Genomic DNA, 143,755 nt, shown 5'->3' on the forward strand with positions numbered 1-143,755 from the left:
TTTTACGTCGTCAGCGAGCCGTTCGTCTTGAAGTGAGCATTGGCAACGTCTCAACTGAAAGAGACGGGGGACCAACAAGACACCGCCAGACAGCTCTCACCGCACATTATTCAACTTTCTTTCCGTCATCTCGGGGGAAAGAATGTTTCCTAGAAGTAGTGACGTGTGGAAATCTCAGGTTATGGGCACGCTCGCTCTGCTGGAGCTCATTCCTGCTGCACCACCCGGATGTCTTCAGTGGAAAACATTCAGCGTCTTTGTCAATCCAAACCTGTAAAACCTGCCAACATGCTTTGCTAAATGAAGCAGTTGTTGGAGTTTGTTAATGTGCGTTGAAAGGAGAACATGCAGCTTCTCACAGTTTATAACCGGTAAAGAAGAAGATGAATGTAACGTCTGATGAAGTTGCAGCGATGCAGAGCAGCTACCGCTCCACTAAGATGAAGTGACGTTTCTTCCTCCGTCCTCTCTCGTTTCAGAGCGATATCATTGGGACTCCAAACTGCGCTTTCCCACGGCCGACTACCAGGAGGTCCTCCGCGACGACGAGGCCGCGCTGGACTGGCTCTTGGCCCTGCGCCGCGTTGGCGTCGTCCACCTGAAGGGGGCGCCGGCGGAGCGAGGCGTAGTGGCCAGACTCGGCGAGAGGCTCGGCTATCTCCGGATGACCTTCTACGGGTGAGACCCCGTGACTGACCGTTCCACCGACCGTATTTCAGCTGGAGCGGAGCCCGGAGAGCGTTATCCGCAGAAACAAATAAATACAAAAGACCTTTTATTTACAAGCCTTCTCCAGGGAAGCAGGAAACGAGTTTGATATTTTGATGAAAGATGTTCTCAGATTCTCACTTAACACGTGAACGTGAAGGTCCGTTCTCTGCAGCGTTGATTGATCTGGTTTGTACCAGACGTCGTGTACCAGAGACCGGGGAAAACAACCCAAGAGCATTCCAGCTTCTTTTTCCTTTTCCTTCTAAGCCGGAGGAATTACCTGGTGCACTCAGTCAGAACAGAGGTTTGGAGCGTAAAGCCGACCCTCTGCCAGCGCATGAGCTCACACCGCTGGAAGTGAAGTCACTGCAGACTGAAGCTGACGGCCTGCCGTCACAGAAACCAGACCATTTTACGAGTCGGGCGTCCAAACGAGGCACGCGGACGATAACTTTACCTCATTAGAGCTTCGACTGCTGCCGCGTCTCAATGAAGTGTCTTCAGGGACGACAGTCCTGTGACGCTGCCGCTCAGTTCATGTCCTCTCATCCTAATTGTTGCTGCTTATCTTCGAAAGCCAAAGTTGAATCATGACCTCGGAGTTTATTAATGAATGTCATCTTTGTCTTCAGGCACACATGGCAGGTCCAGGACAAACACATGGCCAACAATGTAGCCTACACTTCAGGGAAGCTCAGTCCCCACACAGACTACCCTGCACTGCACTGCACACCCGGAGTGAGTCAAACCTGACTTGTACGCTCTTTAAAGAGGATCTTTTATGAGGATCTTTTATGCCCTCAGAGTTGTAAATAAAGGAGCATTTGTGTGTGTTGTGATGTAGGTGCAGTTGATGCATTGCATCAGCGATGCTGAGGAAGGAGGGGAGAGCGAGATGGTGGACGGCTTCCACATGGCCGAGCTGCTGCAGAGAGAAGACCCGGAGGCCTTCGGAACGCTCACCTCGGCCCACGTGGACTTCACCGACATGGGGATCGACTACTGCGAGTTCATGCTGCAGGCCAAGAATTGCATCATCGAGTAAGACGGGCTGTCGGATCACCTTTCATGCTCACACACACACACGCACGCTCGCACGCACACACACACCAAGGCCTTGCAAGGGTCTAAAAGAAGTGCATTCAAAAACAGAAATGGCTGCAGTGGAGTGATTTGAAATGGGACACTGCCATCTGCTGTTCAGAATCATTATGTCCAAATATTCTCAACATGGCAAAACCAGAACTGTAACAATATTCACAGTGTATTGTTTGAACAACCATCTGTCCACATACGTCACCTTAAGAGTTAAAGGAGCCGACGAGATCAGTTATTTAATTCATGTGTCCAGTGAATAAAACTCCTTTCTGGGTCACAGACATGGAACACAATGATTGTTTTCATAATTGATGAATCTGTTGATTACTTTCTTTATTAATGTGCGCCGTGTTGGTTTGACATCGTCGTCCTCTCTGAGCAGAGTTGATGCCGACGGCCGAGTCGTGAGGATAAACTGCAACAACGCCACCAGAGACTCGGTGCTGGACCTCCCCGTGCATCAGGTTCAGCCCTTCTACAGAGCGCTGAGGGCCTACGCGGATATCGTAAACCGAGGAGAGAACATGCTCACCTACAAAATGATTCCAGGTCAGTGTGCAACTCTCTAAACCCTCCCCATGCAACATAACAACAAGCAGCCCTCCTAGTCGTAGACGCTCGTAGTAACCGGATCCTGGACGTGCAACAACACCTTTGTCAGTGTCCCCTCTGTCACTGTGGACCAAATCGAATGACCGCAAGAGTGACGAGTGGTGTAGCCCTCTCTGAATAATCACTGCCCATGTGTTTGACTCGTGTAGTGAATAGGTTACAGAAGCGTTTCTCCATTCCACACTGATGCGTTGGTGTTGTCGTGTTGCAGGCGACGTGCTGACCTTCGATAACTGGCGCGTGCTGCACGGCCGGAGGTCCTACAGGAGCCGGCCGGACGGGTCGCGGCACCTCGAGGGCGCCTACGTGGACTGGGATGAAGTCATGTCTCGCCTCCGGATCCTCCGCAGGTCGGTCCACGGAAACATTTGAGCTCCGGGAACACGGACAGACCTTCCTTTTCTTTAAGCAGAGAGGTGAGCCGAATGTTGCTCTCAAAACAGTAAAAAGGGTAAAGAATCTGATTCTGAGGTAGCAAAGCATAAAGTCTTCTTCTTCTTCTTCTTACAAAAAAAATGGGGCGACCGTGGCGCACTGGGTTAAGAGGGTCGTCTGGGAACCGGAAGGTCAACGGTTCGAATGTATATGGGAATAGAAATGGTTTCTTCTTTCTTCTTCTTCTTAGTCATGAATGAAATCATTTCATGAACTCAAATGATTTCAGAGCTGGGGACGCTTTCCAACATACGTAAAGTTTCAAACATGTAACATCAATGCAGAGATGATAGAAAGTTTGAAAGGTGCTTTTGGATTCGGTCACAGTGACTAATCAGTTTTATACGCTTAAATTTAACCTCGTGGTTTTATACATTTTCCTGAGAACGTCACATTATTATAAAGACATTGTGCAGTTTATATATTCTTTTTTTAAGAAATTGATCATTCCCACTTCTCTGGTTGAGTATTTGTCTGAATAACTCATTTATCCTACAAATTACAATAGTCTGACCTTACTGCATGTAGAAGGTGACTGAGGAGGGCGTGCCCTCACTGTAGATGTGTTGTTGCTACGTCTCCTGTTCAGTCGCGTGCCTAAAACAAAGGACGGTGTCCTCGACTTTCCCGTCACTCTGTGGAGATGCAGCCTTGAGCTACAGTGGCAGTGTGACGCATCTGCAGTTTCAAATGACAGACGTGCGCTTTCTGATTAACCTGATAAAACAGTCAACTTTCTTTTATCCGCTGCGGTTTTGAGATTCATCTAGCCTCTGGGGCTGTTTCAGGCTTTGCTTCCATCGATTTTTCATTTTGTACATTGAATAAAACATTTAAAAAAAAAACTCCTCTGGTCTCATGTGTCTAAAACTTGTAAAAACAAGTTGAGAAGAGAGTTGATCCTGTGATGTTTGTGGAGTTGGTCAGGCAGAGGGAGATGAGCTCTCGGCTGGACTGGCGCTGGGGGAGGAAACAATGTGACCACACGCAGGTCATGAACCCCGAGGATTTAACCGACTTAAACTGGAACACAGCTGTAGCGTCACAACGTTGGCAAACTGAGCAAGCAGGCGCAGACTGAAGTGTTGAGCCGGGGTTTGTATTCTGCAGGGTAGCGGGTGAGTGGATGGGAAACAGGTGGACCGTGACAACAGTATGTCAAGAGCCAGTCGCCCCAGAGTAGATTATAAAAGTCATAGTATGACAGGAAAAGCAGTAAAAAAAGTCATAGTATACTACATAGTATGTCAGATAAGTCTGAAGTCTTTTAGTTTGTATTACTTTTAATGACGTACTATACTCAGTATAGTACGTCATAATGTCATAGTATGTCGGAAAAACGTCTTTAAAAAGTCATCGTAGGCTGTCATAAAATGTCAAGTTTTAGTACAGTAAAACATTAAAAAAAAATCATTGTATAGTACGTCATCAAAATTCTTAGGCCGGTATGGAGAAAAGAAAAAAAACGAGTATATTTTCAATAAAAGTATATAGTATGTCAAATACACGTTAAAATGTCGTAAGTCACGGTAAAATAAGTCCTGAAAAAGGTCAATGCATCACATAGTACGACATAAAGGTTATACTCTGGGATGCATAAAAAAAAAAACAGTCACAAAACAGTGTCAACATCTTATTGGTCGCCCAGATGTTCAATACGACTCCGACATCGGTTCACCTCGTTTTTCTTTCTTGATACAAAGACGAACTCGGCCAAGCTTTATTTGCGATAACTTTATTATATTGCCAAAGCTGTACATATTCTATAAATACTTTTTTTTTGTTTCTTCCTTTTTCTCAAATACTGGAATACGTACACCTGGCACCTCTACTCATGTATTCCCTCTGGTTACAGCAGCCGGCTAGTACAATGACAGAGATGAGTTGTAATACTCCAGTTTAAAAAAACATGTTTAACTCAAGCAGGAAGAGCTGCGTCCCATTAGATGCATCCAGTTTGGTCTCATATATTATTTATCGATAATATATATGTATATATATTCATCAGTGGAACATCATCTTCTGAATATTTGACTGATTATTTTCCTTTGCACAGTTAAATCACTAAAAATGCAAGCATGTCAGAGTCAAAAAAAACATCTTCCAGTGATATAGCTGTGCCCATATATTGCTGATCGAGAGAAACTGTTCACCACATGGACACACACACTCACGCACTGTGAAAGTTAACGGACCCGATTCAACGGTTCTCTACGATCACGGAACAGAACCCACATTAAGACTCGATGTGTTCGGAGTCACCGCGTCTGACGGATCACAGCTGCTGTGAGTTTGGAGGATTTTAGACTTCTGGCTCGATTCAGTCTGTGAAGTTAAAACAGGTGTTTTTATATTTGGCCGCTTTATCGAGTTCACGCCAAAGTCTGACCATGACAGTGTTACGCCATGTTGTTTTGGGGAATTTTTTCTCAGCTTTTTAAATGTTCATTTACTTACTTTAGTTTTTGTTGGTCAGACAAAACTAAATTCCAATAAATCATCTTAGAGTGAGGGTATTTTTTATTATTTCTTTTCATTTTATGACCAACCTATTAATCCATAATATCGTTTGTGGCATGATGTCACTTCCTACAAGTGGCTGCTTTGAATATATTTAAATTTCCAGGTACAGAGGGTCACATGTTTTGACTGCCTGTCTTTTTGATTTTACTTCTGCTTCTCTTAAACATGAACGGATTATTTTTTATGTAATTCAGTCTTTATAACACGTTTATAACTTCCAGGTACAGGTCAACAGAGGCACGGCAAAAGACAAGTCAATATTCATAACAAAGGCCATCACAACATGTGACCCTGTACCTGGAAATCGGGGTAAAGAAACCCTGCCAACCTGTTTTAAAGACAGAATGACGCTCGCCTATAATTTCTCTTTCATCTCAATTTCGGCAAACGGACGACTTTGATCTTTAAACGTCGTGTACCAACAAACTACTCGGACGATCAAAGACGCATTTAAATGGCTTGCAGGCTGAGTTCTAATGTAAGAGGTACTGCACCCTCTGACGTTTACTACAGCGTCTCCGCCACCTGCTGTTGCTCAAAAAACACCTGGTGACATCACTGATTGGGGGTGTGGCCCAGAGTGTAAAATATAAAACGCTCCAGAGTTTGCACCACAGACAGCAGCTGTTCTCTCCGCCATGTGATTTGTTGATGTTCCTTTAAAAGACTAACTTAAAAAACAGTCAAACTCTTATTCACTTGGACCAACACGTACGATAGAAAACAAAACTCTTTCTTACATTCTTCACCCTGTGGAAGCCAGTGAACTCAAGAAAACATGGCTCTGGCAATGGCTAACTACTTATTAAGTATTGCACATCTAGCAAATCAACAATTTGTAACTTTTTTTTTTCCAGAGAAATGTACAGTCAATATATGTATATATTAAATAAATACTATATATAGAAATATATATAATATTTATTTTGTCATCCTCATAGTAACATGCAATTGATAACAGCAGACCACAGACGAGGAACCTTACAGTAGAACTAGAACAGTAATTCAGCCCGGCGGGCCGATCTAGAGCAAGAGAACACATCGGAGAACACTCACATTTTGGGGTTCAAGCACTTTTTAGAAGCGTTCACATGCGGTGCTCCAGCACAGCGTGGGACGACCTGCGGTACAAGAGGGTCTCTGGACGTGCACGCCAGTTTAAACTTGGGACAGACTGGAACTTTACAGTAACCACATATCACACAACAACTCACACAGTCAAATGGAGACGGGGGACGGGGGGACTGGGGGACTGGGGGGGGCTTCTCTGTAGTGAATGTCAAGGCTGTGCACGGGACCTGCATGCACTCTGTGCCTCGGGGGCGATGCCTCACATCTCCCATCAGTTGGGTGTTGGCAGCAGGAACAACAGAAGACTTTCACACTGAGGCGATGAGCTTGGAGCCGTGTTGAGGAGCAGGCAAACATTTAGCAAGTTGGTTCGACAGCGATGAGGGGTCGGGAGTATTTACACAACATCACAGACTAAACACGCCTACACGACCGGGTCTGAAAAGGGCTCTGAGGCTTGTATATACACAAGAGGAGGGAGCAGGAATCATGTGCTTAGATTAGAATTAGGGATTGTCAGAAGTCTCTGGTTTATAGAGCTGAGATGCCGTTACTAGCTAGGAAGGGGTCTCTGTGACAGAATCTTGGGTTTTCCTTCCACCTCCTTCCCCTTCACTGCAGCCACGTAGGAGAAGAGGCAGAGGACGGAGTAACAGATCTGATGTGCCTGCAGAAGGGACAAAATAAACGATGAGGAGGATAACGAGCCAGATGGGATGTAACATCTGTGTACAGTATTGTTGGGAAAGAGCCCGCCTTTTTCCAACGACGGCTTCTCGGATGGTTCGATGAAACAAACCATCAGGATGAATAATGTCGTCTAAACTTAAAGCAGTTGCGTCGTCTAAACTTAAAGCGGTTGTGTCGTCTAAACAAAGCAGTTGCGTCGTCTAAACAAAGCAGTTGTGTCGTCTAAACAAAGCAGTTGTGTCGTCTAAACTTAAAGCGGTTGCGTCGTCTAAACAAAGCGGTTGTGTCGTCTAAACTTAAAGCGGTTGTGTCGTCTAAACAAAGCAGTTGTGTCGTCTAAACTTAAAGCGGTTGTGTCGTCTAAACAAAGCAGTTGTGTCGTCTAAACAAAGCAGTTGTGTCGTCTAAACTTAAAGCGGTTGTGTCGTCTAAACAAAGCAGTTGTGTCGTCTAAACAAAGCAGTTGTGTCGTCTAAACTTAAAGCGGTTGTGTCGTCTAAACAAAGCAGTTGTGTCGTCTAAACAAAGCAGTTGTGTCGTCTAAACTTAAAGCGGTTGTGTCGTCTAAACTTAAAGCGGTTGTGTCGTCTAAACAAAGCGGTTGTGTCGTCTAAACAAAGCAGTTGTGTCGTCTAAACAAAGCAGTTGCGTCGTCTAAACAAAGCAGTTGTGTCGTCTAAACAAAGCAGTTGTGTCGTCTAAACTTAAAGCGGTTGCGTCGTCTAAACAAAGCAGTTGTGTCGTCTAAACTTAAAGCGGTTGTGTCGTCTAAACAAAGCAGTTGTGTCGTCTAAACAAAGCAGTTGTGTCGTCTAAACTTAAAGCGGTTGTGTCGTCTAAACTTAAAGCGGTTGTGTCGTCTAAACAAAGCGGTTGTGTCGTCTAAACAAAGCAGTTGTGTCGTCTAAACTTAAAGCGGTTGTGTCGTCTAAACAAAGCAGTTGTGTCGTCTAAACAAAGCAGTTGTGTCGTCTAAACTTAAAGCGGTTGTGTCGTCTAAACAAAGCAGTTGTGTCGTCTAAACAAAGCAGTTGTGTCGTCTAAACTTAAAGCGGTTGCGTCGTCTAAACTTAAAGCGGTTGCGTCGTCTAAACTTAAAGCGGTTGCGTCGTCTAAACATAAAGCGGTTGTGTCGTCTAAACTTAAAGCGGTTGCGTCGTCTAAACTTAAAGCGGTTGCGTCGTCTAAACTTAAAGCGGTTGCGTCGTCTAAACTTAAAGCGGTTGCGTCGTCTAAACTTAAAGCGGTTGCGTCGTCTAAACTTAAAGCGGTTGCGTCGTCTAAACTTAAAGCAGTTGCGTCGTCTAAACTTAAAGCAGTCGCGTCGTCTAAACTTAAAGCAGTCGCGTCGTCTAAACTTAAAGCAGTTGCGTCGTCTAAACATAAAGCAGTTGCGTCGTCTAAACTTAAAGCAGTTGTGTCGTCTAAACATAAAGCAGTCGCGTCGTCTAAACTTAAAGCAGTCGTGTCGTCTAAACATAAAGCAGTCGTGTCGTCTAAACTTAAAGCGGTTGTGTCGTCTAAACAAAGCAGTTGTGTCGTCTAAACAAAGCAGTTGTGTCGTCTAAACTTAAAGCGGTTGTGTCGTCTAAACAAAGCAGTTGTGTCGTCTAAACAAAGCAGTTGTGTCGTCTAAACTTAAAGCGGTTGTGTCGTCTAAACAAAGCAGTTGTGTCGTCTAAACAAAGCAGTTGTGTCGTCTAAACTTAAAGCGGTTGTGTCGTCTAAACTTAAAGCGGTTGTGTCGTCTAAACAAAGCGGTTGTGTCGTCTAAACAAAGCAGTTGTGTCGTCTAAACAAAGCAGTTGCGTCGTCTAAACAAAGCAGTTGTGTCGTCTAAACAAAGCAGTTGTGTCGTCTAAACTTAAAGCGGTTGCGTCGTCTAAACAAAGCAGTTGTGTCGTCTAAACTTAAAGCGGTTGTGTCGTCTAAACAAAGCAGTTGTGTCGTCTAAACAAAGCAGTTGTGTCGTCTAAACTTAAAGCGGTTGTGTCGTCTAAACTTAAAGCGGTTGTGTCGTCTAAACAAAGCGGTTGTGTCGTCTAAACAAAGCAGTTGTGTCGTCTAAACTTAAAGCGGTTGTGTCGTCTAAACAAAGCAGTTGTGTCGTCTAAACAAAGCAGTTGTGTCGTCTAAACTTAAAGCGGTTGTGTCGTCTAAACAAAGCAGTTGTGTCGTCTAAACAAAGCAGTTGTGTCGTCTAAACTTAAAGCGGTTGCGTCGTCTAAACTTAAAGCGGTTGCGTCGTCTAAACTTAAAGCGGTTGCGTCGTCTAAACATAAAGCGGTTGTGTCGTCTAAACTTAAAGCGGTTGCGTCGTCTAAACTTAAAGCGGTTGCGTCGTCTAAACTTAAAGCGGTTGCGTCGTCTAAACTTAAAGCGGTTGCGTCGTCTAAACTTAAAGCGGTTGCGTCGTCTAAACTTAAAGCGGTTGCGTCGTCTAAACTTAAAGCGGTTGCGTCGTCTAAACTTAAAGCAGTTGCGTCGTCTAAACTTAAAGCAGTCGCGTCGTCTAAACTTAAAGCAGTCGCGTCGTCTAAACTTAAAGCAGTTGCGTCGTCTAAACATAAAGCAGTTGTGTCGTCTAAACTTAAAGCAGTTGTGTCGTCTAAACATAAAGCAGTCGCGTCGTCTAAACTTAAAGCAGTCGTGTCGTCTAAACATAAAGCAGTTGTGTCGTCTAAACATAAAGCAGTTGTGTCGTCTAAACATAAAGCAGTTGTGTCGTCTAAACTTAAAGCAGTTGTGTCGTCTAAACTTAAAGCAGTTGTGTCGTCTAAACATAAAGCAGTTGTGTCGTCTAAACTTAAAGCAGTTGTGTCGTCTAAACATAAAGCAGTTGTGTCGTCTAAACTTAAAGCAGTTGTGTCGTCTAAACTTAAAGCAGTTGTGTCGTCTAAACTTAAAGCAGTTGTGTCGTCTAAACTTAAAGCAGTTGTGTCGTCTAAACTTAAAGCAGTTGTGTCGTCTAAACTTAAAGCAGTTGTGTCGTCTAAACATAAAGCAGTTGTGTCGTCTAAACTTAAAGCAGTTGTGTCGTCTAAACATAAAGCAGTTGTGTCGTCTAAACATAAAGCAGTTGTGTCGTCTAAACATAAAGCAGTTGTGTCGTCTAAACTTAAAGCAGTTGTGTCGTCTAAACTTAAAGCAGTTGTGTCGTCTAAACTTAAAGCAGTTGTGTCGTCTAAACATAAAGCAGTTGTGTCGTCTAAACTTAAAGCGGTTGTGTCGTCTAAACATAAAGCGGTTGTGTCGTCTAAACATAAAGCAGTTGTGTCGTCTAAACTTAAAGCAGTTGTGTCGTCTAAACTTAAAGCAGTTGTGTCGTCTAAACATAAAGCAGTTGTGTCGTCTAAACTTAAAGCAGTTGTGTCGTCTAAACAAAGCAGTTGTGTCGTCTAAACTTAAAGCAGTTGTGTCGTCTAAACTTAAAGCAGTTGTGTCGTCTAAACTTAAAGCAGTTGTGTCGTCTAAACAAAGCAGTTGTGTCGTCTAAACTTAAAGCAGTTGTGTCGTCTAAACATAAAGCAGTTGTGTCGTCTAAACAAAGCAGTTGTGTCGTCTAAACTTAAAGCAGTTGTGTCGTCTAAACTTAAAGCAGTTGTGTCGTCTAAACTTAAAGCAGTTGTGTCGTCTAAACCAGACCCTGGTCTTCTGGGTTGAAGTCCCTTATCCACCACAACCTAATCCACAAACATACTTTATCTTCATACTTCTTCTTCTACTTTTATTACTCCTAAATCTTTTCAGCTCGCGTACTATTGCCTAATTAGTAGCATATTCAACTTGGCAGGGTCTAAATAGCTGCCGTGTGACTCCCGTTCTCACCAGGGTGCAAATAGACGTCGAGTTCTTCTAATCAGTGGTACTTTCGGTGTGAATGCGCCCCAACATACTGGAAGATAAAGTGGAGTCATAACACTGAGTAAGGTGACTACAGGGCCAAACTCTTAGAAGGTGCTTTAATCCTTTAATCACCAGAGGGAGTTGAATTGCTGCACTCTTGGTGATTAACTTCATACATTATAAAGTCAGGTTTAAGTGGTTCCACTGAGATTATAGCATCACTTTCCAGACTTAAATCCCTGTTAGTGTTCCCAAGAGGAGACTGAATGAGAGTGCACCTCCACAGCAGGCGTGTTTACAGATTAAAATGTCAAAAGGCACATTTCTGCAGTGCACACCTGGTGACCGGTGCTCTGGTAAATAGTACTGACTGACAGAAGAAGTGAGGACTCACCATGGGGGTCTTGTACTTGTGGATCACCACTTCTTTAGTTTCAGGAACTACGCCGGTGCAAGAGACAAAACACAGAATTCAAAGGCAGCAGGAACCTAAATGAGTTCATGCTTGAGAGATTTAGGGAGGGGGGGGGGGGGTGGTTACAGGGGTGGACTTCCAACAAGGTGTAAAATGGGATGTGGGCCAAGAAGAGTCCACCACAACAGTCAGGAGTCCATCGATTGATAGTCAGGGGAGGTGAGAGCGGCTTGTCTACTGCGGTTGAATCCATGTCATTGATTACGGCCCACGTCTAGCGTAACGATAGAACTTTGCTTGTACGGGCAGTATTACACTTGAACTTGTGACTGTTGGGTGAGACGTTCACAGCCCACAAAATGGTCAAATAAAAACACAAAATGTCTTATAACAAGAGACGGCAAAGACTGTAAAGTTTCAGAAGTGAAGAAGAAGGACAACCCCCCCCCCCCTGGAAGTCGAAAGGCATCACAGAGAAGCAGCCACAAGAGGACACGATCCTTTGACCCAGGACCGCGTCACTGCCCACAGGACAGATCGACTTTTCATTAGTAACTGTGAACCCATAGCAGAGATGAGAAGGCTGAGGTCTGGACAGATGGAGGGGGGGGGGGGGTGTTGAATCACAGACAAACAGTCCCACCAAAGATCTCCACTTGCTGAGATTCAGAGGCAGACTATCACGAGGATGAGTACTGGGAGTCTGGGCTTGATCTCCCAAGATGAAGAGCGAGTGATGAAGGACGCAGAGGGAAAACTCATAACACAGGAACCAAAGAAAGAGAAAGAAATCAACGAACAGGATTGGAGTGAGGAAATATTCAGCACAGAGTTAAGTTTGGGTAAGAAAAGGAGAAAGGTGACAACACTTTACCTGCTGGAGAATGAAGGTTTTCATAGTGGCAAAGATGAGGGCAACATTACAAAAGCAGCACAGAGACACGACAGTAACCCAGCCTGGCTCTCAGCGTCTCGTAACATTTCACCGTCACACTGCAAGTCATCTTATCTGACCCGTTATAAACCTAAAGACTCTTCTAAAGACATAGAAGCAGCCTGAGCTACGGTACGAAACCCTTCTGCTGCTCTCCATAAATAAAGTGGTTTCTCATGTTGACGATGGGCCTTAAATACGGTTTGCTTTAAATCACTGTCATTTTTTAAACATGTCTTTTGCATTGTGAAATGGGCCCTTTGTTGACGTATTAACACCTAAAAACATATCTTTTATAGTGAATTTTAGAACTTTAGATAAATCCTGCGTTTTTGGGGTTCAAGGCAACAACAAGAGTTTAAGTGCTAAAAGAACGACTTATTCTTCTTGGCTTAAAGCTGCAGGTAGTAACTGAAATAAAAATCACTTTGTGTCATATTTGTGTCAACTGTCACTGTATCCTCAAATCACCTGTGAATAAATCAGGTGGCTCCGCCTCCTTTTAACTCTCTTAACGACGTTTACAAGATCCCCCCCACGCCCAGAGAAAAAACATGTACATCTTTAAAAACAAGTGACAAATGTGTTGTTACATATTGTAAAACAGCTGGGCATTGTAGGTTTAAGCAACCATCACTCAAACGGGAGTAAATTGTGCATTTGTTGGGGACTATTTTCAGCCGTGGATGAATACTTATTTACAGCCGGAGGACGGTGCATGTTCGACTCAAAATCAACGACATTGATTGGTTTTTGGCTAACAATGAAGCTCCATGACACACAGAAATGATAATATAAGAAATATCACCTCATCGAACCTTTAAGCTCCATCTTTAGCTTGAAGCCAACACGTTACGTGCCGACAGAAGCATACGACTAAAATGTAAACTTGTGATCAAATCATTTTGGACTATTTCGACATATTATTTAAAAAGGGATTCAGTTTTTTGTATTACTTTTATCATCATTAAACATAGTTATACATCTACCTCTAAGAACTGACATTACTTGTTTTTATGGAACCTCTTCGTTTGGTTTCTACAAGTTGTTGTCAAATAAAAGCGCAGACTTGCACAGACTTGGAGCACCGTCCCTATTTGTGAACTAAACAGAGTGTTGCTCACTCTAAACTCTCAGGCGACTGAAAGAACACCGCACCCTGCGAAGAATCCATCGCTCACATAATCACCTGCAGACATCAGCGTGTCAGTGTTCCTCGAGGTGAGCGAGTATCCAATTCAGCGAAGCCCTGATTAGCCCTCGTCAATACATTTGCCATGAAGCTGAGTTACTGCCGTGCCGAGTACAGGCCTAGAATCAATAGGTGGTGTAATTACCAAATTCCTCCAGGACAAAGACTCCCTTCACTGTATTGCACTTTTTAATGTGACTCAGCTCTATGAAAACCTAAAAATCAAACAAAAACACAAACAAAACAAGACAGAACATTATTAACTCAACAGCACTGGATGAAAAGTTAACACTTCATATTTAACAAATTAAACACGTTCGACTTGTTTTATTCGGTGTGAAAGGTCAACTCAAAACAACTACACATGGAGTGCAAGCTTTTAACGGCTAACCAAAGAAAAGAAAAGAAAAGCACACTGAGAAATTTCCATGATCAAACGCATATGTGGGCGCCGGGTAAATGAGGAGAGATGCACTTAGTCTGCTCAGCACTAGCTCAACACGACTCGTTTCATATCAACTGGCACATTTATAGTTATTAGTTTGGGTGTAAACAGCAGCGGTAGTTTAAAAAAACATGTATTTCTATGCTGAGAGATGCATTAATTGCCCATATGATGCATACATGGAAGTTCCATATAAAAATGTAGACAAGGACACAAAATTAGATCTGCCACAGAGCGACAACGGTAACAAAGAAAAAGAGAAAGAAAAACAAGGAACCCAATAAGATGGAACTGCTAATAAGCAAACACAGCAGAGGTTGTGTACCTTCCGCTCCTTGCAGGGGGAGAGAGCATGGGAGAGAAATGGTTTGGATTATTATCGGACAGAAGAGCACAAACACTCGACGACACTCCGAGAGGGCGCTACGCACGGGAGCCTCGCACGGGTTCCGATCAACGGCCTCGCTAACAAGTTACCGGAGCCAATATGAAAAGGAAAATAATAAATAAAAAACGTCACAAGAGGAATCAGCCCCCAAAAAATAGGGGGGGGGGGGGGGAAGAGAAGAGGACTAGAGGTTTGACTAAGGTGCTGAGAGCTGCGTTCACCTTTGGTTTCCTGGACTTTAAACATCTCAGTCCCCCAGAGCCCTCCATGCCTCCTCCTCCAGCAACAAGGGCTGGCACCAACACCACTCACACAGCAGCACAGATAACTCAGGGCCAATCCCGGGCCCCGACCCAATGCTCACTCACTCACATTATTCAATCAATTGTATTGAGCTTGTATGATAAATTAAAGAATCTTGAGCCTGAGGTAGAAACAGCAGAAGCAGCGAGGGAAACGGTGACTCAGCGTAGATCCGAGCTGAAGGGTCAGTTCACCCGAATTATAGAAACACCGTGGATCACGTGGCCACGCAGAAAGTTTGGGTTTTACAACAGAGATTAATGGAACTGTATTTGTGATGCTCACAGCAATGAAACATTATATTTAAACCTGCAGAATCAAGAATGTGTAAAACACAACACTGCCATCGAGCAGACAGCGCTACTGCCATCTAGCAGACAGCGCTACTGCCATCTAGCAGACAGCGCTACTGCCATCTAGCAGACAGCGCTACTGCCATCTAGCAGACAGCGCTACTGCCATCTAGCAGACAGCGCTACTGCCATCTAGCAGACAGCGCTACTGCCATCTAGCAGACAGCGCTACTGCCATCTAGCAGACAGCGCTACTGCCATCTAGCAGACAGCGCTACTGCCATCTAGCAGACAGCGCTACTGCCATCTAGCAGACAGCGCTACTGCCATCTAGCAGACAGCGCTACTGCCATCTAGCAGACAGCGCTACTGCCATCTAGCAGACAGCGCTACTGCCATCTAGCAGACAGCGCTACTGCCATCTAGCAGACAGCGCTACTGCCATCTAGCAGACAGCGCTACTGCCATCTAGCAGACAGCGCTACTGCCATCTAGCAGACAGCGCTACTGCCATCTAGCAGACAGCGCTTCTGCCATCTAGCAGACAGCGCTTCTGCCATCTAGCACAGTGCTACTGCCATCTAGCAGACAGTGCTACTGCCATCTAGCAGACAGTGCTACTGCCATCTAGCAGACAGTGCTACTGCCATCTAGCAGACAGTGCTACTGCCATCTAGCAGACAGTGCTACTGCCATCTAGCAGACTACTGCCATCAAGCAGACAGTGCTACTGCCATCTAGCAGACAGTGCTACTGACATCTAGCAGACAGTGCTACTGACATCTAGCAGACAGTGCTACTGACATCTAGCAGACTACTGCCATCTAGCAGACAGTGCTACTGACATCTAGCAGACAGTGCTACTGACATCTAGCAGACAGTGCTACTGCCATCTAGCAGACAGTGCTACTGCCATCTAGCAGACAGTGCTACTGCCATCTAGCAGACAGTGCTACTGCCATCTAGCAGACAGCGCTACTGACATCTAGCAGACAGCGCTACTGCCATCTAGCAGACAGCGCTACTGCCATCTAGCAGACAGTGCTACTGACATCTAGCAGACAGTGCTACTGCCATCTAGCAGACAGTGCTACTGCCATCTAGCAGACAGTGCTACTGACATCTAGCAGACAGTGCTACTGACATCTAGCAGACAGTGCTACTGCCATCTAGCAGACAGCGCTACTGCCATCTAGCAGACAGCGCTACTGACATCTAGCAGACAGCGCTACTGACATCTAGCAGACAGCGCTACTGCCATCTAGCAGACAGTGCTACTGCCATCTAGCAGACAGTGCTACTGCCATCTAGCAGACAGTGCTACTGCCATCTAGCAGACAGTGCTACTGACATCTAGCAGACAGTGCTACTGCCATCTAGCAGACAGTGCTACTGCCATCTAGCAGACAGTGCTACTGCCATCTAGCAGACAGTGCTACTGCCATCTAGCAGACAGTGCTACTGCCATCTAGCAGACAGTGCTACTGCCATCTAGCAGACAGTGCTACTGACATCTAGCAGACAGTGCTACTGCCATCTAGCAGACAGTGCTACTGCCATCTAGCAGACAGTGCTACTGCCATCTAGCAGACAGTGCTACTGCCATCTAGCAGACAGTGCTACTGCCATCTAGCAGACAGTGCTACTGCCATCTAGCAGACAGTGCTACTGCCATCTAGCAGACAGTGCTACTGCCATCTAGCAGACAGTGCTACTGCCATCTAGCAGACAGTGCTACTGACATCTAGCAGACAGGGCTACTGCCATCTAGCAGACAGTGCTACTGCCATCTAGCAGACAGTGCTACTGACATCGAGCAGACAGGGCTGAGCAACATTACCGTTCATTTGGAATCTCGTTTCTGTCCACAAGATGAGTTTAAGTCCAATCTTCACATTCCTTTTAGCTCCGTTGTTGTTCTCCACCCACTGAGGGAGATATCAGAGTCTCTAGCTGCTCAACGCTCCACTGTCTTCACTGCGTCTGTCTGTCCGTTTGGTTCTGCTCGGGTGGTGTAAAGTCAGTTTCAGAGCTTCTTCACGGGAAAACAGCTGCGGCCATCAATGTTCTATGAGAGCCGCCGAGAGTGAACCAGAAACGTAAAGCCGGAAAAACTGTCTGCGTGGATGAGATGCCACCGGAGGTGAAGACGACGTCTTTTGTTTCTTTTTTTTTAATTTGGGTGAACTGACCCTAAAAATCCCTTTTATTGTTGCGGAATGGGTTTAAAGCTGCAGGATCACCTCGGCCTTTTGTTTCATTGTTCTTTAGGATGCTCAACATGCATCAAGTGTCCCTGGTCTCTGTTCTTCACACGATGCTACTGCAGGACATTGTTCAAACACAGCTACACACTAACACAGCTGAGGAGAGATACGAACCCCGACTACGACTACCTGCGCAGGCGTGAAGACAACACATGACGACGTTCAAGGGTCCAAACTTAGAGTGTGAAAGTTGCTATTTAAATAGCCAATTATTAATGAAAAGTCTTTGTTTCAGGTCACCCACTGATGCACAACACACACATTAACACTTCTTCTCCTCCCACAATAAATGAACAATGAGGTTTGAGCACCACGGATGTCAAAAAATAAACGTGTGGAGGGATGTGTTACTCTTTTTTTTTGGGGAACGCATGCATACGAATGCACACACACACACACACACACACACACACACACAGAGAAAACAAACTGAAAAAAAAGCAAATCCAAAAAAGCAAAAGCACAAAGGAGTTCTTCCTCTAAAGGGAAAGCGGTCGGAGTAAACGCCAATCAAACATGTTGTCAGCCATCGCTAACTTTTTGACGGGGCTTTATTTTTTAACGTCGATAGAGGAAGACGTCACGAGATGAAAGGAAATGAGGCAAACTGGTGGACAGAAGGACAGGATGAACTCTTTGCCATCATGAGTGATTCTTTGAATATTTCCATGCCCGTGTGAGAGACGAGAAGCAGCTTCTCTGCTGTGGCGTGAGCCTCTTACCTGGCTGTGCATGAATTTAAGGTTGATTCCTTCCAGCGTGACTTGCAGCAGTCCACCTTCACCAGTCTTCATGTCCTGGACGGGAAACTCTCCGCCCAGCTCAGGACCTGAAACACCACCAGGGTTTCACGCGACTGAAGATAATAAATCCCCCGAAATAACGTGAACCTCAGCAGGATGACTGAATAACATGACACGCTGCTGGGGTCTGGAACAGGAATGATTTAGTTTATACTCAATGGGAATTTACTTTTTCACGTCTTAAACGGACTCCAAAATAGTTCAATATATGACGACATCTTTATGACGTAGTATTAGGGTCATTGTAAGTAATATTCAGAAGGAAAAAACTGGAAATGTTTGTCAATTAAAGAGATTCCATGACCAAAAAAACATTTTCCCCCTTCAATTTTAGACTTTAATCAGAGAATATATTGAAGCTTTTTTCCTGTAAATTTGGAGTTTCTTCTTGTAAAAAATAAAAACTATAATCACAGAGAATATCCACGTTTTGTCAATATTATTTTTCTTAAGAAATGACGTCTTTTTACCTGCGATCCCAAAACCAATGTGTGAAACGTCGCACCCCTTCTCATCGATAATAAGTCACACAATGTGCAACTACTATCCCAGAGAAAATACGAGTGGATGTCAGCTTTTTGGGGGAAGACATAAAGAAAGAGACTCACCTGGTTTAATGCTTTGCTGTCTCGCTGCAGCTCTTTCCATACTGTCTTTAACACAGTAGTAGAGTTCGCGACACTAGAATGCAGAAAGGGAAAGTTATTTAACTTCCTAACAGATGTTCTTCTGAAGTAAAGATGAAACAAGTGCAGGCTGCCGGGAGAAGCCCTGTCCTGACCTTTTTGGTATAGAACTTGTTGAGCTGCGTCTCCTGGCCGTTGCGTCTCCAGAGACACAGCACTTTCGTCTTGGGGCAGTAAGTCATGTTGATGAGCTTCTCGTACCACCAGCGCTCGTAGACTGTGCCGATGTTGCTGCGCAGGACGATGCAGTCATCGCACACCTGAAGCAGCGATGAGCAACGTTAGTGACATGAGATGCTCTCCACGCGCAACATGCAGGAAAGCGTTTACTGCGTCCACGAGCTCCCGTTGTCGTATCGGCAATCACAGGCTCGTCGTACCTCCATGAAGAAGATGTCTCCCGTGGTGTCGGTGCCAGCGTGCACAACGAACGTTTGCTTCTTGATGTGACGGCTTCCACTCGGCCTGATGGACAGCTCGCGGCCGTTCTAGAAACAAATGTATTCTTCAGTAGAAATAGGGCGAATAGAAGATGAACTAGCTCAATTCCAAAAAGAAAGGGGGGGGGGGCAGATATTCACCATGTTGGCCAGTTTGTCCAGCGTCTCATTGATCTCTTGGCTGTATGTGAGGCCAATGTGGGACTTGCCCATCAGACGCCTCACTTTCTTCTTGATGTCGTTTTTGTTCAACTAAATAAAACAAAAACATTCAAAACTTGAGATATCTGGAGGCAAAAGAATAAAGTAAAGCTGTGGTTGAACTGACAAACAGGCCTCCGTACTTTCAGCATCAGCATGAATGCAATCATGTTGTGCAGCAGAGTCGCCAGAAGTCGGTCCTCGTCATCCTCCAGACGCTTGCGGTCGTGATCGCCGAGAGACAAGTATCTGTGACGACACACAGAACAAAGATTGGTTTCAAACATCATGACAAAGTTATCTAGTATCTGTGGGGGGGGGGTGAAACATATATATATGTAGACATATTGAATAAGAAGTCCGGCCATGTTGAACCTTTCGATCATCTCCTGGGGTCCCTGGTCCATTCCCATGCCCTCACGCTCCAACATCACGGCATCCAGGTAGGCGTCCTCCCAGAACTGCAGCTGGTCCCACAGCGTGGAGCGCTCCTTACCTGAACACACCAAGACACAACACATGTGGCTACAAACATTTCATAGGATGCAGCCACAAGCATACGTTCTTTGATACAAATACATATCTATTAAAAGAAATACTGAGTTCAAGGCTCTTATACTGTGCGCGCACACACACACACACACACACACACACACACACACACACACCAAAAGAAAATAAACAGTCTTAGTCATGCAAGAAAACAACAATAAGCGTCAATGAGACCAATGGCATAGAATAACTAGAGCTGCTACGTTACTGATACCAGATACAGCCTGACATGCTGGATCAGGTATCAACGTGAATCAATGCACCAATCCGATATGAAGCTGTCATTTCATTTATCAGCTCGTTTACGCTTCATAGGCACAACATGTGGAACCAGGCGGCAAGTCTCTCAACACCTGCAGTCTCTCTACTGTCCAGCAGGGGGCGACTCCTCTGTTTGTATCGAAGTCTCGACTGCTCTCTTGATTTATTACCTCAGGAAACATAATAGTTAATCGAGCTGGTTTTTGGTGAGAAACTTGAATAAATACAGTTGCTTGAAGGAGATGTTTTCACAGCAACATAAAATAGATAGTAGTGAGGGAATCATGTGTCCAGTTTAACTGATTTTTTTTAACGCACTGGAATTAGATCTGTATTCGATATTGGCCAATACGCTGGTTCATCCGTATCGGAACATCGCTGTTGTAGTCGTCGTGTCGGTTCCACACTCTGCTGGAGTAGAACACGGCACACAGGGACGTCTGCAACGAGGCTCTCAACCAACAGGTCTAACGAAACCTCGCCCAACGACGCCTCCAAGCGCTGCTCTTTGTCATCTCCCAGATATCACAAGTTCATACGGACTGAGGAAACGATTTACTTTCCTGAGGGACGTGTTTCTATTCTCCACTTTCATCTCATGCTCAGAGAAACACTGATGTGCCGCTCACCAACAGACGACAGGACAAACCACCGTGATATCACAACGATTAAACACAGAGCCAGCCTGCATGAACAATGGATACACACACACACACACACACACACACACACAGGTAAAAAGGGCAAAGGCAAGAGATTAGCCCTACTTAGAGAAAAGGTTTCCATGGCAGCATCCTCAAGTTGATCCCAAACGGAGCTCTTATCGCGGCCTGGAAGAGTTTCCCAGGAGGAGCAGCAGGGGGGAAGAGAAGCAGCGAGAGCAGGAGGGGGTTAGGCCAAGAGGTGAGTGGGTTTAATGGCAAAAACAAGAGCAGAGAGAGCCCAGAACCACGTCCCAGGAACGGAGACCAGGACGAACAAAGACGCTCATGTACTCCGGCTACCGAGTGCTTTACAGCCTCTAGCTTTGTGCTGATGAGGCTGTATGCTAACGACCTGTTCACCTGTAATATAGAAGTTAAGTTAAAGACTGTCGTTTAACTTGAGTCAAACTAATTCATTTTTGTTTTGTGCAGATCTCTGCCAGCTGTGTCCAGCTGTGCATTTAAACCTCTCAGACAAGTTCGACATTTTCACAACTCTACTCTTTAAATACACACGTGTTACTTTAACAACATACTTGTCTTAATGTACTCTGTCATATTTTACTGTACATTTTCATGTTTTCTATTTTTTAATGATGTATTTTATGTTTATTGTCATGCACCAATCACGAAGTCAAACTCCTTGTTTGTGTAACAACTTGACAATAAACTGATTCAGTGAATAAATACAACTTCTCTCTTCAATCAGTGGCGTTAACTCATCTCTGTGTGAAGTTGCATTATGCAACATCAGCACACAAACATCAGGGTAGAACCTTCCACCTCCATATGTGCTTTGTTCACCCTTTCATAATCATAATTACACCACTTCTAGGTCATCACATGTCTCACTTCCGTTTGTTTTTCTCTTGAAAGTAACAGAGCAGAGCTTGCACAAGTGCTCGTAACGGAAATGAAACAGCTAGAAACGTTACACGAGAGGAAGTACCTTCGATGATGTTGGTGAAGCGGTGCTTTTAAGACCATGGGAAGGAAAGGTTTTCTTGAATCATCAGAATAAATGTCAGCTGCTCGACTCGCGCTTGAACTAGAGGAGCAGCTGTAGCTCAACATACCCAGCAGGCCTTCACAAAGGTAGATCCTCATGCTGATGTCCTCCACAGGCTGAGCGGACGGCGCCTTCGCCATCGCGTGATCTTTTGCACTTGGTTTCAGAGTGTGGGGCTTTCCCTGTGGGAACAGGACACGGTTTTCTAGTGCGCATGGGAACCCTGAAATCCCATCGCCTCCAACAAAGCTCAAATCGAATCCGCTCACAATAAAATAGTCTTGTGTTCAAAGTAAGAACAGTTTAATCTACTTACAGTGACTTTTAAACTTACAAAAACAGCGCTGGTGGCTGGATTGGTTTCGATCTCGCTGTCGGAGAGAGTCCCTCTGGACTGAGTTCGGTGAGCAGTGTTCCTCCCCCCGAGGCCGTCTCCAGCTGTGCTGCTCAGGTCACTGTCAGCACCCAGAGTCTCTCCAGAGCTGTTGCTTATCTAGAACATGTGATATAAGGTGTAAGAACAATACATGAGCGACGTTTCCGGTGCAGAAGGTTTGGTATAAAAGCAGCTTTTAATAAAAAACAATGACATAGCATTATTCTCCACCAGCTGGATGTCCTGCCCTTCATTGATGTTCTATGATTGGGTCTGATCAATGTTTGGTTTCACATTATGAGTTCGTAACGACTGGCACTAAACGACGGCTTACACTTGACAAATTTCATATTTGCTCTTTTTATTACGATTTGATGGAGTTTTATTTACACTTTAATGTCATTACATATTCAAATTCTGCTTGTTTTAGTATTTTTATTGCACTTATATATGTATGTTTTCTCACTTTTATCTGTTTTGAATTCAAGCATTTGTTTATTTATTGCCATTCTATCAATTTTATATGAGATGATTTCTGATATTTGCATCTTTATTCACACACACACACACACTTTTAATTTTTGTGCTTCCGGTTGAAAAGTGCTATATAAATAAAGTTATTATTACTGTCACTATTATTAATATATTTGTTGTTGGTATTACTAGCTGGTCAGCAGAGTTTAAGCATTTCATATGCTGATATAAGCAACAATCCGTAACCTACGATGGATCAACTTATTCACAGTTTTTAAAGTGAAAAGGACAAAATAAGCTTCAAACGGTTTGGACCTAAAACATCATCCTGTAACCTGCAGCTCTATTGTGAGGTTCAGTGCAGCTGGAACAGATAGAAGTGCAGCACGAAGTGCGTAACAGCCGAGTTGGCCGTGCCCTACCACTGTGCTGGCCTCCGAGTCCTGGCTGGTGCTTCTCGTCAGGATCGGCGGCTCCGAGCTCGTTACCGACTCGGTGTCACTCTTCTGCAAACCCAAAGGGACGGGGAAAGAAAGAGAAGGTGAGGACACAGCGGTATACTTTAGTGTAAAGACAGTAAACATGTGCTACACATGTGGTGAATCACATCCAGTTGTATTACAAAGGTCTTACATGCATACATATAATTCAGCAACAAGTCTTCACACTGAAATGCTGCGGGAACAGACCTGAGATCCAGACGTGACACCGAGGCCACTGTCAGCACTGATCTGGGATTTCTTCTCCTCGGCGTCGGTCACCTGTGGGCGCTGCTGCTGCTTCGCTCCGTCGGACCCTGAAGGACAGACCACGACTATCAGCACGACTTCATGAACGGGGACGACATCATCTTCTTGCCTTACCGAGAGTCGCCTCACTCAAAGCCACCACAGCACAGCAACACTGACGCTACGTCCATCTGAAGTGCCAAAGCTTCTGTTTAAACACGGCATTACACAGCGAAGCATAAGCTGCCTTATTCACGTGTGTCAACGGATTTCAAATGCAAAGACTCAGAGCCTGAAGCTGCCACTAGCTAAAATACAGTAACTATAACACATCTAATCTAAAAAGAGGTACGAAAACACATTTTATTCAAACGTTATCACAACGTTCTCTAGACAACTGAGCAGCAACAGATGAAGGGTTTAAAGGTCAGACAGGGAGGTTACAAGCAGAGAGCGCTGGGAACAAAAATTACAAATGAAAACAAAAGCTGCAACAGCGCGACATTAATTCTCAAGTCAATGCTGCAAATGTGGCCCAAGTTACAACAAAAACAACCATCAGACACAAGCAGTTAGGCATGCAGACAACCTGGTGGCCGGAAACGGAGACGTGTTCCGTTTGTACGTTATTCATCACCTCGGGAGACGAGTCGATCGTTACACTTCCTGGTTTTTGTGACACTTAACTTTTGTAAACCATGAATGAATTAAATAAGTGTGCCAACAGCTGTGAAATATCGTCTGTAAATACACAACTTACAGCCACTTGAGACCGGAAAAAAACAAGTTAAAAGTGCGGAAAAAGGGGCAGCAGATGTTCATTTCTGCTCATGAAAAGAACGACAAAAAAACACTGGAAAATAAAAAATATTATATTTCTTGAGCGACTTAAATATTAAAATTCATATTTGAGTCAACAACTTTAGAAAAAAAGAGATCTAATCGCAATTATTTTGACTCATATTAATATAATATATGACTTGCGATATTAGAGGGAAAGTGATTTTTTTGGGGATCTGTACCGAACAGAATATAACGAGTAGATCATCTCTGCAACGCGACAATATTTAAATTAAAATGGTGCACATTTGAAAATTGCAGGACGGCATTTTGCTATAATTTTGACTACTTGTGCACCCCTAGACCCTGAGACAGATATCCATAACAGTATTGAAATGATATAGAATTAAATAACGCATGGAACTAAAAACGGTTGGCAGTGACAAATAAGAGTTAATAAATACCTTGCACCATGTAGTCGGTTAACAAAGCTGAGATCATTACAAACTGTATTGCAGTAAAACTAGCCCATATTTAAGAACCGGAAAGGGAAAACAAACCAAACACACCAAGTCTGGATTAAACACAACATGAGCGAGAACAAGGGTTTCATTTCTCACAGAGCTTAAACCTATGAGAAATGATGTGACCCTCAATTCAAATACGACAGACTTAATACCACTCGAGGATACCAACTACACTGCATTATCAGAAACCCAGAGTCATGAGCAGTAGGTACAGAGCTAGAACATCAGCGTCTCAGCTGAAGTTACCCCGATCCACATCTTATTTATAGAACAGAACGAATCCAAGCCTATATTTGATCTGCTATCCAGTCACACATTGTTATTAGGAGCCTTATTATTTATTCATGGGTAAAGACACTGGTGAGTTTGAAAAGGTGGAGAGAACGGGGTGGGAAAAGGTCAACAGCTTAACACCCCAATCTTTTATTTACTCTTTCATGTGTGAAAAGTCTCTTACTCTGTGGTTTTTCCATAGCTTTTTGCTTATCCTGGTGCTTGCTCCACAATTCTACCCAAGATGCATTGCAAGCAAGGAGAGAAAGACAGAGAGAGAGTCAGAGAGCTGGTTGAAAAGGCATGTATGGGGGATGAGCATTAAAATCAAAACAAAAACAAAGGAAGCACTGAGGATCTGACATTGTTGAATGGAGGCGTTTTGTAATGTTTGCATGTAGCTGTGCTTCAATCTGGACAAAATGGAAAAAGGACTTCGTTGTCGAGTTGGATCCACCGTGTGCGACAGCTACTACGGTAACATTACAACACACCCAGAGCTCCCGGCCCAAAGTCCTGGAGAGCCACACAGTGACGTCAGGACGAGCTGCGGCGCTGATCGCAGGCCACCGACCGCATTTGTCTGGCTCTCCAGAGCAAAAAGGGCGAGAGCGGGAGATGTTTGATTGGGAAAAGAGCGTGGGATGGGGGGCGGGGCGGGGGGGGGGGGGGGGGGCGGGGTGTTTGAGAGGCCGACTAGCCAGCGGGTGAAATGGAGCAGTTGCAGAAGCCGGGATGCAAGTCTCACAGCAAACTGTAGAATTGAAGGTGCAACTTTCTAACAGGAAGAGAAGGGGTGCGGGCAGGAGAGGTGTCAGGGTGGTCGACTCAAAGTGTCCCCTGTATACAGACCCAGAATCATGCTCAGGACATTACGTGGTAAAGAGATGATTACGGACTTTCTAAGTCGGTTGGTTCGAACCAATAGAAAATTGGGGAAAACTGGGACTGTTTACTGGGGAGTGTTGCTTCCACCCTCCATGCTGAGAGCAAAGGGAGCTGCCGTTTCTCTACAGCACGCCTCGCAGAAACCTGCAGTAAAGGCACAGACGAGCACCGACTTTTATCGATGCACATACCTCTGGTTTTTCCCTTCGTCCGCTACTGCAGATTTAGGTATTGGAAGACCAAAACACAAGACATGCATTCAAGGTGCTAAGAGGCCGACAACAGAAGTCCAGAGAGGAGGCAAACAGGGGCACAGATGCTTCAGGGAAGGGGAGACAAACACACGCAGTCCAGGCTGGAAAAAACAGGGAAATATTACACACACTTCCCAAGCCTGCTTCATGTATTTTAACCAGAGCCAAATTCTAAATTTAGATTCTCATTTTCACATGTTTTTTCAGTTTGAAAATCGTTACCAGACACAAGGTAACTCCAGTGATTATCTCCAGTATTTCAGGTCAAAGTGTGTGGAATATCCTGTCACAATCTGTCGGGGACAAGTGAAGGGATCGTTCTTTGAAACGGTTGAGGGGGGGGGGGGGCTAGTATTAAGGTTGATGAGCTTGTAGGGGGACGGGAAGGGGTGGGGGGGGGGGGAATCTCACAGTGCACATGCAACCGGGGCCGGAGTGGTGTACACACCAATCGAGACAATAAAGTTCTCCTCGTTCAGACTCCGCGTATCAAAATGGCGGCCTCCTTTGCCCGTCGCGGGGTGCGGCAGCTGCAGGTGAGGAACATTCAGGAGCCCCTGAGTTCTGCCGACGTCCATGCCACCAGAAGGACTCTCTTTACTCCCCGGGCTGCCGGCACTGTCTGTGGGGCTTCGCTTGCGTTTTTCTGGGTCTACCAATTTACCAAAGTGAACGGGGCCGGAGACAAGAGTTCATCGCCGTTAAAGAGAAAGAAAATATGAGGAGGTTTAAACTGGGAGAGGATTAACAGCTTCAGACAAAGAAGGAAACAAAAGATGAGATCTAAACTTTACAATTACAATGTTTTCGTGAATCTAGCAGCTTACGGCTTAATGTAAAGACAAAGCAAAGACATGGACAAGTGTTAACAGCACAGGCCTGACAGACTTTTAGTTATCTACTCAGCATGAATAACACAATCCAGCACTGCGGCGCTAACCTGTGTGTGGGCCGTACCTTTGGTTTGATAGTGTGTGCGTGCTATTTCCAGTAAGCTGAAGACACTGGCCATTCCTCCGAGGCCGGCGTTGGTGTAAGAGTGCTCCAGACTGGAAACTGTGCACTTCAAGATGTCCAGCATGCCTTTGTACACCTTTCTGCTCACCTCCTGAACACAAAACCGTGATTTCAACAAGACAACAAGAGTTGACATGACACTTCCTTGAGTTAAGTTTCGGAGGGCAACAGCACGCACCACATCCCGGATGATCTCCTGTCTGGCGTCTTCCTCCGACTGGATGGCTCGGTTCAGCTTACTCAGCACGAAGACGCGAAGCTGCTCGTTCTCCAGCAGGCGGCGCACTTTCTTCATGTTGAGCCAGCCGACTCCCTGACCATCCAGAACGCTCTGCACCACTTCCTTCAAGAACTGCTGGTTCTCGCTGAGTCAAAAACAAAAGTTTAAAAAATAGCAGTCGCATTCAACAGATGTGGCTTGAAATACCCGATGTGACAATGTGCTCTGATCTTTGAAGACATTACCTCGTGTTGTTGACTCGGCCCTGAGGAGAGGGCGACTCCCTCTTCACTGTTGGACTGTGCTTGATTACAGAAGACTTCTGGTCCACAAGTGCTCGAGGAGCACGAACGCCTGGAACAAGAACCACAACAATGAGGTTCCTAAACACCACGGCGCAAGATAACCAAAATAACTGCAACAAGGTCACGAGACAGAAGAAGAGACGCGCGCGCGCACGCGCACACACACACACACACACACACACACACACACACACACACACACACACACACACACACACACACACACACACACACACACACACACACAGTAAACCAGGAACAGTAAACCAGGAACAGTAAACCAGGAACAGTAAACCAGGAACAGTAAACCAGGAACAGTAAACCAGGACAGGAATCAACTTTTAAAATAGTCTTTTTGTTATTTAAAGCTACCACATCAAAGTTTACATCACTGTGTGAGGACTCTACTGAATGTTATCTACTGCAGAACAGACACATTACGGGAGCTGCAAGAGTCTATTATCACAACAAAGGAGGTGAAGGACAAATCAAACAGGGACAGGGTGGGTGCGCGCACACACACACGGGAGTCCAAATGGTGCTCTTGGTGCTGGCATCACACATTAGTGGCAGAGAGATGCGAGGTCAGAGGGAGGATAGTGTGTACTATATCAGTGACATGCATGAAAGAAAATAAAGAGATGAGAGGATGTTAAGGAAAATGAGCTGCACTCCAACGTCACGAGGCGACTCGTTTTAAAACACTGCTGCCACTAGCCGGGGTTGGGTCGATCCTTTCAGCGTTATATTGTGATGATTAAAGAGGCTCCAAACATTTAGACAAGTCGATTTATTTTTACTCGCTCACTTGGCTCAAATGAATACATATGAGACTCGACCCAGACTTGAGTCCAAACCACTGCAGCAGTTATTGAAGCTGCTTATTAATGAGCGGCGTATCTTGTTGCAGAAGACTCATTCTTTCTACTTTAGAGACACCGTCGATTTTTCACATTAGTCTCTGAGAGAATGACTCTACTTCTCTCTTGATTTATTCCCTCAGTAAACATTGTAAACATGAGTTTATGTCTCAAGCTCTAGTTTCAAGTCTTCTTCAATACAGCATGATGTTCATTTAGTACATTATGGTCCATTTAGAGTCAAACAGACCATAAAGCAGGGGATGATTTAGGGCGGGGCTACTGTGATTGACAGGTTGTTACCACCGTGTTGTCCGGTCTGTGAGTTGTTGTTTTTGTTGTCTAAGCTTTAACCCCTCCAGTGTGTTTACACTTCATGATGTTAACTGCAACATTTTTAGTCGCCTAAAAATGTCTTGTTGAAGATTTACTTGTTCAACATTTAGTTGTATTTTGCTCCACCTTCTTGTGAAATTTCTGCTTGCAAAAAAACAAGACAGCGACAACCAAAAACCAAGATGGAGACGTTCAAAATGCCGAACTCGAGGCTTCAAAACAGTAGTCCACAAACCGAGGCGACTGCATCCACTTCTTATATAGTGGACGCAGTGGTCTACAGCGTAAACACAGATCCCTGGTTGGTCTTATATATTTTACATTTGTTTAAAAAAGACGGCCACACAATGTTGACAAACAGAGAAAAAGGCAGCATTCATTTTTGCATGTCCACTATAAACGGAGTGTGAGAAGAAGAAAAAAAAGGACGAACATGAAGCCACAGAAAGCTGGACGATGCAGACAAGATGGTGACTGCTCTGCAGAAAAGCTCAGTTTTGAATCAAAGATATATTACACATCGCGTGAAATACTACACGAGCAATATCAAAACAAGCTCACTACAGTTTGTAACGACAAGACAGCCGAGCAGAATCCTCAGAATGTTGACCCTTAAAGTGATTAATAAGCCCCCTTGGACGGAACGTCAAACGACCTGGTAGGAATGCATCCGTACGACCAGGCTGGAAGTCATATAGTCAGGCCTGTGTGGGTTTAGGTTACGTCAAAGGGAACATGTACGACAATACATTAAGTACGTGTGCTATCATCACACCATTATGTTTGCAACCCAAAAATCGTATGCAAAATGTTGCAGGATCAAGAGCATCAAGCTCCAGCATATATCCATAGCCCCACACTGTGATCGGTTCATCTGGTCCTGAGCTCCACAGTTGTAAAAAGACAGATGTGAGGGGAAGTTGAGCTCACGCTTTCTGCTTTCAGTCACCGGCTGATTGTGTTTCTACGGCACGAAAGGATGAGGGAGGAGCACACTCCTCCACGCAGCGGACAGGAAGATTGTCTGATCTGACATCTGTCATTACAGGCCGCTTTATTGTCCCGTCTATGTGACAGCGGGGATCTATTGTTTGTTATTACTGCTGGAGTGACATGGGGACAAGAAATTAGGTTTTATTCCCAGTACCAATACTTTGATTGCACAAGTGGAATTCTTCAGCATGTTTTTGTTTGAAAGCCAATAAAGCTTCGCTGTTGGAGAAGAAATCATAAAGTGATCGCAGTAGAAGCAGCGCACCAGCCCCAAAGGCTCTTTATGAGTAAGCACTACTGCAGGAGGACGCTTATGGATTTTGTCCAACATGAATGTGGCCAGACATAAATCAGGATAAATGAAAAAGCTTGTTGGTAACAAACAGAAGTCTCTGAAGGTTGTCATCAATATTCTTTGCTGGTCGGCCTGCAGCTGTTTAACTTTAGTGAGAAGAGCCCTGTGGTTTATTAATGGAGGACACTTTGAGGCTGTTTTAATTGATGCTCACCCTCGGGGGTCAAATGATCCGTCGACCTGAGTAACAAGGCAGAGATCGTAGCGAAGCTGATCTGAATCCCAAGTCTGGACCAGCCAAAACTTAAATTCATCCGCACTAACGGGTCAGCTTACAGACAGAGTTCATCAGTGTCACTCTAGCATCAACACCGGACGGATTTGACCCGGCCAGGTGGAAAATGATAGCAATAAACCCCTCAGTCAGTCACTCAAGTTACATCCATATTCAAAGAAAAAAAAGACGTAAAATCCTTCAGAAATATCACTTCTCTCTTGTGCCATTCAGAATGTTTTGATCCCATTCTTCATTCAATCTTCTTTACATATTACTGGCTGTGACACCAACTATCCGTGTGGATGGTCCACCAATAGTGAAGGTATCTTCTGGACTAACACCTACACACTTCTGTTATTGAGTAGCATCAGCTCTGTACACTTTCAGTGGCGCAGACACAACAGAGAAGTGTGTGACGGACAGGTAAGCATTTACATTTAAAACACAAACCTAATTGGGAACCTGCACGAACAAGAAAGGAAACGCCTGAGAAAGCCTTCAGGGAGACAGGAAATGATTGTGAGCTGGAGCTGAGTTTGCTAACGAGGATGGCCTACTTCATGAGTCGATTGAAGATTTACTCATGGGATTGTCATAATTAATTTTAAGACGACGGCAGCACCACTGATGGGTGTGCTGCCGTCACAGATGAGGACTGGATCACTAGTTTTGGCGTTGGTCAGATTGGGCTCCATTGGACACTGAAGCCCAAGACTGTGAAACTTTCAGGTCTTATTTCATATGTACTGCATGTATTACTGGTCCCGTGTTTAGGTGCATCGCTTGCTGTTTATTTATATCAGTTGATCGATTGTATTCATATCCTGTTTTTAAATCGAGTGGCTTTAGGACTCATTCCTGCAGCACTCCATGTGACTATTGTTGTTGTTGCACAATGTCTTCAATTGTTGTCTGCTGCGAGCCATCCGACTAGTTATGTGGTTTATTAAGTTATCCACATTTTATGCCCTAACAGAAAAACAAAACATTACAAACCCCAGAGTACAAGTGAAGTTTTGTTCTGAAAATAGAGAAACTTTGGAAATTCAAAATAGTTAATTTCCTAAAATTAAGACTAACAGTGACAGCCTCAGTTCCCTCACAACTCCACCTGGCAACTCAAAGGAAACGCAGAAAATGCTCTGCAACAGTGTGCCTTATAAGACGTCTGTAAAGTTGACACAACCATAACTCATCTACCAGGTTGGAGTTTTCATGACAAACATCCAGACAACCGGCATCACGCCGGGCAAAAGCCTGAACAGAGCGCACCAACAATTAAGATGTTCACCAGTTCGGTTTAAAACTTGCATAATGTGACTGCCGTCACTGCTCGTTGTGTACAACACAATTACAGCACCATTGGGCCCAACACCCCTGCTTGTCCTCTGTGGGAGCATAAAGGACAAGAAAAACAACGAGGAACAATGCATGCTGGTCGATTATCTGAGCTCATTGTGTTCTTATTCTGTTTCTCAATATCCTGTTCGCTGTCTTGCGCTTCCCTGTGGTTTTTTCCTGCACGGTGTATTGTCGAACCTTTTCCTGTGATTACGGTTGTCCTTTGAAACGTTCCCGTGATAAGACGAGTTCAATAAATACACGAACATACGGTGGAGTGAAATAGTTAGTCTGGGGAAGGGGAACAGTCACTATGTGAATGGCGGCGTGAAAACACACGGTGACTGAAATGAGGGTGGACAGAAGGGGATGCTGGGAGATGTAGTTGACTGGCTTGGAGAAGCATGCAGCTCACTCAATTAAAAAGGGCAGAACCCACCTTCTCCGCTCCCCGGGCCAGCCTCTGTAATTATCTCCATTAGAGAATTTAGCCCAAATACTGCACACAGAACCCAGAATTAGTGCCACGACAAAAGGTGGACAGAGAGAGCGACACCGGCCCAGACACACCCAGTCTGAACATCAACCCATAACACAACACACATGCAGACTCAACATGGCGGCAAAACAAAGAAAATAAGAGAAGGACAGACAGGAAAGAGAAAACGACAATATGTGCTGATGATGGTATCAACGCTGAAAGTGTTCGATAAGTTGACCATGTGTTTGGCAACACCATAGAAATACAATAGGAGTCGTACGTACATTCCCATTCAAATAAACGTAGTAGGATGTCAGTGTGGCGGCCATTTTTATGTGCGCCGTTGCCATTACAATTGTTGTAGCGGGCTAACTTCCGTATAAACTAAACCGACTTACGGCAGACTAACCGAGGTGAGGTTTTGCAGCAACGACATAACATAACGCATGGTGCGTTGTGCATGGTGTCAGACAGGAATCTTGTTTTTCGAACAAAAGCACAAAAGATAATCATGATACACAGTAAAATACAAGATTAGGAAACCTGGGATCGTCAACAGCTTTTTGTTAAATTAGTGAGCGACTTCAAAAGGGGAACACTGAAATATGGGAGTCACCACACAAGCAAGCAAGGAGAAACACGCGAGTCAGGGGGCAGTGCACTGAGAGACCATTCTGTGAACGTCATTGGAAAACATAACGGAAACCACACAAACATTAATTAGGTTAATGCAGTTCAAAACGGACTGCGCGTCCTTCTTGCAGTAGTAAGGATGCGCAGATGCCACACCAAAACGTTTGCAGTCAGAAAAGAAATCTGTTGACGATATATACTGTATGTACAGTGTATGTGTGCATCAAAAAGACTCCCACAGTCACACAAAGCAGAATGTCAAAGGAACAGAAGGGGAAGACGCACGGATAAACAAGAAAGACATGAACAGGTGCATTTCTATCTTGGTCCTATGCTGAGGAACAGGGTGTAAGATAGGTATAGGTCACGTCAAGGATCAGGAGATTCCTAGTCAGGAGGCTACAAGAAGACTATCACACCAGACATGACATACCCGGGCTGTCAGGGTCATCTGAACGACAAAGACAAAACGCATCATCATCAAAGGGGCGGAACATTTGCTGTGGCAGCTATTCCTCTTGGAGTGGAGCTATTGAGTTAGAGTACCATGCTTCACCTGGTTTTTCTCTCAATTAAAGTGAAAATCCAGCCTCAACAGAATTCGTATTAGCATCTTCAACCCTTCATCACCCAAAAAATAAATCATAAATACTAACCAGTTTAATTAGTCTGTTCCCAAGTGCAATTTCAGTCCCTGTAACTTCAGCAAAGGATGACAGAATCGTCTACAAAATCCTTCTCTCCTTGATAAAAAGATGCGACTGTGGTTGGATTTATTGTGTTATGTTTAGGTTTCCATTCATTTATCTGATGCATCAACATCTGAGTCCTTATTAAAACCATATATCCTGCAGTTGTTTTGGATTGTTTGCCCTTCCTTACTCTTTCGTTGCTCGCTTGGGAAAACACTGAGACCTGCCTCACCACATTCATCTGCTACTAGTGTGCACATTTGTACCAATGCTTGAACACATTCCACACTCTCAGCTCGTGGTGGAGGAGAAAAAAGGCAAATTAATGAGAAAAACTGCAAATAGTCGATCATCTCGTCAAATTAGGAACAAACTGTGGCGACATCAAGTCTGCTTTTGAGTGGATTTTCCTATTAATCGTGAGAGAAAAACTTAGTTTGATACGTCCTCAATATTCTCCTTTAAAATAGTGCCATATCCGTTTGGCAATCCAGCAGGAAGAAAGTCAAGCTATGAAAACAGATCTACAAACCTGCTCGCTCCATTTCCTCCTCAACATCTAAATTGAAATATTCTCTTACCCAAAAAAAAAGTAATTTAGAAAAATGATTTAAAACAAAGACAGAAAAGGACTAAATTAAAAATAATAATAATTTAATTACTGAATAAAAGAACTATACGGTTTCATATTGACAAGTTTACATAAATGATGGATTCTTTTTAGGAGATAAGCAATGGCCATAAAGGTATTTCTGATCATTACATTCATTATTTAGAAGTGTACAATCTTAAAATCCTAGTATTTAAAGTGTAATCTAAATGTCAATGGTAAAAAAAAAGCATAAAAATGTGTTATCAATTAATAGGTACATGACTGCAAACATAAAGCCATTGATGGAAAAATGATTAAATGAGTGTGTCAGAAAAATGCAAATGTTAACGATAATTCCTAAACATTTGTTATTGACTCTCAATCTTCAACTTTGTCAACTCTCACTGCTGTACCTTTATGTCCTACACGAAACATTTTATTATAATGTTTCTCAATACCTTAGAAAACTGAACAAGAAAACGACAGAAACGAGAATTTCGTGAGGAACTTGACCGGACGCGAGAGCGGTCGGGTTTGTGTCGTCATACCTTTTAAACTGGGGAACGGCGTCTTCTCCCTCGCAGCCTTGTTGGGGAGAGCCAGATTGGACAGACTGAAACTGGTGCCGTGGTTCTTGTAAAGATTGCCTGTCGAGGGAGAAATACAATCAGAGAAGAGGAATACTATTCAAATGCAATCCCAAAAGTATCCGAATTAACATTATTTACCCTTCACATACAATCTGGAGAAGATGTTTACCCTCATTGTCATCATGTCTCAGTGATTAAGCAATCGAAACAAGACACAGCTAACCCTAAAAATACGTAAATGTACAAATCTGTAATACGCTAGAATCACTGCCTCACGGTTCTACACCTCAACCAACCAGTCATGTTGCAGTTTACATGCCTGTCTTTCCTAAATGTCATCGTGTCATCATTTTATCCTATTAGACATTTGTGTAACATTGTCATAATTAGAATATGAATACTTGAATGTGTTTTGTGAGGTCACAGTGAGCTTAAAGTGGATGAATTTGTGCCAAATTAGAATAAAATTCCCTCCATGTGTTCTGGTCACTTGATGAACTTAAAGTGCAACATTTACTCCTTTTTGTGTTGAAAACAGCTGCCTGCAGCGGCCGTAAACAACACGGTACGAGAGTGTTGTCAGAAGCACAGAGAAAATTGCATGACACGGCAACATCATGTTCCCTCTCATGAAGGCAGCTACACCCACTGTACACTGGCTTTAAAGGCCTTTCTGAATTTGTGAGGGGGTGTGTTCAAGACTCGGGATTAAAGCTGGTAAAATGCATTTTTCATCTCACTGTGTCCCTGTTTTTATTGTTTATTTATCTCCTGTTGGATGTTAAATTGATGAAAGAAAAAAGTATTTCTCACATGAAAATCCCAGTTTTCCCCTCCGGGCTTTCAAATCTAAATGGCCCCATCGCTCTAATGAAAACTCACTTCACTGTTTAATTAATTCAAGGGAAACGTTGACGCATGCAGATGAACGTCCGCTGGATGATGCAAAACGACTGTTGGAGTTGATGTGCATTTCCCTCGTGTGAGTGGAGTAGACGGTGGAGTAGACGGTCCTCTGTAGCTCTGCATCGCACAAACTCCGAGCTGTACGCCACTCAATTACTCGATCTCACCGTGAAGTACGACACAATACAGAAGCTGAAGACGTTTTAACTTTGGTTTCACGGGGACTTTTAGGAACTGGGTCTGACGGGTGCCGTTGGTTATGCTGCTTCATTTCATCGTCGCCAACCTTCCATGTTTTACACTTGTCTGAAAATATTCTTACTGGCAAACGACATGAGTCCTCCAAATCCGTCATTGCTGTTGTTGGAAATGGTGGAGTTTGGCGAGCTGTTGTGGGAGTCTCCCTCCCCGTCCGATTCTCCGGGGAGCCTCAGGCTGCAGGGACGTAGAACACGCTGTGCCCTGAAGAAAAATGACCAAAAGACAATGGTCAATGGACAATGGACAATGGTCAAAAGGACACCAGGACATTCACAACCATACATTATGGGAAACGCTCAAGCATTCACGCCACATCACACCGCCACAGATTCAAAGACCACCATGAATGGAGGGAGGGGTTCTGACATGCTGGGTGTTGACAGGGAACCATTGCATGGTCGGTCAGCGAGCCCATTTGAATCATGATACTGTATTCATTCAAGTGATGAACAAGCTTAACACACTTGTTGCCATTGAGGTTCTGGTTGAATCGAGGGGTGTATGACTCCACTTGCTCTTCTGCATCGGGGTCATCCTCTGAGGGGAAGCCATACTGAGGCTCAAAGTACGGGTTGTCGTACTCTTGCTTTTTGTTGGCGTGGTCCGCCAGGCCGGCGTCGACCGCGGGTCTGTGGAACGGCGGACCGCCCAATCCGGAGACTGGGTTCTGTAAAGCGGCACCTGCTGATGCTTCAATTTCAGGTGCTTCCACTTGATCCTGGGAAAAAAATAAATTTCAATGGGAATTATGGACAATTAAGTATATCGCTCAATTCATAAATTGGACAGATCACCCACTTGGTTGGCTCCCTGGATGACCGTGCTGGGACTTGAGCTTGAAGTTGTGCTGGAGCTTGAGCGAAGAGGTTGTCCATCAGAGGGTTCGGCAGGTAAGTCCCCGCTCGGTGGACCCTCGGAGCCCTGGCCGTCCCCGAACTCGGGGAGGTCTTGAAACTCGACCTCGCTAGCGTCTCCCAGTGCAGCGTGGGTAGGCGGGTCCAAGCCTGAGACATCAAAGTCAAACATTAAAAAAGAGACGGTATGAATACGGTCAACGCAGAACTTGTGATGAAACAACAACTTACTTGGAGTGTCTCCCTGGATGTCACCTTGGATCATCTCACTCACAAGGTCTCCAAGTGAGGAGTAGGACGAGCTGGAGTCGTCGTATGCCTCGCTGTCACTGCCACTGCAATAAATGTAGATGAAAAATAAGAAAGCATCTTGCGGTTCCTTAAGGGAAGTTTATACTCGCCGTAGGGAAGCCGGCGCGAGATGCGTGTGCGCCAGAGAATTACGTAATCGCGGCTAACGCGAAGACCCTGCAAGTGGTCGAAGTACTTGGCCGTAAACGCCTCAGTTTTTGTAACCTTTCAGACGTGACAGTCACAAAAGTTCGCTGATGAAATCACTATGAGCATGCGATTTTACAAACGGACAATTCGTTTTTTAATGCTGTAGAAACCGGAGGTCTTAAAAATCTACATTTAAGTAAATATTTTGCAGGCAAATCATATTGTTCACCCGATATTCATCCAGTCTTTCTTCATAATGCATTCAATGCTTGACTTCTTTCTTTACGATGCTTGTATAAAGGCCATAAAGTAGTCCAGTAGTAATAATGTAACAAACAGCGCGCTGAGCATAAACGCATGTGTGCTCGTACAAACAAAGCTTTACCTGTCGGTGGGGTCAGACTCGTTGCCCTCATCCTCCAATGGACCAGCCATGGCTTCCACCAGCTGGGAGCTTCCATCGTACACTCGGTAGAGCACTGGCTGCAACTGGTGCGCATACCATTTGGGCTTGTCTCCGATTAAGGAGGGGTCAAACACATCTGAAAAGAGAAGTGTGTAGAGTATTAAGTTCACAAACACTGACTTTAACAGAACAAAGACACAGAGCACCGTCACCATAAATGGGCCTTACTGTTGTGTATCCTCTGAAAGGCGAGGTTGGTGGGATTCAGAGCCCATTCTCCATAGAACTCCACCGCCTGGGTGTGAGACAGTTTGTCTGCAAAGCAAGAGCGCCGCGGCCGAGACGCCAGAAAAGACGTACACTGAAAGGCCACCACGGGCCGGGGGAAGAGGCGCAGGGTGCGAGTGTGCATCTGGAACCCCTGGAGAACATTTGGGGAGTTGAAGAACCGAACCATGGCGACCCTGTAAAAGAAAGTTAGTTTGGCTTTTTTCTTCTTTTCTTTTTTTTAAATCGTAAACATGCAAAAATATAATTAGGATTGCACGATATATTGGTGGCTGATATATTGACAGGCAAGTAAGAAAATAAAATCATTATTGTTCCCATAATAGAATATCAGCCGATTATTACGTCCCGGCTGCAGAATTTAAACAGTGTTTTGTGTGATGACTTTTGCCTCTATGAGGCTGAGCTCCACACAGAGCAGGCAGCGACTTCAGAGCAGCGGCTACAATGGAGACAATCAAAAGGACTTCAAGGGTACATTTTAAAAGACACACGATAATAATATTGAGGTTACGGTATTTTAATGACGTTTTTTCAGCCTCTACATGCTCGACAACAAGTCTGGAGTCAGACTGTAATTACAAACAAGTTCACAATAAATGTATTTTGTATTGTAGGGATGGTGGGAGGTCTCTAAATATTTGCGTTTTAGAAAAAGAAACTAAAAATTAAAACCTATCGTCTTCGCATTCGTATGATTATTTAATTGGTTATTGAATCATTATCAGCTACAACAAAAAGATAATTATTGGTTGTCGGCCCTGAAATTCCATCCCGGTGCATCTATAAATACAATCCGTGAATCATTTTCTCTCCCTTCTCTTTTTATTCCTCGCACCTTAAAAGGACAGAGAGGAACGTTCATAGCTTGCCTGGTGGCTACGTCCACAGAATCAACGTCATTGCCGTAGATCAGCGGGTTGAACTCGGTGGAGGACGGAGAGGCTTTATCTCGTCCCGGTGGGAGCAGAGGCATCTCGTGACCTTCCTGGAACTTCTCCAGGTTCAGGATGGGTTGGGTGTTCAAACTCATACTGGCCAAGGCCTAGAACAGGTGACACGGACACGCGTTAGAAACACAGCAGTGGATTAAAGACAATAAAAACACACAGCGCCGTGATGGACCACTCCCACGATTGGCATCAACATTTAGTTAAAATATAAATTTCTTTTACTGGGACTTCATATGAATATTTGCCCTCTCTTTTGAGGGAAAAGAATTTGGGCCAAAGTGAGTGAGCATCAGGGCTGGTCCCGAATATCCGCTATTCATTTGTTGGGAAGCCATTTGCTTTGAAATTTTGGGATTCAGATTTATGTTTTTTGTTTTACCCCTCAGGATTAGAAAAATGCATAAAACACACCAAACCTTTTGGAGAAAAAAATAAAAATAAAAATAATGTAATTGTAGGAGTGTGTGCATCGCCCGCACTCGTCGAAAAACGACACGTTAAAAAATAATTTAATGTCTCCGAGTGTGTGAGTCCGTTCCGTCGACTAAATATTCACTGTTGATTACTTCCAAAACTCAAAACGGTATTCGGGACAGCCCTGCTGACTACTGGAATGGAGACTTAAAATGGAAAATGTAGTTTGTGGGATAAAATAGATCTAAATCGTTAACCCCTCCCCCGCTGTTATTATTGTATTACTGCTTTCACGGTTTGTCTCCACTCTCATTACAAACAGCAGCTGAGGGATCGGTTGTGTGCATGTTGATGCCTCTGGTGGGTGTGTCACGTCTGAGAGGAAGGCAGTCAATAAGCATGGGTTTGCTCTGAGGGAAACTGCTGCAGACTCGAGGGTCAAATGTTTAGCTTAGCATTATGGAACATTTAGTGGCCGGGTCTGCATGAATGTTAAAACTCCGTCAAAGTGGGTTAGCTTCATCATATCTTGTTTTGGTTTACGAAGAACACTCACTGATGCCAAGATAGATGCACGCACATTCAGTCATGCTCAAGCCAGAGCTAAGCAGTGTGTTAGAAATAAAAAAACTGGTCCGCAACATTCTGTGATTATGCAGTTTATTCAAGTCTCCCGAGAGCAGGAGACGAGTTGTAGTCGCAAGCAAAATAATGTGAGAGAAGGTTTCCGTGCAGGGGCATTACACATTCCACAGGAGGAGAAATGAGTAACCTTATTTTCAGAGGAGAAGATCTGCTTTTGGGTGATCACGGTCAACCTAACCAGACACTAGGAAGGGGATAAGAGAGATGCGAGGAGAGTCACATGAAGGCCTGGGATGACAACTTGGAACTGACACTGGAACGGCACATGACGGAAGGGTCACAACAATGGCCCTTTCCCTTTTCTTATTCTCCTTTCAACAGCACTTCCCCTTTCGTCTGCTTTTCGCTGACGGCAAATAAGTATATTTTGGCAACACCCAAATAGATCGAACTTGCTGACGATATTTGTGATTTGTTTTGTGCAAAGAGAGATACGTTTTGCCGTTTTTTTTTCATCATTCATTTACTGAAGAAAGGAGATAAGAAAAGATACATTTGTGTTTGTTTTGAGAAAGTGATGGACGGCCAGTAAGAGCGAGAGAGGGAGTGAGAGAGCGAGAGAGAGAGTGAAAGCCAAGAGAGGAAGAGCAATATGAGGAGAGAAGAGATGTGGGTTTTTCAATGCTTTCCATGAAAGACAGTGAGGAACACAGACAAGCACAAATGTGACCAAAAACCAGACTTCACCTACAGAAAAAAGCCACTAAAGGACACATGGAGGCCATCCATGGTGACCAGCTGGGACAAACCAGTGGTCACAATGGAGTAGTGATGACAGATACGAAAACAGCAGATCTTTTCAGAAACAGAGATGAAATACTTGCACAATAAAGCATAAAATAAAAGCCTGAATAACGTCGTACTGCTCAGAAACAAAAAGCCAGAGCTGAAACAACACGACCACCATGTTTGTCAAAGTAAAATAAATCAGTCGCTCGTTAAGACCGATTTATTTTTTTATCCAGTGTGCAAGTATTACAGTGACTCTCACACAAGCAACATTCTGCTTTGGCATCACAGTCTTCAGATAATCGCTTGAAGCATCTTCAGCGACATTTTCTGCGATCACAGATATGAATGTTGTTGATATGCTTCACAACTGCTAAACTGAGGCTTTGCACACTCCTACACACCAGCTTCTCAGTCACACATCCGCACACACATGGGAGGGAGCTGCTAATCACACACACACGGCCTACGAACCGGCTCTGATTCAAGGCATACAAAACTAAATGCGTGTCTGCGAGGATGGTTGAGGAAAGGTCTCTGTTGGTTGTATTCACTGAAGGTGTGAAATAAAAGGGGACAGTTCAGATATTTTGACGTTGTGTGAGGTACGGATCAATAGTTTTAAAGAGTTAGTTTGGTATCACCAAATTCACACAAGAACACAAACAAACTAACCCATTAAAGGTATGTAAAAGTGAGGCATTCCCATGAATCAGATCCAGGTTCTGATGTTGTGTTAGATAACCAGGTTAGAGGGGTAAGTTAGTTACGAGCAGCACTAAAGGTTTAGCTTGGGTAGTGGGGTCCTAGAATCAGATTTTACCTGCAAGAGCTAGAGCATGCAAAGAAAACAGGAAAAAAAAAACATTTGTTCACGTTAGTGCACCACAAATCCCATTTCAAATGCTCCGACACTCATCTACAATACATACACCTGTGTTGGAGAAGGAAGCCCCTACTCTTCACACTGCTGAAACAGAAGTTTTACATTCATACAAGCAATCGGTTAACAGCATTGAAAGGTCGGCTCCAGAGCAGCGCCGGGGTTCATATGGTTTCTTATGTGCCAGTAGAGGCACTGGCTTTGTGCTGAGCCCCGGCTGCCACACTGATCACAACGAAAGAGGAATGACACTAATCGCATGCAGTACCTGTTTCAGATGTTTCTTAAGCTCGCCTGCTTCAGGCTCTGGAAGAGGTGGCAGAATCTCTGCATTGGTTGGCACTATAACCTGTAGACAAACAAATACATAATCAGCTTAATCATTCAAAACAGGATCAGAAGGGTGGAGCAGAATGTTGATGCACCGACCTTGCTGCTGTCAAGGTCCACCAGCCACAAATCGTCTGGCATCTTGAAATCAGCTTTGTAGAGGAAGAAGCTGGCCGGTACACCGATGATGTAGGGAGTCGGGGCAAGAAGAAGCTTCGGGGACAAAACACACCAGTCGGTCACGACTTGATGTCGCCACGAATGAGAGCATTTGCAATTGACCCTTCGTTAAGTCCCGCCTTCGAACGCAGCCCGGCTAATCGTAGCGTAGCATCGGCCAGCTCAGGACAGACTTTGAACTGTCCGGCTCTGCTCCATAGATTCTCATGCAACGGTTTCAAGATGTTCTTCGTGTTCAGGCTGGTGTCGTGCATTAGGAGCTAGTGATGGTTAAAGGCGGTGTAGTGGTGACACTCGTTAAGCAGAGAGGTTGTAAGGAGATATACGTTTCTACGTAAAAACCTGAGGAGCTAACATTAGCGGAGTACGTTAGCACATCATTAACTAGCCTTAGCACCTCTATGCTAGCTAACAAAGGTATACTGAATGTCTACACAGGCTGCTTTTGTTTGTAACAGTGAATAAAGACCAACCCTACTTTACAGGAACACTGTTACTTAATTTCATTGTCTTCCGTCTTGATATTCACTTTTACACAGTCATCAGTGGACTTTAGCTTCTATCTTTATCTTTTTAACCTGTTCTTTCTGCTGAAACTGTTTAAAATCCTGAATATTTCCTTCAAACAGATTGTCGACCCTTTTGTCTGCTTCTCTCTGCAATCGCTTTTTAATTGATCCAAAAATGTGATAATTTATACAGGTAGTGCAGTTAGTGACAGTGTGGGCTCGATGGTAACGTAGTTCTGACAGCTTGACAGAGTAGCAGCAAGGGGCGGGGCTTAGCCAAGGGTCGATTAACACCTGCATACTGTAATATCGCCTTACTAGAAATATAAAATATATAAATATATAAATAAATGAAGTTGTACCTGCTCGGCAGAGGCCATGCATGTTGGGAGTAAGGGGATGACGGGAAACATGTATTCCAGAGGGTAGATCATGGCAACAAAGGCCATGACGCTCATAGACAAAGCATTGTAGTCTCTGGACTGAAGAATGACCTGAGGAAGGAAAGAGAAACACTTATTTAAACAGACACACTGACACCTTGTTGTCTTAGTCTCTGGTGATACATCCATATTTCCTCTTCTGATCTGTAAGCTAAAAAAGGTGTGAACACCTCAATTTTGCCTTGGCTTCATAACGGCAAACATTGAAAACTGAGCTTTTATGAAAAATGTATTTGGCCGCACAAAGTGCTTGAAAGAGAAGTCGCTGTAAAAGCTTCCAGGCAGCACTTTAGTTCAGCCAGACTGAATTTAATGATTCACCTCCAAAAGAAGCCTAAATGGATGAATACAAGATGGCAGCGTTTCATACAGGTAGAGAACGTATTCGCGGTGGTCGACCCCATTCAGGAAGACTTTTCAATCAATCTGAATGTTATGCTCAATTTCCACAAGGACGCCTGGGACCATATAAAAAAAAAATATATATATATTTTGGGTGAGGGAACATCCATTTAGGTCAGGTGGCCCAGATATATTCTGTATTTGAGAATCACGGAGAAAGAAAAGAGCAGAGAAATCCTCCAGGATTTAACCAGCGGTGACTGAAGCTGAGGTTTAGTTTTGGAATAGTTACAAATGAGGCTGCGTATCAATGTCACCGTCAAACCAACAGCAACAACAGAGCACCAGCCAAACAGGGACTTCTGTTACACCCCTGCTAACACTTCTGGTATTAAAGATGGGCGAGACGAGGCACAAGAGTCTTTCCTCTCAGTCGGGCAGTGTCTTTTTACCCATCATGCCTTGTCCGCCCTGCAGTGAAATGTCTGATGACGGTCACTCAGGATATTTCTCGCGTCTTTGAAGAAGTTTAATTGTGGACATGAAGCAGAAGAAGCCCCCGACCAATCACAACACGCTAAATATAGCTTTGCTTGTCCTGTCTCCGTGGAACAATCAGGTCAGTCTTAAATAAAATCCCACTGGTGTTTTGGTAGCAGCAGAAGGCAACCACACACCTCCTCCTGGCAATAATAAATATAGATGAAGACAAAGAGACGGACCCAACTGATGAGAGACCGTCTGCACCCTGGACTCACTGCTGTGCCCAGCACAAGGTGTCGTTAGGATATTATAGATACGAGTCCTCTTATCGATACTGATCATCTGTTCGGTTCCTTATCGACACTCTTATTTTATTGCATTTACGACAAAAAGAGTTCTCTTTTTGTTCTCTCAGCCACGATGTGTGTCTCACGCTGAACTGAGTCGGCGTTTGTCAGAGTGAAGCACAAACTCGGAGGTTTGCGACGAGGAGATCTCTCTTTGTAACCTCTAAAGTACCGATAGCAGAACCGGACCTCATCAATGCGCCTTATTTAGAATCGGTTCCTGCTTAGATCCAGTGTTTCGGGGTGGATCCCTCGCTGTGCCGGTCCTTACCTTGTGCTCTAGCATGATACAGCTGAGGACCTGAAGACAGGAGTCCACGCCCAGCAGCTCCAACGGCAGGTGCAAGGGGAAGTCGACCATGGAGAAGCGAGAGATGTCCGGCAGGGCGAAGGTGAGCGCCCGTTTGAGTTCATGGGGCAGGACTTCCACATCCACGCGCCTCTGACCGGCCACTGGTACCGGTGAGCGAAGCAACCGGTACACCCAGGATTCAATCTCCCGCAGGTCCGCCAGCAGCTGGCTGCCTTTCTCCTCCACCGACAGCGCCCCGGTGAACACCCGCCACATGGTGTCCCTGAGAAGGCCGTAAACAGAGTGCGTGTTCAGAGGGATTCCTTTGCATTCAGCTTATTTATTTCATTGATTTTTTTTATTCATTCATTTAAAAAAAAAAATGCCTCTAACAAGTTTCCTAATCCCAACAAAATTCAAAGACATCATGTCACCACATGACGCCTTCGAGTGTCATAATTTGGCCTTATTATAGTGGCAGTTTGAACAGTTACAAGAAAAATATCAATACATTTGAGTATTGCGATATTATTTTGTGATACTGTCAAAAATTGATGTTACAGGAACTTTTGAAAATGCAAATCTCAACTCATCTGATTGCATAAAAACCATACTTTTTTGTAATATGACAGTTTTCCTAAAATGATCAATCATCGCAATATATTGAATCAAAGCCCCTGTATGATACATATCACATTTCCAAATGATGGCCAATACACAGCCCTAATATACGGTGACTCCCATTTCCATAATCAAAAAAATGTCAACAACATGCAACATTTGTTACACTTAATAAATAACATGTATTCATGTCAGTCAACAGTCATTTTTAGGATTAAAAACAGATTAAAGTATATAATTTGCTCATTTCACAGCAGCAAACAGCTTCGGCGAAGCCTCCGCAAACACCGACCAAATGACTAATATAACGAGCAATGAGATCGAAAACACAAGAGAGGCTCTTCAGCAATCACCGAAATATTGATGTGCAAACCCTCCATTCTACACACACGGTGTCATTAAACCCTCTCTAGGGTGTATGCTCAGTGTGTGTGTGTGTGTGTGTGTGGTAAGGAGGGAGATAAATCATTCGTCCTTTGGAGCCCTCCCACCAACTGCAGCTGCTACCCAAAGGCAGCCAGAGACCTCAATCTGTCAGAGCCGCCATAGCATAGAGCGCGCTCGCAGCCATTATGCAATGGCTCTCCTGCCTCTCTGTCATCACCACGACACTTTTCAACCAACCATGTCGGGGGGGGGGGGGGGGGGAAGGTTCTCAGTTCTGTTCTGCCTATGGCTTTAACAGCCTTTTTTTCGAGTAATCTATATTGATGATATCAGCTGCAGCATGATGCAGACATGAAATTATCTGTGCATTAAGACTCATCACTAGAATCCCTTGCTGCGCTGGTTAAACAGCTATGAATAAATAGAAAACACTTTGGATGACTAAAGCCAGACTGTGCCGCTCCTAAACTGCAATCTGTTGTGTCACCCATGATAACTAACAGCGCACTGCAAGTACAACATCACAACACAATGCCACGACAAAATACAGCGTACAGCTGTGGGTACTTTCTGCAGCATAAAGCAAGTAAGAATCAATCAACACGGCTGGTTAATTAAGAAGAAAGATCACCAAACTAAATGATCCACTCTGGTTCTCTAGTCTAATGAGCTAAACACCGGGCTGAATGCAGTTTCTTCTATTATTCCTTAAAAGTGTCTCCGTACCTCAGCTGAACCTACAGCACTGGATGACATATTATTTGCTGTATGATAAAACCTGTTAAATGCACTGTGTATGTTTTGCGTGGCATTATTTATCGTGGAGGTAGAGTGTGATGATAGCATAGAGCGCACTGAGAAAACATGACACAAGCTGCAGATGGCTCGCAAAACTGCATGGAGCCAAAGACAAAAGCCCTGGTATTAATTGTGCAACACAAACAGACGCATAACAGGTGGACAATGAGAGGAGCAGATGGGGGGGGGGGGGGGGGGGGGCAATAGGAATTGCAGAAAACATCAGCGGGAACACTGTAGACGCAACAGATCGTTAACGTTTTAGGTTTGAAACAGTAAAGTGAAGCCAAGAGGACTTTAAGAGACTGTATCAAGCAAAAAATAATTTGCCATGTCGGCATGAATGTAATGATGCTGTTCAACATTTTACAGATTATGAAGACAGATTATCGAGCATGAGCCGTATTTACCTATTTCTTTGCGGTTTAAAGCATGCCGTTCAACCCTATTTTGTGTGCATGTACAGATTTATGAAGGGCAAAGACTTACCGCCCCCAGCCCTCTAGAGGTTCAGTTAAATTCAGTCAAATTCAAGGACTTCAAAAACTGATGGTGTGAGAGAAAATGCCATGGTTTCATGAAAAGCAAAAGGTTCGATGGTAATATGAATGAACTCGTGGCAATCTGCCTGATAATGAGCCGACATCTGGCCTGAAGCGACGTCAAAAGCAATAAGCATTCATGAACGCGGTCAGTGATTTAACGGCAACCAACCAGATTTAGCTAGTTTGGTTTGATTGAGCATCTAAAATACATACATGTTAAATAAATACAAGTATGTTTTAATGTGCACCAGGGTGGAACGGTACACAGAAAGAAAAATACAACAATGATTCATTAGTAAGCGGCAAAGACGCGTGACGATGCCATCTTAAGCCTCACCTCTGGGTGGTGCGAGGGAGCCCGGCTCGCAGAGTTAGCCTCTGACTGCAGCAGTCCACCAGCCTCTTCAGAATGTACAAGCATTCCCTAAAGGTGGAGAAGAAGGGGTAGTGGCTGAGTATGCACAGGGAGGTCAGCGTGCTGTTGCGGTTCCTGGCGGCCATCTTGGCAGCGCTTCGCCTGTGCTGCGGCGACTTGCCGGCGTTGGGCTCGGCACCCGGTCGTCCGCTCTCTTCCCCGGAGGCGGGCGGCGGTGCAGACTCTGCATCGTCAGGCGGCGACAGCCCGGAGGCGGGGCCTCCTCCGCCGGTGCTGCCGTCGGAGCCATCGCTGGCGGTCTCGGTCGCCTGCGCCGCCGTCTCCGCGTGGCCGCTCTTGTCGCCGCGGGCGCGGTGGTGCCCTCGCTGAAAGGAGCGGTAGAAGTTGACGCAGATTCCGTAGCGGGTGATTCCCGAGTCCTTGTCCGTCAGCGTGAAAACAAACGAGGAGTCGTCGCGGAGGCTGACCCGTCGCTGGCGGATGCTCAGGCAGCCTTCTGGTTGGCAGAAAAACACCACGTCGGGTGGGAGCGGGAAGTCGTGGTGGTCCTCCAGCGGGTAGCGGCGGAGGAGCTGAGGAGTCTGGGCCACACTGTCACTGCTTGGTTGCCTGGAGGGGGGGGGGATGGAGAAACATTTGTTTTGGCTTTAAAGCAGTTGTAGTGTTGCACCCATCACTAGTTATGTGGTTTAAGTGAGCCTTCGCTAAGCCCCGCCCCCCTGCTGCTACTCTGTCAAAGCTACCATGGAGCCCACACGATCACTAACTGAACTCTCTAAAGAGACATTATCAAATTTTTGGGGAAAACCTCACTCTGGCTCCTCAACCAATAGTTTCCCTCTCAACGCTGTGAATTATGGGAATATTTAGACCAGACCCGATTTAGACTGTTGAAAAAGTGGAAAGATTTTGAATAAAGTGTGTTGTACAACACGGTAAAACTACTGTTTTTGTCAATGGAGTCTTGTGTATTTAGCAGTTTTTCTGGTTAAACTAAAAAGGATTTTACTCGTTAACAAAAATCTCTCTCTAAACGGACTCTTTATTTCATATCCTATTAGAATACTGCTCATGTTCTGCGTTTGAGAGCGTGGGACTTAGCAAAGGGTCAATTCTGTTTCCCGTGCATTTTAACTCGTATATCTGCACATCCATTACCCCTCATGTATACCAACCGTATTGAATTTAACTTGAAATGGTCATGAAGTGATGAGGGGAGCATTTAATTAAGAGAGGAACCAAAGAATTTGATCAGTTGATAGCACAACGCAATCCCACAACAACCCTCACATTTCCCATAAGCGTAACACTTAAAACCCCTAAATGATCCAGTACAGGTCCACTGTGTTCCTGTGAACCATCCTTTTCCCCTTTGTGGCTGCTGTGCTACTATCCTTCCTTACGCGTGCTACTGCTGCATCGACTCCAGAGCAAAAACTTCTAGAAGTTACAACAAACTGGCCTTTTCCAAAACAAACAGAAACGGTGCAAGAGGCATGTTGGTGAAGCGTTTATGAGTCACTGCAGGCTACAGGTAGAAGATGATTCAACTACCAGAAAGTCCAGTTTGTCTGCTCATCATACGCTCGGACACCACAGAGCGTCAAAGACTTGACGACAGATATTTCATCACTCAACGCTGTTTCCCAAGGCAACATTTACAGCCTCCCTCATGACCAAGTTGACTCAGATATTCCTTTAAACCAAAACGGCTTGTAGAAGTGGGATTAGGGTTCTTACCTCGCGCCGACCACCACCAAGTAGTCCAGAAGGCGAGGGCACATTTTCTTTTTCTCCATCTTGGGCTGACCACGTCCCGTACGTCACGGCATCCAAGATTTACGTTTTCCTCTCGAGTCACTGGTGCTTTTCCATCACAGCTGGGAGAGCTCAGGTGTACAGTTGAAACGCAGCTCCTCGAGTATCATCGTGACGGTTCAAAAGAAGACAAACCTGTAACACAAGAAGAAGATGTGGGGAACAAATTAACTCCAGTAAAGATGGTCAGATACAATTTCAGCCTTCAGAGGCATTTCTGACACTGGCGTCGGTGTTGAAACAAATCTCCTTTCACGTTTCAATGAACACAATTAAACAAACACCGGAATGTAAACCAATGAGAAACAACGTGGACGTTATGTGGTCCCCAGCACTGCAGAACACAGCTGCACAATTAGGCCAACTGTGGCATCTTAGGTTTATAGTCTGACTTTCTTTTTGAATGTTAATATTCTACTCATGTTTGCAGCAGTTCCCACTTTCCCTGAACCAACATCACTACTTTTACGCCACAAATGACAGTTGATGGTTTGGAGAAAAAGCCCTGGAACATAACGGACGGTTATAATACTGCGAGATGTTTTCTTGCCTTCTGACAGCATCGCACCTCTGCTGTAAATGTCACATCTACATTTCACGTTACACGAAACTAAAGATGTTAACGATGACGTCATGTCGACGTTGTCATTCACACGGCAGACGATGAGACGAGGCTGGCGGAGGCACAGAAGCCTCCAGCGGCACGTCCAGTGAACCAACAACAATAAAAGGTATTAAAGCGGCCCTAAAAACAGAGCCGAGTAAAAGATGCATGGTGCTTTCCTATGAAACTTTGAGTGTGTTGCCAGTGTTTCAGCGTCGGTTTTTCTGTCAGAAGATGAGGACTGTTCAGTCGAGGCTCAGTGATATGTAAGCAGCTGAGGGGCCTCGGTGGAATAATGCTCCTTCATAGAGTCAACTATAGCTCTTAAATCCCTGTCAGGTAACTCAACCAGCCCCCTCTACAGAGGGATACTCGCCACCATGGAGCTCCAGTCCAGCATCATCTCACAGTCACAAAACTGTAATCTTCACATTATTAGAACAGAAGGACGGAGAATGTAGAACATTAAAAATGTAACATTTAAGTCCCAGTGAAGCAGAAGTTACAGCATCTCTAGCTTCTCTGCTACGGAAGGGAAGAAAACCAGATACAGCGTAGTACCACAATAGTGTGCGTGTCAATATTGAATCGATACACGGACGCCAAGTATCGATGTAACTATTGATATACGAATTAAACCTTTTTCAGTCCACTAGATGAGTTGTTTCACGGGTAAAGTGAGCCGGATTTGACTTGGAGACTCCCACTCCAAATCTGTACTTTGAGATATTTACAAGGGAAACAGGAGAAAGAAGAGATTTAAAATCATATCCTTCGCATTTGATTGGACCGATAAAAAGTGGGCGGGCGTCGGGCGCATCCGCGAGGGTTGTGAGTGTCCACGCGGCCAAATTGACGTCACACCATCACACACGGCCCTTAGCGGCGTTCTTTTGCGGGGCAGCTTTCCGCCCGTCTGTGCAGATCCAACATTTATTCACGACATTGGATGAACCTTGAGGAACTTTGAGAATATCGGTTTGCCGTGAGGAGAAACCCGCAGAGTATAAAAGACCACAATGTTTCCTCGTCGCGAGTTCACCTCAGCTCTGTCCTCGTGAACAGTAATGTAGGCCGAGCCAGAGAGGACTGCGGCTCCACACCACTGATGGATGGACCATGATGATATTACTGGTAGAAAGTGGTCAGTGCTTGCTTCCGTATGCACCGTTCATATTTCATTTCACTGGAAGAAAAGATGATTGGATTTGATATAAGGTATACAAAGGAATAGATTTTCTTGTATTTTTTCTGCATATATTGTTAGATATGTGCACAACATGACAGAGAATGAAATTGAAAAAGGAGTTTTTCACTTCATCTCAACTTCCCTGACAACATTACACAATCAAAAACAATATTCCTGCTGCGTCGCTGACAGCACATGATCACAAGTGAGCTGTTCTTTCGTCAAACAGAGTTACAACAAAACCGGTGATGGTCTCATAGAGCGGTGCTCTGGATGAGCTCTACATGCGAGGACAATGCTCTCCATTTAAAACAAGCAGGGATTATATTCGGCTTAAGACTTTCTTCTCTTTACAGACACACTGTTTTCACCTTGCCACAGATTTGTCATGTGATGTTGTTAGCTGCAATAATGTGACATGTTACTGATGTGCATAAGGAACTTGCCACACCCCCAAAACGAGGGCGAACTGCTTCATCGACATCTCCGTCTGTTAGTCAACTACCATCCACGGCGATATAAACAGCATGAAAGAGCACAACAATGTCATTTTCAGTTCAAAGAACCACCGAGTCTTATTGAGACTCCAGTCAGTCTGTCTCTCCCAGCATGATTGTTAAAACGTTATAAAATGGCAGCTCTACAAAGAAAGCCCTTGCTTTGTCATTCTGAGGGACGAGCACCGAAACTGCCAACTCTTCATGCTTTAAACGCATGTACATTATTATATTGTACTTGGTGTTAAAACATATCTGACAGCGGGGATAAGCCCACAGTAGCAACTGTAACAGGCGTGTGATGAGTGACAGGATCTACTTTGTGTCACGCCACGCCCAACAGCCTTTTATCTGACACCAAACAAACAGCACATTGGGAAACTCCACCCTGACACGCAAACACTGTTCCCAGAGCAGCGCCTCACTGTCACATAAAGGTTGTTATCCCTGCACTGATAAGCTAATGGATGCATAATTTAACCAGCGGTTCATACACTGTGCTATTCATGCATTCCAGTTGAAAGAGTGACGCGGGAGGAAAACGACTGGAGGGCGTTTTCTACTACAAAAGAAAAGGTGACGACGTCGGTCAAACTAAAGTCTGCACTTCAAGCATAACTTTATTTACTGATCTGTGAATTCATTCAAATCAAAAAGACCATTACTAGACAGACTTGAGGGTTCATACTTCTGGCATAAAACAATACAAATAAGTGCAATAAATAACTATTAACAATGGAATTTGTGCAGATTTCAGCCGTTATAGAAGCTGTTGCATCAGCACCTCGTTTGGGTGGATTCTGTTCTTTGTGCCTCTTTCCCGCTGGAGAACTATGGAGGCTGCGCTGGCGATTATAAATTAAAGTTGACGTTTTGTGTGCTGAACAAAAGCATGGAGACCCACTCGCACCGGAGCATGAGCTCTTTGTAGTATTACATGAACATAAATAGGCCTTTTGATACCATAGTAGTTATGATATTAAACATAGATATAACTAAGTATGTATATGATATATATATTTTTTTTAATGTTTACACAGAGCCTTGCCATCAAAGGTTATAATGTGAGTCAAGTTAAGTAAAACACAGACTTGACTGAGCCTATTGTGTGCAAATGAGCCACACGAAACACAGACGCGAGTAATAACTTAAAAACAAAAACAGTGTAAAGTTAAAAATCACGTAAAAACAAAAACTAATTTCATCTAATATCTATATGAGCTTTTTGCAAAAATTGTTGTTGGCTATAAAAACGCATGTAAACCAAGACAACCGCCAATGTGACCGACGCATGAAATGCACGACCACATTTGAATTGATGTCACATTTCACGCGACGTTCATGCAACACAAAGACGTACGGACTGCACGCTGCAGTCACACGTCCTGTATCAGGGCGTCATTAACCCCAGCAGCCTGTGTCCATTAGGGGGGGGGGGGACTTCATCACAGAGGGCTCCAGATGCATTATGGGTCTAATTATGTCTAATAGCTCCACTTGAGAGTAGGGGAGCCATTCACAGAGGGACATAATACAGAAGTGAACTACACTCTTAATGGAGCATGGTGGTAAAATGGTCAAAATGTTACTTCATTACAGAATAGACCCCCAAAAACACAGCAGCTTTAGCATGATGAATGAGTAACGCAGCAGTATTTGATGTGTGCGGGGCCATACGAAGACTCATAAGCTGAACTACATCTGGCTGAGTCAGCTTAATGTCAGCTCTCGTCACATTTAGAATAAATATTCAAATACCCGACACCGTGATACTTGCATTTGCATGTAAACGAACATGAAGACCAAAGTAAACCGTGACTGACATGAATAAGTAGATCTGCTCAGAGAGAGAACATACGTGGTGTTGGAACACTTGTTCGTCACACTATTCTCTCTTTATCTTCTCGAGCACGGATACGTTTTCAGTCCGATACAGAAACCTGGGCTTTAGGTGTCGGCCGATATAGAGCACCAATCAGATGTTTAATTCATACGATGTGTGCCTTCCTCTCACTGCGTGGAAGAGACTGGGATACATTTAAATGTAAGGAAACACCAAGCTTCACTGAAACATTTGTTTCCTGTAATACAACAAATAAATATGAATGTACCGCGGTTTGTTCCCCGCGTGAAACTAAAAGTCAACGCTGATGTTTCTGTCACATTACTTGTGTACTTCAGTACACTTACATGGGTATTTTAACCTAAACAACGATCTTTTCCTGAACCGAACAAAGTAGTTGTGTAGCCTAAATACGAGTTCCCTCTGAAAACAAGTTTATTCACAAAAGACTGCTTTCATGGAACGAGCGGAAATTGACGCTTGTTGCTGGATTTCGTAGGAAAACGCACGAAAAATGAGGAGTACCTTTTAGTAAGATATCCTACGGACCGTTGTGCGAAGATACCTTGAATGTATACAGACATAGAACTGAATAGCTCGGCTCCGTTGTCACGATACCCGATCCAGCTATTTGAGTCAGTATCGGCCCGATACTGGAGTAACAGCCTGAACCCTCGTCACAGCAACAGGGGAGAGAACTCCGTCAACACGATGTACTCCAGCAGCGAGGGCAGAATCCACATCTACCGTAACCCTCTTTGTCTCGCACAAACCATCAGGACAATGAATCAACATGCGGGTCTGGCAACGCAAACGCTTCCGGGAGCAAAGCCAAAATGGCTATGTTATGAAGCAGCAGAGCAGGAGGCAGACTCATCCAGAACCACAGCAGTATTTTTAGATGAGGGCGGGTGGACTACACGCCACTTCAGTGATTGTATTCAATAGACAAGCTTGGTATTCTATTTCTCTAATAAAAACAATACATAAGGGATAAAATAATCAGCGCAGCACGGCGTGATCTTCAAAGGAAAGATAACGATGGAGGTGAACACAACAGATGAGTGAGGTCCGCTTATGTAAGCAGAGAGATGGATATGATTCACTGACGGTCACAGCCATCAGCGGTACGCAGCGATGGAGAGGACACACAGACGAGGGAGCGATGAAGTGTGGATTAAGAAAGCACCGATCCTCGCGTTCTCACTTTTAGATTACAACGCTTTCCTTATTGATCCAGTCGTTCCCCAGCTGATTGAGCAGATATAAGAACTATTTGGTCCCCTGTCAATAAAACTGGTTAGCACATAATGAGTCTGGATCTCTCCAGGCCTGCTCTCCTCTCTCATACATATCAATCTCGAATAAAAAATGCTAACTTTTTCTTTGAGTTACATGGAGGTGTGCATTACATAACAGTAATGACATGCCGACCTTGTTTTTATTAGGAATACAGAAATACTTTTGTCTTCCCACGACTTTAAAAATCCCACAGCTAACAAACCATCACATGACAGATGACGTATTCCTCCCATTTGTCATTGTTTTATTGTCTATGACCCTCGCTGTTGTTTGTAATTCCACCTTACTGTTATATTTAAGACACCGACTGTTAACCCTTTTATCTGTTTAAAACCTGTTTACACGTATAGTATTGTGTGCATTTGTTTTTAGCACATTACTTAGCTTTATTTGCACTCTATATTACATTTTCTCTCATCTTATTGAGCCGTTTTTACATGTATTACCATCCAAGTGAAATCTGACTTCAGGATCAATGAAGTTGATATTATTTCGGTCTTAAATCAGAAATATAAAGAGAGTATCCAACATCTACGGCAGCTTAAACTCCGTATTTGGTACTAAAATAGATCTCTCTCGTATTTTTGACCTGAATGCATGTTAAAATTCAGAATGCATGCGACGTCGCTTGATTGTGGTGATATTGTGTAAGCATGCTTCTCCCAGAACCTAAAGGTCACTCACCAATGCACCTTATAGAAAAAGGTGGCATGGTCCTCTTCAACACACATCAAGGAACAGCGATATATGTTGTTACTGCAAAATATGTGAATCAACTGTACTTGTTAATTTATTTTAGAAATATATTTTACACAGGTCCCCATCGCATTTAGACTAACAGTTACCTGTGTTAATAAATAATTACATTAATACATATATATTTAGCACCAGGATGATATATAGGTTCATTCATTCACGTAGTTACTAGTTTCACTGACATCATTAACAACCTCTGGATTTACTCCAACGTCGTGGTCATTCAATGCATTTCCGATTTAAATCAACTGGCCTCATCTCATCAGTCGTGTTTCGTGTCCGACGCTGGTTTCGACATCGTGTATGCAATGACACAACTGCAGAGAGCGATGCTGTAACGCTTGTTATCATGTATTTTATTTGTGTGTGTATCTGACGAGCTGTCAGGCATTCAGCTCGTCCTACATGTTCACCCCTAAAGATGCATCCTCTCGCCTCCACTCTGCTAGCTAGCTAGCTTAACGGGTTTTCTACGTCACGGGTGGATTAGCTAAACTAGCTCAAGCTACTGTTAGCAGCTAACGTCAGCAGTAGCTTGAGCGACTTATCTCGTAAAATAAAAGCCTGTCAAAAGTAAAAATAAACAACAACGGTGGCGACCTCATAAAGCAGTAGCCGCACATGTATTGAATTGTGTTACCGTTAAATAGCAGAGACGTTGAGTGAGGACATCCTTACCTCCTGCTAGCATTAGCCGGTTAGCTGCTAACGTTTCGCTGCAAAATGAAAAGACCAGCAGCGGATGATGACCTGGGTGGGATGGGAACCCCTCCGCGGTCACAGAGGGAGAAGAGGGGGAATCAGCCTTCTTGCTTCAGATCATCGGCGTAACGTTGGAAATGTCGGCTGCAAAAGAGGTGGCGACTTCCTCTAACGGGCTCCCTGCGTAAATAAGTGATGCGAAGTGTGTAACGTTAAGTGTGTGTGTGCGTGTGTCAGTCACAGACCTGCCTCCTTCACAACATCCTCCTCATCGTCGTCGGTCTACAGGGAGTTCCGCATATTGAGACCTAACGAAACCCACTGAACGCTCTCTCGCTCCACGGGGAGTAACCATAGCTGCACTCGATAATCAGTCTGGACAGTTTTACTGTATTTTAAGGTGTTTTTATCGCCTAACAGGGTCGGATAAAACCCCACAAACTTAAATTATTAACTTCAATTCATGACTATTAATATCACTTTAAAACTTTAGATTTGTGTTCATACTGCCATCAAGCATGTTCATATCCCCTCAGTGTATCCTCTGTCCCAGGACCCTCACATCAGAACAGGAACCCCCCAAAGAAATAAAATAAATAACAGTAACAATAAAATACTCATAACATATGTACATTGCACTTCTGGTTAGATGCAAAACTGCATTTTGTAGCCGTCTCAGAATTTGTACTGTGCACCGTCAATACAGTTGAATAATCTAAAAATAAAATAATAAATAAAAATAAGGTCTGGATTAAAGGATATGAATCAGTTTGACTCCGTAAGTGTGTGTCGATGTGTGAATGAATGGCTTCATGCATAGATGCATGTACAGCACTGCAAACTTCAACGTCAATAATAAACACACAGTTGAATCAACACCTCTGTGAAAGCTTTTTACAAAAACTAAACATTGATATCTGAGCTGTTGTAGTGGATTGTATTAGATTATATAGTACACTCAAAAAAACGATTCAAGCCCTTCTTAAAGGTGACACATTTAAATCGTGTTTGATTAATTTAAATATATCAAGTTAAAAAATGAACACATTTATATTTAATGGGTCTAACATAAAATGCATGAATACTTTCATTTATTAGATTTATTTAGGTTGGATGGTGTGTATCAACTCAAAATAAATGTGTTTGGTTGGGGGACTACCCCTTGCGCCTGTACCAGATCACGTGCTCTCAGTGTCTTTCCCCCCTTTCCGACTGCAGCAAGATTCAAACCGACCATCCATTCTTTGGTAAGTAACTTTATATATTTTGTTGTAGTAGTTTAGACTGTACCTCGCTGTCAATGAAGGCTTCCATTCTGTAATAATGACCACAATGTGTGGAACAGACGTGATAACTTAGCCACACGACTGTTCCGTTTTTAATAAGATCGAAGGCAACACAGGCTAGCTAGCAAGCTAGGTAGCCAACGTGGTTTGCATTATAGAGCAGACCAGAGATCAGGGTACTGTCATTGGACGCAGCGCCGAAGGCTTCCTTATGAACTGTATGCACTAAAAAACAGTAGGAGAGCAGTTAAACGAGCAGACTACGGTCTCCCCCTCTCCAGCGCCATAATGTCGGCAGGCAGAGCAGGCCGCAGAAGGCCACTCTCTCTAGGAGTGGGCGTTCAGTTGTAGTGGGTTTAGCCACGTTTTCGTCACTGAAAAATGTTTAATATGAATAAATCATGAGCTCATAAAACCGCTGAATTCCTCTCACTCGCGCGGGCACCTGATGCATGAACACACGGAAGTCAGCGGCGTTTTAGCGCAGCAGCCATAGAAATAGAACGAGCGTAGAACGGACATTCCCATTCAAACCGATGTAACTGGATCAGAGCAGCGGCAGTTTGTACGTGTACCGTCGTCATTGTGAAGAACTGATCGATGTAGCGAGCTAACTTTTCTGTTATACTACGGTCAATGCGCAGTGTTGAGCACTATTTTCTTTTGAACGAGTAAAACGACCAAGACAAACATCGATGTCCGTTCTACTCATTGTATTTCTATGACCTTACACTGTGTGAACGCAGGCAGGAGTGCGAATGAGTTTTCAAGGCAAACAGTTTGATATTTTATTAAAATGACTGTCTTAATCTTATTTAACACGCTTGCATGATTTGATTGCTGTTGTATGTAGCTTTAGTGTTGCTATAAAAGGTGAATTGCTCGTCTATTCTAAATGGTAACATTATATCTGTGAGTGCTCTAAAGCACTTTTGACTTGACTTTGTTTTATGTGAACTTTGGATTATTACAGCCTTTCCCTCCACAAATACATTCATCTCATCTTTTGCAGTTTGATCAGCATTACCAAGCTTCTTGAGGCAACCTCCTAATGATAGCACGTAATAGGTTATATGCTCGATGCAAGCTGATCTCTCTCATTGTTATTTGTTCAGTTTGATATGTACCAATTATCTTTCTTCTCTTGAGGACTCTGCATGTGGCAGTGTAAAGAATGCAGTTTGGAACTAGCTAGCAGGTATTTCTTGTTGCATGGGCATTGTAGGGGCAGTTATCGCTATACGTGTCCATACATTGCCCATGTACATTTAATACATGGAGCAAGCTTCTAAATCACACATGCTGAACTGCACATTCAACCAGAGATTGTGGAGCAGAGGCCCCTTCCCTGTTCCAGCAAAGTTAAGTAAGTAAATGTGTGTTTCTATGTGTTTACCATTTTGATGATTAATGGCTTCACAGTCGCAATTTGAATCTAATAATCCCACATAATGTGATAGTAATTATAATAAACAAGTAACAAACAGCTGTATTTTGTTTGTTATTCAGGTCAATGCAGAGTTCCTGCTGATCACCACCAAGCCATTTCAATCAAAGTTCATGTCACAGCTGGACCTCTTCTCAGACTCCCTGATACAGGGCTTAAAGAGCAAAGGAGGTGTGAAGGAGAAAAGGTCAAGGATGTCCTGACCATCAATGATTTGGTTAGTACATATGTATACAATATTAGTTTCACTGTATTGGGGTGGTTATTGTAATATTTTCTTGTCCATATCTGCTTTTTTTTAAAACATTTGATGAATAGTAAATGGCCTGCTTTTATTCTGCTTTTATCCAGAACCTTTAGTGTGATGACATCAACACCAAAAGGGAGTGCATCTGAGAAGCCTACCTCAATGAAGATCCAGACTCTTTATCAATCTGGTAAGTTTATCGCAATATGTTTCCCATGTAGCGTCAAAGTGTTACCCACATATATATATATATATATATATATATATATATATATATATATATATATATATATATATATATATATATATATATATATATACACACACACATGTTTGTGGATTAATCACAAGTTTAAACACAAGTTTTCTGTGTTTGTGTTGTTGTCAGGCTTCCGCCGCTGAGGATGCAGTGAGGGACATCGCATTCACTGTCATAAGGATTTACATGATCCAAAGAGATTGGGAGCCAGAGGACGTGGGACTTGATCAACTGCATTAAAGTCCTGAACAACGTAGACGGTGTCATCATGGCGTTCATCATGATTTGGGCTAATTTGTGCCCTTAATCTAAGCTTTCCAGACAACTTCAAGTACATCTTTGAGCTTCTCCAGAAGGTCATAATGAATTTGGATGGGCACAAGCTGAATTCTAAGATACAGGAGCTGAAAATCAAGATGTTTGCACAAGAGGTGAACACCAAGTGACAAAGCCAAAGAACCTTGTCAGATCTTTTGGATGTTTTCTACTTTCATCTTCCGCCCAGTCAACGACAATCCATGACCTCATGGATGTTTTCCTGGTTCTGACATTTTGAAAAAATTGACTAAGCTGCACAGAGGCAAGCCAGAGACTGTAAATTACGGAACTTTTACATGTCACTGCAAGCTTGGTTAAGTGTTTACCCGCAGAAAGTTTTGCCCAATTCACCTCCACATCCCAACTCGAGTGTGATTACGCTTGAACGTCAACTTGCACGTCCATTTTCCTCGTTGTCTGATTGAATAACTCTCTACTCGAGTTGAAATGGACCCTAACACGGTTCAATACGCTGTAACTTCCATTGACTATGAGTATCCTTGTTATTTATAATCTATAAGTTTTAGTTTGTGGATGTTTTGTGATTTTACTGTTGTAGCCCAAAAGTGGTCCAAGTTGCCTGTTTCTGCACATGATAATACATCATCGGCTATTCTTCAGTGTAAAGGAGTCCTTTTGTACTACCATCTCTACTGGTAGGAAAGAAAACAGCTGTATTGCTCTTGACAAACCAAAGTAGTGGGAATTTAGCACTTGCAATAGTGGTTGTACATATCGATTGCAGGAAGTTTTGTGCTTTTTGGAAATGATAGTTTCTGGTGAGTGACTACACTGCAGTGCAATGATATTCCCTGTTTGGAGAGCAGTGCATAGCCTCCACCCTCATGGCGTCTTTGTTTGTGGCGCCAAGGGATTTGGGATAGCTTGGTATTTATTTGTCACCAGTTGTGGAGCTGTTACAAGACTACTGTTTTAATATTTAAAAACGATGAAAGATGCACTGTATAGATCATTTTGGAATTTTTTTGCTATCCTTTTCTGATCAGTGTTTTTGTAAAAAAAAAACAAATTATATTTAAAAAATGAAATGCAGGCTCTAGAATCATGGATGATCAGATTTGTACCATATTTAATGTATTTAAGCATTTTCAATAAAAAACACTTGAACTAGGTTTTGTCTCATGTGTCTTAATTGGGGGTCAAATAAAAAAAAGTTTTTTACCTGATTAATTCATTTCCAATGAATTGTACTATATTGAGTTGGACTAACACAAATCAATTTCATTTCATGAATGGTATTTTTTTATTTAGGTTGTATTTGATAAAATTGAGTCGGACTAACTCAATTTAATTATATTGCATGGATGTTTTTAGTTTAAGTTAGGTTTAACTATATTTCCTCGGTGGAAAACCTGCCCACAATTTAATTGAGTTCATCCAATGAATTATTTTTTTGAGTGTACCGAACAAAGTGACCAAGGAGTTTAAACTAACAGTAAAATGACTGAGTTGCTTATTTTACTGGTGGACATCTGTAATACATGTAAAACATAACATGTTTTACATATGTTTTTTACATGATGTTTTACATATTATGTAAAACATAATGTGCACCATTCAGTGAAATGGCTTCTGTCAAAAGCAGAATGACAGTTTACAGTGTGGATTATATGCAAAACAGCAACATTTATCATGTTTTTGCCACTTTGGTGAAACACCACTGTCAGATTGATGTAGGCTACATGTAAAACGCAAAAAGAAAACTAAGTTACAGCAATAAATACTGCATAACTTTATGCGTGTATGACAATCGCATGGTCTAAGTGGACTAGTGTGTATGTGGCAATTGTTTCAATAATCAGTAAAAACAGTTTTGCAAAGTCTTTTTGGGGCCCTGAGCTGTTGAATAGCTATATTTATACTGGTATCGGTTTTGAGACGCTGGTATACAAATTTCGAACACCATCCATAAAAAATAGGTTACAATTCCAAATCATATAAAATAGGGCCCCTATGTCATCAAGTGATATAAAAATCTCAAATTAGCATATCAATTCTTGAGTTACGGACAAATAAAAAATAGCAAATAAAGCGAGACAGGATGGTGTCCCGTTTAAATACTAAATAAATCTGAGTACATGTGGACAATCGCTGAGGTCTGATTTGAGTCCTGGAGCATCAACGCATCAATAAATCTAAAGACATCAGCACTACAGCATAGCTTTAATTTATACTGTACATACAAAACAGAAGGTCTTCATGAGTTACGAGTATTAAAATAGGTTTGCATTTCTATACATCAACAATGTTTACAGTGTCACCCTTTGAAGACAAGAAGTAAATGAGATCAGCGATGACAATTACAGTATATACAGAACAATTAACCTTTGATACCGTCAGATTTAACAGAACATTCAACACTCAAGAAAGAGGCGGGTTTTGTTTTTGCTTGTTTGATCACAGAAATGACTAAATAAATCCACGGTCAGGAGACCTGGGATTCATACGGTGGAAAAATTCACCCCAATAATACAAAAGATCCTTTTTGTTCAACTTAATGGTTGGTGTTGGGCTAGAGATAACCTGCAAGCAGAAAACAACGCATTTAATTGAAAAAGAAACCCAAAAGAAATTACAAAAAACAATCACTTATGGTCTCAAAATGCTGCACTCTGATTATTCTGCTTCTTTTCATATTGATTGACCCGTCACAAAAAACAAACAAATACATTATTTAAGGGTTAGAGGAATGTAAGAAAATCAATAACAAAATCATTTATTGAGCGTCAATACAAAGTAATGAAATAATTTAAAAGTCTCGATATAATACACGGTCAGAAAATGTCTTTTACGGCATCCAGCCTCTGGAAACTCTTCCGCGTGATCTTTAGATGACTAGAATCAAGCTCGACTTTTAATTCAGGCAAATGATTTCCCACACAGCTGAATACAGGAATGAAACCTGAGCTCCTCGTGTTGCCTTTTTATAAATGGAAGCCTTTTGTCAGCCATTTTTATTTTTTTTCTCCATCTGTTTAGGAAGAGGAAGGACGAACGCTCTGGTTACTATTGTCTCTGTGACCGCTGTCAATACAATAATGAATGAGGAAGAAAAACATCCTTTGTGTTCATTCAACCAACCAACAGGTGACGCCCACCGGGTGTTTCGTCAGAGATCAGAGACGCTGATGCACAAGGAAGCAACAAAATAAAAATAATAATCAATAAAAATGAAATCTTTCATAAACACAACCAACGCCATTACTGTTAACTCAACAATTTATGCTGTGTGGCTGTTATGAAAGTTGCATTAGCAGTGCTGCAGTATTCCTAAGACTGGGTTTGAAAGACTAAATGTCTGCTGTGGAGAAATTATTTAAAATTTTAATTGGCAATAAAAAATTTTAAATGAGATCCACAAAAGGTTGTTAAATCAAACAAAAATATGTAGACAGACATATTCTTGGATGGAGAGAAAGAAAAGATAGAAATTAAAATGATCAAAACAATTAATTGGGATGAAATCAAAACTAAGCTGTTATTATAGTGGAGTAGCTCTTGTGCCTATTTACATTTCAATTAATGTTCCACTTCGGCTGTAAAAGGGTTGGCTGTTAAATGCAACTTTATGAATTAAATCCAACTAAATACCGGTCGTATAAAATACAGTATAATGCTTGATTTTCTTTGTGTGCCATTTTAAACGGTGACACCTGGAACTACACGGACCGCTCATGAAGCTACTTCAAGCATTATGTCGTCTGGTTTTCAGCCCTAAAAATAAATAAACTTCACAATTATGCATTTGCGTCGACATTTCTTTATCATCCGTTAAGCATTTCAAGTTCACACTGCAACAGGAGACCGCATCGAGAAACACAGCACGAGTACGAACACCTCTGTGTGTATAAACTTTATTTTAACTCAATATTGTGATGTCTCTACTCATCCACCGTTCTCTGCGCCCCGTTAATAGAGGTTTTGGTACGTTTTTTCCCTAAATCTGAGCAGTTAAAGCTGTTGGTGTTCAGTACGATACTTCAGATCCCGATCGTCCCCCTCAGTGTCATTCACACGGTCTATTATCAAAAATAAAAGGCCGTCTCGTCCTCTACATCCTGCTCAAGCTTTGTGGATGTTGCCGATACATTTCGCACACCTTTAAAATGCTAGTGGTGAAAAAAAACAACTTAAAGAAATATCTAAATATAAACTGCTTTGCAATGAAATGAATAAAAAGTACATCTCACATACACGTGAATGACAAATAAAGTGATAATAGAGGCGATTCTTTCTGTTTTGATTCATTAATACAACCGTCAGGATGGATTTCTTCTATATTTGGAGGGTCACAGAGATGGTAGCGTGACGTCCTGTTTTTAACCAACGTTTAATCTTTAAGACTTGTTCGTATCACCGATCTCACGGTTCCGGTGCTCTGTGTGAAAGAAGGATTTAGTCTCATCGTCAGTGTTCTCTTAATGAGGGCAGTCTAAAGAGTTTTAACAAATATACAATTTACATGAAACTCAATTGGTGTTTATAAATGACCAAAAGGGCCCCCCCTTATGCACCAAAGTATTCTTATGGGAATCAAAGAAGCCTCCAACTCCCAGAGGTGGACTTCACATTACTTTACCTGAGCACTACACCAAGCTTCTGAACAGGAACACAGACTATCTGCTGCCACATCACGATGCACACTACCAACCAGATGGCCTACCCAACATCAACAAAGTGAACAGCACCGTGTGTGTGTGTGTGTGTGTGTGTGCTCAACTCTGCATCCATCTCCACCTATTGCACGACTGCAAAAAAATAAAATATATCTATTCCTATTTCACCTGACACTGCAGCTGTGATCCTGACACCTGCTCAGATTATAACCGTTCGAGGATGTGTATAGAACTTTCAACAGATATTAAATCAAACTGGCTGAAGAGCCTCATTATGCTGGTATTTAACATCGCCATAATCATGTCAGCATCTACACGAATGTAAAGACAACAAAAAGGCTCAAAGACAACTAGGTGTTCATGTTTCTCCTCGTGAATCCAAAAAAACATTTAGCAGTCTGAGAGCAAAGGGGCGACGACGCTCTCCTCTTCCTCCTCTTCCTCCCACGAGAGAAAAACCAAACAATCTCACTGCTATAACCGATCCCCGACCGCGCGGGCAGAGTCAGTGTTCCTGCTGGATGCCGCGTTCGTCTCGGGCCTCAAAGAGAGCGTGACATCGGTGGGGTGGGGGGGTCATGTCACTCGTTGACGTCCCAGATTTCAGAGAGCAGCGGGGGAAGCTTCTTGTCCTGGAGGCGAAGGGCAAAGACCTGCTCCGAGTGCACGCTGCTCAGCGTACGGAGGCTCACCAGCTTCATCAGCATGCGGGGAAACATCAAATGATCCTGAGGGAACCATCAAAACAAGTTTAAAAAGATCACCTCAGCAGGAATGACTTAATGCTGGCCTGTAGCTCTGTTTTCAGTTAAGTCACTTCCACCTAATAGCTGCATTACAGTAGAACCGTTTCTCCAAACGGCTGTTTCATGAAGCAAACAACTGATCTGGTAACGCTTCAAGCCCCTCCCGCCCTGGCCCAATGCGCCTTCCATGACGACGACGACAACCAGGTTACGCTGACACACCGTCGGTCACAAGAGAAGAGGTTACGTGAACTCACGTTTGGTCTCTTGATCATGATGTAAGAGCGCAGCGCGTCCACGTAGGGTTGCTGCAGCCGCTCCACCAGATCGTGATCCTGCACATTTGGCCGATCTGAACAGAGTTTTTAAACCAGACAGACACTTCTGTTACGGACCGTTTTGTTAAATGCGTTTCATACTTTATGATAATGCGACAGCAAAGACCCTTAAAGACTTGACAAGGAGTCTAAATACAGTCTCACTTTGAGGATTCACTGCATGTTTGTGTAGTTTAGGAATTCTGACCTGCAGAAAAGATGTTGATGGCAATGAGCAGCGCATATTCTGCCTCGTCCAGATGCAGGTCGTTCATTCCTTTAGAGAACTCAAAGATGGGGTTGATGAACTCAAACTGAAGCCCTGAGGAGGTGAGAGGAAGAACAAGGACACTAAAACTCACTTTAAAGAAGTAAATGTGTTTCTTTTGCTGTATTAAACATATATTATTGTCAAAGCTACACACAGTATTTATGAGTTTCATATGTTGTATTTAATATCCGATGGTGACTGAATACTTGTTGCAATAATTTAGGGATACTTTGAATGTAAAACATTTTAACTTGGCTAAATTTAAACAGCACGTAAGACGGGTGAAATACAGGCAATCAAGTGCTTCCAGATGTTCATATTTCATAAACCTCTGACGGGCAGAAACAAGTGAATGCACCTGCTTTGGCGAAATCTTCCTTATTGTAGCTGAAATCCTTCAGGAACGTAATGCTATCAATCGCGGGGTTGTACCGCCGAGATGTCTCCAGCAGCATAATCTGAGACAGACAGAGTGGAATATTAACACACAGACAAAATAAGACAAACGGATATTTGATATTGTCAAAATCATGCAGGAAGCAACGAAGCTTTCCAAACAGCATTGCTGAGGAGTAGAATGTCCATCAGTGCTATCGATTCCTAAATGTAGCATGAACGTATTTAGCATATTGCCTGCTGAAACTGCAATTAAAGACCAGACAAACATATTTAAAAATAAGGCCGTTGTTCAAGTTCCTGCATTTCGCACGGTAAGTAAAGACAAACCTCAATGGTTGACGTCTTCAGCAGAGCGATCTGGTCCTCCCTCGTGAGCTCCAAGAAGCCAGGAAGCTGCTTAGCGAAGTCCACGATCTCCTGGACCGACATGATCGCCAGCTCGGTGAAGTGGGCGAACCGCTGCTGACGCACTTCTCGGTTCTGCGGGTCCTGACTCTGTGGCCACGGCTGTCGGATTCACACAAAAGAAAATAAATATAAACATATATATATATATATATATAAAAGTTAGTTAGCACGGAGTAAACACTTCCCACAGACACACACACATATTTCAGGTTTAACCTGGATTGCAGAGATGCTCAAATCAAGTCCGCGTTTACCAGAAATTGACGACAGACGTCCCAGACTCTCTGGGTACCGGCCGATACTTTATCAATACATCTGTTCAACCAGCATCAACATGGAGAAAGTGATACTTTATTCTGCTCTGTGTGCAGTCTATGTTTACAGCATGCTAGCTCGGCTAATAGCCGATTGTTACGAACGGGCTCAAACCAAAGCCGCCCGTCTTTAGTTCATTTACCACGCGTCATAAAATCCTTGTAAAGTTGCTGATGTCTGAGACAAACCCCCCCCCCCCCCCAGACATCAGAGGACAGGAGGAAGGACGGATGTCTGTGTTTATTATTTATAATCTTCACTCTGGAATATGATATATTTGATTGACTTTTTAGTTTTGATTCTAGTGAGATATTACAGACTATCTCGTGACTTTGCTGCTCTAGAAACAACTGTCAAATATGAATAAAGTCTAATCCTAATCTTAGGACTAGAAGAAGTATTTATAAAATCATAACTCCTATCTCATCCCTTTATCTATACAACCTCATATCTATCAAATATCATATCAATACAATCTACAAGTGTATGATGAAAGTGTGTACAAGAGTACAAAGTTCTTCATAGGTCCAGCCTCTTAAAAGGCACTGTTGATAATCTTTTAAAACTACATCAAATTACTACATCAAATAACATCAATTATTGGCTTTGACAAACAAAAACAGCCGTCCAACCATTGTAATTAGCTAACCTGCTGTGCATATTCTGCCTCTGCACTCATTGCCGGAATCTTCCACAATGTCCATTGTTCTCGCTCAATACCACACTTTTACAATTCATATTGATGATTTTGGGAGAGTGGCTTTGGAGGCCTGAAGGGACCGACTGTCAGTTTTGAGTTCGCATTTTCATGCTATATTTGGCAACTTTTGGAGCTAGTGCTGACAGCTACTTGGTTAGAAAAGAGTTGGCAACACTGGGCTGGGTTGTTCTTTTGGATGATTTTTTTAAATCCAGCGTACCCGTGCCAGTTTCTCAAGATTACCAACTGTAACCGTAAAAAACAGCAGAAGTTTCAGGGCACAACCTTCATTCTTAAGGCTTTGGTGTTTGATTTCTTTGGCCTTGTCTCCAAGTAGGCCGACTGAATTCAGCAATTAGTTGGAGCAATAAAACTGATCACGCTCCTCGATGTCTCCTCTGCGACGCTCACTCACGGTCACTTTCGGTCGGTCGAGGAACGACCTCTTGTTGCACTGCTTCTGCATGGCCACCAGCTTCTCGATCATCTCCTGCTGCTGTGGAGCCAGCGAGACCATTTCCTGCGGCGGCGTCGGCGTGACCACCGTGGACGTGCGGGCCGTTTCGTCTTCGTGGTGCTTCTTCATCTTCTTCAGTCGGATTTGTTCCTCGGAGAGCACACCTGTAGGTCAAAAGAGGAGTTAACGGGAAGTTCCCTTTTTACACTCGGGGCTACGATGCAGTGAGAGTCTGAATTCTCTCCACGCTCACACTGCTCCAGCATGCCCGCCTCCCGACACTTGCGCAGGCGGCACTGCTGGCACTTGCGCCGCATGTACATGTCCATCTCGCAGCGGCCGTTGTTCTTGCAGGTGTACTGGGCGCTTTTGATGACGCTGCGTCGAAAGAAGCCCTTGCAGCCCTCGCAGCTCAGCACGTTGTAGTGGAAACCGGAGGCCTTGTCGCCGCACACGCTGCACACCTCGTTGCCCAGCATCTTGGGCGCGGGGCCCTTCTTTCTCTTCACCGGCTGACCATCTGCACACGGTAGAATAAGAGGTGACAGACCATGTTAGGAACCTACAACTAGTTCAGTCACAACTCTCTGAGGAAGCAGCGTTTACACGGAGGGTTATTCGGAGCATCGGCAGCGTCTTCGGCAGCGTCGTCTCTTATTTGAATGAGGAACAGATAAGTTGTTCCAGGCGTCCAATCAAAGCACAGATATGCTACAGACAACCCTCAACGCAAAACATTCAATAGATAATGTACTTAAAGTTCATTAAAAATATATTTTGTTCACCCCCATATTAAGATGCATAAGTTTAATAAAAATAAGAATAAGGGCTCATAGATAGGACCACATTACGTTGTTCAGGTGTATCTGACCAACTAATACTAATTGTGTAAATATTCAAATTCATTTGAAAATCTGCAATTAAGATTATTTTAAAGAGATTCAAAAGAAATGGAACTACAATAACCCAACAGATAATAAGTACAACTGTAGCATAACAAAGGGCCAAAATATGAGCAAGTCAACAGAACGAAATACTGCCGAGTCTCGTCTGTGGAAGCGGTCCCACCGGTTCAATGATCACCATTTAACCAAAACTCAGTAGAAAAATAGACATTAAAGTCTGGAGTCAAATGAAGCCTTCTCTTCTGTTTTCATTCTCAGAATGCTGACACATGCAGTGGTGTCCAGCTGTCCCTAAATGATAATTGATGGTAGCGACTACCTGTTTTTCCACATATGAAACTGGACACTCCCACAAAAAAGGATGTGTGATATTTCGTTGACCCTCTACACCCCAAAGCAGTTTCGGGGCGTTTTTTTCCTGCTCCGGTCACATTTTCTCTCTCTGTGGTCTTAATTTAAAACCTCTATGGAAACAGAACCATCACGGCTAGAAGGAGAGAGAACTCAGAAATGTCTTTTGTGCAGTGCAACACATTTATCAAAGAAGAAAATGGAAGCTCTACATGTGCTTTATGTATTTTGAGCGCTTCACATTTTTACAACCTTTAACCCTTCTTACAGGATCTGGTTACTACGAACGGTTTATTTGGGGTGAGATGTTAAATGAGACATTTTTAAGCTTCATTTTGGCTGCTTTTTCTGAGGAAGCGTTAGTCACACGTGATGTGTTCAAGGACTGTCGGAAAGATGAAAATCTGACAGGAATTAGTTGTTTTTTTTAAAGCCACTGGCTGTGATAAACTGTGTTTTGGTGATTGTCTGAAGAAAACAATGCTTTTCAATCCCGGCGGCCAGATTCAATGTCGGTTGTGGAGAGAAACATGTCAGCGGTGAGCACTTTCCTCTCACCTAAGCTGCCAGGTGTGTCGCCTGCCGATGGTTCCGGCTTAATGTCGCTCGGCTCTGCCGGCAGAGGGCTTCTCGTGTCAGTCAGCGGCAGGCCGTTGTGGGGGGGGGCGGGGAGGTCTTCTGGCGGGGAGAGGTCAGCCAGCGACAGCGGGCCGTCCTGCTTCATTGCGGCGCTTCGGTCGCTCTCCTCAACCATGCAGTCCAGCTGCAGCTCAGAGGCCCCGACAAACACCTTCCTCTCATCTGACGGAGGACACACAAACACATTCAAAAACTGGAACTCAACAGGGACAGGTGTCCAAAACAAAACGTTCATGAGCCAAAAGCTGGGAAACAACACGCACACAATATAATGCAATACTCACGGGGTAAACACTACTTTTGTGGAGCTTATAGTCATGAATTTCTGCTGGAAGCGCTCTTTTGTTTGAAAGGCTTGAGAAATCAAAGCATTCCTCTCACACATCGATGCGTTTAAGACACCCATGCGTAGTCTTTGTTGTGCTATAAATCGTTTTAGGTGGACAACATAATCGATAGAATAAGAATATTTAAAAAAAACTGTCTGGATAGCCTCCCCTACAGCATACACCACAAACTGAAGCCCGTCCGGGTTGGACGGGGGGACGGACGGACGCGGACACACACACACACACACTCTCTTACCATGACCAACATCTGGGATATCAGTCAGAGACAGCGTGGACATCTTCTGCACAGCAGCTTGTCATTACGAAATCAACATGCACCTGTGCAACAAAAGGAACAATCATACCGAGTTATGATGGCAAGTAAAGACATGCGTATTAAAGGGTGATAAACAGGGAAGGAACCTCCTGACACTGTATGCATACATCCAGAACAGATGTAGGTATATTACCTCACGTAACCGGAGGGTAAACAGCACAACGCAGTTCTTAGACAGAGCTCAGAGATCAAGTCTTACAATCAACTGAGATCTAGGCTGCTTGGACATGAAAGCAGACTGGCTGCAGAAGCAGAAATGAAAGTTAGTCATGCGCACCATACGGGTGCATTTCAGGAAACTGAGTCAGCAAAACACACGCACAGCCATGATTCCTGTCTATTCTTAACCAGCCTGCGAGACAGAAACCCCAGTTTAAAAATGAAGACAAATAAAAATGATTATGTGATATAATATAAACGCTTTACTTTTTATGACAACTTCATTGCCAGTTTATCAGGTCAAGCTAATTTAAAATGATGCAGAAATCCTGCAATAAATACAACTTTAAAGAAGGTTTTAATGTTTTAGGGCCGATCTCAAGGCCAGAACGGTACTGCGTTAAACTTGGAAGTGTTTCTGATATTTAGGCTACCATTTATATATACATTTATATATGCTCATCCATTTCAAACACAGAGGTCCAACAGCCAAATATATTGTACAAAACAACGTAAACGGCATAGAAAGAAAAGATATTGAGACTGTGTGTGAGAGGTCCTGCTGCCTCTGCTGGACACCACTTTTGTACTAAATGCTTATTAAATATAAAGTATTAAAAACATTTAGACCATCTGAAACGTTCTACTAAACAGAGTTGTTTCTTCTTACCTTGTTTTCCAAAATGTCTGTAATCCGACAGACTACGAATGAGTTCAGGGATGCAGGAGGTAATTAATCCATGTATTAGAATTTAGCCTTCAAAATACACGATGTAATGTGGTCTAATAATGTCCTTCCATCACTACGACTGTCACCTAATGAGCTTCTTCGTGGACCCACTCGTTTCATGTGAGAAGGAGAGACGCAGAGGGAACCAACAACAAACTTTGTATTACGCAACCGTTTGTGATGTCACTTCTTCGTCACAAATATACGAGATATGATTTACCCAAAATCTCTCTAATTACTAACAATTTAAATATGCCAACTGCTCCGTCAACTGTGGAACTCAATAGTCTGGTAGCGATATCTGAAACGTACTCTCTGGCCCCGCGATATAATAAAAGTATTAAAGTAAAAGTATTAGAAGAAAAGGTTGCCGGTGAGATAACGCGGGACAGTCACAACAAAAATCATGAAATCAAAGTCACCACTAGACAGACAAAATAAAGTAAATGAACTGTGATTAGATATGACACAATATGATGAATGTCTCTATTACCTACAATAAAAACAACACATGAAGAGGCCATGATGGCGGAGACGAAAGTCACTTTCAAAGCCGCCCAAGATAAAACTACAGTAAAGCGGTTGTTGTTGCAGCCATCCAAGATAAAAGATTTCACACAAAGTATGACGACGACTAAAACCATGTTCATGGACCAATATCAGATATCGCTGACAATGGGGAGAATTCATTTTATTCTGTTTATATACTTCATCGGTGTCTATACTGGAATAATAACTCCTGCTTCAGTTGAGACCAATCTGTTGCTGAACTAAAAAGGTTTAAACTTAGAATGTAATTCCTCTTTTTTGCTGGAGTAAGGTTTATTATATCAAGAATAAAGAAAATGAAATACATTTATATTACAAAGTTAGGAAAGCAATGTTGAAGTCAAGCATGATGTTTCCTTCCACAGCGTATTGATTAAACATCTGATCGATACCCAAAGCTCAGGTATCACTATTGGGACTGAAAAAGACAAATCTTTGCATACTTAACTATGTTTGCCTTTAAAATATCAATATCAGCATGACACAGAAATGTCACAAATTCGCTGCAAAGAAAGATCGAAATTCTTCCAGGATTTTTCAATAACAGCCTATACATTTACATATAAAAAACAGCCTATTAGAAGCCCCTTTGCTCCAGATAACACACAATCTACAGGACAACATTGTGATACCACGCCTCATTAGGCTCAAACTAATTTGCGACGGTGACTCTGTGACAAGCAGAGCGTTGGACTGACCTTAACTCTGAAGTTGACGTCTTACTTATCGTCGATCCATCCCGCCCAGCAGAGTCCTCAACCTCAGCCTGTCGATACTCCCGCGCTGATGGAGGACTCGCTTTGCCCGATGAGCCTCGAGGATGCCAAAACCCCGTGGCTTCTTGGCCGGAAATGTAATGACTCGATATCTTGAAGACAATGAGTAGGGAAGAAGATGAGTCCCTTTCTGCATGGCCCAATGGGAGACAGGAGGGAAAACAGAGAAGGGAGGGAGGGTGAGAGCGGGAACACCAGAGGTTACTGTTGGTCATTTGCGATGCTCTTAAATCCCCGCAGAGCTGTGGCGCTCCCCCCCCCCCCCCCCACTATTTGAACATTTTAAAAACAGCCCATTTTACTCAAACAGCCTCCCAAAGATGACCACATCTTTTCTCCAGTTGTTTTTAAATGAAACATTGTGGTCCCCAAACCAAAGGTTGATACCATTCAAAGCCTTTCTTACCAAAACAATAAAACATTTAGAACAAATCCAATATTCAGACATAGACAAACCAATACATCAAATATAATGAGTGAATTCACATTCTTTGGTCATAAATCTACTCTGCCTATAACCCCGTGTCATCTCCACGCTGATCTCTCTGTACAAGTCCAATGTCCCCTGCATCTTATCAGCCAGTCACCTTTGTCCATGAGCATGTTTTCCTGGAGAGCTGGAAATGAAATGAACGCACCAACAAAATCAATAAAGCACTGAATTATACCCAAACCTCTTTTTCTTTTAAAATATCAAACACCTTTTCTCAACCTCATGTTATTACTCATAGCCATCACTGACATGTTCTGTACAGTATATGGTATACATGTACAGTATGTTACAAAATGCCACAACACTCCTAATGCACCTGGTTTACTCATAATAATAATCTTCTAAAGTCAAATATTACATTTTAGCATCTAGCTTAAGAGAGAGAAGCAGTTCTTAATCTTACTAGTTCTATCTTAACGAGTCAAACCTAAGTTTGTATAATTCAACTACATTTATGTGCCACGATCTTGCCGACACCCCAAAATAGATAACTTATTTACACAAGCAAATGTAAATATAAAGACAAAGTTCAGATGATTTAGCAACAATTGCTGAAACAATTACTCAATCCACAGCAAAAAGGACTGGTTCCAGCTCCTCAAATGAGAATGTGTGATGGTTTTCTGAGTCTTCCAGATGTTACAGATTGCCTTTGAGTTTCGGACTCCAGGTTGGAATAAATAACCGATTTTAACATTTAACTTTGGCACTGTCAACACTGTCACCGTCAGATCCATGTTGGCGGGTTACAGAGTGATTGTGAGAAAGCTGTGTTCATAAATGCAGTAAAAACCAAGCATCAGTGTACAAGTACAGATAGCATGACTGAGTGGGAAATGTCCCTTTCTAAAAATTCTCAAAAAAGGACCAACGGATGTCACCCTAAAGTAAACAATGGACAACCTTACTCAGCAACTACTTGGTGTGAAAGCAAATAGTCCGTGTTTTCAGGAGTCACAGGTTTCAAAACGAGTCAAAGTTCCCACAAACATAGTGATGGAAGAAGAAGAAGTGCACTCAGTTATTTAAAGGTCTTGCCGACCCACCCAGATGATTTCACTTCTTCTGACTGGAGACTCCTCAGGTTAACACTGGGAGGAGCTGTGCTGGGAACTATGGGAAGTGACCACACTACCAAAAAAAATTATGAAATCAAACTGCACTGACAACAGGTGAAACAATACACGCCAACACAGAGGACTATTTCGACTAAATAAGTGAAACCACCCGTGTAGCTGGACCAGGGACAAACACACGCTGCAACAAGATGTAAAAACCAAACACACACAGTCTGGGCCAAACTAGCTAATTTACAGTTAGCCTCGGTGGCTAACGTACTTATTTAAGCTAGTGGTCGCTCATTTCGCAATCGTGTTATGTAACTAAACACTTGAACCAGCATGTCGCAACTTATAAACACATTTGGCAAAGTTTTTAATTGACACTGCTGATACTAACTTGTAGTTTAGGCCTCAGACTTGGTGCTAACATATAACGTTATATATCGAGCGATAAACCAGTCGTAATGAAAGCTAACCGACAAAACAAACAAACAATAAGATAGCTAACGGCACCAACAACCAAACGTAACGGTACCAGGTTAGCCTTCAAACATTGCTGATGTATAAACCGTACAAGTGGATGTTAAAGTAAGATTAGCTTCAAAGTCAAATCCAAAACAAGGCCGTTAGCCAAACACCCCCGCACTCAAAAAGAAACACCCGTTAAACAAGTTTAACAGCTAACTTACCTAGCAAACGTTAGCTTAGCTAACTTAATATCGCGCTAATGGCTGCCGACTGAAGGGGCAACATTGATTAACTTGCCGGAGACTCCGCGAGTTTACAACTAACGTTACTTGTTAGTTGCGGGTGTCCTACTCCGTCCGTTTGTGGCTGTTGACAGCGGCTCTGACAACGGGAGCTAGCATGTTAGCTCGCTAGCCAGCCAGCGTAGTTATATATCACGTGATCCAGCGGCTCACGAGAAGGGGCTCGCGCAACAGGAAACTGATTTTGTTCCAGTGGGTTTAGTTGCCCAGTGTTTCGTCTTGCAGGTAGCTGGCAGTGCAGGAATGTAATTGCTTAATTTTACTCAATTAACGTCACTATACTTCAGTACAAATTTGAGGTACCTGTACTTTACTTGTGTATTTCCATTGTATTGTACTTTATACTTCTACTCCACTTCAGTTTGGAGGCAAATAGGGTAAATCTAACTCTGCAGATGTGAGCTATCCAACGATATAATAAATAAACAATGGTCCCTGTCATTATTCTTACATATTATATTATTGGATTATTATCGCCATAGGTTGGGTAGTTTCATCTATGATATTGTTTAAAGCTCTGAAATATATAACGCTCACAGTTATTCGCAGCCACTCCTCTTTTTCTCCTGAACAGACGCTCGAGGGCGGATCTTCAGAAAATGACCGGAAGTGCTTCTTCTTCTTCTTTAAATTTGATTGGCGGGTCGCAACCAACTTGTATAACGTTAGGTGCATACCGCCACCTACTGTACCGGAGTGTACAGTTTCAGGGTAACCTTTTCTTCACTGTTCTGACAAACAAAAACAACAAAAAATAAAAATAAAAATTATATATATATATATATATATATATATATATATATATATATATATATATATATATATATATAATAATATATATATATATATATATATATATATATATATACACATAACTATATAAATAAAGAACCGGAAGTTGGTAGCGGAAGTACATTTTCATCTTCGCCGAAGAAGAAGTTGGACACAAATAAGAAGAAGAAGTGGGACAGAACACAAACCGACACTTTTTTCACCTTCACGGTTCTATCTGCATTGTTTATTTTTTTAGACTGCATTATTGCACAGTTTCGTCAAAAAACGAGCCATGCCGGTCATCTGTGCTGCTATAGGGTGCAACAATACGTTTGTCAAAGGGTCGGAATTCCGATTTTACAGGTAAGTTTTTCGCCAACCTTTTCATTGTAGCTTAATTTAAAGTGAACAAAATAACCAACGTTGCGTTTACGCAACTTTAACTGACGATATATCCTCTTTCAGGACACATTAAAACAAGTTGTTCCTCGATGTTATAACTAACTAGTTAACACTCCGAGCTAACGCTGACTGACCTCAAACATGTGTATACAATCGTTATAATGTGCGGATGCAAATATATGTATAGGTTAGCAGATAACAGTCTGACCACAAATGAACGAGTTTAATTTATTTCGGAAAATACAAATAACACATGAGATCGCATGTTGCAGCTCTACTGAATTGTACCACGTGTTCTTAAGTCTTAAACTAGCCTGACGATATGCTTTGTTCTATTTACATGGTTACAAAGAGCTTTCTCAGTCAATTTATAGATGTGGAAAACATCTTGACCAAGACAAATACATATATATACATAATACCATACTTTTACGTTTCTGATCTCTGATAAAGCGTAGTTTTCCCTCCCCACGGCTGTGTCTTGGTGCAAGAAAATACACAGCGTTTAATATGTGTTGGTTTTCATCTTCTTTGGTTTCCCATCAGGCGGTTCACTGTTGTGTTGAGAAGCATGATTGTAATCATGCATCATGCATTAGAAACCATCTCCTCTCTCTTCTGTGCGTAAGGTTCCCCCTCAAAAAACCTCAGCTCACCAGTGAATGGGTAAACAGCATGGGGGTGAAGAACTTCAGCCCGACCGCCCACACATGCCTCTGCTCGGAGCACTTCGAGGCCGACTGCTTCAGGGACCTCAACAGCAAAACGTTTCTGAGGGAGGACGCGGTGCCCACCATTTTCAGCCATGCGCAGGATTCATCAAAGGTGTTGTATAAACTATTCCTTTCTAACAGTCATCCTGTTTTATCTCATGTGAAGAGACTCTAGAACTGAATATTCCCCCAGATTGAGCTTCGTAAACGAGGGGTGATACCAAAGGAGACGAATGTGGTGAATCCAGTAGCGACACAAGCAGACAGAGACGAAGGAGGAATGAGGGTGAGTTTTCTGTTACGCTCTCTGCACTGTGGGTACATCATATTGGGTTAACTGTTTAAAGTTATTCTGCTAATTACTTTTTCAAGGGTAACTTTTTAATATTTTTATATGTGGGGTATATGGTACCCCACAAACTAATATAATGATGTTGCACATCAGATTAAATGGTAGAACCTGGGCTACAATAATGTGTAAGCCGTCTTTACATGCTCCAAACACCAACTAAATGAATGTCCAAACATCAAAATCCATATAGCGCCGCCTAGTAAACGCACTCGCCATATTTCTGGCTCTACCGCTGTGGCACTTTATGCAATATACACACACGATATCTTAAAAGAAAGCAGACACTCCACAGATTCCGGACAAAAACATCAAATCCAGCTACAAATTTGATTCAAATGGGGTTTCATTCACTCAGATCGACCAATCCGGTGCAGAGACATAGTCGTGTGTATTTAAAAGGAGCCTGCAAGACGAAAATCGGCATTGAGCACGGGGGCCTATAACGCACAGCATCAGCTTGTTTTAACGTCGTGTGGCTAACTTTTACGGTTGTTTTTTCCCTACTTTGTTGGAATTTATTTTGTGAAAGCTGTCGGAACAAGGACCAAAGAAAAAGTTCACTCCGGTGGAAATCCTGAAAATACTGGAGGACGACCCTGGGAACCTCCTTTGTCCGAGTGATTCATCGTCTGATGACGAGGATCTGGTGCATCCCGAAAAAACACACGACACCGGTAGTGAATCGGATTACCGTCTTCCATCATCGGAAAGGTGTGGATTGTCTTGTAAATGTGATTTATTGATTTATTGGTGTCGAATTCTATATCTATCTAGCTGTGTGTGTGCGCCAAGTTTATTGCATTTATGTATTACAATTTCTGAACCAGACCACTGAATGCATATATTTATTTTTCTTCCACATTTGGGTTTACAGTGATGAGGATAACGAGGAACCTCTTGCCAGAGTCCCAGAACCTTCAAGTGCCCAACAGCCAACATGTCCACAATCTGCTCCAGAACCGTCACACCCTCAGCCAGGCCCAGCAGCATCTCCTCCCCCCACGGCTCTACACACCCAGTCGTTAGCACCTCAGTCGGACCCAGCAGCACCTCCCCCGACCACTCGGCGGAAGAGAGGTCCCACTCTGAGAAGTTCTGCTCCAGCTACCAAGCGTGTAAAAAGTAGGTTGGCTTCTACAGAGAGTGAGGAGGAGGAGGAGGAGGAGGACGACGACGACGACGACGACAGGTGGCATGACAGAGAGGAGGAGTGCATCAAACCTGACCCTCTCAAGTTCATGCCGGCCAGGATCCCAGGCCCCACGTGTGACACCACCACAGCATGGTCTCCTATCAGCCTCTTCCAGCTTTTTTTCTCCACAAACGTTGTCCAAAATATCATTGACAACACAAATGCCAACGCTGCCAAAAGAAGGCAAGCTGGGAAAAAATGCACGTGGGATGTGCTCACGATGAAGGACTTCTACACGTTCCTCGCCGTCATCCTTTTCACTGGCTTTGTGACGGTCCACCACAGGTCAGATTACTGGAGGAAGAAATGGCCGTACAACTTCCAGTTCCCCGGTGACCACATGACACGGGACCGCTTTGAGTTCATTTTGGGGTCACTTCACCTCAGTGACCCAAAAGAGGACGAGGAAAACGACAAAAAAAGGAAAACTGCAGAGTACGACCACCTGTTCAAGATCAAGCCGCTCTACACAGAGATTGCGAACGCCTGCAAAGCCAATTTCCAGCCGCATCAGAATCTGTCCATTGATGAGCGGATGGTCTTAAGCCAAGCAGTCGGCATGAAGGACAGGCTCACAAAGTGGGGTTACAAACTGTTTGTGCTGTCGGATACGTCGATTGGCTATACATGGAATTTCTTTGTCCACACAGGCAAAAGTGAGTCCGCCACAGGCCACAGTGTGGGTTACTCAGCGGTGATGGACCTTTTGCCTTTTCCTCTCCTCGGCGGCGGCTACTTGTTGTACACAGACGATTTCTACACAAGCCCTGCGCTCTTCACCGATCTGTCCAAAAAGAACATTGGCTGTTGTGGGACCATCAGGAGAAATCGAACTGGCTTCCCTAAGACCCAGACCAACGACCTGCCCAAAAAGGCTGAGAGGGGGGACATGCGTTGGATCCGGAGTGGCAAACTCCTCTTCGTGAAGTGGATGGACATGAGAGAGGTCACGACGTGTTCCACCGTGCATCAGGCCTACAGTGGACAGACGGTGAGGAGAAAGGTGAAGGAGGCTGGGGTGTGGCAGAACAAGTCCATACCAGTTCCGGACTGCATCGTGGACTACAATCGCAGCATGGGTGGTATGGATTTGTGCGACGCACTGATCGAATTTTGCAGCGTCCGCCACAAGACGATGACGTGGTACATGACCTTTTTTTACCACTTTGTGGACATCGCTGTTGTGAACAGTTATCTTTTGCACCAGGAGCTGTTCAAGTTGAGGCAGGACCCCACCCAGACGGAGCCCTTCACCCACAAGGCCTTCAGGGAGCAGTTGGCCACGGAGATGCTGGAGTTTGCTGAAGGCTCAGCAGCCCCCTCCACCACCACCACCTCCTACCCCTCCACCACTTGCATGCCCATGTTTTTCGACAGCGAGGAATCAAGGGTCAGGAAGTATTGCAAGAGGTGCCAGGATGCTGGACTGCTGAGGGTGAAGACGTCCACTTGTTGCAGGAAGTGTAAGGTTCCTCTCTGCCTCACCTCCAAAAAGAACTGCTTCCAGCTGTGGCACGATGCACAATAACTTCCCGATGGATGGACCCCACCCAGACAAAAGTCAAAGTCAGCTTTATTGTCAATTTCTCAATATGTACTGAACATACAGAGGAGTTGAGAAAATGTTTCTCTCCCGTCCGACATATAAAGTGAATACAGATAATAAAGTGCAAATAGATTTAAAAAACATTCAGAAACACTGTCATTCTGTATTTAGCAGCAGTCAGACATAGGGAGTCTTAAGAGAGAGGAGGGAGAGAGTTCAGCTTCCGAACAGCCTGGTGGACGAAGCTGTTTGAAAGTCTGGTGGTGCGAGCACGGAGGCTCCGCTATCTTCTCCCAGAGGGCAGGAGGCTGAAGAGACTGTGAGGGGTGCGCACAATCATAGTGACTTTGCGGGTGAGGCGGTCTCATATATGTCCTGCAGGGAGGGGAGTGAGGCACCAATGATCCTTCCAGCTGTGTTCACGATGCGCTGCAGACAAAGGCCTTCAGACACATTTGGGTTTACAGTGATGAGGATTCCGAGGAATCTCTTGCCAGAGTCCCAGAACCTTCAAGTGCCCCACAAGACATCCACTTGTTGCAGGAAGTGTACGGTTCCTCTCTGCCTCACCTCCAAAAACAACTGCTTCCAGCTGATGGACAATAACTTCCTGATGGATGGACCCCACCCAGACAAAGGCCTTCAGCCACAAGACCTAAATGATGTAAATAGTTTGTTGGTTTTACCTTTTGTTTTTACAGTTTGTATTGTTACAGATGTTTACAGTTTTCTCAAATTAAATCTCTTCCATTTGGATGAAACATTCAGTTGGTTTGTGTGGTTGTTTTTTGAATGGGACAATATGTATTGAACACCATTAGTAATGTACAAGTGAAATATATAGTTTGGTCCAAGAGAAAATTCAAATGGCACACATGATGCCCAAATGCCCATTTTGTAAACCTCGCCTGACCTCTCGACTAAAACCTCTCTAATTTTGTTCTGCTTCACTTTATCAAAGTCAAACTGCCTGCAGTCAGTAGCCCTTGAAGACTAGGGTTGAGTTTAGGTAGATCTGGATAGGCAGTTAGAGGGGATGCTCAATTTACTAAGTTGCTCCTATACTTTCTTTGTGCACGGGTAAGGTCAATACTTTACACTCCAGATTAGGGGTTGGCGGTAATGCACCTAAAAGTTGTTCGCCAATCGCCATTAAAAACAGAAGAAGAAGAAGAAGCAGTTTAAATCGTTTTCTCCTGAGCCGCCGCTCGAGGGCGGAATCTTCAGAGAAAGAACCGGAAGTGGAAGTACATTTTTATCTTCGCCGAAGAAGAAGTTGGGCCGAACACAGCAACAAACCGCCACTTTTTTCACCGTCGAGTTTCTTGCGGCATTGTTAATTTTTTTAGACTGCATTCTTGCACATTTCGTCAAAAAACGACGCCATGCCGGTCATCTGTGCTGGTATAGGGTGCAACAATAAGTTTGTCAAAGGGTCGGAAATCCGATTTTACAGGTAAGCTTTTTACCGTTTTCATTGTAGCTTCATTAAAGTGAACAAAATTACCAACACGAATAACGTTGCGTTTACGTTACTTTAAGCGACGATATATCCTCTTTCAGGACACATTAAAACAAGTTGTTCCTCGATGTTATAACTAGCTAACACTCCGAGCTAACGCTAACTGACCTCAAACATGTGTTTATTTTAAAACGCACTTTATCGTTTGGCTAAATTCGGCTTAAATGCATAGTTACGTTGTGCGAATGCAAATATATATAGGTTAATAATGTGTATAACTACGTTATACACATTATTCTTTGCATAACTAACGTTAGTACAAGACAAATAAATACATATAACGTTACATAATAACATACTTAAAACACACTCTTAATTTGTTTATCAAGTTTTATTGTATCATATTTTTAAGTTATGTCTTTTACTATTGCACTAGGTTTACCGTCACGCAACAATCACCAAGCCAAATTCCTTCTATATGTAACTACGTTATACACATTATTCTTTGCATAACTAGTACCTTGACTACTGGCAATATAACGTTTCTGATCTCTGATAAAGCGTAGTTTTCCCTCCCCACGGCTGTGTCTTGGTGCAAGAAAATACACAGCGTTTAGTATGTGTTGGTTTTCATCTTTGGTTTCCCATCAGGCGGTTCACTGTTGTGTTAAAAAGTGTGATTGTAATCATGCATCATGCATTAGAAACCATCTCCTCTCTCTTCTGTGCGTAAGGTTCCCCCTCAGCAAACCTCAGCTCGCCGGCAAATGGGTAAACAGCCTGGGGATGAAGAACTTCAACCCGACCGTCAACACATGCCTCTGCTCGGAGCACTTCAGGGCCGACTGCTTCAGGGACTACAACGGCAAACAGTTTCTGAGGGAGGACGCGGTGCCCACCATTTTCAGTCAGGGGCAGGATTCCTCAAAGGTGTTGTATAAACTATTCCTTTCCAACAGTCATCCTGTTTTATTCATGTGAAGAGACTCTATAACTGAATATTCCCCCAGATTGAGCTGCGCAAACGAGGGGTGATACCAAAGGAGACGACTGTGGTGAATCCAGTAGCGACACAAGCAGACAAAGACAAAGCGAGAGAGGCCGTCAGTCTGCGCAGAGACAAACGTGGAGGTATGAGGGTGAGTTTTCTGTCACGTTCTCTGCACTGCAGGTGCATCATATTGGGTTAACCGTTTATGAAGTTATTATGCTAATTACCTTTTCAAGGGTAACTTTTTAATATTTTTATATATGGGGTATATGATTTATAATATCAGTAAAATACAGATGTATAGATGATCAGATTGAGGTGATTATTACGCGTTTTAAAAGGTGCATCTGGTGGAGCCTAATTTATTTGAATTTAAAAGTAAAATATTGTTATCGGATGCATCACTGGAGTCAGTGAGAGCGACAACATTCACCAGCTTCCACTGGTTGAACTGTATACTTAGAATCGCCGTGTGTCACAGCCTGCACTGCCCACAGAACGGCGCCATGCTGATTCTGATTGGCTAACAGTGCTGTCAATCTCATTTTTGTCGGTGTAGTTAAATTCGATTGGCTCTAACGATTCAAATGAGGTGTCATTCACTCAGATCGACCAATCCGTTGCAGAGATATAGTCGTGCGTATTTAAAAGCAGCCTGCGAGACGGAAATCGCCATCGAGCACTGGGACCTATAACGCACAGCATCAGCTTGTTTTAACGCCGTGTGTCTAACTTTTACGGTTGATTTTTCACCACTTTGTTGGAATTTATTTTGAGAAAGATGTCGAAACAAGGACCCAAAAAAAAAATCCGCTCCGGAGGAAATCCTGAAAATACTGGAGGACGACCCTAAGAACCTCATTTGTCCGATTGATTAATCGTCCGATGACGAGGATCTGGTGCATCCGGAGACTACACACGACACCGGTAGTGAATCGGATTGCTGTCTTCCAGCATCAGCAAGGTATGGATTGTCTTATAAATGTTGTATTTATCGATTTATTGGTGTCGAATTTTATATCTATCGTGCTTTGTCTGTGTGTCCATGTGGTGAACAGTTTCTCCAGATCAGCAATATATGTGTACTGCACTGCATTTATGTTTACATGTATTACAATTTCAGAACCAGACCACTGAATGCATATATTTATGTTTCTTCCACATTTGGGTTAACAGTGATGAGGATAACGAGGAACCTCTTGCCAGAGTCCCAGAACCTTCAAGTGCCCAACAGCCAACACGTCCACAATCTGCTCCAGAACCTTCACACCCTCAGCCAGGCCCAGCAGCATCTCCTCCCCCCACGGCTCTACACACCCAGTCGTTAGCACCTCAGTCGGTCCCAGCAGCACCTCCCCCGACCACTCAGCGGAAGAGAGGCCGCTGCTCTCTGGGAGCTTCTGTTTCCGCTTCTGTTTTTTACTCCAAGCGTGTGAAAAGTAGGTAGGCGTCTACAGAGAGGGAGGAGAAGCAGAAGCAGGAGGAGAAGCAGGAGGAGTGGATCAAACCTGATGCCTGCCAGGAATTTATTTTGAGAAAGATGACGAAACAAGAACCAAAGAAAAAGTTCACTCCGGAGGAACTCCGAATACTGGAGGACGACCCTGGGAGCTTCCTTTGTCCGAGTGAGTCATCGTCCAATGACGAGGATCTGGTGCATCCCGACACTCCACGACACCAGTAGTGAATCGGATAACTGTATTCCATATTCGGAAAGGTATGGATTGTCTTATAAATGTTATATTTATTGATTTATTGGTGGAATTTTATATCTATCTGGCTTCGTGTGTGTGTGTGTGTGTGTGTGTGTGTGTGTCCGTCCATGTGGTGAACAGTTTCTCCAGATCAGCAATATGGTTACTGCACTGTATTTATGTGTACATTGTGGCAGCCGGAGGGGCAACCTCAGAGGAGAAGTGGTAGAGGGACGATATTGCCGGACATGGAGGCGGAGCCCCATGTCAGGGAGTGGAAAAGAGCGCCAAACCACCATCAGCCCAAACAAGCAACACCTGAGGAGGAGAGCCGAGGGAGCGACCACACCCTATCGGAGGAGGAGGAGGGGACTATAAAAGGGCCCCGGACACAGGAAACTGGGAGAGAGTAGGAGTGGAAAGAGACGGAGACACAGCAAACGCATTGGAGACAACTGGCTTACCCCTTGATCACCCTGGAACGTCTGACTACCCGCCCGGCTCCCGACCCCTGCCTGTACGACTACCCTGCTCCTGCCCGCGCCCTGGACCGTATGAGGAATACCCGTTGTGCACCGAACCGTGGAAGTGAACCCCGACCATCCCTCTGGAAAGCGGACAGTGTCTTGTTGAGTGTCTATCCTACCTCTATCCACTCTCTATCTTCAGTAAAAACCTCACTTGCACCATTTATCTACCGACTGGTTGTGTTTATTGGTCCGTGTTGTCGTGAAACCCCCTTGCCACCCCGGGGGCTGTCACAATTTGGTGGAGAATGTGGGCACAGTCCGGTTCTGGCAACACTGACCGATAGACCGACCAACCCAGTAAGCATGGCCACCCCGGTGCCATTTCAAGAGCTGCTAGCGGGGCTAATCGCTAGCAACCAGGAAACCCAAAAACGCCACGAACAAGCCATGCAAGTACAAATGCAAATCCTCCAAGCACAGCAGCAACAACAATACCAACAGCAAGTACACATGGAGCAGTATATGGCGGTACAAACCGAACGCGCGGAGGCGATGCAAAGCGACATCAAGGGCATGTTACAGACACAACAGGAGCAACGTACCGTGGAGAAAGCCAACCCAGCGCGCTTCCTTCTCAAGCAGACGGCAGCTGACGATGTGGAAATATTTTTTCAGATATTCCAGACAACGGCACTCCGGGAAAAATGGCCAGAAGAGCACTGGGCTGAGTTGATAGCCCCCTTTTTGATCAACGAAACGCAAGTAACGTATCAGGACTTAGAGCGCGCTGGAAAAGTTGACTTCCGGGTGTTGAAAGCGGAAGCGTTACAGCGATGCGGGGTCACGCTGGTACTAAAGGCACAACGATTTCATGAATGGACATATGACACCTCCCTTTCTCCGCGAGCCCAGATGCATGAGATCAAGAGGATTACGACGGCCTGGCTGCACGCAGAGCCCACCGAGGTGTCGCCCACCGATCGTGTCGTCATGGACAAATTCCTCAGATCCCTCCCGTATGAGGCAAAAAAATTGGCCGGCCAGAGAAACCCCCGCAACCTCGAGGAACTGGTAGAGATCATGGAGGGTTACCACGCAGCACAAGCGTTAGTGCGTGGGGGAAGAAACCCGAAAGTGGAGGGGTCCACCCGCAAAGAAAAGATGAGAACGGAGGAAACTACCTATGTGTCTCCCTCCTTTCCCCCAGGCTTTCCCCGACGTCGGCCGGCGGGTGGACCGGAAGAGAGGAGGTGCTACCACTGCGGCGAGATCGGGCACATCGCATGGGAATGTCCTCACCGCCAGGACGCACCCATGACCACGGCCAGTGAGGGGAGTCGCCCATGCGGACTGATTACCGGATGCTGGGCCACTCACGAGGACCTCATGCCCCTCACCCCGGTCAAAGTAAACGGCCGCGACGCCTCCGCGATGGTGGATTCCGGGAGCGCGATTACCTTGGTGAGACCTACGTTTGCTCAGTACCCGCTCCTAACCGGCACCCGAGCGGTCACGTGCATCCATGGGGAGACCCGCGAATACCCCACCACCGCCCTCGAAATATACACGACGAGGGGTAGATACGTCGGCACTGCAGGAGTAGTGGAAGGACTCCCCGTAGAGGTGCTGGTCGGCCGAGACCTGCCCGTGTTCCAGGAGCTGTGGCGCAGCCTGGTGGTGAAACCAGGTACGACCCCTCACCGAAAGTCCAAGAAGAAAGCCATCTGTGGGCTGGGGGAGGAGATCTCCACCGATCCCCTATCGGAAGGAGTCGCCAGTGCCGTGGCCCGGGCGTTGGTGGAGGCCACCCAACCCAACCCCGAGGACGTATATGCCACAGCCGTCGAGAACGACGGACCCTCCAGCCCCAGTGAGCCCGAAGGAGAGGCGCCACCCATCCCCGAGGAGGCAGATACCCCCTCCCTCGAAGAAGAGGAGCTGGCCGGGCTGTTCCCCCAGGACCCGGAGGAGCCCATCTTACCCGGGCCCCTCACAGGGAGGTTTGGGACGGCCCAGTTGGAGGACCCCAACCTAGCCCACGCCCTTCGGCAGGTGGCCGCCGTAGACGGACGACCACTGGACGGGGTAAGAGACCTCCCTCCCACACATTTCTCCATTTATAACGGGCTCCTCTACCAGGTAGTAATAAAGGACGGGGCCCCCCTCAGGTTGTTACTGGTACCACGTCCTTTCATACCCTCTGTCCTCCAGTTAGCCCACTCCCATATCTTAGGTGCCCATCTAGGAGTGGAGAAAACCCTGGAAAGGGTGAGGGCCAGGTTCCACTGGCCCGGAATAAAAAAAGCCGTGGAGGATTACTGCCGGAGCTGCCCCGAATGTCAACAAGTGGCCCCACAACCCCATCACAGAAACCCGCTGGTGCCCCTGCCGATCATCACCGTCCCCTTCAGCAGGATCGGGATGGACCTAGTGGGGCCCCTACCCAAGACCAACCGGGGACACAGGTACATCCTGGTGATAGTGGATTACGCCACCCGGTATCCCGAAGCCATTCCCCTACGCTCTATGGCCACCAAGGGCATTGCAAGGGAGCTGGTGATGTTGTTTTCCAGGGTCGGAATACCGGAGGAGATTCTCACCGACCAAGGAACCCCGTTCATGTCTAGGATCATGAAGGATCTGTGTGGCATGCTGAAGGTGACCCAACTGAGGACGTCGGTGTATCACCCCCAAACGGACGGACTAGTAGAACGATTCAACCAGACACTGAAGAAAATGTTGAAAAAAACCATGGACCAGGACGGGAAGAATTGGGACCAACTGCTACCCTTCCTGATGTTCTCCATCAGAGAGGTGCCCCAGGCATCTACCGGATTCTCGCCCTTCGAGCTCCTGTACGGTCGACGACCCCGGGGGCTACTCGACCTGGCCAAAGAAGCCTGGGAACACCAACCCTCCCCCTACCGCACCATGGTGGACCACGTCGAGGAGATGAGGGTGAGGATGGCATCCCTCTGGCCCATCGTCCGAGAACACATGGCCGAGGCACAGGCGGCCCAAGCCCGCGTGTACAACCGGGGAACCCAACCCCGAGTGTTTAACCCAGGGGATCGGGTGTTGGTCCTGGTACCCACGGCGGAATGTAAGTTTCTAGCCCGATGGAGGGGGCCGTATGAAGTAATGGAGAAAGTGGGGCCGGTAAACTACCGAGTCCGGCAACCAGGTCGGAGGCACCCGACGAAGGTTTATCATGTGAACCTGCTCAAGAAATGGGTGCGTAGGGATGCCATGCTCTGTTTCTCTCTCTCTACCCTCCCAGGAAAAACGGAGCCAGTCGAGGTACCCGTGGGAGAAGAGTTGACCCCCCGGCAGAAGCAGGACGTCCGGGAAATGGTGGATCGGTTCCGGGACGTGTTCTCCCCGGACCCCGGATACACCACACTGGTGCAACACCGGATAATCACCGAGCCCGGGAAGAAGGTGAAGCTAAGGCCGTACCGCATCCCCGAAGCCCGCCGGGGGGCGATAGAGAGGGAGGTACAGAGTATGCTGGAGGCCGACATCATCGAACCCTCGACGAGCGAGTGGTGCAGCCCTATAGTGTTGGTTCCGAAACCCGATGGCTCGGTCAGGTTCTGCAATGACTTTAGGCAGCTCAACGCCATCTCAAAATTCGATGCCTACCCGATGCCCCGGGTGGACGAGATGATAGAGCGCATCGGGAGGGCCAGATACATCACCACCCTCGACTTGACTAAAGGCTACTGGCAAGTGGCAGTAGCCCCCGAAGACAGGGAAAAAACGGCCTTCACTACGCCCATGGGACTGTACCACTATAAGAGGCTGCCGTTCGGTCTCCACGGAGCCCCCCCCACGTACCAGAGACTGATGGACCAGGTACTACGTCCCCATCGAGAATACGCGGCAGCCTATCTGGACGACATCGTCGTGCACGGGGAGGAATGGGGGGCTCACCTCCAAAGACTGGAAGCCGTCCTGAAAGCTCTGCGAGGGGCGGGGCTGACAGCCAACCCCAAGAAATGTCGCCTCGGCCTCCGGGAAGCTGACTACCTGGGGTACACCATCGGCCGCGGCTGCGTCAAGCCCCAGGTAGGGAAAGTCGAGGCGATCCGGGAATGGCCCCGCCCCCGCACAAAGAAACAGGTACGAGCATTCATTGGGCTAGCTAGCTACTATCGACGGTTTGTTCCCCAGTTCTCTGCTCTTGCAGCACCCCTGACGGACCTAACAAAAAACCGGCTGCCAGATCGGATCGTATGGACGGCAGAGACCGAGGACGCCTTCGAGAAGCTGAAGGAAGTACTCTGTTCTGAACCAGTGCTGGTGACCCCGGACTTTACGCAACCATTGGTGGTACAGACAGATGCCTCCGAGACCGGGGTGGGTGCCGTCCTGTCCCAGCTGAGGGATGGAGAGGAGCACCCGATCACATACGTAAGCAGAAAATTATTACCGAGAGAAACGAGATACGCCACGGTCGAGAAGGAGTGTTTGGCCATCAAATGGGCTCTGGGGGAGTTGAAATATTATCTGCTGGGACGACACTTTACCCTGGTCACGGACCACGCCCCCCTGGTATGGATGTCCCGTTCAAAAGACAATAACGCCCGGGTCACACGCTGGTTTTTATCCCTTCAACCATATGCTTTCTCTGTTGTCCACAGATCCGGGGCCGCTCATGGAAACGCGGACGCCCTGTCTAGACGGGACGCCCTAGGTTCCTGGAGCAGTCCTCCCCCCAGGTCGGATTTAAGGGGGGGGGTATGTGGCAGCCGGAGGGGCAACCTCAGAGGAGAAGTGGTAGAGGGACGATATTGCCGGACATGGAGGCGGAGCCCCATGTCAGGGAGTGGAAAAGAGCGCCAAACCACCATCAGCCCAAACAAGCAACACCTGAGGAGGAGAGCCGAGGGAGCGACCACACCCTATCGGAGGAGGAGGAGGGGACTATAAAAGGGCCCCGGACACAGGAAACTGGGAGAGAGTAGGAGTGGAAAGAGACGGAGACACAGCAAACGCATTGGAGACAACTGGCTTACCCCTTGATCACCCTGGAACGTCTGACTACCCGCCCGGCTCCCGACCCCTGCCTGTACGACTACCCTGCTCCTGCCCGCGCCCTGGACCGTATGAGGAATACCCGTTGTGCACCGAACCGTGGAAGTGAACCCCGACCATCCCTCTGGAAAGCGGACAGTGTCTTGTTGAGTGTCTATCCTACCTCTATCCACTCTCTATCTTCAGTAAAAACCTCACTTGCACCATTTATCTACCGACTGGTTGTGTTTATTGGTCCGTGTTGTCGTGAAACCCCCTTGCCACCCCGGGGGCTGTCACAACATGTATTACAATTTCAGAACCAGACCACTGACTGCATATATTTATGTTTCTTCCACATTTGGGTTTACAGTGATGAGGATTCCGAGGAATCTCTTGCCAGAGTCCCAGAACCTTCAAGTGCCCCACAAGACATCCACTTGTTGCAGGAAGTGTACGGTTCCTCTCTGCCTCACCTCCAAAAACAACTGCTTCCAGCTGATGGACAATAACTTCCTGATGGATGGACCCCACCCAGACAAAGGCCTTCAGCCACAAGACCTAAATGATGTAAATAGTTTGTTGGTTTTACCTTTTGTTTCTACAGTTTGTATTGTTACAGATGTTTACAGTTTGCTCAAATTAAATCTCTTCCATTTGGATGAAACATTCAGTTGGTTTGTGTGGTTGTTTTTTGAATGGGAAAATATGTATTGAACACCATTAGTAATGTACAAGTGAAATATATAGTTTGGTCCAAGAGAAAATTCAAATGGCACACATAATAAAGTACATATCGATCTATCTATCTATCTAATGCCCATTTTGGAAACCTCGCCTGACCTCTACTAAAGCCGCTCTAATTTTGGTCTGCTTCACTTTATCAAAGTCAAATTTTGCAGAGAGACTGTTCACATATTGTGCTGTGATTTGGGAGAGGTTTAGACCTGCAGCTGCATCGTTTAAAAGAGATCATCCTGTAAGTGCTTCTTTCTTCTTTTTTTTAAGGCAAACCAGAATCTTTTTAATTTGTGCTGTGTGCCATCTTCATTTACTCTTAACCGGTAACATATATTTACACATCTGAACTGAAATCTCACAAGTGTTCCCTTTATTATAACACCAAAATGATTCAAATACCGGTAGACCTTGTGGTTGCAGAGAGATACTCTTTTTAGTCTGGGTATGCAACGGTCTCGTGAGCAAATGCATTTTTTCTTCTTGTGATCAACGATATAGAGAACTATTGTTGGGATGATTGTTTGCTGTAAAATGTACTTTGTTCTGTCACAGGGTGGACGAGGAGGCCGCGGAGGAAAACCGCTGTTGGACAGGTGTGTATGTGTGTGTGTGTGTGTTTATGTGTTTATTCTCTTTACAGTGTTCACCACTTGTTCTCTGCTCTTCAGTGAATGTGTGTCCTTGTCCCAGTTCGGTTTGTGAGAATTCTTGTTGAGCCAAAGCGGTAATTGTGCTTCTTCTTTTGTAATGTGGCCGTCACTCCACCTTCTTGTGAAACAGAAAAAAATCATTTAAGATTCATACATTTCTCTACTATTCTCTAATTTCTGGCAGTTTAAAGAAACAGAATAAAACGGAAGCAGAACAGTTTATTGCCAACGAAGTTTTCACCTACAAGGAATTTGTTATGGCGGGTGGTGCACAACAATAACGTTAAACAACAATGCAAGAAATAGAAACATTCAAATTTACAATAGAATATAAAATAAAGTGCACAACATACAGATAACAGGACTGTAAACAAGTGAAATGTTAAAAGTGTCGAGCGTGTTTGAATAGAGAAACAGGAGTGACCAGTAGGACATTGTCCTGGGGATGACGGAGTCAGTGGGGGTCCCGGGCTTTGTTAAGAAACTGTTTGTGTGGCGTGAGGTCTTGGTCCTGATGGGCCTCCTGCCAGATGGAAGGGGCACGAACAGTTCATGTCCAGGGTGAGAGGGGTCGCCTACAAGCTTCCTCGCTCGCTTCAGGGTCCTTGAGGCCGACCTCGTCCCCACCAGAGACGAGTCCAATGAGGGTGATGTCATCCGCAAACTTCAGCAGCTTGACGGACTGGTGACTGGCGGTGCAGCTGTTGGTGTATAGGGAGAAGAGCGGGGGGGAAACCGGTGCCTGGTGCAGGTACAGGTGGCCTCCGTTGTCTCCCAAAGGTTTGAGTGGGACTCGTCAGTTAATGTAGGACTAGATGATGATGTCGGCGCTCCACTTTCTCACAAAACAGCTGGAATAACTTCCGAACCTGAGCTTTCAGATGGTGTGGTTCTCCTCTAGGCCCCGGGTTGCTTCATGAATTCTGAATTTGAGGATTGTTTCATAATGATGTGAAAAACCCAAAACTGTCGCCAGGTTTTCGTCCCTCAGTGAGTGATATTAACCGTCGTCGTCGGCTTTAAATAAAACTCCAAACGGTAATCGGAGGGGAAAAGTAATGTCGGTGTTTGTTCTCGTGCCCGCAGACAGACCGCCGGGGCCAAGAGCAGACTGTACGACAACAAAGGCCGGCTGCTCTCCAACAACAAGGACATGTGTGACTGTCTGGACGTGGACTGCATGGGCTGCTTCTACCCCTGCCCCGACTGCGGCTCGCGCAAGTGCGGGGTGGAGTGCCGCTGCGACAGGAAGTGGCTCTACGAGCAGGTGGAGGTGGAGGGCGGAGAGATCATCCGGAACAAGTTTGCTGTTTAGTGAGCGTCATTCAAAAGAATCTTCCACGATTTTACAAAGACAGACACTGCCTGTGGTAGAAAGCTATTCTGCTGAATGTTGGATGTGCTCCTGTGAATGTTTTAGTTTCCTGTTAAAGTTGTTTTCATATATTTATTTTCTCCAGTTAAAAAAATGTTTCTTATGTTTAGTGTCTTATGTTTAGTGTCTTCATTAAACTTCTCCGGAGGAGGTTGTTTTTGGTCATATTCAATAAAACTGAAAAAAAAATCCCCATTCTTCTATATCTCCAAACCTCTTCGGCGTCCGCTCATCACAGTCACAACTGTTAATCTGGAAGAAAGAAAAATGCTTAAAGATAACTGCAGAAGAAGCCATTTTTTTAATGGTTTTGACACTTAAAAAGAATAAAAGCTCAGCAAGATCTGAGGGTTGAAGGCTAAGCACGACCAGTTCCAACTTCAGGAGCTGCTGAGTTAAATCAACGGAATGAATCGGAGGAATTAAAGTGTCCTTTGGTGAGGTGTTGGGTCGTATCGACGGTGGTGTCGGGGAAGGTAATCCCTCCTAAATGACAGCACACCCTTCATTCCATCATGTGCGTTGTACCAAAGCGACGTTATACGGAGGCCGTTCAACTACAGCGACGGTGGAGTCGTCCTTTTAAAATGTCATTCGTTTTTATTTCCATTAGGGTCTTTTTTTTCCCCTGTTTATCACAGACTGGACAGACAAGTGGACCTTACTCCACCACCACCGCCACACACACACACACACACACACACACACACACTGACCAAAGGCAATAGACGAGCAGCATGACACAGCAGTTCATCACGCTGGCTAAAGAAAGAGCTGCAGATCTCATTTAAACACGCCCTGCTGTCCTTGAGCTCAGGTCCAGTGTCATGCAGACTTGGGTGGGGGGGGGGGGGGGGTTGCTTTGTCTTCATACCCTCCTGCTTATTTACGGGGGAACATTTGCAGCAAAGGGCTGACGAGCATGGTCCTGCCAAATGTGAACTGTGAGGAGAAAGGGCATGTAATGTGGTGTGCAGTCAGTTTACCGTAACAATCACAAACTTCATGTTTCAGTAACTTTAGGGAGTGCTGTTCTGGTTGCTATGTTTTCTTATCCAGTAAAGTCTTCATAATGCGTTTCATGGCTCATTTTACAAGGAGCCACATACAAATGAAGCTTATTAATATTTATAAAAACCAAGTATTTAAATGACGCCCACTCTCTCTCATATGCTGGCTGCTGGTGGGAATATTAAGCAGCAGCAACATCAGGACATTTTGCTCATGAAGCAGTTGACTTTAAACAGTGGATATATCGTCTGGTTCGGTCAGTCAATCACTTCGGTCCACACTGAAATATCTCAACAACTATTGGACGGAATGTCATGAAGAACACCCAACATGTTCCCCATAAGCTGGACTGTAATAGCTTTCTGCAGAGCGCCACCATCAGGCCCAAATATTACCTTGCCCATGAGCCGTTTGGATTTATATACAGACTCTGTCTCCGAACAGAGCTGGCCGCCATGTTTCTACAGTAGCCCAGAACGGACAAACCAAACACTGGCTCTAGAGAGACATTTGCTTTTTTCGTGTCAGAAAGGTCTGAAAAGTGAAGCCAATGCTTCATGTGTTAAAGCTGCATTCTCCCTAATGTCCACCAGGGGGCGACTCCTCTGGTTGAAGTCTATGAGAAAATGACTCTACTTCTCTCTTGATTTCTTACCTCAGTAAACATTGTAAACATGAGTTTATGTCTCAATCTCTAGTTTCAAGTCAAGTCTTGACAGGTACCAAGGCGTTGTCCGTGTTTTCGTCTTGCAACTTTAACCCTTTCACAGTGTGTTTTCAGTTCATGAAAGATAATTGTAACATTTTGGTTGCCTGAAAATATCAAATTCATCGCTCAGTTTTTCTTAACTCCTCTCGTGTCACTTTTGGTCGCAAATAGCCAAGACGGTGACAACCAAAAATCAAGATTGGCGACGGCCAAAATGCCAAACACAAGGCTTCAAGATGGTCGTCCCAAAACGTCACGATGCTTGACGTCACAGTGACGACGTCCACTTCTCGTAAACAATCGTCGACCAATGCAGCTCTATACACGTCGAGAAGTTTCAGTTGGTTCAGTCTGCAACATCATCGCTCGACATTTCAGCTCACTGGCTTTAATCACACAGTCATTCAAGCTGCCGAACCAAAAAAAACTAAAAAAGATACAGAAACACACGCACATAATTATATTCATGTGCTCATTTAGAGCCCTGTGTGATGTTAACAGCCGGTCAGGACTGTTTAGTATATAAGCTCCAAAAAAAATCCCTTGAGTTGAAGAATTCATCACAGCCAGACACAGAGCCATCTACATGACTGTGTCCATTTCCTCCCTCCAGCAGAGCGACACTCTCGTCTATGAACTTGATAAAATGTCGATGTAGATATTGGCTGCCGCAGTCATTAGTGAGGAGAGAGCACGAACCTCCGGGGAGCGGCCGGATAAAAAAAACAATCCGCTATTAGACGACACCAATGACCCGAACGCACTGAAATCTGTCAGCGGATATCCAGCCTGCAGTGTTCACAGATGTGACCGAAGAGTCTGTGACGAGTTTAGAGGCTGAAAGTAAATCTATGAACACGAGGGTGAGCAGGTCCACGGTCTGTCTGGATGCTGACAGAGAAGATGAAGTAATGGGGCTGTCCCATCTTTCTCTCATGTGTGTGTACAATTAAATAAATATATATATATATATATATATATATACTGTCATGAATCTGAAGTGGTGCCAGCTTGTTTTAATGAATCCAGTCGTGCTGAAACAATTGGTCAATCAATCGCCTCAACCCAAAATGAATGTACAATTCAATTCAATTCAATTTATTTTTGTACAGCCCAAAATCACAAATTACAAATTTGCCTCAGAGGGCTTCACAATATGTGCACGTTTGACATCCTCTTGTCCCGGGACCCTCACATCAGAACAGGAAAAACTCCCCAAAAAAAACCCTTTAACGGGGAGGAAAGAGGAAGAAACCTGTGGGAGAGCAATCTTCTCGTGCCGATTATTTGCCAGTGTTTCTGGGGAGGAACTGTACTGCTTCATCTCTCCTGCACTCCCTCATGCTGGCTGTGTACGTCAGGGTGTTTGTGAAAAATAAAAAAGTGATATAGCAAAGGCTAAGACAGCAGCACCCTGGTCAGTCCATCTCTACAGTCCATCTCTACAGTCCATCTCTACAGTCCATCTCTAAAGTCCATCTCTAAAGTCCATCTCTAAAGTCCATCTCTACATGCCAGTTTGTACTCCTCTTCTAGCGGCTTAGGTCAGCTCCGCCTGCAGTGTCGCTCATCGCTCCATCGAGTCTCAAACTGCTTCTCCTCCAAAACAACAATCTGAATACTTGGCCTGTCTTAGACATATTTCAGCTCCCTCTCTCGCATACTTTTATTTTCTGAACTTGCTTCAGTACACTGTTGTCTTAAAGTAAAGAAAATACTCGGCAATCTACTCACATCTTGTTTCTTTTACAACCTCTTGCTGCCATTGATCACTCTGTTCCCTTATGTTCTGTCATTAATCATTCCATTGATTGGCGCTCTTGTTAGAGCGCTTTGGCTTTGACCCTTGATCTACTCAGGCGGAAATATCGACACCCTGTAAATACGAGTTTCTCTCCCGTTGCACACATTCAAAATCACTCCAGATTAGACGTCAAGGCAACGATGTTAAACATTGTACGGCTGTGATTTATCCACATCTTAGGGACACTAAGTTGACTTGTTACAAGGACTTAAAACATCGGAGAATGTCTTCTGTGGTTCTGGAGGGAGCTTTCTAAACTTTGGAAAAATAACCCTGATGATGTCTTATGAAAGTTGAATTCTTAAAATGAGCAGTAACAGTAACTACGGTACAGATTTTGAAGCATGACCCGTATTAGGGACTTAAATTCATAATATCTCAGTGACAGGCGGCAACATCCAGTTCCGCGAGTCAAGCCGATGAGAAAGTGTCTTAAACATTCTCTCTAATGTCCACCAGGGGGCGACTCCTCTGGTTGTATAGAAGTCTATGAGAAAATGACTCTACTTCTCTCTTGATTTATTACCTCAGTAAACATTGTAAACATGAGTTTATGTCTCAATCTCTAGTTTAAAGTCTTCTTCAATACAGCATGATGTTCATTTAGTACATTATGGTCCATTTAGAGTCAAACAGACCATAAAGCAGGGGATGCTTTAGGGCGGGGCTACACGGTGATTGACAGGTCGCTGCTGCTACCAGAGCCGTATATACAGCATCTCTACGTCACCACTTGCTAAAGCAAACAGCAAAACACTGACGTAAATCATATAATCATTTTCTCAATGAGATTCCTTCAACCCACTCATGCCGACACCACATTGTACCTGAATTAGATTCTGTCCACACTGAAGCAGATCACGTTAGGATACAACTGGTAAGTTGCCAAGTCACAACACTGTCGGTAATTAGCAGCTTTTCATGTTAATGAGCAAGTTCTCCGTCATCAGCAGGGGCCTCAGGTTTGTCCATGTCTCTGGATTAATACGATGTTACTCTAACAAGCCGCGGACTCAGAAGCTGCTCCCGCTTTTGGCTAAAAACAAGCCTTTTCTAAACTGTATCATAGAAAGTACTGCTGTCTGCGGCGGGCTTCAGGGTTAGAGAGCGGACATACTATTCTTCTCATTTCTCTGCAAAGATGTTCATCAGTTCTGCCTTTTTGGATCCTAGTTTAATGGAAAACTCCTCAAGTTTAAAAAAGGAGCATTGCTGCAGAACAAAAGCATGCGCTGGTTTTATTGCTGTGGTTTGACTTTTGTCCAAAGTGAAAGAATATCTAATATCATTGTTGAGTGCTCGTATTAAGACTTCTTCAAGCCAAAGCACACAATAAAGGCTGCTAGTGGGTCCTGTTGTTTGAGGCAACTTAACGTTAACCTGTATCACGGGGACAACCAGACAGTATGTTGGAAGAACTGCTAATGAGGGACGAACAGCAAATATCTGGAAAATTGCTAGTATGGAGATAATATGGTGTAAAGACACTTAATACTGTACACGGGTATGAAAGAAATTCAGGGAAATACGCTTGTTGGCTGATACTAATCTCATATCTGCCTAAATGTGAACCTACAGCTCGGAGGTTATTAGCGTAGCTTAGCATAAAGACTGGAAACGGGTGCAAACAGCTAGCATGACTAAAAGGCTAACAGATTAAAACGTGTTTTTTTTAAACCACCAGTACCTCTGAAGCTCACTTAGAAACACATTATATCTTGTTTGTTTAATGTGTAGAAAAACCAACGAGTAAGGGGGTTATGTGCTAAACTACAGCTGTTTCTCCGTTTCAAGCCTTTATGCTAAGCTGAGCTAGCAATTACCTGACAGTAGCTATATATTGTATAGGTGCAATATAAGAGATTCAGAGCATTAATATAGCAGCAAACAACTATTGTCTATAGTTATAGCGGAGTAATGTCTACCTGAGAGTGAGGTGTGAGAGTGTTAGCACCGTTAGCACCGTTAGCTGCAAGCCGCCATGTTGAGAGCCGTTGAGAGGCAATGGAAATGCTCCCAATCGTGTATTCTTCGCCTTTACTGGACACAGGAGTGGCATAGATCCTCTCATCCAACATTAGGCTACAAATCGAATGAACATATTTCGCAAAATGTCAAACTCAAAAAACCTAAAGTGGCAGCAGCATCACACATAAGGGCCTGTTGCAGTAATGGCTAAGATTTAGCATACTAAGCTGTTTCTAAATTTAGTGTCGCCTTATGAAGAGAGCCACTGATCAGCAGGCGCTATAGTGGAGCTTTTGGAAACACTGCAAACTCTTAATTTTCATTTCCACCTGTCAAAAAAAGAGGTGAGGCCTGCTCTTTTCCTTATCGGACAAACTCCCGTCCTCAGCATGGAAACCTGGACCGCAGGACGGTTGAATTTCAGGGGTCAGTGGTCAGGACAGAGAAGAGAAACAGTCGGTGGGACATTTAATCTCTCAATCGGCCTTCATGACTTTAAAGGCACTCTGCTATCTCGCTGCTTCATCTACAGACAATTTTCTTCTGCACTGACTCGTAACATTTCATCCGTGTTGGCAAACTGTTCGAGGTGTTAACAGCTACAGAGCGGAGCAGATTGACACGTGTGATTTTGATAAAAGACTGCTGAGATATAAAAATTGGACACATTTAAAACATAATGTAACGTGTGAAAAGAAGACAAAAAAATCCTGAAAAGTGACACCTGTTTATTTCAGCGCCGAGTCCGACAGACGATAAGCAGATGTAGGACAGACGATGGGTTTCTTTTAAGAGGACAGACAGCTGGACACGTCTCCGGGGAAACTCCCGCAGTACGTGTTTTCATCTCGGTTACACGCGGTGCACTCGCAGTTTCTGGCCACAGGGTAAGTGACGCCCTCCGGACATCCGTCAATGTGTATCACCTCATAGGACCAGTCCCCGTTACACGTTTCCTGTTCAGTCGGGTGTGCAAGGCTGATGTAGACCGGGTCCTGTCACGACAGTAAATGTTGAAGCACAACGAATTCCACGAGCATGTGATCGGTGACGACACACAAAGGGACCTTCAACACAGGGTATTTGAAGAGTGACGTACCTTTCGGAAACACTGCCCTTCACACATGGTGGTGAGGATGGACTCGGTTCTGCCACAGCTCTCCACGGAGATGCGGCGGTTGGTCAGGTGGCAGCTGGAGCTGCAGCTCTGCCCCGGCCCCGCCCCCGCCAGCGCCAGCACCGCTGCCATGACTACCAGTTGCATCCTCTGCCGGGTGCAGCGCAGACGCCTGCCACAAGAGGGGGAACAGCTCTGGCATCAGATACTTTAAACCGCTGTCACAAGATCTGTGAGGATTGGCGATCAAATCCTTCAAGAGATTGTGAGTTAAAGGCCGAAATCTTCATGTTTTTGTGTCGCCGTAAAATTTGCATTTATTTGAAATGTTTCTGCAATTACAAGGAGAAAATGAAATCATCTCTTATTTAAAACACCATGCGGAGCAGCTAGGCTTTTAAAATCAGTTTAAAACAGTATGTGTATATATATATATATATACTGTATATATATATACATATATACACATATGTACATAGACATACACATATATAGACACATACAAACACGTATAAATACATATATACATACATATACACATACACAGTACATAAACATATTCACATAAACATATATACACATCTATATACATATCTAAAAACATACCGGTATATACAGAAATAAACATATACAGATAAATACATATATATACAGTATATATATAAATGAATCATCCCAGTAGACTTTCTATCAGAACTTAAAGGGTTGGTTCACCTGAAGTATATCTTTATAATACATCTGCATTTTATTTGTCACGGCTATATTCGTCCAAACCAATTCTAATGTAATTGTGTTCGCGGTGCTCAAAGCATTGTTTTCACAGAAAAGGAAAGTATATATTAAACCTTCAAATCAGTTGCATAACTCTCATTATATTATTCAAACGTATTGATCAGTTTGCGTACCTGTAGAGCTCCGTTGTTGCTTGAAACCGTGTCTTGTTTCTTCTGTTACTCTCTCAACATCTGTACCAGCCGTCAACCCGTGGCGGTCCTCACCGCTGCTTAAATAGTGCTGCTCGCAAACCCCTTTAATATATTCCACCTTGGGCTCGTGCTATTTTCCCCACCTGTTCAGACGTAACAGCACATCTTTCCTTCAACAGTGCGGGGATCGCCCGCCGCTCAAGGCCTTTTCGTTCCACTCGATGGAGGAGGGAGTCGCTATCTGCAGACATCTTGTTTGGATTACACGAGTGAAAGGATTAGATGGACCACGGAAAAATAAGAACAAATCTGCCCCCGCAGTGAGATGGAAAACCCTGGTAGCAGCATCAGTAAATCACTTGCCGTGCCCCACCTTCAAATGTCCAATGTATTAATGGCAGAATATATGCATGACTTGTGAGGATGGAAGGAGTTTTAGTCCTCAAACCATGAAGATGCTATTTTGTACGTAACTTCAAATCATTCTGCCATTGCTTTTTCTGTGTTGAAAGATGAGACCGTCACATTGGTACAGCCATTCATCACCATGTCAAGATACTGTAAGACTGTCAGAGCGTCTATTTTATTCACATGACTATGGGATGCAACAGTCAAGTATTCTTCTGTGCATGATCCTAAAACTGCAGGGAACCTCGTCAGCACTCTCAATCTGCATCCAATCTATGACTTCAACGTTTCCTCAAAGGATTATTAATGATGTGCAAATTTAGTCACTTGGATTCAGAAGTTTCCAAATAATTTACAAAAAAAGTAGCAATTTTGTGCTGAATCATGAATATCGACAAGTAAAAAGCTCTGCATTAAAGTACAAGTAATCAGCAGAGTGTATTGTCGAAACTGTTGGTTTAATCGGAAAGATTTGTTAAGATGATCAAATGATTCGTCTGGAAACTTTTCTGACTACAGCAGCAGGTAATTCCTCAAAATGCACTCAAAATGTATTTATTAAGTTAATAATAGAAGCACGTTACTTATATAAACGCCTTAATCACTGTGAGCCTGAATCTGGAAAGGACAAGTAGGACTTTTATGTTCAAAGTCCTATGAATAGTGAATTTGTGTTGCTGCAAGTTTAAAGAAAACAGCACGAGGAGGCACTGAGAAAGACGTGGTGAGCATCTTCATGTCACATTCATGTCCACTGAGTCAATTTGAAAAGTGATGGACGACGTGAAGGTGTCAGTGCCACGGATGAGTTTCTGCTTCAGAACTCTAAGCACTGCTAGAAAAAAAGGAAATGTGGGTGTAAGAGCTAAAACAAGCTTCATAAGAAGCCGCACATAAAAAAAACACTTCGGCCCGAACATTGTGCACAGATTTAAGTCATGGCTCATTGATTTTGAGCCCCCCCCCCCCCCTCTTCACACACCGTAAACACGGACCAAGGACGGACCATCTCTGCAGAGCCTCGCCTCCTCCGTCGTTGCACAGCACAGAAACGGACACCGCATGCAAGCGGCCCTGAACGCAGCGCCTCAGCTTGCCGCCCTCCTCCCATCAGGTCTAAACAAAACGCCTCCACAGCGCTGCCAAGGACGGGCTGCTGTTTGGTGGCTGCGCTGAATGGTTCTGTGCGTGGATGTCGGTGGAAGGTGGACGGTGATGACTCCTTACCGTCTTCTGTTCTCTTCTCCGTTTGTGTCCAACCTCATTCCAGTTTTATCACTTGCTGTGTTTGTCTGATCATCGCATGACCACACAATTCAGAACATACTTAAAGGGGATACACGTAACAGGCAAAAACATTGTTTACAATCAACAATTTTGAGAATTTATGCTATTTTTTTTCTCCCATAAAATGTCTTTTCAGACGATAAGAAAACATCCAAAAATACACATTTCGCTGTTTATTTTACTACACTTTGTGAATTTATTTCTCCTAAATTCACCAAAGGTTAGCTTTAGATAATGCCTCATTTGCATATTTAAACATGCATCTTGAGAAAACTTGCAATGCAGAAAATAATTGTCTTGATGAGTAATCAACTGACTGTGTTTACGTGATTGCTGTGCTCTTTTTAACTGTGTTTTTCAGGCCTGTAAACCAGGATTTAACAACAAAATACAGATTTTTCCCAACACAACCCGTTCCGCTTGAGGCATTTTCGACGAATCACTGAACAATTCTGGCACATTATTTACTGATAAGACAATATGAACTTTCACGGGACTTCCTTTTTGTTTTCGACGTATCACAAAACAATGTGCGTAGTGAGGACCTTCGGTCAGATGGACGAGTCCAAACACAGGACTTTCACCGAGGCGACCGCTGTTCGTGTCCCGTGTGAGGTGAAACTTTGCGTTAAACGCTATACTTCATACACAACTTCAGTAACGTAACAAACGGACATATTTTTAGCCACAACATGATCTTTTACAAAACATAACATTTTTGTCAAATTACGTTTCCCTCAATTATTGAATGCAGTTTAATCTTATCGAGAATGTCAATTTTTAGGCGACAGAGTTGTGTAACCACGCCCAATAGTGATGTCACGGCATCCTGGAGTACACCTGTAGATCACTGCAGCAAGGTGAGACTCGAGCTCAGCAGACATGTTAGTTCGTCTTTAAATTGGGTTATTTCATATTTGCACACATACTGTATTAATACCGGACAAATTCATTACGATGTCATGACGCTGAACAAATTGCGCAGCCCTACGTGAACTGAACAGCAGAATTACTTTTTTTCATGGAGTATGATGCAATTCTTTGCCGGGAATCTCAAAGAGACAAGGACAGCTGTCCACTGACGCAGAACTCGACTTCCCATCACACTGACAATGTTAAAAGGTTATCATTGCATCATTACGTCTTACACTTTACTCACAAATGTCTCCATCTTTTCTGCACTTCATGGCGTTCCTGTAAAAAATGACTTAAAAAGGAAACAAATTTTTGACAATAGTCATAATTACTTTTGAATGCAAGGTTTGTCGTTTTCTTGAGTTAAAAAGTCTGTATTTCAACAACAAACACAAGGCACAAATGCATGTTCTGGCAAACAGGATGAGCATTAGAACGATGCCCCACTGATACATCTTTCCAATTCAAACGCTGAAACGCTGAATGTGCTCAATGCGCTCCATGGTATTTGTTCACTCTACGTTTCAGTAAGATGCAGCAGGGTTTTGTCGACAGGAGCAGCCGTGTTGCAGCTCTGGCATCGGTTCAAAGTGCATCTGAACTTGTGTGTAATAAGGCGCCCTTCATCCTCACCCGATCACCTCTCATCATTACTGACCTCGCAACTCCCCCTGGTGCTGACTGAGGTGGCTGCTCAGTGAAGTGCAAGTGGTGAGTGTGCATGACGAGCACACGTTGTGCAGACTGGAGAAGGGCTCCTTGAATGTCTTAGCTAAGTTTAAAGTACAGAGAGAGCTCTTTCAAAATAAATCACTGGGTGATAGTTGCACTGTCAGCGGCACTGATTCGTTCACAAGCCTCCGCATTGGATTTTATATTTTGTTTCAGATTTATGAGAAAGAATAAGACCGTCTGAAAGCATCGAACGTTTTTTCAGGTGGCACAAACACATTGTTGTCTCTGCTGATGAGGCTTTTTGCAGAGACCTGATGATGGCATTATCAGCATGCCCAGATATATTTGCAGAATATACTCCATTGTCTTTTATGTCATTTTAGTCTGCAGTACACTTTTAAGCCACACGAGGGAGCCTGCATGTTGTCTTGTTCTGATGATTGCATGATGACATTGAAGCTCATTTGAAAGGGCAGCGTGCATTCTGTTTGTTTTGGGCATTTTTAAGCAGAATCTTCTGGAGATGTAGTTTGCGTATCAGTAACACTTGTTTGTCTGTCTCATGTCTTGGATCATGTTTTATAATGTTGTACACATGCTGAGGATTTGTCCAAAGCAAACCTCCACTACGACAGACACTAAGTTGTATTGTGTTGTAATGTAACAGCGCATTACTTGTCTGAGCAGCAGTTTTTCTTCATGATTTCTATCGACTAAACCCTTCTGAATTAATTCACTTCTACAATTCACATGTAAGTGCTCTGTTTACTTATGCAAATATGAAAGGAGTGAAAGTAACGCATTCATTATGTTTAGTTGTCCTGTTCACTCACAGGCTAAATTGCAGATGTGATAAGATGTTTGAATGCTTTCAAAACACAACGAAACATCTTATTTCAGGGGGAGTCAAAGAAATATGAATTGATAGGACTGGAGCAAAAAAGAAATCCTAAATACTTTCAGAATCAAGTATTTCGATTCCTTTAAATGTGCACATTTTGGAATGTAAACTATTTTTGGACACACACTTGTGCAGATTAGGGTCACATCTTTTTATGGATGTCTGGTCGTGTGGGTTGTACTTGATGAAGACAAAATGTAGAAAAAGGTGTTCAGTATATATTGTCTAGATTCTAATAATAAAGGCTTCAATTGTCTCAGGAGGATTTAACTCGACCTGCAAGTAGCACCGTTTTACAATCTGCACGTATCGACGTTACTTGAGGAATGCATGGAGAGTAATGGATTACTTTGTGTGGGTGTGTATGTGTGTGTGTGTGTGTGTGGGGGGGGGGGGGGGGGGGGAGACACCGGTTGCCACCCAGCAGTGGTGATGAAGGGCAGAGCAGGCTCGGGTGAGACTGCAGTCACGGTGTGCGCAGTGACCGGCTGCGTCCACTGGGGGAGGACCGAGCACCGCCTGCGTGCGCTGCGGTACACGAACGACTTTCTCACCGATGCTCATCACCACCATCGCACACACATACGCGCACACACGCGCACACACACACAATAGGGAGGGATACCGGAGTATAGGTAGGGCTACAGCGGCAGACAGATGTGCGATGCTCAGACTCAGCCGCGGGGCCGTTGCCCCTCGCCCGCGCGAGGCTAAACTTTTACCGCCGTCGCGTCTCTTCGCCGTGACCGCGCAGGAGCTGTCATTGATGCCCTAACGCCGCCGCTCGCACACCTGCTTCTGTTTGCCTCCTTTTCTTTTTTTGGGGTCTGTCTTCTTCAATGATAATTGCCGCCAGCGGACCAGGAGCGCTGCAGCAGAAACGGGGGCTGAAGTGGCGATAGATCCTGTTGAATCGAGGCAAGCCGTCGAGACCGCAGCCCCCCAAAAAAGACAAAAAAAAAGAAAAGAAAAGAAAAGACGTCAGATCACGGATGGATATAGTGGATGATGTGGCCGCTGGTTGGATACGACGAGGGATTTGTGATATTACCCCCCCCCCCCCCCCAAATCAACACGGGAATTTGGGCAGGAGCGAAGAACTGCATCCTCACCTAGCCTAGCTCCCCTCCTCCTCCTCCTCCTCCTCCTCCTCCTCCTCCTCCTCCTCCTCCTGGAGCAGATTTGTTTGTAGGGGGGCTGAGGCGATTTCGTTTGGCTCCTTTTCACATGTAAGTATATGAATGTCAGAATGAAGGGGAGGCTATATTTAAAGGGCAGGGAGTTTCATGCGTAATGTCTGTTCTAAACATAAATGTCTGCCACGCGTTTGTTATCCGAGCCTTTACCCCCACGTTCACTCAATACCAATAATAATTATAATAATAATAACATGTAAATGAAGTTGTACCGCCCTTGTGTTGCAAAAGATGCCTTTTCTTTACAGTCGCCCAAAACAACGGGCATCAATATGAATATTTTTATCTTTGTGGCCGAAACCAACTGCTGTTTTTCTTGTCTTTCTCTCGCAGAGAGCGTCAGCGGAATAAAAGTATTTCACATTCACCGGAGCTCCACATCATCACAGCAAGGATCCAGTTGTTGTTATTTTTTATTTATTTTTTAATTTTCTTGAATCTCATCACATAAAATGGCAACCAGGAGTGACCACTGGAGGATCAAAAGACGCATTCGGGCGGCAGCCGCGGCCGTGGAGAAATTAACCACCTGATGGGCACCGGAGGACGCGAGCACAGACTGTTTCGGTTGCAGCTTGTTGACTCGGTGATTGATAATGCTCAACAAATAGAAGGGGCGCTGCGAGTTTGACACAGAGCGCCTGCGTAACAGGCTACATGCCACCGGCCCTCACGCGTTTCTGTGTTTTGTTTATGGTAATGATGTCATGAAATATCTGGGGCCTGTGTGCCGACACGGGAAGACAGGCGGATCGATGTCTCCTGTCACGCACGAGTCGCCTCGTGGACTGCACTCAGCATGGACCTAATTGAGGTGTGTTTGTTGTTCTGACGTTCTAATATTCACAACTGATTGGTCGAACCGGTTCATGCCTCATTGTCTCTCTCTGCGCGCGCCGAGCTGCAACTTTTATCCACTGGCCTGCATCCACGTCGCCCGGAGGCGGTTCCTGTGGCGCTCGCGGACCGAACCCGCTCATTGACTGTGTAAAAAAAGAAAAATGGAGTTTGCCATGGTGGGTGCGGACAACGGGTGCAATAGTCAACTGCCTTACGGATATGCCCACGCTCGCGCACGGGAGCGCCAGGCTGCCCAGTCGCGAGCGGCGGCGGCGGCGGCTGCAGCGGCCGCTGCCGAAGGTGGGTCCGGTGCGGAAGAAGGCGGCGGCGGTTCCACCTCCACCTCCTCGAGTGCTCATCCCCTCAGCAACCGCAAGCATCAGTCTCGCGCCGCCTCCTCCTCCGCGAACGCCAACATCGGCAGCAGCGGTGCTGCCTCGCGCCCCTACTCCACCTCCTCCTCCTCCTCCTCCTCGCAGCACCAGCAGGAGCCCGAGCAGCAGCACAGAGTTCTCAGAGAGCGGAAAAAGCAGCGCGGCGTCGGACGCTGGAGACGCAGCCGGACGACTCTCGGCGGGGACCTGCGCCACTCGGAGCTGGCACTGCTCGGATCCGAGGAGGACATGATGATAGAGGAGGAGGCCGAGGGAGCCGAGGAAGAGGAGGAGGCAGAGGAGGAGGATGAGGAGGAGGAGGGGGAGTACCGGGGAAGCAAGAGGTCGAGTTTTCTGTGTAACATGGATGATGAGGAGGAGACCGCCTCGCTCACCGACCGGCGCCCGCATTCCGGATACGAGAACGTTTACAGCGAGTGCGGCTGCTGCGAGAGAGTCGTCATCAACGTGTCGGGTCTGAAGTTTGAAACTCAGTTCAAGACTCTCGCGCAGTTCCCGGACACTCTCCTGGGGGACCCCGACAAGCGGATCAGGTACTTCGACCCGCTGAGGAACGAGTACTTCTTCGACCGGAACCGGCCGAGTTTCGATGCCATTCTCTACTATTACCAGTCGGGCGGGCGGTTGAAAAGACCCGCGAACGTGCCGTTCGACATCTTCTCCGAAGAGGTGAAGTTTTACGAACTCGGGGACGAGGCGATGTTGAAGTTTCGGGAGGACGAGGGCTTCGTGAAAGAGGAGGAGAAGCCTCTGCCGGAGGACGAGTTCAAGCGCCAGATCTGGCTGCTCTTCGAGTACCCGGAGAGCTCGACCCCCGCCAGGGGGATAGCGGTGGTGTCCGTGCTGGTCATAGTGATTTCTATTGTCATCTTCTGCATGGAGACGCTGCCGGAGTTCAGGGACGAGAAGGAGTACCTACAGACACGAGTCAACTCCACGCAGCCGGACCACGGGTTCACTGCTTTCAACGACCCGTTTTTCCTCGTGGAGACGGTCTGCATCATCTGGTTCTCCTTTGAGTTTGTGGTCCGCTTCTTCGCGTGTCCCAGCAAGACGGCTTTCTTTAAAAACATTATGAACTCAATAGACGTTATATCCATTTTGCCTTATTTCATAACTCTCGGCACGGACCTGGCGCAGCACCAAGACAACGGGCAGCAGGCGATGAGCTTCGCCATCCTGAGAATAATCCGCCTCGTGCGGGTGTTCCGCATCTTCAAGCTGTCCCGGCACTCCAAGGGGCTGCAGATCCTGGGTCACACCCTGCGCGCCAGCATGCGGGAGCTGGCCCTCCTCATCTTCTTCCTCGTCATCGGCGTCATCCTGTTCTCCAGCGCGGTGTACTTCGCCGAGGCGGACGAGCCCACCTCGCAGTTCACGAGCATCCCCGACGCCTTCTGGTGGGCCGTGGTGACCATGACCACGGTGGGCTACGGCGACATGAAGCCCATCACCGTCGGCGGGAAGATCGTGGGCTCGCTCTGCGCGATCGCGGGCGTGCTGACCATCGCGCTCCCGGTGCCGGTCATCGTGTCCAACTTCAACTACTTTTACCACAGGGAGACCGACAACGACGACCAGGCGGTGGTGGAGAGCTTGCCGCCGGGCTGCCCGTATTTCCCGGCCTTTTTACGGAAGTTTAAAGGCTCGCCATCGGGCTCCTCGCTGGGCGACAAGGCGGAGTACATGGAGATGGAGGAGGGGGTGACGGAGTCGCTTTGCGGGCTGGACAAGAGCCCCAGTAAAGGAAACGGAACAGACATCGGAAGGAGAAACAGCACGAACTCAAAGTCCGTTCAGACTGACGTGTGATTACAAGTAAAGTCTTTACCCCCCCCCCCCTCTTTTTTGTTCTTAAAAAAAGAAAACGCTCTTCAAAGATACCGTATGCCCAACAGCAGGTGGTCCAAGTTTTACGCACGCGCCTCAGACCCACACACACGCACACACACACACACGCACAAACGCACACACACTCACAGGTCACCAATTGGCAGGTTTCAGTCTCTCCATCTCAGATTAGTTTCTCCCCAAAAAAGCTCTGCACAAGCTTGAGGAACAATTATGATCAATATTTGATGATTGATTCGTCGGCTAAACCTTCCGAATCTGACACAAAAACTCGAAGTCCAGACAAGACAGGCTATGCATTCGCACTTTATCAGTTCCATCTGTCAATAACAGGAAGGGTAGGGATGATCGTGTTGTTGTTTTTTTGCTGTTATGCAATAAATTTAAAATAAAATAAATAAATGTTTGCACTAATGTAGACTTTTGCGCTGGGTTTGGCTGGTTGTAATTTCAGAGACAGAAGCTGTAGGTCATGCAAATGGAAATACTTCAGTCCTCTGACCACTTAGCTGAAGAATGTTGGAGTAACTTCCTCGAAGAGAGCGCAAACTAAGGATATTAATAACCTCTCTTATGCGCTGCCAATAAAAATTGGACTCCAATAAAGGAAAAAAGCCCGAGACAGATAACAAACTTAAAAAGCTCATTGACAAAAGACATAGCAGTCATCAAATAAACCAGCGCTACAATTATTTCTATGACATCTACACAAATATGTTTCTTTTTTTTCCCAAACACAAAGAAAATGAGAGCTAAGCACAGGAAAGACCAGAGTTAAAAACATAAATAAATGGCTGGATAAATGACTTTGCCCCGCCTGGTTTTTCTATGGACGGGCTCGGAGCCTTGAGTTCCCCCCCAGCTTCATTTCAACCACCTCAAAAATGACAACATCCCTTTACACGGACGCAGATGGAAAGCTGTAGCAAAAAACGACTCTGTTGTGGAAGCTCATCGGATGGGGTTGGGTGTGGGGGGGGGGGGGGGGGGGAGCTCCTCTCCTGTCCGCTTGGAGCACAAATTATTTTTTTTTTCCACTCAAGAGGACTACGTGATCATCTCCGAGCTCAGAGGACCTCCGGGACGTGGACGTCTTCCAAAGGTATGTAGCCTGCAGTCCGTGTGTGTGTGACAGTGAGGATGAGAGAGACGGTAATGCTTTCTGAATATGTGGAGAAACATTCACTCCTCTGCTGCTGCATCTTTGCATACATGCAGCACATTGAATAGCATCTTCTATGTGCAACACTTGGTCATAGGTCGACCCCCGTGGTCCGAAACATGGTCACGCGTGCAGTAAAGTACTGCAGATGGACGACGATGAGTCAATGTTTCTGCTACACTCAGGTCTAACACGTCCAATAATATTACTGACACATCCTCATTCATATTAATCGTTGTTGTTATAAGGAGACGTCAGGTCGACCTGCTGTAAGGACAGAGGTCAAAGGGTTAGAAAGATCAGGAAGTGCTACAGAGTTCACACTTCCTGCCTTGATGGACAGTCTTGACTGCGCGCGGATCAGAAGATGATTGATTGTCGTCTTGTTTTGTCTCTGCTGTCCAGTCGTCTTATTAATAAGTACGGTGTGCGTATAAGCTGAACATTGTGACACACGAAGCCCGAATGCGCCACATTTATCGCGTGAAAACGTGTCACTCTCCTGACATTAAACGGCCAAGCAAAAACATCGTTGATAATATATGTGCTGTCAATTCAAACGCGTTGTTGGAGGGTGACGCGTGCGTTTGACGAGGAAGGTTTCTCTGTGCTCGCCTCAAATCTAAGACGCGTGGTGTGCGAGCAGGATTTGTGACGTCACAGGTGGGTTTAAGCCAATCGTGGTCCAGTGTGGACGTGGAAACGTGAGGCCTCCAGTGCACCAAACACCGGGAGTGGACTTTTAAATGGAAGAAAGGGGCATCTTGTGTCCGAATGTAAAACATTTGCATGTTCAGTGACGACTGATTTTGAATGAGGAGGGAGTAGACGTCCCTTTAAGACAACTGAACTTTAATGAGGCAAAATGATATTAGACACAAATTATTAGTCAACAGCAGAGCATTTTATGTCTTAATACTTCTAAAAGTACGTCCTAAAGTAGTGCACATTTTGACCCACCTTATTCCAGATGGGCTCACGAAAGATGCAGAATATGAAACTAATACAAGAACCAATATATATATATATATATATATATATATATATATATATATATATATATATATATATATATAAATCGTAATTTGTCAGCATTTATTTATATTCCACGGAAACTCTCAGATGGCGTCATAAGAGCCCTGATAAAAAGCCCAAATGTTACTTTGCAGTGTATAAATGAAATGCAGCAAAAGATACTTTACGTTGTACTTGGAAATATGCTTCTCAGCACGTTATCGCCGCATCAGCATGTAAGGTATTGCACTGTGTGTTGACACTCTCAGAGGAACTGTTCACACAAGATATTTTCAACACCTGCCCCCACAAACAAACACACAAACGCACCGTCTCCTCTTGATACCTCGCACTTAGCACTTACATAATGTGGCTTATGGCAAGCGGCGCAATCCAAAACAATTTTTCTTTTTTGGGTCAGGCATATTCTTAGCCGACTGTGAAAACAGCCTGCGTCGTCCCGGACGGAGCTGAACGGTTTTGACTGTTTTGGTACCGCGTCCCGTCGTCACGTGCGCTGTCGAGCCTTTTGTCGTGCAGATTTAGACCATATGGCCGTGTGACCAATGGGGGAGTTTATTTGTGGTTATTTCTCAAAAGGTATTCCGTGCCGGTCAGAGGAGCGTGCGGTACATAATGTCAGACAAGGTGATGTCACAGCAAGTGAGTCGAGGCCTTCGACATGAAGCTGTTTTGCTCAGCAATCAAGAGTTTGAGTCACTAAACGCCAAACATTTGCCGGTTGTTTTTTATTTTTATTTTTTTATTTAACCAGGACGTCTGATCCTGGTCAAAATAGCAGTGTAGAGTATTCCCATGAGAGGCATTCAGGATATCTTTAATATTTCAGTGAATAACGCAAACTAACTGTCAGACAGCAAACCCGGTGGACGGTTTTATTCCAGCTGAGAAATACTGGTTGGTTTACGGGATTGTGGGGGAAATGCTCGAACCCGGCCTATAGTCCCGAACACACTGTTGATGTTTACTCTGCTGGACTCGACCAAACTTCTATGAAGAGCCTTTCATTTGTATGGAATTCACACACGTTAGAGAATGTTTATCTGTCAGTGGTTTCTGAAGAATGTAGAGTTTGATCAGTACGAAGAAGGCGGCATATTCTGGATCTAAAAAGTGAAGGTCTTAAACCTGCATTCTGCATACTGTCCACCAGGGGGCGACTCCTCTGGTTGTATAGAAGTCTATGAGAAAATGACTCTACTTCTCTCTTGATTTATTACCTCGGTAAACATTGTAAACATGAGTTTATGTCTCAATCTCTAGTTTCAAGTCTTCTTCAATACAGCGTGATGTTCATTTAGCTATAATGATCATAAGCTGGCAAAAGGGCTCAACGACTGAAAGGCAGAACAGCTCCTGAGCTAAAATGTCTCAGAGTTAACCAAATCTTTTCCAACAGTGTCGATTAAATGCAACAGGCCAGCGTTCAGGGCCTCCACTGTGGTTATCACTCTGGTATATAAATGTTTTACTGCATTTAGCACCGCACATCCCACCGTCCGCATTTTAAAAGACAGTCGACTCTTCTAGATTGAAACAACCTGCTCTGCATAACAGAAGCCAAATTTGTGCTGACAACCAGAGGTGAAAGTCTCAGCTCACCCTGCTGACGAAAGGCTCAAAACGACTCCCCACCTGCAGCCAAGACAACCATCCATCTTCTGCAACTGCTGGAACCTGTTCAGGGTCACCGGCGGCTGGAACCCATCCCGGCACGGACCGACCGGGTGAGAGGCAGCGAGCTCTCTGGACGGGTTGCCAGTTCTTTAGAGAGCCAAAATACAGACAGACAAACACATTTACGCTCACTTTCACCCCTGACGGGAATTTAAAGTCTCCAATTAATCTGACCTGAGATACTACTCTACCACGTATGGCAAGCTTAAAGTATACGATTATGGCTGTGCCATTAACCTCTTCAGCAGCTCGGCAATGAATCCCACCTTCTGTTGATGTTATGATGAGTCGATGCTGCTGCTGTTCTTGGACAGGTCTAGGTTGTAAAAAGAGATCATTGAGCTCAACGGGACAAAGCAGGTTGAGTAAAGGCTGAATTAAAAAACTTTGGAAAACTTCATCTTCATTTTGAAGGCTGGAATTGAACGTGGATCTGTTGACATGTGTTGTGTTACTCAGAGAGTTTATCAAGTTTATATCAACTGAGGTGGACCACAGTAAATATTATCACCTTTCATTAAAACACAATGAAAAAGCGCCACAAACTACAGCCTCCAAAATAACCAACATTAAAGCCGATTCAGCAAATAACTGAACAATATAACCTTTGTGAATGTTATCAATCCGAGCTCATTGTATTTATACTGTACAGTAAATATCACTAATCTATACAATTCTGCATTGGTGTTGTATTCGATATTGTTGCATTACTTTACGTGGTTTACTCTGTAGTTACGTGAAAGCCCGGTGTGTCTCATACAGATGCTAAAGGGTACGTTGTGCGTCGGTGTCGAGACGCAGAGGCTCGTGACAAAGCGACGGTATTTGACGCTCTGGAAAAAGAGAACGAGCTGGCAGCAGAAACTACGGCGACCGATGCGGAGAAAAACGTAAATGTCCCGATCTAGAGCCAGGGTTTGGTTTGTCCATTCTGGGCTACTGTAGAAACATGGCCGCCGGCTCCGTATGTCGATACAAACGGCTCATTCTCAGTGAGAGAATGAGCAACAATAGATATTTTCAGGGTGATTAAACACATTAATGTGATGTTCCATTTCTGCCAATAGATTCCCTGAAATGCTGTACACTGTTATTTTAAGTACACTCGTTGAGGATATGTACTTATTCCTTTTTTGCTGTGTTTTTCATGTTTTTTTCCATGTGGATGCACATTCATAACGGCAATGCGTGTCTTCTTCTAAATACTGTAATATAATGTGCATTACCTCAATTCTTAACAGGATTGTAAAGGTGTAACGTGTGCCATCCTAAGAGAGAGGGGGAGATGTCAATCAAACAATGTGTACTTTAAAAGTCCTCACACAGTCCTGGGGGCTGATGTAAGCAGCCTCGATGAGAGGAATCCCCGTGGGCATGTAAACGTTGGATCAGCACATCATTGGTTAAATGTTAAGAATTATTGCAGGAACATTTTTCCTTCTCTTCGTTTTTTCCACTGATGCGGCAAGTAACTTTCATAAATGTAATGATGTTGTGGAAAAACCATTAATCAAGCAAAATGACATACCCTGGAACAACATAATAATGTTAGTTTGAGTGAAGAATGCACCGTTTTCAGTAATAATTGTAAATAATCTATTCACGATGAGCTGTCATACCGCAATGATACAATATTTTTCCTTGGAAGTAACCAAAGCAACGTGAAAAGAAAACAACAACAGAAAACAGAGTGGAATTTCATGAGGCTGGAATGTCCCTCCATTCATCCGTCCGGCCAATTCATTAATCAGGCCCGATAAAGGCCTGTCAGCTAGCTGCGTTGCCAACACACGATACCAGCTGTTGTCACCGCGTGAGTATTTACGGTAATTGTTGTTCCCTTTTAAAAATGAGCTGGATCGAGTTACCTTCTTGTATAAACATTAACAAATGCTTCAATGAGGACGGGACTCATTCATCACTTTCGCGAGAAGCCGAGCTTGCTGTCCAAACCTCGTGGTCGGAGAACAGCGAGTAGCGAGATGAAGACAACAGGCTTTATAAGCAGGTTGAGCCGGCAGGACCCGCCCCCAAAAAGAGATTATCCAATCATAGCTCAGCAACCTTAACAAGGCATGACGGGCCTGTCGAGCTCAATATTTAAAGGGTTTAGATCATGTGTTTCTATAGGCTTTCCAAAACCAAAAACACGAAAGCAAAATTGTTGGGATTGAGTTAAACAACCCGTCAGATCAACTCACGTACCATAGACAGAGAGGAAGTAGGCACAGGGTGGGTAGGAGTGTTGCTGGATGCATCAAACAAACACAGGACTTTCACCCTGGAGACCTCTGTTTGTGTCCTGTGGGAAACTAAATGCCAACGCTGACTTATTTTGTCATATCTGTCTTTCGTCATGTGACTCGTTAGCATCATTAGTCAACTGAGTCGCTAATCACGTGAGTCGTTAGGCAGTCTGTAGTCATGTATGGTAGCATACTAGCGCCGGCGAGTACTATCATCACAACATTGGATTGTTTTTAATGACAATTGACAGCTGAACTTTAAATGCCCGTCACCGAACATCTCTACACTGCAGCTCAAGAACAGGGCTATTTATAGACAAGTGGTCAAGATTCCCATTTTAAAATACTCAAAGTTTTTTAACGAAGTCCCGAGGAAGAGCGCCAGAATTTAAACTCAAATTTATGTTGTAGTGAAACCTTGTAATTACAACTTGATGCCACTGGGCCCAACACACACCATTGGGAAAGAGACGTCTGTATATCAGTGGATAACTTTCGAGGTAAATCTACTTCCCAATACGAACACCTGAATCGCCTTTAATTAAATCATGAGGTGCTAAAAGTTATTTTCCTTGAATGAGCCAGAGACCAAGAATTTCGATGGCAAATCGGCCACCATTATAAGTGTAAAGTGCACATGTGATGTGTAACAAACAGTTTCATTGGCCGACTGACTGGCCCAGGGTAACGTTGCGATCGCCACAGACGTGTAGCGTGCTGACGACCGTTAGTCGCCTCTCGTTTTCCACGTAAACAAAACGTTCACAGCCCAGTCTGACGAGAGCGGTGAATGAAACACACTTGGGGTTAAACCCTCGGTGTAAGTTTAAACCGGCTGGAGGTTTCCATGCAGCCGTTACATAACGCCCCTCTATTGAAGGACAGCAACCCGATTCTTTGCACGACTCCACTGTATCCCCTCCATCTGACAGCGTCGCAGGCTTTATTATGTTACTTCATTACAGGCGTGTAGATTGTATTGCTAATTACACATGTGCCTCCGTGTTGGGTTTCTCCAGCCACAGAAAGAAATATGCTGCTTTTGTACGCTCACGCTACATTGCCTTACAGTTATTAAAAAAACTAAAAAAACAGCAGTTGTTGCATGTTTAAAAGAGAAGTGCTGGCAAATATAAAATGAAACAGAGATCAATATTTACAATTATGAGGTAAAGTGCTTTGACAGTTTACCTGCATAGACACAGAGGTGTTTGTGGTCGAAATGTTGATTAAGTTTGCCGTCACACACGGACAATCTGGGGCAACAGAGGATTACAGATGTGTTGTGGCATTGGGCAAGGTAAGCATTTCAAAGATTTGTCATATCAAGTTCAGGCTTTTGTTTCCTCTTCGGGTAACTCTGGTTTCCTGGACAGGAAGAAGCACTTTGAAGCTCTTATCGAGTGTCAGTTTCTGTATCGGCTCCCGTATATTAGCATGCATTTGTATCATTTAACCCAGTGTTGAACAAGAATAAAGGCTTGAAAAGAGGATGAGAGACAAGGACTTCATAAAGTAATAAAATAGTGTTACTGGTCACTGCAGGTGATGCAGAGTGCAGAGAAGAGCAGGGGACAGTTGTGAATAGCATTTTGTCCTCAGGAAGTGTATGAGGTATTCGTATGTAAAGAAAGTTTGTCAAACGGTAAAATAGTAATGAAGTTACATACAGTATATCACTCTTATTTGGAAATGGTTGATGCGTGTAAGTTGTAGCACTGAAAAAGCACCACATGGAAGGTGACTTTGTGGGTTGAGGCATGAAAATGTACGTGATACAAACTCTCACTTCGTTTGGAACGACGTGGTCGTATCCGTTTTCCTATGTAAAGTCAGATCAGGCCCATTGGAGTCATATTAGCTTGTTTTTGTCAAAACTGAAATTAGATTGTGGTGTAAAATAACCTACAACATATGCAAATGTTTGTGTTTTGACTTTTGTTTCGCACTTTTACATTTGAGCTGTTGGATGAAAAATTAGTTACCAGCTCTGAATCTCTATGTAGCTTTTCTAGCATCTCTGTCATTGTTTTGGATGCACAGGCTGAAAATGATGTGGTTGACATTACAGCAAACACGCTCCGATGAACCCACTGGACCAGACCTGCAACACACAGCAGACAGAGTTATCAACTAGCTGGTGAAGAAAGGTCACAGGGTTGGTGAGCGAGCGGAGACGAAAACAGAGCTCAGGATGGTGAACGCTGCACTTGAATCCATCAGGTGGACAGACACGGTGTAAAAAAAGCAACTTCTTTTTATCGCGTTTCTTCCTCGGTCAAGATTCAGATCAGATCGGAGCATTAGTCACTTTAGATAATATCCAGTTATGCAAGCGCCACGTGAGCAGTCAACACGCATTAGAGTCAGACGACCTCAACTTTCACCCCGTGGTCGGTCGAGGTTGGGAAACACAAATCCTACATGAGCCTGGCTCGGGGGGGCGTCTCCCCCCGCATCCATTTCTGTTATGTAAACTTCCGGCCGGCTCTCCGACGTTAAAGCTTTCCAACGGCTTTTTGGTTTTTGTTGCTGCCCGGGCATCGATTGTACGTGCAGGAAAAAAGATGGCTGCCACGACCAGACCTCTGCAGAACCTCGTCTCCCACTCGTTCTCTCTGCTCTCCTGCTTCGGAGTGACTACATGCTTTTTTTATGTGGAGTGACTAATGCTCGCTCTGAAGAGCCTGGGGTGTATGTCACTGTGTGTGTGTGTGTGTGTGTGTGTGTGTGTGTGTGCACGCTGTACGCAACCAATCAGCATGCCGGGGCCTTGACTCGCTGTGGCTCAGCGTTTTACCACCATCAGAAGATCCGTGCTCCGGGTGGAGATAATAAAAAGGATGCATGGTGATTTACTCCGCAGCTACTGGTTGGCCTGAAACTCGTATTTTAACGTAAAGTGACTGTCTTTCGTCGCCTCTCTTCAGGGCATCGTCACTGTAAAGAAAGAGCCGAGGGGAAGGAAGAGCATTTTCTATCAAAAAATAATTCAAAAGCAGCAGCTGGCCGACGGGTGAATCATCAATCAACCAATTCGTACACACGCTACTGTTTTCTTGTCGTTGTATACGACTCATTTGTTTTCCCAATAACTTGACAGGAGACGTAATCGCTGCCTGGATTATGTTCAATTTGGAGAAAAGGAAGTGCTACATGTTGCTACACAGAAATTGTAAATGAAATGTTTGGGTGTTTTGACTCTTTGGTTAAGGTTAGAAAGATCGTGTGTTTTTGGTTAAATGTCAAAGAAAACTTCATCTTCAAGCTTCAAGTCACTGATGACTTGTTCTGCAATAATCCACGAGCAACATATTTCCCTAACCTCAGCAAAGTGAGTCACTTGCAACAGCATTTTGGGGAATTCTTTCTTTTCAATGCTGAGAGGTCGATGAGCAGAGTGAGACCTCTCTCATGCCTGTAGGATAGATATGAAGCCAGATATGAAGTCCAAGACCAGAAATAATCTGGCACTTAACGCCCAGTAAAACTACAAAAATGTGTTCTTAACACAAAGGTTTTTGTATGGAATAAAACAAATGAGACATAATGTGTTAATTTGTGTTTAGTGTTAATTCGTGAGCTTTAAATCAGACAATTGCTTGTGCATTCGATGGCTGTGGTGGACATTTTTCCCTGTTTTCTGATGTTTTTCTGGCTAAACGATGAGTTGATTGATCAATAAAATAATGGTCCGGTTAGTCCACAGTGGAAATAATCATGATTTGGAACAACAGATTAATTGTACGTAAATGCAAATAGTCGGAGACGTGGATGTTTTAGAAATAAACATCTAGAGTGGACACACTGTTTGATATGTAAATCTACATTTGACTGGTATTAATATGGAGCACTGGGACAGTACAACGGGGGAGGGGTGGTGGTCCTCTAAATGTCGTCTCTCGTCTCTGGTACCGATTGTAAAAATTCACTTCAGCCGCCATGTTTGCTCAAACACCGACTGCTCCTCCTGTCGTCTGCAAACATCTGTTGAATGTAAACTGGAGACCTGTGTGGTGCATCGCTCCTCGTCTCTCTCTGCTCCTCGTCTCTCTCTGCTCCTCGTCTCTCTCTGCTCCTCGTCTCTCTCTGCTCCTCGTCTCTCTCTGCTCCTCGTCTCTCTCTGCTCCTCGTCTCTCTCTGCTCCTCGTCTCTCTGCTCCTCGTCTCTCTCTCTCTGCTCCTCGTCTCTCTCTCTGCTCCTCGTCTCTCTGCTCCTCGTCTCTCTCTGCTCCTTGTCTCTCTCTGCTCCTCGTCTCTCTCTGCTCCTCGTCTCTCTCTGCTCCTCGTCTCTCTGCTCCTTGTCTCTCTCTGCTCCTCTGCTCCTCGTCTCTCTCTGCTCCTCGTCTCTCTCTGCTCCTCGTCTCTCTCTGCTCCTCGTCTCTCTCTGCTCCTCGTCTCTCTGCTCCTCGTCTCTCTCTGCTCCTTGTCTCTCTCTGCTCCTCGTCTCTCTCTGCTCCTCGTCTCTCTCTGCTCCTCGTCTCTCTGCTCCTTGTCTCTCTCTGCTCCTCTGCTCCTCGTCTCTCTCTGCTCCTCGTCTCTCTCTGCTCCTCGTCTCTCTCTGCTCCTTGTCTCTCTCTGCTCCTCGTCTCTCTCTGCTCCTCGTCTCTCTCTGCTCCTCGTCTCTCTGCTCCTTGTCTCTCTCTGCTCCTCTGCTCCTCGTCTCTCTCTGCTCCTCGTCTCTCTCTGCTCCTCGTCTCTCTCTGCTCCTCTGCTCCTGGTCTCTCTCTGCTCCTGGTCTCTCTCTGCTCCTGGTCTCTCTCTCTGCTCCTGGTCTCTCTCTCTGCTCCTCGTCTCTCTCTGCTCCTCGTCTCTCTCTGCTCCTCGTCTCTCTCTGCTCCTCTGCTCCTTGTCTCTCTCTGCTCCTTGTCTCTCTCTGCTCCTCGTCTCTCTGCTCCTTGTCTCTCTCTGCTCCTCGTCTCTCTGCTCCTTGACTCTCTCTGCTCCTCGTCTCTCTGCTCCTTGACTCTCTCTGCTCCTCGTCTCTCTCTCTGCTCCTCGTCTCTCTCTGCTCCTCGTCTCTCTGCTCCTTGACTCTCTCTGCTCCTCGTCTCTCTCTGCTCCTCGTCTCTCTGCTCCTTGTCTCTCTCTGCTCCTCGTCTCTCTGCTCCTTGACTCTCTCTGCTCCTCGTCTCTCTGCTCCTTGACTCTCTCTGCTCCTCGTCTCTCTGCTCCTTGACTCTCTCTGCTCCTCGTCTCTCTCTCTGCTCCTCGTCTCTCTCTGCTCCTCGTCTCTCTGCTCCTTGTCTCTCTCTGCTCCTCGTCTCTCTCTGCTCCTCGTCTCTCTCTCTGCTCCTCGTCTCTCTCTGCTCCTCGTCTCTCTCTCTGCTCCTCGTCTCTCTCTGCTCCTCGTCTCTCTCTCTGCTCCTCGTTTCTCTCTCTGCTCCTCGTCTCTGCTCCTCTGCTCCTCGTCTCTCTGCTCCTCGTCGCTCTCTGCTCCTCGTCTCTCTCTGCTCCTCGTCTCTCTGCTCCTTGACTCTCTCTGCTCCTCGTCTCTCTCTCTGCTCCTCGTCTCTCTCTGCTCCTCGTCTCTCTGCTCCTTGACTCTCTCTGCTCCTCGTCTCTCTGCTCCTTGTCTCTCTCTGCTCCTCGTCTCTCTCTGCTCCTCGTCTCTCTCTCTGCTCCTCGTCTCTCTCTGCTCCTCGTCTCTCTCTCTGCTCCTCGTCTCTCTCTGCTCCTCGTCTCTCTCTCTGCTCCTCGTTTCTCTCTCTGCTCCTCGTCTCTGCTCCTCTGCTCCTCGTCTCTCTGCTCCTCGTCTCTCTCTGCTCCTCGTCTCTCTGCTCCTCGTCTCTCTCTGCTCCTTGTCTCTCTCTGCTCCTCGTCTCTCTGCTCATCCTCTCCAGTTAGTGCGTTCTTTGGCTTCTTTTGAGGAAAGAGCTTGCGGTTCGTTTTCTTTTTTTCTGTGGTGATGCATGAAGATGATGAACCTCTGAGTTGCATTGTAGTGGGCACTGCATCAGCCTGTGTGGACCACGCTTCTCTTCCTGTAAATGTGAAACATCTGAACGTTTTGGGTCAATACTTTTGGGCTTTTTGACCCTTTCAACGTTATGGCGACGTGATTAAAGTGCCAGGATACATAAAACGTGAGGGTGGGGTGGAATCAGCTGTTGGCTGACATAATAAACTGACTCTGGTTTTGTTTATTTGGCTGTTCTCTCATTGATCTCACGTCGGTTATTGAGCTCGGACTGGTTTTCTGAAGAGTTATGTCGTTGTTAAAACAGGACGTGGAAGTAATTCTCCCAGAGGAGAGCTGCGTGTAGAGTTTTGGTTTCTCCCAGACCTCCCTAATAAACAAACAAAAGCATCTTTATGTTGAAGGGACTTTGCAGTTTCATTTTCCTTGGGCCGGGTCCACGCAGCTATTCTGGAAGCCTCTCGCTGACGTCTGTTGGATTATGCAGAGGAACCACAAACGTCCTCTTTTAGGATTTTTGTTTTTACTTCTCAGGCCACCGACAGTAAATCCTTTCTCCCTCCAGCCAGCTCCTGCTTTCCTACAGTCATGGTGTTCTGCCTCTTCATTCGACGTCAGACTCTGAAGTTGGCAGATTTAAATTGCCACCACAGCACAGACGGAAAATTCCATTTCATTTATTTTTGCTGTGAACAAATGGTTGATTTGTTGATTTGTTTTCTTCTTCCGCTGCAGCCGCATTATCTCTTTGTGTGGGCCGGAGATCTTCTGCCCACGATATCGAGTGCACAGAGAACGTCTCGTTTATTTATGCTCATTCCTGTTATTTAATATGATTCATAAGGTATCTCAGGACATCATCTGTCCTTCAGATTATATTGCCTCTTATTGCTTCCCTGTGAACTGAATCTTTAACCGTGACTGAGACGATTCGGTCAATCTGTCATCGGTGCAGATAATATCGTTCCTCCACCTTAATCTCTTCTTCCACACCGTGTTTTGTTAATTAATAATCTTAGCTATATTACCTGGCAACATCTATAATACAATTGTGCACAAAATTGAACTCCAATGGGATTTTAACAGTCAGAGGTTTTGTGTCAAGTATCACGTTTGGTCAGAATGGACTTCTGAAGGTGAGGTCACAAAGTAGATTCACATATTCAGGCTCTTGATTTAGCGCGAGCTATCGTAGCTAAATAGTAGCTCATAATGCATTGGCTGTGATGTCATCTTTGTGCGACATTCAAACACATTGGGAGAGACCAGAGGTTTGAGATTCTATCTCTGTTGGGATCACAGACCAAACTCCTGTTTGTCAAATAATAGTTTGTAAATCAACCAATCAGCAATAATGAGTCAACCAGCACTGAGTGAGTGTGTGATCGGATGCATGAATGAATGAATGAATGAGTGAAGTGAGTCGGGGTATGAAGGGAAGAAGGTGATAATGAACGAGTGAAAGAAGTGAATGAATTAGTCGGTCAATCATCAACAAGTGGATAACTGACTGATTGAAAAAGCAGAAGAACGAATGAATGAATGAAAAAAAAGACTTATGAGTGAGTGAGTGGATGAATGAAGGAATAAGTGAATGAATCAGCAGGTCGGTTCAGTAGACAAGTTTTTGAACGAAAGAGTCAATGAATGAATGAATGGATGAGAGTCAGTGAGTGAGTGAGTGAACAGTTAAATAATGTGTGGAAGAAAAATGTGAGTGATACTTGTTGTATTTCTTCTTCAGGTGTTTTGTATTTCAACATGTCTGAGCAGCAGTTTATTAAAAACATCAAAATAAATAAATCAGCAACAATAAAGCGCGACAAAAAAGCTTTCCTTTCCCGTCAAATTGTTCAAGGACTCATGAATGCATGAATCACACACATACTGTATGACACGTGCTGTCACGCATGAAGACGAATGAAATGTGGATTTTCGTTGCTTCAACATCTCATAATCTGAATCTAATTAAAATCTATCCAGACACGATGAGCTTTTCTTTGCCTCCTTCTGGTGCAGAGTGTCGGCATGCGGGGAAAGACATGTGATTGGTTTTCTCAGTGTTTGCCTCTGTGGGTTTCCCGTGAGCTAATTGGAGCCCTCCCATGTGTCCCGGCTGGTTTGTGGTTAAAAATAGGTGGAGCATTTCCTGCTGTGCCAGCCACGGATTTGTTAATTCTAGCGGCGGCTGCTGCATCTGAAATAGAGCGGTCGAGTACAAATGCGAACAAAATACAGTTTGCGCTGTAATACTTCAGAAAAGGGGGAGGTGTTGTAAAATAACACAACAAAACGAAAATATGTGCGCTGAACAGTCAGATTCATCCCGGTACTATGGAAGCCCAGAGGGGACTTTATGGAAATGATCACGTAAACTTGAAAATGTAATTCCACAATAGCATGATCATTTTTTCACACGTGTTATTTGACTGAAGACTTAAATGAAAATGGGAAAGCTGTTCGGCATTTAATTGTTAAAGCAGTACGTCGGACAACATTAAAATGTGAATTTTAATACAATGCAAGCTGATTTTCAATGTATGAAAGCAATATTTAAGTCAAAATTTTCTTTGCAAAGTATTATTCTGCTGAAAATATTCAAATATTCTTCAAAAAGAAAAACATCTGGTCTCTGTAGCTGTTGCAGGGCTGTGATAAGCGACCTGTCGGCGACCTGCGTCGCACTCTGCAGTCACCGGAGTCCGTCCACGAGCTGCTAGCTTGACAGCTGTGAGTGCAAAATGAGTTCATTGTTTACGTTCGTAATGCTGTTTCTGGTGGAGTGGCTTTGGATGGAGGACTAAAGGGGCAGGCTGCCAGTGTTGCCGACTCGGCGACTTTCTCGCTAGATTTAGCAACTTTTGGAGCAAGTGCTGCGAGCTGCTTTCGTTAGGAAAGAGTGGGCAACCTCCCGGCGACTCCTCTGGTTGTGTAGAAGTCTATGAGAAAATGACTCAACTTCGTAACATCAGTCCACAAACCGACGAGTGACGTCACGATGACGACGTCCACTTCTTATATTCTGTGAATGAATTCTTTGACATCAACTGTGTCACATAAATAGTTTGTGCTGCAGACACCGAGGCAGATTTTGCAGAATGAGAATTAAGATTTCATCTTAAAAAACGTTTCAGGAATGCACAGAGCTCTTTAATGCTCTGCTGGCTTTGCGTACCTTTCAGATCAATTTCATGGATATAAATGTGGTTTATTTTGACTCTGATCCAGACGGTTATGCATTGCATGAAGCCAGGTGCTCTCGGCGTCGACGCTGAATGTGCTGTTATCCGTTTGTTGCTTCAGTCAGTTTATTTGACAGCAGAAATATATTTACTTTAAATGAAATATATGCAGCTTCAGGAAATCTTGGGATTGAAGTGACGGGTATGATGTCGACAGATGACACCGCTAGCTTCTTCAGTGTTGCCGAGGTTGCTACTTTTTTGTTTCTGTTTCTGTTGTGTGTGTCAAAGTATTCTCCCTGTGCACACCTGGCTCTCCCCGGGTGTCAGACTTGATCAACTGGCTCCATGTGATGTTCCAGGGTTGCCTTCACATGCATTCTGCTGAAAACGCTCTCCCTACGGATGGGGTGGAGGGCACAATAAGTCATAACAATGAGGAAAAACACGGGGACTACTTGTCTGTGGAAAACACTATCCTAGAGTGTGTGTGTGAGAGTGTGTGAGTGTGAGAGAGTGTTGCCGTGTGTGTTCGAGTGTGAACATCTGTGTGAACATTTGCGCTTTCTGTACTTTTATTTTTTTTTCCCATATCTCACCCTCGGTTTGGAAAATATGTGTTTTTGGAGAGCAGAGTTCTTTCCAAATGGCAAACAGGAAGGCGAAAAGAAAAATCGAATGCACGAATGGCTTTTTACATGCGACTGCACATTCTGCAGTGAGATTCTGCTGCTGAACAGCAACAAGGTGGCTCGTGATGTCGTTGTCGCGCTACATGCTGCTTTTAAGCGTCTCTCTGTAACAGCTGGGGAGCAGGGTTTAATCCACAGCGCGCGGCTGAATTATGCATTACACTGTGAATATTACACCATGTCTCTTTAAATGCAGCGCTCGCCCCGTCTTCTCCGTCTCCAATTGTTTCTGCGGCTACTCGGCTGTGGATGTCACAGGAGGAGAAGAAATAACAGCTACTTCGGGATTAAATGCAGATTTTGTTTTTTGTGCTGTAGACTTTAACCCGTTTTACTCTGAGGTTCAAGCTCATGTTATGTATCCTGTTTCAGGGATGTTTTGTAGACTCTCAGGCTCCAGGTCTGTGTGTTCTGTGTGGACACACATTTTACTGAATGACCAATGCTTCCCTGCTGGGTGAGCAGAAATGGAAAATAGGCCCGTCCTTTCCAACGCATCCTCACCGTGACGGTTCGTCTTCCTCAGTTAAATAAATAAATATATATATTTATATATTCTCATCCAACTGGCTCTGCCCTTGGTAGATAAAGGGCAGTGTGATTTAAATCTCATTGCAAATGGGTACATTATATTTATAGACTTTGATATTGTAGCACATCTGATCCGTTGTTTATCTCTGCAGTAATTAGCATCAAGTCAGTATTGTCCCTTGCAACAACACACAGCGATGGCTTATCGTTTGCTGTTGCTCCTGATACAAATATGCCGTGATGTTGATTTGGTTGAGTTACGTTCAGTGTCGAGTTGGAAACAGCTTTAGATCATCTGCAACGTGCTGTACGACGTCCTCCAGCCTGCCTCCTGTCCTCTTGGAGTCCACGTGGTGAGGTTTGATTACATGTACGCAGAAGGCAGATAACAAGAGCTCGGAGCCGGTGCCAGGCGTGTCCGTGTAATCGGAGGTGTGTATCTGAAGAGTTATCGCGTATCGGATCACATGCACGAAGCCAGGCAGAGACCAATGGTGATGACAGAGAAAAAGAAATGCAGAATCATCCTGGAGTCAAAGTGTGCCAACAAAAACATGTTGCTTAAATGTTTGCACTTGCAGCTTCGAGTGATTTTTGTCGGGGGACCACGGGAACCGGACTTCAGTAACTCCGACTCAAACTATAATTTTTGCACTCTGGTTTTTGTGTCTGAATTGAAACACACACACACAGGCTGTGTCACGTTATTACAGCAGAGGAGCGAATAGTTTCCTCAAGGTAGTGAGCAGAACTAAGAGCAGCTCGGACTACTGTACTTAATCAGAGTACAGAGCAACAATACTACACGTGTCCTCGGCCCCGTGGGGTTGGAATTTAGATGCGGACAAAATCAACTTTTGCATCTTTCGCCTTGACAGTAAGATTGTCTCGACCATAACTTCTGTCCCTCATCAATGTTTAAATCCCATTGGACACGGGTTGTGGAGGTAGGATTTGGGGTTTGGTTCAGCTTTGGCTTCAAAAAACTGTAAATTAGTGATAAGACCTGCACAGGTGTGCATAAAAGGACAGCAGCTCTGTTCATTGGAAGGGTTACCGCCTCTTAGTTGTACGCCTCCGCCAAGCAGCAATGCTGCAGTTTACATCCATGTCTGTCGTTTTATCCTCGGCCTGTGTCAAATTGTCGTAATTAGCATAAATATTCTTGAGTTCTGGCCAAATGACGTGTTTTGTGTGATCACAGTGAAGGAATTCGCTCAAGGCGTTCCTGAAGAATGAGAATGGGTCGAACGTGATGTCACAGTGACCCTTGAACGCCGAATTCCAATCAGTTCATCCTCGAGTCCAGGTGAATGTTTGTGCCAAATTTGAAGAAGTCTGTTCGAGACGTTCACGAGATATCGTGTCCACGAAAATCGGGCGGACGTGAGAACCTTGACCTTTGACCTCCACAATCTTCAACCTTGGGTCCAGACGGGTATGAACACATGCAAGACACACCAGCTATGTCCCTACGCCGTAGTTCTCCCTCTCTTGTAAACTTTGCGGTACAGTCTTTAACGGAAACTCTCCACTGAATGAGGCTTAATGACGGTCCGGGGAAGCTCGCCCATTATCAATCAAGTCACAATCACGCTTACCTTTACACCACTGCAATTAACCTCGAGTGTCCAATCACGCAATATTGGAGCGCAGAGAGGAAAAAGGACCTTTCTCAATCAGCTGCTGCTGAGCCAAGTCTTTTCCTCCCACCTCTTTCACCCCTTTTGATAATGAAGTCCAAATGTTTAAATCCGCTGACTTGAGTAGTTTTCCACCGCAGGACACAGTACAGTTGTTACGTTGCTGCCGAAGGTGTGCAGCTTCTCGTCATTTAAAACTGGTTGACTAATTTAAAAAAAGTAACAAAAACGACTGTTGTCTTGTTTTGTAGACGCATTCTCTGTGACGCATACATTGCATGTCCTGTGACAGCGTCGCAGTTAAAGGCCGTCGAGGTGTTTCGCCCGAGATCAACACTTTTAGCAGCAGCAGAAGGAAACGCCGGGTTTGCTGTGATATTACAGATGTGATACAGCTGCTGATGCAGCGAAGCGGTAAACGGCGAGGCGGATGCATCCTTTCCGGTGAACCACTAATGTGAGGGATTCTGCCCGGGACCGGTGGTCTCCACCACCAACAATGAACACTCCGATACAGAGAGGTAATCACATCGAATGGCTAAGTGATCTTTTAAAGGGCCAGGAGCACCAAATGTCCCAGAAAAGAGAGTTTTTCCACGAACAGAGTTGCTGAGTGTTGTTTGTCATTGCAAAACTGATTGGATCCATACAATTGACTTATAGCAGTGTGGCTTCATGCTGACGCAGGTTTAGTCTCCCTTGAAGTGGCGGTTGGAGAGGTTGGAGAGAAAATAAAGCCATATTTCAAATTAGGACACCAATGTCGGGCCGATACTGATTTAAACAGCTGGATTGGGTATCGGTGACAATGGGGCAGATCGATTCAATTAAATTCTATTATACGCTGGTCTCATCCAGCGTTTGTAGCGATACCTACCAAAAATAATGTGCCTTAATTGTTGGAGACTGGAGGGGGAAGGGTCCAAGAAACAGCGATCTTTCAGCCAGGAGACGTGTTGTTGTTCATCTATTTGTCACGTAACTTGCGTAATGTTGTTACGGCACTTCCGTGGTCATTTTAACCCAAAAGACGATCTTTTCCGGAACCTAACCAAGTAGTTTTATTGGCTAAACACAGTATGCATGTAACGAGTGGAAAATGACACGTGGTAACTTTTCATAAGATATCATTTGAACCGTTACGTTGTATGTTTATATAGTTCATACTTTGTACCCATTGAGATTAAAAATCTCTTTTGCAAGATGTAAGTAACAATACAAGATGTAAGTAACAATACTACATAACATTAAGGAGCAGTTTTTGTTTTTTATGCTTATGTGTTGCTAAGAAGACACCCCAGAAGATGAGTCACTCAGGTATAGTTCCATCATTGTTCAAAGTCAAATAATAACTTCATGATGTTAGTTGTAATGAATAAATACATTTTAAAATCAAGTACATTTCTCTGCGTTTATAGTTTTCTACTGAACCGAAACGTACCGAACCGTGGCTCCACTGTATCGTACCGAACCCAACCGTGCGTTTTGTGAACCGTTACACCCCGATTGAATTGAGATTCCTGTTCATTAAGTTGTTGGTGTGCGATTGTTATTGAAGTAATAAATAAAGAGAATAGATGAATGATCCCGGTCTCTTCTGCACAGCGAGGCATTCATCTTATTAATTAAACACTGGTATCAGATCGACTACCCAAAGCCCAAAAGTATCGCTATCGGGGCTGAAAAAGTCGGATCTGTGCATCCTTAATTCAAATCAAAAAGGCTTTTTTTAATGAGAGCAGAAGGAGCTCTGCAAGAGAACAGTTCAAAGAGACGGAGGTGTTTGCGAGGAGACGTATCTCCCTCGGTTTTGTGAAAGAAGCACAATGCCTGAAGTGCAAACATACAGTATGTGCTCCGTGCACGGAAAGTCAGAATACACTTGATCCTAAACCATGAAAGGATTATGTGAAGGAGGCGCGACTAGAACAGGCAGAGGTTTGACATTGAAAGAGAGGGAGACAGAACTGCTGAGGCTGTTTTGCTAATTGCTGGATCTACTTTCGATTAATCTCGATTCTTACGCAACACCTGTCAATTTCTGCTCGTTACACGGATACAGGCTTTTCAAAATAAACTTCAGCCTTCATTGCATTACTTATTGTAGGTATGAACAGTTTACGAGAAGAGCCTGAAAACGCAACGGTAACACAATATTCACCAGCTGAACAGCTCACTGTGTGCGTGTTACTCTGTCACAGAGTTAACACCACTGCACTGTGGCCTGCTGTGGATTATTACTTCATTATGTATCCTCCCTAATAACCAAGTGCAGTGTCGAGTTGAGCTGAGTCAAACCGAACAGGTGAACGGGGCCAACGCGTGAGTCACTGCACTCGTGTTCATGCTGGGCAGCTTTACACATTTGTAATAACTGAAATATGCCAAGTTAGCGCTTTGCACTTACTGTCATACACAGAGGTAACGCTGGCATGTATGTCTTCAAACTGGGAGCGTTAGGAAACAGCAAATATCCCCTTTTCTCTGTGCCAACCCGGTGCAAGGGATGGCTAGATCTGCTGCTGCGTGGACATTTAGGAAAATAATAAAGAAGGACAAAAGTAGCCAGTTGGAAGAGGCCTAAAGAAGAGCCATCTGGGGAAGAGCCAGCAGCTGTGGGAAAGACTTGTGTAAGGGATTTGCTAGAAAAGGAGTGGGGTTGCCAAGTTTCCTCTCAAGATGTCAGACCATGTCCAGGTTGCACATTTTTACATTTGCAGCAACTTACTTTCATTTTACTTGTTATTAACATCAAGTTGAGACATTAAAATGTCTTGTGAAAGATAGAAAAGAAAGATTCATAAAGACGGCGTGAAGTAGAGAAGTTTGACAAGAAACTGTGTTGTGGTCCAGCCACAATACAGTTTCCAGAATGCCAGCAGTATGCCAGAGCATGCCAAGATCACCAAAGTAGGTTGTCTTCTGCTGGTGTATTGTGTTTAAGAGCCAACACATTGTGTGTTTTTACACCCGTGCAAAGGGGCCACGAAGGAGAGAGGACGGAGCTGCAGGTCTATAATGAGATTTTGTGGGCGAGAGAAAATTCCATCGAGTACCGTCGTTTGGTTCAGATTCAGTGCTCCAGATATGACACCATGAAGTCAGACAGTACGAGCAATACATCTGTAATTTAAAAAAATACGACCTCAAGACAGAGTGTACTTTGGATCATGTGTTGACCCACGTGAGGTTCATTTCATCCGAACACAATTATCTGCTCCTTTTAAACATATTGGACTACAATTGTGAACCGTTGACTGGATCATTACAGCAGTTTATGTCTGTAAAAAAACTCTTTTTTTGCCAGTGGCTGGTAATTATCTGGAGTCAGTCCAGATAAATGTGTAGTGTAATGTCCAGAGCTGAGAGCCTGGAGCTGCTCTGGCCTCCTTTGTCCTTTTTGGCAGAGGTGTCCTTGTCCACCAGTTTTGCTCGTTTGTTTGTTCAGTCGAGCTGCTGCAAGCCTCTCAAATCGTGTCTCCGCAAGAGCAGATGTTGAGAGGGCAGCAACGTGAAGGTCTGGTCTCATAAAGCCACACCTCTGCTCATGCCCAGTCGACTGGGTGGATGGTTACGAAACAAGGGCAAAAGCATACAATCGTGACGCTCAGCTGATCTACACCACTGCAGAAAACCCAGGACTAGAAGCATGAGTTCATACAAAGAAAGATTAGTCCACACGCATGTACTTTGCTGGCAGCGCCATGTGCATGGGAGGAGGCACATGGCGGTCTGTCCTTTCCCCCGGGGCCGACAGAGGGGTCGGCAGGGACAAAAACTACGAATGCAACTAAATTGGGAGGAAAATGGAGCGTCGTTTTGCAATAAGAACAAGTCTTTAGAGTTGTTTGGTACGTGACCGCTCCATTAAACTCTGCTTCTCCTCTACTGCCGTTAAACGCTTCCTCTGTCCCGGGACATCACACAGAAATCACCCTCTAAATCTCACCGTGTAATGGAGCCTCGCTGCTCAGTGAAAGTACACATGAAGCAGCACGATATTTGAACAAAATATCTTCGAAGCGTCGCCACATGTTCGAAAAAAACCACTGAAAATAAATACTCAACAATAATTCATCTTGCTGTCACGCATATTTTTACTGGAAAAAAAGAATAAGAGATTTGTCTCTCCCCGGCAGCAGGTTTCAGGCTGTTTGCCATGCTCGATAAATCAAACTGATCAGAGAGTTCGGTTGATAAACACGCTTTTTAGCAGCACTTTACAAACTAATTGCTTGTCACTGGTGTTTTGGCCAAAATTTAGCAAACTGGGTGTTAAGTGTTGACCTGGAAATAGGGATGAAGAACTGACTTTTGAACCTGGAGGAAGTTAAAGGTCGAATTAATCCAACAAATCATCTGAAGAGGAGACTTTGGAACAGCCAGAAGGGCTCATAGGCCTCATAGGGGGTCAACACAGGACATTTCTGATGTGTGACGTCAGCCCACTACTCTGAGGTGATTTGCATTTGCCTCCAATCTTTCCTTTGTTTTGCCTCCAGCTAACACTGTGACGTAATCATGACGTCAGGGTGTACTTGTGGTGAATATAAATTAAAGTTGGTGGTATTAAAGTGGTATTAAAGTTGTTGCAGATGGATTAGCACCCGTCTCATGTGACACCATTTACCGAGGCTTACAGCTATAATCAAATATCCCCAAAAAAAAATCAATTACAGTGGGTCAGTTGTGCAAAATGAGTTCCAGGATGTATTCCAAGGCGCCATTATCAAGGGAAACAACATGGTCCTCTCTATGCTTGGCAGCACAACTGGCAGGCATCTACACCTGCTGTTGGTAAGTGATTGCAGGCGTTTCATTAAGTCACTGCCGAAGTGCACATGTGAGAAATGCCTGCGGGGGCGCGAGATAGAGGACGGTCTGGAGGTGGGTACGACGTGACTGACGGCGATGAGCAGATAATGATAGTTTTCATTTTTAGGGAAAACGGCTCCGTGCTTTTGTTCACACAAATTATGAAACTGTGCTTAAAGTGCCACGACCACAGTTACACATCTGTGCATGAAATAAATAACAGATGAAGTGTGATAGATTACATTTACGCATCTGCATCATGGAAGCCTTAAAAAATGCAATTTCCAAAGTTAAAAGAAAATAAATAAATGTATAAATATTTATAAACCATTTCGACTTTTGAAAAAAACATTTTGAAATCGAAGCGTTTCAGACGGAGACCTATCTAATACAGGGTTTAGACGCAGACGCACAATGTTTACTGGACGAATAAATGAAGTGAGAAGTAGAGTCATCTTCTCATAGACTTCTATGCAATCAGACTTCTTTTTGCAACCAGAAGGAGTCGCCCCCTGCTGGTCAGTAGAGAGAATGCACGCTTTAGACACCATCGCATCGGCTTCGCTCTGCAAGATGGGAGGTTCCCGTCTGTGTTCACCGCCTTAGCTTAGCGTGTTAGCATGCTAACATTGGCTAATAAGCACTGAACACAAAGTGCAGCTGAGGGTTGATGTCATGAAGCAAAGTATTGGAGAAATTAAAATGCTGACCTGATGATGGCGGTCATCAGGACCTCATCAACGGGATTGTAATTGATCCTCGAGAGACCACGAGTGTCTGTTCATAATTTTAATGGCAATCCATTGAATAGTTGTTGAGATATTTCAGTCTGGACCAAAGTGGTGCACCGACAGACCTTGAGACATGCCGCATGGCTGAACATACATTACTCGAACTTGATAGATATTCACAAAATACTCTCAATAACAATGCACATACGGTGCAATATTATTTGGGATTGACGCACACAGTTACACAGGCACAAAATCTGCGAGCAACATCGTATTTCAGCTGCATTTTCTTTCTCCCCATTTCTAGCCCGTTCATCTCATCCGTCAAGACGCGTCTCCAACACTGCAATCAGTCACAACTTTGACTTTTTGGATTCAGAAGCTTTTTCCGTCAGTGAATTGTGGGGTTAGAAGATGAGATAAGAGCTGCTGTCTCTTTTTATCAGTGTCAGAAACAAACATCCAAACGTACAGGTTGTTTGCCTGCTGGCATGGAAGTGATTGTCTCGAATCATGCTCCATATTACTGTACGTTGGTTATGTCGCTCAAAGACAGAACAGTACATTTGGACAAAATATATCTTCTCGTTTAGGGAAGGCTTGTAAATAATAACTGGGGAAGGTACACTGTTGTTTTATTGTATCCGGTAGGCCTTTATCCTCCATCACGGCTGCTCTGTCTTCTATGCGGCTAGTTCATAGTGAACCACAGCGTCGCCGCATTAATGATGCTTCCTGACCACTGCCTCCATTTCTTTGCCCTGCCTTCAATTCACCGTGACAGTCAGTCGTGGCGTAATGTGACTCGGTGTGTCGCACATGTGCAATCTCCAAAACAGCACGTCAGACACACAAACACAAACAAAACACGCAACACCTGAAGCTCGGCAGCCGAATGAGTAAGCCGGCGAGGAAACGGTGACGGGGCCTCCGCGGACAAGCCTGGCGAAATGAACAGCATCTGATGAGCAGATGTGTGATTTGTTGTTGTTGCCACTAAAGAGTGCCGGCAGAGAGCTCGGTGGCAGGGTTGAAACGAGCACAGTGTGTGTTGTGTCCCCGGCGTGCATTGTGCTGCACGTATACCGCCGATCCTGGCCTGAGTATTTATCGTCTATCGTGTGTTCGTCTGTGTGTGTGTGTGTGTGTGTGTGTGTGTGTGTGTGTGTGTGTGTGTGTGATCTGCGAGCCCTGCAGGGGTGTAAGGCAAGAAGCAGCAAGAGGCAGAAAATCCCCGCTGCCTTTGGATTCGTGTCAGCGAGCAGGAAGCCAGGCACCGTGCTACATGATGCGCACTCTCCAAAAGTCACTCCCGGCAGCATTATTTTACTTATCTTATGTCACTTTTCTGTCCAGATTTTTGGATAATTACACTTCTTATTCAGCCACTTTTTTGATATTCCCTTTAATCAGTGTTGATTAGCGTAAAAAAACAAGGATGTGTTGATGTGAGTCATTTGATCAGATTGGTAATTGCTGTACAATTACAGTGATTTGTGGAAATTGCACACACACACACACACACACACACATACTACATGTTGCATTTGGTTCAAACTTCAAACATGTAGCGATACGTTAATCCTGCAAAAATCAGCATGGGGTGATTTAAACATCCGGCGTGATGACGAAGAACGTCCAACATCTTCAACAAAGGAAGGTCAAAGTCATGTCTGTGACCACGCCGTCTAAGAAGCGCGCTCCGCTGTACTCAGACAGCGTCGGGGCGTCTTCTGAAGGCAGAAGAACAGGTGATTTGCCCGCGAGGCTCTCGCTGGTGCTTTGATGATGATAGTTTTTAAAGCACTTGTGACGCACAGATCAGAAGGAGGTTTAGATGAGAGGATTAACAAAAACACTTCTGTGTCGGGGAAGGATGTTCTCGAGAGCTTAAGTCGTAATCGTGCAGTTTTAGTGACAGAGGGTGAAGGGCGAGGTCACAGATTTCAACCTGTAGCAGACCAAGAAGGTGCCGAGCTGACTAAGTCGTCGCATGTGATTAGAAAGCAGAGCACGAAAGATGTCAGTCCTAAAATCATGAGCTTGTGGCGAGGCGTCATTGACAAAGACATGCCTTATTGCACCAGGACGTCATTCTGACTGTTTAAGATGTCGGGGTCGCCGTATGGCCACATCTCAACACACAAGTCGTTTTATAGCGCTAATTACCACCTTGTTGCCACAGGAACACTGTTATACAAGATGGAAAAACCAAAACACCCAAAACAGCAATATTTATTGAACGAAAAAAAAGAGCGGTCATTCCTTTTGTAGAACAATTGTATCAAGAAGAGGAAGTTGTTAACGACACGACATCACATTAAACATCACACACACACTCGCCTCGGCCAATAGGAACTGTGATGTGGATGACTCTCGATCATTGTGAAAGCAGGTGCAGATGCACGAGCCATGAATACAGATATAGTGGACTTAGAAGCTGGCAGCAAGCAGTGGCACAGTTTCACCTGCTGTCTGCACCGCAGAGGTCCTCCAGGAACACCTGAGCGGCTCCTCTTTCACTGACATTACGCTCAGCGCTGGTTATTTATAGCTGCGATATTGCCCTTCATTTATCACTCCATTGTGGGCAGCGCTATCTTAATGGTCACCATCAAAATGTGGGGAAGCTGATAAAAAAATGTAATCTTTTTCGAAATCTGGAGTTTTGCCTTGACATGCTCGCTTGCACTTCAGCTCATAAACGGTGTCTTTACCCGCCGCCATTTTCTCGCGAGTGCCCCGACTGTCGCCGAGCATTTGCAACTCTCAACAGATATGAGAAGGAAGCAAGATGGCTGACTTTAGCTCCTCCCATCATCAGCTGTGATTAATCTCAGTGAGTTGCTAGATTCACGAGCCCGAAGTGGCATTTGACTTGCCGCGGGCAAGCGGGCAATCCTTACTATTGAGGATGATGTCACATGACACCTGCCACTTGCTTAAAGGAGTGTTTACCATCAGTGAGTCACTACATCTTCCATTCAGAGTGAAGTAACTGTTGAGCCATTTGGGTTTATGAACTCGTATCGACCCCCTGCAGTTATGTTCATATCACTTCGAGCTTTGGGGCTGTAACAATCTTCCCACATGTAACATCGTAGCTGCAGGTTCTGTCTCTTCCAGTCTCAACTGGACGCTTTTTTCTGCAAACACCATAATGATTTCATGATGATCTTAAATCCGACCTGACGTGGAACAGCTCCCGGGCGTTTCCACTGTGAGTGGCGATGGCTTCTGGGTGGCAGATGGTTCTGTAGATCTGAACAGGTTTAACTTGGTGCTCTTGGCTTTGCCTGGAGGAGGCGGTGCCCCAAAGTGACGAGGGGCCGTGAGCTGAATGGAGCTCTGCGTGGCACTGACAACAGTCCTGCCTCCTGCCAGCGAAAGGTGTGCAAGCAGCCGAAGGGCCAGGTACATGACTTACAAAGAGACCGTCACGGTACAAGAAATAATACCGTGGATCGTCTTGTTTCAGTCTTAGCGCTTTCACTCTGCATTGTCTGGATATCCGGCCTCACTCGTCAGTTTCTCGTGTTTTCCAGGAGTTATTCACCAGAGGCTTGAGGTTTGGGAATGTCCAACATTGACTGTCAGAAGATCCCCGAGGAGACCTTTCCAGATAGTTCTCCTTTATCACAGGTTCATGAGAAACGGTCCCCTGGATTTGGGGTGGACTTCTCATCGCTCAACATTATTGTGTCTTTCGGGAGGATCCTGCATGCAGGGCACACGAGGAGACTTGGAAGAGTAAACTCTGGAGGTTTTTCCTCTCACTCAGGGTCGTAACTTCTAAGTGAGGGAAATTTTGTGTGGCTTTAAAAAAAAAAAAGTCAAACGAGAGCCGAAAACGTTGTTGAACGATGTTTCAGAGGCGTTTCCTGTGGCCGCTGACACAGTTTGGCGGCATAACGTCAAGGTGTCTGGACAGGAAGCTGGATGAACCGCTCAGCTTATTTGATGAGCACGGCCGTTGATGTGCATTGCTGCAGAAATGCATTTTGCAGTTTTAGGCTGTTTCTTTCTGTGATTACTTTCATGGTCGGAGTTAGAGACGAGCGTTTTGAAATGTAATGGTTATGTCTGACAAAAAACTGAATATTAATTGCATGAGAGTCGGACACAAACACCCGTCCAGCAGCCCGACCTCCACTACTTTGCTTTTTGCCTCGCTACATAAAGAGCACGCTGCTTCCTGCCCTGATGACCATTATAATCGACTTTCTTTGTTCCTAAAATGGCTCTTATCACACAGGACAGTTCATTCTGATATCAATTCATAGAACTCGTGGGGCTGTCAGACCTCGCTCTTTTCCCGTTATACATCTTCAGTAAACTCTCTAATATTCCAGCCTCTCATCAGACAAAAATATGAAGCTTAATGTGTTCCCGTAACAGAAAATATACATAAAATATCACATGGAGGTGTTTTTAAAGTCTCACTGTGTGGGTCACCTCTCTTAATGTGGCAGCAGCACAAACCTCACGAGCTTTTTTATTGTGTTTATTTTTTACTGTCTTTATTTTTATTTTCATTTCAGCCTCACAATGAAATAGGTGTATAATATCGAGGATCTCTCATCAATTCACCTCACGGCTGCACTTCAGTAAATACATCTCTGACACTGTATGTTCTGTGGTTGTACTCACTTCAATATTGGATTCTATATGTGTGCCCTTGTCATTACAGGTACAGGGTGTTACAATGTAAACAACCACAGGTTTAGCTCTTAAGTCTTAATAAGGGAATTAGATATAAAAAGAAAACACTCAGTGTGTTTGCTGTAATTGCCTTGTGCCTGCTGCAGCTCTGATTGCGTACATAATGTCTCCGACTCCTGGGAGACTTTGTGGAAATCGTCAAATTATCGAGGTGGCGAATTATACGACAGCTGCTCTGTTTAAAAGAGGACGCTTGCCTCTAATAGTCTGCGTCTTAATAAGCACAAATGGCGACGGCACAGAGCACATTATTCCGTGACATGCTTTGCCCTACGGGGGGAGGGGAATAACGTAAACACCTTGCAGAGGAGGAATCTTAATTCGGCCTAAATCAGCATCACAAACACAGCTAGAGAGGAAGGGTATCATCGGGCCGAGTGCCACTGAGCGGCAGCTTGTGTTGTTTGTTTTTTAAACTTGACCGCTTTTCTCTCTGTGTCACCGCCGTGCGCCTCCTTTTTGTTTCCTTTCAGACCGGCACATCTGCAGTTTGTCTGCGCTTGGCATGCGTTTCCCATGATTCCCCAGGCTTTAACAATTGACAAATGAAATCATTCTTTCCGCTCTTTGGGCACAGATGGTTTGGTTTGCCTGCTTGGAGCCCGGCTTTTACAGCCGACATGTGCTGCTTAATTGTATTTATCCCGACGTACCTCGAACGCTGAAGCAGTGAATGCGACTGTCATGAAATTACTTAAAATTTGAAGTAAGGTTTTACGATCCACTGCTTGTGCTTTTCATGCAGATTCTTTCAGTTTGTTCAATAAACAGATGTCTGAGCATGTTGAATTTTTTTTTTTCTTGCTGTCTTTAGGACATCACGAGAAGTCCTCTTCTGACGTCATCTTTTGTCTCTTTTTTTCTTCTTTTTTTCTGGAAATTCTTAATTAGGAATAACCCCTTGAGATGTACCATCTGGTTTTCAAACATTTAACAAAAACAAAACAACAACAAGATAATAAAACGACAGCAAATAAAAACAAGTTTGCTCAGTGCTACAATACGAGTGCTTCAACATCTGGAAGATGTACATTTGACCGAATGATGCAACCATGAAAAACACGGAGCCTTCAGTTTGAATATTTGTGAAATATCGTCATAGAAATAGAATCGTAGTTCATTCATTCCCATTCAGATTAACAAAGCAGGATGGTCAGAGTGGCGGCCATGTTTTTTGTGTACCTTTGCCATTGCGACTGTTGTATGCGGCAAACTAACGTACAAACAAACTCGCTGACTTCAGGTTCTGCAGCTGAGACACCAAACAGGCAGTGGAGTAGTAACGTTACGAAGCATAGAGCCAAAGGAAATGAGTCAAATTGAACAACCGTATGCTTCATTCACACACTGTTGTTACAAAAGCAACTGACAACAATCGCCTTTTTATATTGTTCAAGTCAAAAGACCACGGAAAATGTATGTATATCTTCAATGGTGAACTGGAACAGGCTGTAAGATGAGTATGATGCTGTCAGACAAAGTAAAATACGATTATTTAAACAACCTTTGAGCTACTTACGGGTGAAACAGACAGGGGAACTGTAAGGCTACAACATCGATAAATGAATAACTAAAACCTGTACTGTCGTATTCTACTGTGTATAACAGGCCTCAGGGGGAGTTGCTGCTTCATGACCCTGATGATTATCTTAAGTGTGATGCATCTTGGCCCAACCTCTGGGTGGGAAAAGGAAGATATGCACAGAACCTGTCCATCCGCTCCGTTTTCAGGGTTCCATTTCCTCAAGAATGATGACAGATTTGCATCCGTTTCCTGTTTCTCTCCCTCTCTGCTGCAGCGCTGCCGGTTACAGGGAGAAGGAGGATCGCCCTCCCCACCTCCCCCACCTCACCTCCGCAAATCGCAGCGAACAAGCAAAACATTGTGACTGGTTCACCTCGAGCACGAGCGGAGACCGGAATAAAAATTTAAAAAAGCAACAAGGAGCCGGACGGGACCTCGGCCCTTGCAGCAAGTGGGAGCTGCTGTGACATCGGTAAAGAAACCCGGAGGGTTGAGGCTGGAGTTGGCGAATGAGTAAGTCGCGGCCCAAAATGATTGCCTTAATTACTACGCATATACAGATGTACGAAGTGATGAAACACAAGAGACTTATAGTTCAGAGTTCAAAAGATGTTTTTCTTTACATGTGGAAAAAAAAAAAGTGTCTTGTAAGGAACAGATGTGAATATTTTAATATGATAGCGATAACGTTTGGTTGTGACGTCGACATAATGTTTTAGTTGGGTCGGCTTCGTTAGGCGTCATCGGTTACTAAAGTGGTGGGTTTGCTCTCTGCTCATGCGCAGTCAGCAGTGCGACTTAATCTATTTTTTATCTCGTTTCATATTGTCAACCAAACAAGGCTGGCCTGAGTCGCTCACTCAAACGCTGGCGACAAAACTCTTAATTCACATGGTGTCATAACACATGGAAATCCTCATTCAGACGGTGTATCGAGGGCTGGGAGGGAAATACGAGACATATATATGTATGTATAGACATATATATGTCTGTATGTTGACTGGCTCAATGCGACCCACTGAAATACATCAGAAGAATATCCTCTTACATTAAGATCCACTTACACTGAAGCAAAGATGTCAGGCACATAAACACCATGATAAATATCTGCCACACTCACTTCCTATCAGAGGAGCAGCGGGTGAACCTCGCCGGGCTTTCACCGTCAAGACGAAATACCTTTAGGTTGTTTTCCTCAGATGCAAATTTAGAGCTGACCAGCTGCTTTGTTGACATGTTTTCACTTTAACTGTATGCAAAAGTAACATGGACGTGTGTTATATATTTTTTTAAACCTAGCCTTGATAATTACATAACCAAAGGTGAAACCCTGAGTTTATTGTGTGTTGTGGACTTCTGGAAAATGTTGTGATAGATTGCACACTGAATAGGAAAAACAAAAAAATGTAAATAGCCGACATTTATACTTGTGTGTCCTACGATGTGTTGCAGATTGGAGTAATTTGAGACTTTATACTTTCTTTGACTGTTATGAGCATCAACCATAATCACCCGTGTTCGGTTCGTCCTCGCTGATACAATCACGTTGTTGTGAATGCTGCTCCAACATCCTTCATCCATCTTGTTAGTTGTTTTTTATTCTTATTTCTTTCATTTATAAAAAATTTTTTTACATACTGCACATTAAAAATCAACCTACTCATCCATTTAACGTACTGAAACATGAGGTTTGTGCAGTCATTGTCTTACCTTTAACCCCTCCACTTCCAGTCTTTATGCTAAGCTAAGCTAATAGGCTGCTGGCTGCAGAGACATATTGAGAGTGGTGTGGTTCCTGTTGGCCAACTGTCCACAAGACGGAGAACCAGCGTGTTTACCGAGATGTTTAAAAGGTCCAGTCTGTGGGATTGAGCTGAGATTTCTGTTTGATAACCGGTTGGGTTACATCAAATGTATTGATATTCATTCAATCTTCTCATTCATTGTTGATGTTTTTTCCCTCCACCGTATGATTAGACACTTTTTCTGACGACAGACTGTGAAAAAAGAATTCAGAAAATCCCCTAAATCCTGCCCACTGGACCTTTGAGAGATCATTTAAATGACGACATAAGCAGCATAACTGTCTGTTGATATATATTTTCAGAAGTGATTTTTATTACACTGATCTTGTCAGATCACGAGCCTCAAGCACAAGCTGTTCCAGGACCTGAGGGGCTGAGATGTAGCAAGCGCAGATGCACAACTATCATACACCGACAGCCAACGGTCGCCAGAAAAAACAAACAGATGAATTTGTGGGAGGCGAATTGAATCTATCCAGCGACACGTTCAGCTAAAGTTGGGTATTATCACGAAGCAGCACAAAAGACGCGAAGCCAAAGAGTAGTATCTGCCCACAGGTTACCGGAGAGAACGAGAACAGGATCGGGCTGATTGATCCTCCAGGCAACACATCCAATCACGCAGAACAAACGAGCACCAAAGGAGGCTGAAGGGAAATCTGTTTAACTGGACGGCCTCTGACCCATTTCCTCAATCTAAGAATTAAAAATCATTTATTTGGTCGGAGGCTGCAATTATGTCAAGTTCACTTGAAACTGCTTTTATCAGGAGATCAGCAGCAACCCGGAGAAGGGCAGCGTGTAGGAAGCAGGGAAGATAATAAAGGTTGATTTTTAAGCAGATTGAAATCGTACAGGAAGTAAAATATTTATCCTTGTGTGTGAGCTGAACGAGACTGAAGAAGAAAAGGTCGTAATCCACATTTATCCACACGGATATTTCATACGAGGTCGTCCGGTTAGAATGAGTGGGAAAGGATTAGTGGGAAGACTAAACAACAAATCACATGTTTCTCTGCTGCTGAATAACGTCTGCGATGCTGTTGCGATTCAGCCAATGGCCTGCCGGGAGGCCGACGTTAGATAATACACGAAACGAGGTGAGGGAATGTTTTAATATCATCTCCTCCGGGTTGGAAAACTCCGCAGGGACGATACGTATAATATGTTGAGCTAAAGTCAGTGTCACAGCGACTGACCGGAGGAGATTCCCCCAACGCAGTTCGACTGATTTCAAAAGGAAAGTCTTGTTGGCGATTTCTGTCACGTTAACGAGGACTACCTCGCCGGTCACATCGTGAGAAACGGCTTCTCTGTTGAAGCTCATGTATATTGCTGAGGCTCAAATCCTCTGAGCTCTCCACAGAGCGGCTATAGGCAAGATTAACTTTAAGATGAATGCCTCCCCAAATCAATAGCCAAAGGATTCCTTCTAAAAAACAACAACAACCAATTGACCAGAGATCTAAAGCCTCGCAGAACAGCCCAGTGTGATTTAGTGACGTCCTACATTTTATGCTGCTTTCAGTGTTGCCAGATTTGACACAAAACTGTCCCAAATTGGATTCTTCATCTTCATCAGTGTGGCCACTTTGTTCAGTTCCATGTATAAAACAGGTGCTGGGAAGCAGCCTCAAGGACGCAGCTCTGGAGACGGATCGCCGGCTCCTTTTCCGTAACCAGTGTAGCATTACAGCATGGGGGAACTAGCAACCTGGCTAACTAGCCAGCTAACCGCTCGTTAGCTATTTAGCTTGTTGAGTCCACCATGCTGGAACGCTACACTGGTTTCAGACAGTCGGTCGTAATGGCAACGGTTTGGACCATCCTGCTACTTTAAAGAGAATGTCTGTTCTACTACTATTCTATTTCTATTACCTCACTCAGCGATGGACAATGACTTGACGGACATTTATCTTCATGAAAATTTTAAACATTGTTACATTAACTTGGAAATAAAAGGTTGTACCTAGTTGTTATGAGCGGAAATGACATTTGTTTTTATTGATCATCTGTTATCCATCGCTACTAAAATAGTCACAGATGGTACAAAAAGTGTCCCAAATCATCCCAAGCCGCCCAAGACAATTTGTTTTCTGCCCAATTAAATACAAAGTGGCCAAACTGGATGGAAGACCGCCCAATCGGACCGCCCAACACTGACTGCCTTCGCCCGCAGTGATCAGGATGGATATGTTGGCACAAAACCAACTATTAACACTTCGGAGTTTGTGAACTGAATTTGGTTTGAAAGAAATCTCACTTTTGAATGTTTCTTGTCTCCAGCAGCTGAGGGGCATCTTAAAAAACAACAACAACAACAACAACCTGGCTAAGCCCAATATCTTCACATTGCACACAAGCAGCACTGTCGACGTTTCGGTTTGGCTCTGTTTGGCATCACGTACCGCAGATATATACATAAAAGAAGAGTATCGCATTCGTCTGAGGATGAAAACTCGAGTGTTTACTGTAACATCCACCGTGTTAAATAACACCAGGAACCCGTTTCATGTCTTAATCTCATAAACAAGGCGGCTTATGAGCAGCGCTGCAAAACTGTTGGACAGTGACGCAGTTTGTGTTTGTTTCTTGCAGGATATTGTGTGACTGACTGGATTTTGGGGTTGTTTTTTTGCACCCTCTGCCTCCTGCAGACCAGTATGAATGCTCTTTGGTGCAAACACAATGATTACAGTGTTTGCCTGGTTGCGTCTCAGATAGGAGGGAAATAAAATGCTTTGCAGAATCCACACGTGTTTGCTGAAAAGGCCTCGGTCTCCACAGACAACGCCAGCTGAAACTACTCGGTTAATAACGGGGTTACCACGCGTCGTCCTTTTGCTGGTGATTAGAACATTCTGAGATTATGGGATTGATTCAACGACAATAGCCTTCATTCGCTGAAACATCAATTTGACTTTGTTATTTTTGGGAACACCCTTGACTTTTCTGGCTCAGTGTGCCAGAGACAGAATATTTTACGCTAATTGAAGAAGACAAATCATTTTGCTGAAGTGCTAATCGCTAGAAGGGAATTAGCATTTCCAGCTATCGAATGACGACTGCAGAGTTGACACAGGGAAGTGTGTGTGTGTGTTACACACACGCAGACAGATTGTTATTTGAATCCAACAAGCTGTCTGAATACATCTCTTCGAGCTGTGGGAGACGAGGATAAATTAATTACATTTTACCCATTTCTTTTGACATTTTACCGACAAGGCAATTGTCAGATTAATCAATAACAAAAACGATCGTTAGTTGGAGCCCTAACGGCAAACAGCAGGAACTTTAGGACATTATGTCATCTCTTCATCTCACTGTGTGATAAATGTGCTTTGCTCTGTGATGTGTCTCTTTTTTTTTTGGGATGTAAAACGCTCAACGCCCTGGAAGCGCCGCACGCTGCGACATAAGAACACAACAAAACACGAGCACGCGACGAAAACGTCTTCGACCAATTCGTCCATACGGCGTTTAGGAAAACAGGTGCAAAGAAATAAAACACAATTGGAAACCAGAACATGTTTGGTTGTTTTTTTCTGGATTTGCAGCTCGTTTTATTTCGCAGCAGTTTGTTGTTTTTGTCTATTTTCTTTCATTGCAGCGCGTTGAGATCTCAGGATCGCTGTGAATCCTGCACCAAACGTATGAACCAACAGTCTGCCGACAGTCGTAAAGACGCACATGCTCCTTTTGGAAAGCACAGTGCTTTAGCCTGTTTAGACCGGCTACTACGGTCACACTTCGCAGCAGATCTTTTGTCACGCGCTGAATGGCACATTCTCCCTCGACAAGTCCAAGAATCATCAGCCTGCATGT

General features: G+C 44.5%; 7 protein-coding genes and 1 long non-coding RNA gene across 13 annotated transcripts in view; 5 read left to right on the forward strand and 3 right to left on the reverse strand.

The window, feature by feature from the left end:
• Positions 1-2,921, forward strand: part of bbox1 (butyrobetaine (gamma), 2-oxoglutarate dioxygenase (gamma-butyrobetaine hydroxylase) 1) — a 14,846-nt gene extending 11,925 nt beyond the window's left edge. For both annotated transcript variants that reach the window (XM_079284316.1, XM_079284315.1), the window contains exons 4-8: positions 480-678; positions 1,344-1,449; positions 1,556-1,752; positions 2,192-2,358; positions 2,633-2,921. In XM_079284316.1, coding sequence (XP_079140442.1) covers positions 480-678; positions 1,344-1,449; positions 1,556-1,752; positions 2,192-2,358; positions 2,633-2,793 — 830 coding nt within the window. In that variant the 3' untranslated portion in view covers positions 2,794-2,921. The remainder of the gene's footprint in view (positions 1-479; positions 679-1,343; positions 1,450-1,555; positions 1,753-2,191; positions 2,359-2,632) is intronic.
• Positions 2,922-4,595: 1,674 nt separating this feature from the next.
• madd (MAP-kinase activating death domain) lies at positions 4,596-56,086 on the reverse strand. The gene is made up of 35 exons (XM_079282840.1): positions 55,932-56,086; positions 48,985-49,197; positions 47,206-47,853; positions 44,497-44,800; positions 42,973-43,104; positions 42,021-42,134; positions 41,860-41,940; positions 38,840-39,012; positions 37,908-38,143; positions 37,659-37,815; positions 37,064-37,167; positions 36,777-36,982; positions 36,443-36,696; positions 36,040-36,179; positions 34,770-34,868; positions 27,662-27,770; positions 27,375-27,561; positions 27,137-27,287; positions 26,628-26,831; positions 25,222-25,272; positions 23,419-23,525; positions 23,152-23,235; positions 22,214-22,372; positions 21,947-22,061; positions 20,934-20,996; positions 19,729-19,849; positions 19,497-19,602; positions 19,294-19,404; positions 19,093-19,200; positions 18,808-18,972; positions 18,635-18,707; positions 17,946-18,052; positions 13,673-13,742; positions 11,381-11,427; positions 4,596-7,117 (listed from the first exon to the last, which is right to left on the reverse strand). The coding sequence occupies exons 2-35, from the start codon at positions 49,041-49,043 to the stop codon at positions 7,004-7,006; spliced, it is 4,959 nt and encodes a 1,652-aa protein (XP_079138966.1). The 5' UTR covers positions 49,044-49,197; positions 55,932-56,086; the 3' UTR covers positions 4,596-7,003.
• An 892-nt stretch (positions 56,087-56,978) lies between these two features.
• On the forward strand, positions 56,979-60,644 carry LOC306795983. Of its 2 annotated transcripts, XR_013773023.1 has the most exons (5): positions 56,979-57,202; positions 58,391-58,607; positions 58,751-58,905; positions 59,040-59,125; positions 59,324-60,644. It is a non-coding gene; the product is annotated as an uncharacterized lncRNA (long non-coding RNA). The 2 variants fall into 2 exon arrangements; XR_013773022.1 differs by having other exon boundaries at positions 56,979-58,607.
• A 1,035-nt stretch (positions 60,645-61,679) lies between these two features.
• On the reverse strand, positions 61,680-74,937 carry nr1h3 (nuclear receptor subfamily 1, group H, member 3). Of its 4 annotated transcripts, none has more exons than XM_079289216.1 (11): positions 74,781-74,937; positions 72,460-72,629; positions 70,243-70,325; positions 69,577-69,819; positions 68,016-68,282; positions 67,721-67,926; positions 66,210-66,389; positions 65,842-65,941; positions 65,421-65,534; positions 65,153-65,247; positions 61,680-64,877 (listed from the first exon to the last, which is right to left on the reverse strand). In XM_079289216.1, the coding sequence occupies exons 3-11, from the start codon at positions 70,283-70,285 to the stop codon at positions 64,731-64,733; spliced, it is 1,395 nt and encodes a 464-aa protein (XP_079145342.1). In that variant the 5' UTR covers positions 70,286-70,325; positions 72,460-72,629; positions 74,781-74,937; the 3' UTR covers positions 61,680-64,730. The 4 variants fall into 4 exon arrangements, with proteins under 4 accessions (XP_079145342.1, XP_079145341.1, XP_079145344.1 ...); XM_079289215.1 differs by having other exon boundaries at positions 72,460-72,667; XM_079289218.1 differs by lacking the exon at positions 70,243-70,325 and having other exon boundaries at positions 72,460-72,667.
• A 905-nt stretch (positions 74,938-75,842) lies between these two features.
• LOC306791035 (piggyBac transposable element-derived protein 4-like) lies at positions 75,843-80,500 on the forward strand. Its single transcript, XM_079287640.1, has 5 exons — positions 75,843-75,998; positions 76,667-76,862; positions 76,944-77,036; positions 77,632-77,813; positions 77,977-80,500. The coding sequence occupies exons 1-5, from the start codon at positions 75,928-75,930 to the stop codon at positions 79,820-79,822; spliced, it is 2,388 nt and encodes a 795-aa protein (XP_079143766.1). The 5' UTR covers positions 75,843-75,927; the 3' UTR covers positions 79,823-80,500.
• A 615-nt stretch (positions 80,501-81,115) lies between these two features.
• Positions 81,116-92,421, forward strand: arl14ep (ADP-ribosylation factor-like 14 effector protein). The gene is made up of 5 exons (XM_079287649.1): positions 81,116-81,296; positions 82,037-82,232; positions 82,313-82,441; positions 90,770-90,810; positions 91,954-92,421. The coding sequence occupies exons 1-5, from the start codon at positions 81,226-81,228 to the stop codon at positions 92,180-92,182; spliced, it is 666 nt and encodes a 221-aa protein (XP_079143775.1). The 5' UTR covers positions 81,116-81,225; the 3' UTR covers positions 92,183-92,421.
• A 6,101-nt stretch (positions 92,422-98,522) lies between these two features.
• Positions 98,523-98,998, reverse strand: LOC306793976 (gonadotropin subunit beta-1-like; the record flags this gene model as incomplete). The annotated part of the gene is made up of 2 exons (XM_079291822.1): positions 98,523-98,729; positions 98,834-98,998. 2 exons carry the CDS (start codon positions 98,996-98,998, stop codon positions 98,523-98,525), a joined length of 372 nt encoding a protein of 123 aa, XP_079147948.1.
• Positions 98,999-106,160: 7,162 nt separating this feature from the next.
• kcna4 (potassium voltage-gated channel, shaker-related subfamily, member 4) lies at positions 106,161-108,206 on the forward strand (the record flags this gene model as incomplete). Its single annotated transcript, XM_079282826.1, has 1 exon — positions 106,161-108,206. One exon carries the CDS (start codon positions 106,161-106,163, stop codon positions 108,204-108,206), a length of 2,046 nt encoding a protein of 681 aa, XP_079138952.1.
• Positions 108,207-143,755: the final 35,549 nt, after the last annotated feature.

The sequence above is a fragment of the Melanostigma gelatinosum genome, assembly GCF_949748355.1.
Source record: "Melanostigma gelatinosum genome assembly, chromosome: 2".
Lineage (NCBI taxonomy): Eukaryota > Metazoa > Chordata > Actinopteri > Perciformes > Zoarcidae > Melanostigma > Melanostigma gelatinosum.

What these genes read in the sequence shown, in the direction of transcription:
- madd (XM_079282840.1), bottom strand. Translation starts at nt 49,043, where the DNA reads ATGGAGAAAAAGAAAATGTGCCCTCGCCTTCTGGACTACTTGGTGGTG. An exon ending in TTGGTGGTGGTCGGCGCGAG is followed by an intron (nt 47,854 to 48,984) that starts GTAAGAACCCTA and finishes CCCCCCCTCCAG; the next exon opens with GCAACCAAGCAGTGACAGTG. An exon ending in ACAAGTACAAGACCCCCATG is followed by an intron (nt 7,118 to 11,380) that starts GTGAGTCCTCAC and finishes TCCCTTCTGCAG; the next exon opens with GCACATCAGATCTGTTACTC.
- nr1h3 (XM_079289216.1), bottom strand. Translation starts at nt 70,285, where the DNA reads ATGTCCACGCTGTCTCTGACTGATATCCCAGATGTTGGTCATG. An exon ending in CGACACACCTGGCAGCTTAG is followed by an intron (nt 68,283 to 69,576) that starts GTGAGAGGAAAG and finishes TACCGTGTGCAG; the next exon opens with ATGGTCAGCCGGTGAAGAGA. An exon ending in GGAAGATTTCGCCAAAGCAG is followed by an intron (nt 65,535 to 65,841) that starts GTGCATTCACTT and finishes TCACCTCCTCAG; the next exon opens with GGCTTCAGTTTGAGTTCATC.
- LOC306791035 (XM_079287640.1), top strand. Translation starts at nt 75,928, where the DNA reads ATGCCGGTCATCTGTGCTGCTATAGGGTGCAACAATACGTTTGTCAAA. An exon ending in GAGACGAAGGAGGAATGAGG is followed by an intron (nt 77,037 to 77,631) that starts GTGAGTTTTCTG and finishes ATTTTGTGAAAG; the next exon opens with CTGTCGGAACAAGGACCAAA. An exon ending in CGTCTTCCATCATCGGAAAG is followed by an intron (nt 77,814 to 77,976) that starts GTGTGGATTGTC and finishes TTGGGTTTACAG; the next exon opens with TGATGAGGATAACGAGGAAC.
- arl14ep (XM_079287649.1), top strand. Translation starts at nt 81,226, where the DNA reads ATGCCGGTCATCTGTGCTGGTATAGGGTGCAACAATAAGTTTGTCAAA. An exon ending in AGGGGCAGGATTCCTCAAAG is followed by an intron (nt 82,233 to 82,312) that starts GTGTTGTATAAA and finishes ATATTCCCCCAG; the next exon opens with ATTGAGCTGCGCAAACGAGG. An exon ending in ACAAACGTGGAGGTATGAGG is followed by an intron (nt 82,442 to 90,769) that starts GTGAGTTTTCTG and finishes GTTCTGTCACAG; the next exon opens with GGTGGACGAGGAGGCCGCGG.